The 122,211-nt window shown below is 40.8% G+C and overlaps 1 protein-coding gene and 1 pseudogene across 9 annotated transcripts; one reads left to right on the top strand and one right to left on the bottom strand.

Moving 5' to 3' along the window:
* The first annotated feature begins 13,087 nt into the window (after positions 1-13,087).
* PPA2 (inorganic pyrophosphatase 2) lies at positions 13,088-98,327 on the top strand. Of its 8 annotated transcripts, none has more exons than XM_081095803.1 (12): positions 13,088-13,284; positions 30,411-30,475; positions 33,779-33,823; positions 39,108-39,161; positions 40,609-40,728; positions 47,531-47,617; positions 53,568-53,694; positions 78,959-79,086; positions 80,361-80,446; positions 88,938-89,007; positions 95,838-95,874; positions 98,125-98,327. In XM_081095803.1, exons 1-12 carry the CDS (start codon positions 13,113-13,115, stop codon positions 98,151-98,153), a joined length of 1,020 nt encoding a protein of 339 aa, XP_080951929.1. In that variant the 5' UTR covers positions 13,088-13,112; the 3' UTR covers positions 98,154-98,327. The 8 variants fall into 8 exon arrangements, 7 of the variants coding, with proteins under 7 accessions (XP_080951929.1, XP_080951931.1, XP_080951928.1 ...); XM_081095802.1 differs by having other exon boundaries at positions 13,090-13,284; positions 33,779-33,835; XM_081095806.1 differs by lacking the exon at positions 13,088-13,284 and adding an exon at positions 13,652-13,761 and having other exon boundaries at positions 33,779-33,835.
* On the bottom strand, positions 17,145-24,232 carry LOC308522385 (high affinity cAMP-specific and IBMX-insensitive 3',5'-cyclic phosphodiesterase 8A-like; annotated as a pseudogene). The gene has a single exon. The product of its transcript is annotated as a high affinity cAMP-specific and IBMX-insensitive 3',5'-cyclic phosphodiesterase 8A-like (transcript).
* Positions 98,328-122,211: the final 23,884 nt, after the last annotated feature.

Raw genomic sequence — 122,211 nt, 5'->3', positions numbered from 1 at the left:
AGAAGACTAGAAATTGAAATGTATTTATGATGAACCCCTGTAGAAATATACTTGCTTTTCCTATGGACTGTGAAGACATTCACATGAATCAGTCCATTTAATAGTTTAATTTTGCCACTCCCTCCACCCACTGTGGAAATTAGTTTTGGTTACTGCAAATTCTGCCACACTGTCTAATAAGGCTGCTCCTACACTGAGGAAGCTGTCCCACACTGCAAGGGACCACTGTCCAGGAATCCCAGGATGAGCAGCAGTGTAACTATACCTTACTCTACTATGGATGTTATCAGTCATTAATTTTTTGCCAAGGCAATGCACAACAACACAAACAGACTTATCATTTCTAGTTTGCATTTTTCTTATTGTTAATGGTTGAACATATCTATCTACACTAATAAAAAAGAAACATGCGAATTGGTGTCACTCCACTACACCCACCAGGCAATCAGAGCAACTATGCAAATTAACCCAACAAAGATGGCCATTAATTTGCAGCCCAGAAGCCAAGCCTCACTGCAACCACAGCGAACCAAAGGCCTGGGTCCTGGGTGCCGGAGGAAAACCGGTGCTGGCAGCCAGGGGAAAGAAGGCCTATTGCGCGAATCTTCGTGCAATGGGCTTCTAGTATATAAATAAAAAGCCAGTGACCAGAATGCTGTAATGACCAGAACGACTGGTTGATTATGGCACCCACTGCGGCCAGCAAACTGGCCCAATGGGGGGGTGGGGCTGCCTACCAACCTCCCATGGCTCCTCCCCCCACCTATCTCCGCCCTGACTGCCCTCCCTACCCCAATAGGGGGCGGGGCTGGTGGTCAACCTCCTGCAGCCCCTCCCAGCTGGCCCCACCCTCGATAGGTCCCCACCATCCCAATGGGCCTGTGGCCCCTCCCCCCAGTCAGCTCTGCCCCCAGTTAGCCCCCCCACTCTGATCAGGGCAGAGACGGCCGGCCAACCACCCATGGCCCCTCCTCCAGGCAGCTGGTCCCCTATCGATCCCCCACCCCATTCGGAGGTGGGGCCATACAGTCCACCACCCACAACCCTTCCCCATGGCTGGCTCACAACCCCCATCGGCCCATGGCCCCTCCCCCATCCAGCTCCACCTCTGATCGGCCCCACCACACCAATCAGGCGTGGGGCTGGCCAGCCAACCTCCCACGGCCCCAACCCCAGCCACTGACCCCCAATCAGCCCCCCCCACCCAATTTGGGGGTGGGACCAGTAGGCCCACTGCCCACAGACCCTCCTCACAACCACTCCACCCCCAATTGGCTACCCAACCCAAATGAAGGAGGGTCCCGCTGGGCAATTGCCCTCAGCCCCTCCCCCTAGCTGGCCCAGCCCTGATTGGGCCCCAGTCAAGGTGGGCCAGCAGGCCAACATCCCGCTGTCTCCTCCTCCCGACAGGCCCAGCCCTGATCTACCTGATTAGGGTCAGGCCAGCCAGACCCCACCTATGCAAGAATTCATGCACCGGGCCTCTAGTGTTTATATATTTGTGATAACTTGTGATTCTTCCGTGAATTGCCTATTTTTGTCTTCTACTGTTTTTATTAACAGGTTATTTTGAAATTATAAAAGTTTTTTGTAACATCGAATGTTACAGAGGTATGCCACCCAGCTCCCCCTTCAAGGATGGGCTTGCTACCTGCACTAGGGAGTGTTGTGAGCAGGCAGCCTTCACTGTCAATCCCTCCAGGGATGGCACCAGCTGCAGAGCCACCTTGCCCAAGGCCACACCCTTACCCTAGTGGCTTACACCAATGACTGCTGTGATGGAAGGGAGGTTATAAAGGCCCAGCTATTTTGGCACAGTAGGGGCAAGTCTAACAGGCCATTTTACCTCTAGAGCTCCCTGTGTGATCAGCCAACGCTATTATTTGGGTCTGCATTACAGCTGGACTTCTCCCAAATCCCAAATCCTTCCTTTGCCTTCCAAAGGGATTGATCCTAAGGAAACTTCCTTATAAATATTCTGTCTTACGTTCTGCTTCCTGGAGAATTCATCCTGTGGAAAATGTATATTTCAGATATCCTAGCAAATATTTTCTCAGAAAATATCTATTGGCAAATATTGTGTCAATACCTTTCTACAATCTCTTCTTATGCCATTTTCCCTTAGCTGTCTCCTACTTCTCCTTTAGGTATCAGCTAAAATGTCATATCCCTACTGAGGCCTTCCCTGATCTTCAGTCAAAATCAACGCTCTCTGTTATCTTTATTCATAGTTTCCTATATTTTTCTTCACAGCACAGATCTCAACTTTTAATCCTATCAATAAATCTAGGTGCATAGGTAACACCTGAATTCTTCACCAGACACTAAACGCCATTAGGACAGATAATTTTCCTATTTTTTTCATCATTTTATACCCAGTTACTGATACATAGTGCATGTTTAGTAAATATTAGTTGCATGAATGAAGGGATGCATAAAGGAAGGCATTAAAGGATGAGTTTTCTTTCTAAAAATGACTTCCAAACAAGGAAAACTTGCCAAATGAGTTTGTAACACAAGCATCACCAACTGAAATTATGAAACCCTTCTGCCTTCTTTTTGGCGCCCTGCAATTCTTTTGTGGTGTGGAAATGAGGGTTGGTATAAATTAATCCCGTCCCTATTTTCTTGCAATGGATTACTTAAAATTTATTTCAAGGAATTGCCTTTGGAACCCAGGGTTATTTTAAATCCAATTTGAAAACCATTATTCCATATAATTAGCATAGTAAAAAAAGAAAAAAAATTGAAGTTCTATGGTTAAACCTTTTAAAGACAAAATTAATTTCCACTGCTCAAAGCCTAAAGGGAAAATTTAGGAAGTGGGGAGAGAAAATGGGTTGTCTCATTAGATTTTGTTCAGGACCTATTATTACCAATTTACTAGCTCACCCTTGAATTGGATTAGAGTGTTCATGATTACTATATTTATAATATTACAAGGGATTTATAATGTGGCATTTGGAGCTGAAATTTCTCATGATTATTTTAGCCTATAAGCAGTAATAATACTTAATCAAGCAAAACTTTCTATTTTTTCATGCCATTTAACAATGTGTAGTTAAATCACATGTGATTCTTATATGACAGATAAATTTTATTACATCCAATTTAGTAACAGGAAGACTAAGAGCTTAACACCAAACGTATTATGCACATCATTGGAACTTGGTTAAAAGCAACTTGATAGTCTTCTATTTTTAAGAAGTATATGAGCCTCAGGACATGGGCTTATTTTCACATCTATACCATCATTCAGAAAAGAATTGCTACATACTAAGGACAACTTTTTCCCACCCCAGACAAAGAGGGACTAAAACTAATTTCTCATCTTTCAATCAATTATGTCTCTGTTTGCTGGTGAGTTTGCTTCTTGGACCATTTGTTTCCTCAAAACTTTTTAAAACAGGGAAGAAAAGTATTTTTACACATAAGTAGAGGACAGACAGACCTCTTATCTGCTCTTCAACCATGGCAGTCTTAAAGAATCTAAGGGCAAAGGAGAAAGAATACATGCCCCTCCCTTTAATAGATGTTCGCCATCAGGGTTTCTAAGGTAGAATTTGGAGGGTCAGTGAACTTGGATTTTAAAAGAGATTACATCTTTATTTTCATTTAGTTCTAACTAAAATTTAGCATTTGTGAATGAATGTAGGCAACAAACTCTAGGGTAGTGTTAGTAGTATCTATGATTTTTGTCTCCAATATAAATGGTATGTAATTGTTATATCATTTTCCTGATGTTACAGATGCCTCTAAATATCATTTACAACCATCACTACTTCAAATTTACGGTAGTTATTAGATCTGCTGCTAGATCTAGTCATTTAATGTCTCTTTGAAGAAGCAAGTATGTTATTAGGCCACAATGTTTTTTTAAAAGCGTTTTTAAAAAAACACATAGGCCAGTATAATTGGTTTACTCTTGAATTATGCATTTTGTTTTATGCATTTACAAACATTATTTTGAGAAGAGTTCATAAGCCTCATGTGGATGCTAATGGGGTTAATGGAACAAAAATGGTCAGAAATGCCTAAACAGTTATTAGCAACCTTATTAGACCTAATTTTTCCCTTTTTAAAAATTGAGGTGAATTTCACATAACATACAATTAACCATTTTAGAGTGTACAACTCATTGTCATCTGGTGCAGTCGCAATAATGTATAACCAGCCCCTCTCTAGTTTCAAAACATTTTTATCTCCCCAGAAGAACACCCCAGACCCCTTAAGCAATCACTCCCCATTCCTCCCTCCCTCCATTTCATGACAACCACTAACCTTTTTTCTGTCTCTGTGGATTTGCCTATTCTCGACATACCATATAAAAAGAATTGTACAACATGTGATCCTCTGTATCTGCCGCCTTTCACTGAGCAGAATGCTTTTGATGTCCATCCAAATTATAGAATATATAAGAACTTCATTTTAATGGCTGAATAATAGTCCATTGTTTGTGTATAGCACAACTTGTTTACCCAACTCAAAAAGTTGTGCAGTACACCCAGGCTAAAGCAAGAGCAGTGAAAAATGTAGCATTCTCTATAAGAGCAAATGTGTGATATAAACAGCATCGAAAGGTACTAATGACACTCTTACAGGCACTATAGAAAGTTAAAATAAAATGTCATTTTTATTAGATGAATTCAGATAATACAAGATAAAATTAATTAAATATTTTCTAAATTTAAATTACCATACTAGATATTGTTTCCAAAGTTCTTGAGATGTTGAGTCTCTTGAAATCATTTCTATTTTATCGACTTTATTTTTCAAAGCAGTTTTAGGTTCACAGCCAAACAGAGCAGAAGGTACAGGCTTCCCTTATACCCTCTACCCTGCACACATGCGCCCTCCCCCATGTCAATATTCCTCATCCCAAATCAGTACATTTGTCACCATCAAACTTACATTGATACTTCACCACCACTTAAATCCCTTAGTTTACATTACAGTTCACTCTTGGTGTTGTACAATCAATGGGTCTTGACAAATATACAATGACGTGTATCCATCATTATGGTATCAGATAGAATAGTTTTACTGCCCTAAAAATCTGTGTTCTGCTACTCAACACCCCGCCCCGCCCTTCGACCCCTGTCAACCACTGAAACTTTTACTGTCTCCATAGTTTTGTCTTTTCCAGAATTCATATAGTTGGAATCATACAGTGTATAGCCTTTTCAGATTGTTTTCTTTCACTTAGTAATATGCATTGAAAGTCTCTGCATGTCTTTCCATGGCTTCACTGATCATTTCCTTTATAACTCTGAGTAATATTCCATTGTCTGGATGGACCACAGTTTATTTACCCACTCACCTCCTGAAGGACATCTTAGTTGCTTCCCAGTTTGGACACTTATAAGTAAAGCTGCTGTAAGCATCCACGTGCAGCTTTTTGTGTGGACATACATTTTCCCATCTTTTTGGTAAATACCAAGAAGCATGATTGCTGGATCATGTGATTGAGTATGTTTAGTTTTGTAAAAAAAAAAAAAAAAAGCCAAACTGTCTTCCAAAATGGCTGTAGCATTTTTCATCCCCATCCGCAGTCAATGAGAATTCCAGTTGCTTCACATCCTGGACACATTTGTTGTTGTCAGTGCTTTGGACTTGGACATTCTAATAGGTGTAGTGGCAACTCATTGCTTCAGTTTGCAGCTCCCTAATGGCATGTGACGTGGGCCATCTTTTCATATGCTTACTTGCCGCCTGTATATCACCTTTGGTCCGGTGTCTATTCAGACCACCTCCCCATTTTAAAATTGGGCTGTTTTCTTATTGTTGAGTTTTTAGAGTTCTTTGTTTATTTTGGAACCCAATCCTTTATTAGATATGTATTTTGTAAAGATTTTTCTGCCAGTTTGCTTAAATTCTCTTTCAATACCATCTTAATTGGCTTTTAGAGTTGAACTTATTACATATTTTTCCCTTAATAATGCAAGTAATTTCTTACTTTAAATACTTTATAAGTAACAGTTCATGGTAATATTTTTACAGCATTTTTGAATGAAATTATATGGGTAGGAAAAGGGGGGCTTCAATTAATTAGAAATTCTCCTAAAATATTTTCTTATGCAAGAAGAAAAAAAGATTAAAATAAGTTCAAGTAGGGGAACTAGAAAACAAAAACAGAAAAATAATATTTATGGCTTATATAATATACATATATTTTTCTCTCTCATGGAAAAGTCCAAAGATAAGTGTTCTGAAAATGTATGACAGCTCTGCTCCATGGAGTCCTCGGGGATGCAAACCTTTCAGCTCAGAGCTCCATTCACCAAGGGGGTAGCACTTATCTTCATGGACAGCCAAGTTCTAGGAAGCAGAATGCAGGAGATGATGAAGAGGAAGAGGTATAGGGTAAGGTAACTGCTGCCCTGCCCCCAGCTTTATTAAGATATAATTGACATATAACATTGTGTAAGTTTAAAGCATGCAATGTGATGCTTTGTTACATATATATTGCAAAATAATTACCTTAAGATTAGTTAACACCTTTAAACCTCCATCACCTGACATAATTATTGAGTTGTGTGTGTGTGTGTGTGTGTGTGTGAGAGAGAGAGAGAGAGAGAGAGAGAGAGAGAGAGAGAGAGAGAGAGAGAGGAGAACTTTTAAGAACTATTCCCTTAGAAATTTTCAAGTATACATTATGGTATTGTTAATTCTAGTCACCATACTGTGCATTACATCCTTAGAAATTATTTGTCTTATAACTGGAAATGGGTACCCGTTGAATAGGATCTCCTCATTTCAAAATTTATTTTGCTATAAATGAAGGGGATTACTGATATTGGGGGACAACAAATTTACTCCATCTCTTTGCAATCTTTCTCACTATTTTGTTCTTCCTTTCTTTTACACACTTTTAAGTCAGGTTTATTTGTTTTTATTTTTAAGAGGTCTTTATATATTTTGATAACTATCTTTATGAGATATGCCTGTGTTATACTGGTCTCAGCCTATGGATAACCAGTGCTGCACCTGAACCAGCCCTTGTAGTTCTATTGTGACTGCAAGGCACCCTTCAGCAATAACCAGGAAACTTTGAAAAGGTGCAGGTTTATTACTTACAAGACCTAGAAATAACAAGCATGCCTGGGGCCACACAGCAAGGTTGTGGAGACAGAGAGCATGAGCCTGGGCCTGGAGTTCTGTTTTCATTAGGGTCAAGGGTGGGGGCCTAGGGTTTCTTGGGCTCATTCTTTATTGGTGAATTTAAAACATAAGAATGGGCCCTGGACAGTGTTGCTAACTGGTCAGAGCATCATTGGTGCACCAAAAGGTAGCAGGTTAAACTCCCAGTCAGGGCACATACGCAGGTTGCAGGTCCCGTCCCCCAGTTGGGGTGCATATGGGAGGCAAGATTAGTTTCTCCTTCAGATTGATGTTTCTCTCCCCCCGCCCCCCACCTCCCTCTCCCTCTCCCTTCTTTCTTTAGAATCAATGAAGAAAACATATCCTACAATGAGGATTTAAAAAAACCATATAAAACATAAGAATGGGAATTTAAAATTTAAAGCACGGGAAGACAAAACAAGTGGCCCACACGGGCAGTTCCTGAAATCAAGGAAGAGCTCTGAAACAAAGGAGCGTCAGTGGGGGAGGTGGCCTGGCTCCTTATCTAGCCTCTGGCTGGCAATGTGTTCATCTGAGATAGCCAGGCTTTGAAGTGGATGCCCTTTCAAGTGGATGCCTTGCCTGGCAATTGGAGCTTAAGTTAGGCACTTCCATTATAAAAATGAAAAAAAAAAGATTGTCAGGGCTTACACTACAATGTCTTTAGGAATTATTTCCTCTCAGTCTATGGCTTGTCTTATTCTTTTGAGGAATCATTGCTTTTATTAAGAAAAATAAATTTATTGCAGCATAATATCATATATTTCAAGATCTAAAGTTAATAGAGCTTCTTTTGTCCTACTGTCATGCTGATAACTTTGTTTCTCAATAGAATAATGATTAATATTTAAATGAGAAATGATATAGAACTTGGACGTGTATTTAGCAGGAAAAATGTGGCTGATAAATAATGAATAAACATGAGCCCTAGGCAACATTTAGAAATATTTTTGGAACATATATTTGATAATATGACAAATATTTTAAACTAGAGTCCTGATGCACGATATTCATGCAAGGGGCTCGGCCCTTGCAGCTCTGGCTGCCTTGAGGCCCCGAAGGCCCGTGGCCCCGCCCACTGGTTGTTCCCGAAGGCTGTTCTGCCATCCAATCTAATTAGCATATTAGCTTATTATTGTATAGGATGTTTGGTAACATGAAAGTATTTTTTAAATTCTCCTTTTAAATAAAGTATTCAGAAGGCCAGTGAAATATTACAGTCTATGTAATAGACTAACCAGGTAAATTAGAAAATGCTCAAAATTGTTTTAAAATTCTCATCACTTTTATTAAATACTGCAATATTTCATGGCCCAGAGCCCCAAAGCTAGCTTGGCTAGCAAGCATGAGCAATGAAAATTAGAAATAAATTAAATTTCCTTATTTATCATGTTGTTAGGAAAATCATTTTAGAAACACATGTGGCTTTTATAAAAGTTAACACATAAATGACTACTTCATAATTCTAAAATTCTTTTATTTCTTATCAGGAGCATCCAGCATTTCTGAAAATGACAACTAGAACTATGGTAGATTTTGTGTTCTGCTTAAGAATGCTAAAAGTAGAAACAGCCCAGCCAGCGTGGCTCAGTGGTTGAGTGTCGACCTTTGAACCAGAAGATCAAGGTTTGATTCCCGGTCAAGGCAAATGCCCTGGTTTCGAGCTTGATCCCCAGTAGGGAGTGTGCAAGAAGCACCCAATCAATGATTCTCTCTCATCATTTATGTTTCTCTTTCTCTCTCCCTCTCCCTCTCTGAAATCAATAAAAATATATTTTAAAAAAGGAAAGCAGAAACAGAACTGGGATTCACTAATAATTTTTCTTTATCTAAAATTCCAATCCCCACCCCAGTTTCATAGTTGTGGAAATCACTGTGATATGGCATTTTAATGAAGGACTTTTTGAGTTAGCTGTCAGCCTTTTCAGGGATGGCCTTCATGGTTTGTCCAAGTTATGCCCTTCCGCAGAAGCCCCCTGCCAATCATTTGGGGTTATGAAGACCCAGTGATTTTGGCCCTACACTGACCAACTCTACCGGCCATTCAAATTCCAGAGTGTTCTACAGGGTCAGCCGAGGTTGTGGTTGTTACCCAATCTTGCTTTTTTATCTTTACTTCCACAAACCAGCCCCAAGGATACAACCAAATAAACCCAGCACATACTAAACTTGACCTCAGAGTCTGGTTCTCAGAGAATCCTATGGATAAAATACTTTTATCTTCCCTGGGAGCTTTCTGCATTGTTTCCAACTCAACATGCTACAAGGCAAGTGTATCACCTGTCTCCAAAGTTTCTCTCCCATTGTTATTTCCTGATACCTGAGAATAACACCACAGGCCTTTGGGTTATTCTGTATAGAAAATAGAGCGATTTTTTTTTCACTCTTCCATTGTCAATTCTCTACTTCCAAACAGGCATCATATTTTGTAATTTTTTTCAAATCCAACATTCCTTTCTGTTCCCACTGCTAGAACTAATATCTGGGTCTTTATATCCTATATTTGAGTTACTATTTCCTATTCTGGTCCCTCCTACATATTATTTATAAATCAATTTTCCTAAATCATCCTATATAATAAAAGCCTAATATGCAAATTGACCAAACAGTGGAATGAACAGTAGAACGACCAGTTGCTATGAGGCACACTGACCACCAGGGGGCAGATGCTCAATGCAGGAGCTGCTCCCAGCCCACAGGCCCCAGGCCAGCCAAGGCGGGTTCTTTGTCTCTTCATGTGCCCTTCTAATTGGACCCCTTCCCCATTTTATGACCTGTGCTTTTTGAATTGGTCACTCTTTTGCAGAATATCAGTGTCAAAGTTCAAAACTCACATGGTGCCTTCCTCTTTTTCTCTCCCATATCTTACAACAGTCCTCTATCTCCTGTGAAAATACGTTTTCCCTCTTCCTGGCATCTGTTGACATTTCCCTGTCCTCTGTGAAAGTATGTTTCCTTCTTCTGGTACTCTGTGATTTTTCTTTATCCTCTGTGAATGTATGCCTTCCTCTCCCCTTATACTGTGGCATTTTTCTGTCCTCTGAGAGTGTGTGCCTTCTGGAAGCTCCAAGCCCTCACCTATGCATTCTTCCCCCATAGACCCTCTTTATTCCCTAAACTACCTTTTTTTGTCCCTAGAATTCCTTTCAGTAACATTTTAAGATGCAATTTACAAAAAAAAAAAAACAATTAAGTTTCAATATTTTTTAAGTAAACATTTCATATTCTAAAAATGCTTAATATTACTACTGGTTTCTTCAAATCAGGATTCACATAACTTTTTGGCAGCTAGACATACTACCAGAATTAAGAAAGCTATTAGCAAGAGGGCCCTCAGAACTACATGTTAGATTTTCTCAATAGATAACTGCAAGTGTTAGGAAACAGAATGGTGTTAATTTGAGGAAGAATACTCTGGGGAAAATTCTTCTTTTCACTATTTCCTAAAGAAAAGCTATTGTTTTTAATGCCATGAAGCAATAACATGTCTTAAATCAGATATCTGGAATTTTTTATTTTGGTCTAAGAATCTATAAGATCTAAGGTCATTAGAATTATCCCACAACTCTGTCTCATTAGGATTTCATCTTGTTGAACCATCTGAACTTCAAAGGTTAATAGAACAAATAAGCATTTTTGTTTCATAAGGAAATAATAAAATTATACAGCTATTGTGATACATGCACAAAAGAAATTTCTCCCTTTTATTATGGGAGAGTCTGCCTTATAGTTTAGCTTACTTAAGTTGACACATTACAAAGCCACGACTTTTGAAAAAACATTTTAGGATCTACAATCTAATAGAGCAGTGATGGCGAACCTTTTGAGCTCGGCGTGTCAGCATTTTGAAAAACCCCAACTTAACTCTGATGCCATGTCACATATAGAAATTTTTTGATATTTGCAACCATAGAAAAACAAAGACTTATATTTTTGATATTTACTTTATATATTTAAATACCTCCAGACATTCATGTTGATCAAAATTCTGACTGTTGCCTAGATATAAGTACTATTTCCTCTCCATAAAGTTACATGATGGCTATAGAATCATTTTAATAAGATTTTATTTATTTATTTATTTGCTTTCAGATTGTTGTGAATAAAGGTTTCAACCAATTTTTTGTGTGTGTCTATTTTGTTAACGTTAATGACCAGAGGATGTAGGTTGTAGCCGTGGAACAGAGTTAGGTTAATTAGTTTAGACTAGAATCAGATATGTAATCGTTGCCAAAACCGGTTTGGCTCAGTGGATAGAGCGTCGGCCTGCGGACTGAAGGGTCCCAGGTTCGATTCCGGTCAAGGGCGTGTGCCTGGGTTGCGGGCACATCCTCAGTGGGAGATGCGCAGGAGGCAGCTGATCGATGTTTCTAACTCTCTATCCCTCTCCCTTCCTCTCTGTAAAAAATCAATAAAATATATTAAAAAAAAAAAGATATGTAATCGTGACTTAATTCCTACAGATTAGTTAATATAATCTACATAAAGATGTTTGTCTTGTCTTGTAGGAGCCAGAATTTTATATATATTTGCCCTGGTTGGTGTGGTTCAGTTGGTTGAGTGTTATCCTATGCACCAGAAGGTCGCTGGTTTGATTCCCAGCCAGGGCACATGCTCAGGTTTTGGGTTCAATCCCCAGTCAGGGTGTGTGTGTGTGGGAGGCAAGCAATCAATGTTTCTCTCTCACATTGATGTTTCTCTCTCCCTTTCTCTCTCTAAGAAGCAATAAAAAATATATATATATATTTTTTAAAAACATTTTTCATAAATTGATGTATTCATTGTGCTTATTAAAATTGTTTTTATTAGTTATTTTAAGAAAGTATTATTTTTAAAATGCCTTTTAACTAAACCATTTCATTTAGGTTTTGCAAAGATCACAAGTGTACTTTTTTTGTCTATTTGTAGAATTGCTACTCTTCTTTTACTTTTGTAGAATAACTGAAATATTTAAGTTTTTTAAAAGGTTTTAATTTCTCATTTTAAAAACCCCCCTTACTGCTCTCTCCAGATTCTCTCACTACAGTTTATTAAGAATTGATCTTCATGTTTGACAACAAGGTCATTTGATGACCTTGAGAAGGTGGAGGAAGCCAGTTTGGACTGAGATGAGGGAAGGGTAAGAAGAAGTGCACAATTGTTTCCACAAGTTTTTCTGGAAAGTCATTTCATATGTTAATGAGAGTTGGTGAGAGGGGATTCCAGGAGCCACTTAACTCAACAAGGAAAGTACCACTATTATAGGCAAGGCATGGTGCTACCTCCTGTAAGGAAACTAAAACTTGAGTCCTAAATGCTTGGCCTGTTAACAATCCAGGGGGAAATAGGAAACCTGATGGTTTCACAAACATATGTACAGTATCAAACGCCATTGGAGAAGTGAACGTGCAAGAAAAAAGGAGGATAAATCGCTTTTACTTGGGTTAAATGAGAACTTCATGGAGGAGGTAGAAGTTACTCGTTTTTTGCTCTGTAAGTCAGTGGCAGGTCCAGTGTTCACAAGGAGGCCTGGTCATTATGTCTCACAATGAAGTTTTTCTGTGTGTGTGTATGCTTGTCGCCAACACTGGGCAGGATCTAGAGTAGCGCCTGGCACAGCCACTCAATATTCCGTCATTAGAATAAAAATGATACGATGACTGTAAGTATGGGCTGCTTGGGTGAAGAAATGAACGCATGCATGCATCAATGGCAGTGAGCTGCTCAGGGGCGGTGGACCTTGTCTTGCTCATCTTTGGACCCTGGGCTCGCGGGGGGTGCAGTGTGCATCCCTGGCAATTCGCTGTGCTCCCTGATTTCTCAAGATCGCGGAGTCTGACCAGCCTCACGGAGTCCCAGGGGCCAGCCTTGCCAGGACAGGGCTCTCTGATCCCAGCCCCGCGGCCGGGAGTGAAGACTGCGGGCGCCAGGGGGCGCCGGCGCGCGGCCGGGCCGGCCCCGAGCTCCCAAGCACCACCCCGCGCGCCAGGAGCCGGACCGCTGCCGACGCCATGCGGGCTCTGCTGCCGCTGCTGCGCTCGGCCTGGGGCGGTCGCACGGGCGCCCTCGTCGTCCGCCTGCGGGAGGGAGCGGCCGCTGGGCCCGGGCCGCGCCGCGCCATGGCCTCGTACCGCACGGAGGAGCGCGGCCAGCCCCACTCGCCCGGTTACCGCCTCTTCTTCAGTAAGTACCTCGCAGGGCCCCGCCGCGCGGCGTCACCTGCGCCGCCCGCGCCGCCTCCCTCCCGCCCTCGCTCCTCGGGGCCCAGACCGCCTCCCTGCGCACGGGGGTCCGCGCCGAGCCCCCGGAGCCGCCTGCGCGGTGAGCGGCGGTCTCCCCAAAGGCGGGCGCGGAGGCGCAGCGCGGCCAGTGCGCCCCCGCCCGCCCCTCCCTCCCTCCCTCCCTCCCGAGTCGCGCGCGCGGTCACCCCGCCGCGCCCCGCAGCCGTTAGCGGACTCCGGCCGCCGCTCGGTTCCCTACGGAGACGCGCAGGGGACGGCGCGGGGCCCGCCCGCCGGCCCGCCCTCTCGCTGCGCGTGACCAAGCTCCTCCTCGGGGGCGGCTGCTATGGGGGAGGCGGGCGGGACCGACGCGTCCGGCCCGGCGGTGCTTTGTCGGAGACTCGGATGACCTCCCAGAATCAAGAATTCACACTCACAGGTTTCCAACCCCCCAACCCGCCCCCAAAGGGAGCAGCCCCAGCCCAGAGGGCGAAGGGCTTTCTGGGCGCTGAACTGGCCGACCAAGACGGGGAGAGACCCGGGTCCCCGTTGTTCTCGCTTTTCTTTGCACCCAGATATGCACGGCGGAGCCCCCTGCAACCTGCAGATAGCGAGGTCGGCGGCGTCGCCCTCGTGCTTCGTTGACTTCGGAGCCCCAGGGGTCGGGGTGGAGAGTCGGCTTAGCAGCAGCCCCCACCCGCTGGGAGCATCAGCCCCGGGGTGTCAGACCTCGGCTCGTAGCTCTGGCCCCAGACAGGTTTCCCAGCTTGCTGAGCCTTGCTTTTCCTCATCTGTAAACTAGGGCTGCGAACATCCCATGGCGCGCCGTATGCAAAGTGCTGAGCCATGGATCCGCAGATAAATGACTGTGATAACGCCTGTAATCATGACCATGATTGATATCTGTAATTTATAAACTATTCACACATATCTGAGCTGAGCTTAGGGTGGAGGGAGTCGTTTATGGCAGAGAAATCTAAGCTTGCCTGAGGTCTTGTGATTGTAATGCCACGGGTACTAAAACCCCCATTTTCTGAAAATTGGTTGCTTGTCCCCTCCGTACTACATCCGTATTCTTTTTCGTCCTTGTTCGGGCAAGGCTGATCGGGTGGATAGGAACCCTCAATAAGAAGGTCCCACATTTCTGCATGGATTGTGTCCCGAAAGGTTACAATGGGATGATTATTGGCAACAGTTTTTTTCATAGAAAGTGGTATAAAAAAAATGGCAGGTTTTTAAGCAGATAAAAGCATCTCTAAGGCACGATATGGTGAAGGTATTCTAGATTTGCCATCACTACAGTAATTAATAATAGACAAAAAATAGTCAATAAATATTTATGAAGTAAGCTCAGCACTGTTAGGCATGGCATTGAGGAGATTTAGTTATGGGCCCTGCTCTTGAGATTCATGACATCAGCATAGTTAGTTAAGGAGAATATAAAAACACTAAAAAAATATTTTGTTTGAAAGTTAGTTGAGAAAAAACAGTCTTGAGGAGCCTGAGGCATATGACGTAGGTGACAAGCGCCGGCTTTGGAATGGGGCGTCCCAGGCCTTAGTCCTGGCTCGGCCATGTACTCGCACTGTGTGCTGTTGGGCCGGCGATTGCCTCATTTCGTTCTCACAGGGCCAGTTCAGCTGTGAAATGAAGCAATTGGCACAACAGTGATCTTCAAGGCCCTTCTCAGCACTGATATTCCTTTAAGGCATTGGATGACTAATAGATATTCTAACAACCTCCATTGAGGCAAAGCCTCTATTAGGGCATTTCTCAGGCTGTATTTCATATTGGCCGCTTACTGTGTATTTCAGACTCGTGATTTTTCTGGAACTAGCATGCCACAAATACAATATTTTTTCACTCTGTTAGGATAAACAGCAGAAAAGAAGAAAAAATAAAACATTTTACTGAGGTAAATGGGCAAGAATTGGAAGAAAGGGGAGTGTGGTTTTGGAGAGGGGCCAGGTGGTAAGAGAGTAATTGGAAGGTAGGTTGGTTAAACAACTTCTGAACTAAACGCCAGATGGCATCCTTGGCCCAGGACTGTTAATACTTGCTGGCAGGGGTAGGACAAAGTGAAAGGAAGTCCTTAGGGTAAGGGGGTAAGGGGAAAGCAATAAACAAATAGCTCTTTATAAAGATGGTCACAAATGAGATATTTTAATTCTGACGGTGCCTGTATGCATAGCACTACTTGGCTTAGAAGTGTTGTTCAGCGTTAGGAAGGCGGAATCATTCCCCACATTTCCAAATATCTCTGGAATACCAGTGCAGTGGGAAGTAGCCCATTTTTTAGCTTAATGTTGGTCAGTGGTTTCTCTGCTGCCATTCAGAGGAATCAGAATAAGTGACTGATGTAATACTTTCCCCCCCTTTTTAATTGGTGTTGAACTTTATAGAAACTGTATTGAAGTGAGAAGACACAAAGATATAGGAGTAAGCGCATCCTCGTGGAATCAGCAGGCCCCTTGGTGCCAGTCCTGGCCCTGTTAGTAACTTTGTGTGTGGCCTGAGTGAGTCATTTAACCTTCCTGTACCTGATTTGATTTAACCATGGAAAGAAGAGATTGGACTAGATGATTATTTTCCAAACTGAACTTATAGTTGAGCACAAACATCCCATGGATGTTACTAGGTTTTCTTTTAAAAAGGTCTTCATCATGGTTTAATAAATTAGCAAAACACTTCCCATTTTATCGCCTCTTAAAGTTCTGGGAATTCTGATATCACTTGTCCCAAATTTTGAACCTCAGAGTCCCGGTTTCTCAGAACATTTCTTAACATCTTAGTGACTCTTAGCATTTCATGGACTTTAATTTGGGACATGCTGATTGAGATGATTTCTGAAACTTCCAGAAGCAAGTGTGTTGTAGAAACAGTCTTTTCTACAACACAATGCTAAGTCAAAACGCTTAGGTTGTAGGCCTGGCTTAATTATCCTGGGTATCTGAAAAATGGGGATACCAGTAATAATTTTACAAAGTTGCTGTGGCAGTTAAGCTAGACTACGTATAGATATTTAACATATTATGTTATTTCCTTTCCCATTTGACTTTAAGACATAAAATCAATATTCTTCTATCATTCTTTGAAAGGTGAAAACAGTGAATGTGGATAAATTGAATATTTTGAATCTATTTCAATTTATTAATTCGTAGGTCTCAGAGTTTTTTAATTCGTACTGCCCTGCAGTCTTGAATTAATTGTAAAGTCATAATGCAGGTTATACTTATTACATGGGGCCAAAGATTGCATGTCAGTATTCCCCTTTGATAGCTTGCATAGTTCTGCTTGTTTTGTTTCACTAATAACTTGAAAATGTACTATTTTTAGATTTTTAAAATTTCTCAAAGGATGGGGAGAAAATGCTTTTTGTAATTTGGATTTTTATTACCATGGGGTAGGCAACTGGTTCACTTACTGAAACAGTGCTATGGATAATTGCATTTATTTAGCATGAGGATGAGTCATGCAGTTCTTTAACAATGAATTTTATTTTATTTTATTTTTTTACTACATTTATTGAAAGTGTGAAGATACAGAACCTTTATAAATATCTAGAATTAAAAATTACCTATGAAGATAAAAACAGATTGGTTTTAAAAAGTCAATTTAGTAAATATTCTGTTTGCTATGTTTCTATGACAGTGTTTGGTATAAACACTACAAAATAAGGCAAACTTCTGGAAAAAGTCATTAATAAAATTTTATGAAAAAGTGTTCAGTCCTAACTTCTTTTAATTTGTAGAATCACTGGCAAAGTACATCAGGCGAGTAGAGCAGTTTCAGAGGTCCAGTTTCAGACAGAAGGAGCCTTCTCTATTTTGGTTCCAGAGGTGGTCGGATGCCCCGCAGCTTCATTTCGTCGAGTCCTTTCCAGTATTTAAAATTGTTGTCCAGATGCTGCAGTAACTCCTGTAGGTCTACAAAGTCATCCCAAGCATGGTACATGGCTGTGATGAAGTAGTCGATGAAGGAGATCTGGGACTTGGGGATGCTGCAAGTGTTTCGGTCAAAAGCTGGCATCGCCACCGTTAAGTCCAGCTTCTTTTCCTCTTCGGTCTGAGAAAAATGCTCCTCCGAGATGCGTGCAGCCCACTCAATGCACTGCTCCAAGGGCCGGCAGGGGTTGGACACGTCCGCGCACTTGATCATCATCCGCTTGATCAGAGTCCGGTTCTCCCGAGCCCGGAGCATCGTGTCTACGTCACGAGGGTTTGGCTCACTCCCCTCGCTTTCCTCCAGCTCTGCCAAGGGCTTGACGACGCTGTTGACAAACTTATTGATGTGCTCGAAGTGCCTGGTCATCTCCGTGGCCAAGACCATGTCGATGATGGCCTGGCGCAGCGTCCGGTAGTCATTCCTCTCCACATTCTTGAAGATGCTGCTCTTGTCCTCCTTGGCGGTCAGCTGGAAGGCCAGGGCCGCGTGGTGGCTCTCCAACACGGCACGGTCATTGTACAGCACGGCCAGCGCCCTGCCCGCGTTGCACAGGAAGAGGTGGGTCCGCCCCGGGGGGTCCAGGTCGCGGATGGCAGCTGCGATGAGGGCGGCGGCCTCGTCCCGAGTCTAACGCTTGCTTGACCCTCTCCTGGCAGAGGAAGGAGGCGGTGGCGTGCAGCACGTCGGCAGCGTGGGTGGAGTTGTGGTAGGGGTTGGAGGAGTGGTAGTTGGCTTCCATAGTCTGCAGCCACAGTCGCAGCGTCGTCTCCGAGCACTTCAAGAATTCACAGACCCCAAAGCGAGCGAAGATTTTGAGACCAAGAAAAGTCAAAGGCCTTTTCTGAGTGGCAGTCTCCAGTTCAAAAACATTCAAGTCCCAGTCGTCATCGTTTTCCATGGCCTCAGCTGTCTGCCGTGGGATATCGTGAAGGGACTCGGAGGTGAGTAAGCTGCCCGGAACTTGCTGCAGGTTTTTTGTGGAGAGTGTAGTCTCGTTCCCAGATAGTCTTCGAAAACCGTCAGACATCAGGCCCCCAATGAGGTCCTTGGTGTGAGGATCCTCTTCCTTCACCCCGAACTGTGGTGAATATAGCTCCGAGGTTCTCAGAATTTCCAGGACGCGGTCTAAGGCTTCCATCACAGGCATGGAACTGTTCTCCTGGGCAGCACTGATGATATTGATCACCTTGGTGATGGGCGCCTCGATGGTCATGGAGTGGATCCGGGCCATGGAGTGTCGCCTCTGGCCGGCCACTTCGCTTGCTCGTGAGGCAACACTCCTGACGTCCAGGGAGCTTTTCCTCTTGTCTTTATGTTTACCCGATGGATTATCTGTCGGAGTGTCAGAATGAACAGATTCCGTGATCTTCGCAGCCTTACCGTTGGCGTTGCTCACTCGGATAATGGACACATAGTGTCTAATTTTTCCTCCCTGTCCAATGACAGGTATTATCTTCACGTTTTGTTGTACACCATCTCCGTTTTTGGAGTGGTAAACGCCTTGCCACTCCTTGCCCATCTTCATGCATGAATTTATAGTACTGAACAAGTCAGCCTTTTTCTCACTTAGAGGCATTTTTGCTAACTCCTTCCCTAATAATTCACCCGACTCATAGCCCACTGTTGTTTCAAATGCTGGATTTACATACTGTATGTAGTTGTCCTCACTCGTGATTTTAATGGCGTCTTGGCTCTTCTCTAGTGCAGTGAATACTGAATTACAAGCCCTGAGTTTCAGCTGTGACCGCACCTCTCCAAACTCCAGCTGCAGCAGCTCCGCATAACAGGCCTGGAGGCTGGGGTTCTCCACGTACCTCCTCGTAAAGCCGGCACGAATGAGGGGCGTCACAGACTCCTCTACATCCCGCCTGCATACTACACCAACAATAACTGTGTTTTCTGAAACGTTTGTTGCTCGAATAGACTTGCATAGCGCCGGGGCGTCCAGCTGCTGGGGGTTTCTGTGGTCGATGATGATGATGTCGTGGTTTGCAGCCAGGAAACAGGGCAGGACAGCCTGGACCTCCAGGGCCACCGTGCACTTAAACCCTGCTTTTTCACATGCCTTACGGAATCCTTTACACTGGCTGTCGTCTTTGATGAACGCTAAAAGTACCTGGAGTTGATCTGCATGAAACCTCATGGGGCCAAAATTCACATGAGATGTTGGTCTCTTAGAGTCGGGGTCCGCGGGGCGGGCGCCGCTGGTGGTGGCCAAGGCTTCGGGCTCCGGACAGAGCAGGGCGCCCGGCCTGCCCGGCGCGGGCAGCAGCGCCACGGGGTCCTGCGTGTCCTCGGCCTCCCGGGCGCCCGGGTACACGATCTGGGTCTCGGTAATGTGGATGCTCCAAGCGCAGCCCATGCTGGCGGGGCGCCGCGGACAAGCTGGCAGCGGCCGGCCGCTCTCCTGTCAGCAAACGGCCCGCGGGCGCCTCGTGGCCACCGCCAGCACCGTGTCATCCCCGCCCCGGGCGCGCAGGCGGGCGGACGGCAGGAGCGCGGGGCTCACGTCAGAAAGCGCGGCCGCCGCTTTTATCACAGGGCAGCGGCGGCGCAGAGGGGGCCCCGCGGACGCCCCGCGGAACATGCCCTGCCGCCCTCACATCGCCCACTCGCCAGATTAGCGCTCTACACCGCTCGCCCCGACCCCCGAAAGAAGCGCGCCCCAGCGGCCTCGCCACGCCCCCCTGAGGCCCGGGCTGAGAGACAGGAAGCGCGGATCCAGGCGGCCCCGCGCCATCGAGAAATGCAGGCACCCGCAGTCTCAGCGCGCCCGGGAGCTTGGGCTCCCCGGGTTTCTGTTTTTGTTTTTTTATCATTTATAGTTAGCATGTGTTTATGTTAAAATTGCCATACCTTTTTCTTTTAAAATACATTTTTATTGATTTCAGAGAGGAAGGTAGAGGGAGAAAGAAACAGAAACATCAATGATGAGAGAGAATCATTGATCGGCTGCCTCCTACACACCCCCCAAGGGGTAAAAAGCCTGCAGCCTGGACATGTGCCCCCACCAGGAATTGAACCCTGACCTCCTGGCTTATAGGTCAACACTTAACCACTGAGACACACCAATGGGGCTAGGTTTTCTTTTTTAAGTAAATCATTTGAGTAATAGGTAGAATTTGTCATTGAATGTATCATTCATGGGCCTTATGAATTTTCCTGTGAAGAATTCACAATATATGTGTTTGAGTCTCTTAAGTGAATGAGCTCCTGTAACCTTTTTTATAAAGTTGGCCCATATTATGGAAGTTAAATTGACACAATAGATCTTAATTATTATTGTATGCTTATAGAAAATTATATTTATTTGGTTTTCGTCATTACTAAAGCTTCCAGTAAAAATCTCTCTAAGTGGTTTCAATAATAGTATGTTATAGTATGTTGGTCCTTGGCATACATGAGGCTATTTGTGGTACATAAATAAAATCAGATATAAGTTTCTCATTCTATTCAATTTTCTCACTTGCTAATCCAAGTAATAAACTTTTCATCAACTTACTGTTATGAAAGAAAACAATATAGGTAACTTAAAACTGATAGAATAAAATTTCATTTCAGTCCAGTTAAAGGGAGAGTTTTGACACTGTTTGTCAATATCCATTGTATTTTGATTGGCCTGATAGAATTCATTAGGTTATGCCTAGGGAGGCAGCCTGGTTTTTGACAAGAGTGAGTACCTACACAAGGTACAAGGGTGACTAAAATTGTTTATTTTATCTCCCTTCAAATAAATATCCTTTCAAAGTGATAGTACGTAATAAAAACAATACTCCTAAAACAATAAATAAGGAGCCATCAGATGGAAAACAGATGGAGGTTTGGTTCCTGATGAAGCAATGTAGGGGAAGCCCCACCTGAAGTGTATGAGCTGAGGGGTGTACTGTAGGGAGATGATGTGCATAGACTTCAGGTCACGGATGTGTTGATTTGATGTCATAGGGTCTCGAGAGCGTGAGAGTGATGTGGAGCTTGAGAGTTTTATGGAATAGCACACAAATGTTTACCATGCAGACATGGGGCTGGAGGAAAGGGCTAGCTCCTTCTATAGACAGTGAAGAAAATGGTTGGCGGAAGTCAGACAACCTGATGGTGTTGCTGCCCCAGCAGAGCTGTCTTTGTTCTGGCCAAGTAGAATGTTAGCAACCCATGCCCTACCTGTACATGTCCACGGGAAGCTGGCCTTCAACAGGTCTCTCCCATGTATGAACACATCAGTTTTTTCCAATCAGTTTTTCTAGTCTCTTATTCTTAAATGTAAACCAGATAGTCAAGGATCAGCTTCAGTCGGGCTTTCTTCACTGCTGCTCTACCAAACATGTGTCAGGGCCACATGTGACAAATTTAATGGTCAGTTTTAAGTTTTTCTCTCTTGTGACCTTAAGGGTAACTTTTCACAGTCATCACATTTTCATCCTTATTTTTTGCCTCTTAGTTGTTCTAATTTTGATGGCTTGTCCTTTCAGCAGTCTGCCCTGCTGGATCCTTCTGTAATTTTGAGCTTTAACCTTTGAAATGTTCCAGGGCTCATTCCTTAGCACACTCCTCTAACTGTTCTCAATCAATCTCTCTCTCTCTCTCTCTCTCTCTCTCTCTCTCTCTCTCTCTCTCTCCCTCTCCCTCCCACTCCTTCCCTCCCTTCCCCCCCACTCCCCCCCACCCCTCCTTTCTTATTTCCCTTCCTTCCTTCCTCTGGCAGGGGTTGGTAAACCTTTGCTGTGAAGGGTCACATAGACTGTGGGCAGGCCATACAAGTCTCTGTCACAACTAGTCAATTCTGCTGTTGTACTGCAAAGCAACCAGAGATAAGTAAAAGTATGGGTATGACTGTGTTCCAACGAAACTTTATTTACAGATATAAAACAGGCCGTGGGCTGTATTTGGCCCGGTGTTGACTGACTTTTGCTATTACTCTAGCTCAGTGGTTCTCAGCCTTCCTAATGATGCGACCCTTTAATACAGTTCCTCATGTTGTGGTGACCCCCAACCATAAAATTATTTTCGTTGCTACTTCATAACTGTAATTTTGCTACTGTTATGAATCGTAATGTGTAAATATCTGATATGCAGGATGTATTTTCATTGTTACAAATTGAACATAATTAAAGCATAGTGATTAATCACAAAAACAATATGTAATTATATATGTGTTTTCCGGTGGACTTAGGCGACCCCTGTGAAAGGGTCGTTCGACTGCCAAAGGGGTCACGACCCACAGGTTGAGAACTGCTGCTCTAGCTGATCCCATCCAGTCCCATAGCTTTAGCTACCACCTATGCCTCCCAGATCTGTAGCGTTTAGCCCCAGTCTCTTGAACACAGAATTTACTCATCCAGCCTTCCACTCTGTATCCTACTTAAATGTTTACGAAGCATCTCAAGGTTAACACGTACAAACCAGAAATCCTGACCCCCTCTCCCATTCCTGCCTGTTCTCACATCTATAACCAGTAACCTAGGAATCGTTCTTGTTGCCTCTACTTTGACTCCCACATGTTAGTTCATTAGTCTCTTCCTTTAACTCTGCTTTACATGTATCCAGAAGACAGTTACATCTCTCCACGTCCACCCTTGCCACTTTTTCCACGTCACCATCCCCTTTCACTTAGCCAGTAGCTTCCTGCTTGCAGCCTTGCCCCCCTGTAGTCTGCTTTTCACCTTGACCCTTTTAAAATGTAAGTCAGGTCATGACCAGACTCTGCTCAAACCCCAGTAGCTTTCCATTTCACTCAAAATAAATTTTAAATATTTACCATGTGACCTAATACTCGGCTTCCTCTCTGAATTCATCACTCACCACTCTTCCCTTTGATCATGTGATCAGCCATCCTGCCTCCTTGCTGGTTCTCAGACATGCTGTGCATATTCTTGCCTCAGCCCTCTGTGCTTGCTTTGTGCCTGCAGTGTTCCTCTCTACCTGTCCTCTTGACCACTTCCTCACTCCATTCAGCTCTGTGACCTGTCAGAGCGATCTTTCATGACCTTTCCATGTAATAGTATCCCCTTCCATTATTCACTCTTTCCTCTCCCTGATTAGTTTTCCTTTATGGTGTTTCTTGTGCCTGATATCCTAAAAACATATTCATTGCTTTTGTAAATCCTTCTCCCCCTGAATATAAGTTCCTTAAGAGCAGGGAATTTGTATACCTGGTACCTAAAATAGTGGTTGGTGTAGTATTTGTGTTCAGCGAATATTTACTGCATGAATGAATTTATGGAGACCTTATAAATTAAATGGAAAAAGAAGAAAGTAGAAAGAAGAGAACTCGAATTTTAAAAAGTCAAATGGGTGTCCTCTGAGATTGTAGAAGCTGTTGCATCCATTAAAAACGAAGAGGAAGCTATGAAGAAAAGGCAAAGAACAAGAACTCTTGGAAATCACAGTATGGTTGTTAAGACAACTCACTAGAAGTTGTAGTGGGTTGAATCGTGCTCTGTTGTTTGAAGCCACCAAGTTTGTGGTAATTGGCTACGTTAGCCCAAGGAAATTAACACAGAAAAGTTTGACTGTAAAGCAACCTACCAGAAAGTTTGAACAAAATGTCAGAAAAAAAAAAAAAAGAGGTTTGACTGGAACACATTCCAGAAGGAAGAAACAGACAAAATGCAGAAGAAATTATCAAAGGGCTAATCTAAGAGATCTAAAAATTTAAGGACCCAAGTATTCTAAGTTCCAGACACATAATTGTGAAATCTCAGAAAACTGAGACTATAAAGAAGATCCTAATAAAAGTCTTGTGGCAGGGCCAGGGAGGGAGGGAATGAGAACTAAACTGGTATCTGATTTATCAGCAACTTCGAGTGCTTGATGATTGGAGTATTGCCTTCAAAATTCTGAGAGAAAATAATATTCTTCCTAGAATTCTCTCCCCAGATAACCATTAACCTAGAGTGAAGATTGAATGAAGACCTGGAACATTTACCTCACATGCAGCCTTTGTTACAGAACACAAGTTAGAGATATGTTTCTGTAAAATAAGTAAACAAACCAAAAATGATGAATGAATAGGATCCAGAAAAACAGTCAATCTTAGCTGGAGACCTTAGAAGCAAAATCTTCAGATGCCAAGCAAGCATTCAGTCCAGATATCAACAGAAGGTTAGGTTTCCACAGGGAGCTGTATGGGTAAAGAGAGAATTCCATAGTTTTGATGGTGTCTGTGAGGCATTAAAACAATTTATAGAAATGATTATGATTCACAATGGAAGAAAGGTAATTAGAAGCACAGGGCAAAATACAAGCCAGACAAGAAAGGAAATTTAATTTTAACATTCTGCTTGGCTAAAAATCAACACATCGACAGTGCTTCTCAAACTTCCCTGAGCGTAAGAATTATTTGGGTGTGCTAAAAATATAGATATCCAGATTTTTTTCCTTAAGTTTCTGATTCACTAGTATGAATGAAACCAGGGTTCAGAGACCTGTTTAACAAGCACTCCAGCTTTTTCTTATCCTTAGAAAAATTTTGGAAATACAGTTGACCCTTGAACAATATGGGAGTTAGGGATACCAATCCTCTGCAAAATCAGAAATCCACATGTAACTATTGACTCCCCCAAAACTTTACTGATAGAACCTTTCTGATAACATAAACTGTAGATAAGCACATATTTGTCTGTTATGTGTATTATGCATCATCCTATGTAATAAAGAGGTAATATGCAAATTAACCCCCACACCCTCACAAGATGGCTGCCTAGGAGGTGGAGCTTTTGACACTGACTGGCATAGAAACCAACCAATCAGAACCAAATCTGGGTGAATTGTGAGGAGCCAATGGCTGCCTAGGAGGCGGAGCTTTTGATGCTGACTGGCATAGAAACCGACCAATCAGAACCAAATCTGGGTGAATTGTGAGGAGCCAATGGCTGCCTAGGAGGCGGAGCTTTTGATGCTGACTGGCATAGAAACCGACCAATCAGAACCAAATCTGGGTGAATTGTGAGGAGCCAATGGCTGCCTAGGAGGCGGAGCTTTTGATGCTGACTGGTATAGAAACTGACCAATCAGAACCTAATCTGGGTGAACTGTGAAAACAGAACCTAAGGTGGTGGCTGAGGAGGAGTTTTAAGGGCAACAGCTGTTTGGTGTAAGGTGTAAGAAAGAGGCTTAATTTTTTAATGACTGGTTTGGCAGTATAGTGCATATGGCTGGCTGTCAGTCCAAATATAGGGATTATGTATTTCTGTCTGCTAAGAGCATCTCCTCCTGCTGAAAAAGGCTCACCGCCCCCCTTAAGCAATCCTATCCTATATAATCTATACTAATAAAAGGGTAATATGCTAACTAGACTGGGTCTACGGCCATCTTCTGGATGTCTGACTTCCTTCCCGACAAAGCCATGATGGTAGGGGCCAAGGCAGAGGCAGTTAGGGGCGATCAGTGGAGAGCAGTTGGGGGTGAGATCAGGCCGGCAGGGGGTTAGGGGCAATCAGGTCAGCAGGGGAGGGCAGTTGGGGGCGACCAGGCCTAGAGGGGAGGGCAGTTAGGGCAAGATCAGGCCTGCAGGGGAGGGCATTTGGGGGTGAGATCAGGCTGGCAGAGGAGGGCAGTTAGGGGCAATCAGGCAGACAGGCAGGTAGAGGGGTTAAGGGCAATCAGGCAGGCAGAGGCAGTTAGGGGTGATCAGGCAGGCAGGCAGGTGAGCGGTTAGAAGCCAGCGGTCCTAGATTGCAAGAGGGATGTCTGACTGCTGGTGAGGAGCCAGTGGTCCCAGATTGCAAAAGGTATTCCACAGGGATCGGGCCTAAACTGGCAGTTAGACATCCCCCAAGGGGTCCCTGATTGGAGAGGGTGCAGGCTGGGCTGAGGGACACCCCCTCCCCCCCCGCACGAATTTCATACACTGGGCCACTACTATCCTTACAATCGCATAAGCTAGAGAAAAGAAAACGCTATTAAGAAAATCAAAAGGCAAATGCATTTATAGTATTTTTTATATGGTTTTTATTGATTTTAGAGGGACAGGAAGGGAGCAGGAAAGAAAGAAACATTGATGAGAGAGAAACATCAATATTGATCCCCTGCCTCCTGCACACTCCCTGCTGGGGATCGAGCCCGTAACCCAGACATATGCCCTGACTGGGAATCAAACTGGCAGCCTCCTGGTGCATCAACCCATGAGCCATACTGGCCAGACTACGTTATTTTTTGGGGGAAAATATCTGCTTATAAGTGAACCTGCTCAGTTCAGATCTGTATTGTTCAAGAAGTCAACTTTGTATGAAAATAGGAAAAGCATAGAAAATTTAATATTAGAATACTGAACATTTTATCAGCCTTGATATGAAAATATAAAAGTTCAGGAGACAATAACTAGGAGTGAGAAGAATGAGGCAAGAGGGGTAAAAAGCTGATTAGTAGAATCAAAAAATGCTGTATATGTTTGGTGGAACAAAGAATAAAGACTATAAAGTGTAAAGATTAGCTAATAGAGAGTTTAAGAGGAATAGGTTGAACTAAACTTATTTCTCAGAATTGGAATCAGTAGATAATTTCTAAAATGGATACAACTAATCATAGTTATATTATTTAGGAAGATGAATAAAATCTACACTAGACCTAAGTAAATTAAAGAGGTGAGAGTGGGTTGCTCTGATAGGCCTGTATTGGAGAGAGGTGGGGATTTGTACTAGTTTAATCTTGCATATGCATTGTTTTGTTTAAACAACAACAAAATAGATATTTGGAAAAGTAAATTGGCAACAACTTGGTTTCAACTCTAAAGAAGCAACTGGTCAGAGCTTCAGAGCTTCACTAATTTACTCTGAGCCTCTGAGAAAGGACTGTCTCTAATGTGTGCTTCTATTATCTTTAATGAGCGATGTACATTGCAGCAGTCCTCGCTGCATAGACCATTTCCATCTATGGCTCACAGGTATAATATGGATTACCCTTTCATTTTATAGGATCAGGATAGATAGTGCATATCTTTAAATCCACCTTTGGAGAATCTTAATACTTTAAATGGAGCATAATAGCACTGACCCTAGCAAATGTCTAATGGAAGATTCTCATCCTTCTCTTGTGCATTAGGCAGTGCTTAGCTCTCTCAATGTGCCCGGAGAACTCCCTTTTTCTTTAAGCTAATTGGCTGAGGGTGCTCCTGCGATGGAGCACAACCCTGTCTTAGCTATGGGCATAGCTCACTTTTTAGCACCTTTGTATCCCAGCATTTAGTACATTTCCTTTTACGTAACTAAATTATACATTGCTTAATTGAACAATGTAGAAAAGAATTAGGTTTCCAATAAATTGATTTACTTTATCAAGCTCAGGAGCTAGAACTCAGGCTCTTGGCCTCTGCATGCATTGCTCCTGTGTGAATTTATTGGCGTATTGCTCACCCAAAACATTATTATATGTGATCTAGGGCCATATTTTATTTTCCTAGAAGTAATTTTTATTACATTTTTATTTATATGATGATTTAAATATATGGTTACCTGAGTTAGACCATTCACTTATTTATACTCTTTTTACCTTCCGAAATGGCAGTTAGAAAACAACTTATACATATATTGTCATTACCTTAGTATTTAAATAGAATGTTTAGATCCCAATTGAAAGAGCAGTTCTCACAGACCTTCAGATTATGCTGATCACAGCTTCATATCTTCCTCAGCCTTGAGTGATGTGCACTCAACTTACATCTTAATACATTTGTTGGGGCTTGTTCTCAGTTAATAGGATCATTGGAGCTTTAGGGAAATTTATCACCAGATTTGTGTGCTAGAGGTATCATTTACTCTCTTGTGTGTGTGTGTGTGTGTGTGTGTGTGTGTGTATGTATGTATATTTATATATCAGAAGCCTGTTTCATGAAGATTCGTGCAATAGGCCTTCCTTCCCCTGGCTGCCGACACCCAGGACCTAGGCCTTTGGTCCGGCCACAGTGGAGAAGCCAAGCCTCGAGGCTAGGCTTCTGCCCTCTGGCCGCAGCGAGGCTTGGCTTCTCCGCTGGCTCTTCAGCCTTCAGTCTTCAGTTTTCAGTCTTCACTCTGGCCAGAGCCTTCAGTCTTAGCTCCGTGCCTGTGTATGCAAATTAACCGCCATCTTTGTTGGGTTAATTTGCATACTCATCCTGATTGGCTGGTGGGCATAGCGGAGTGACATCAATTTGCATGTTTCTCTTTTATTAGTGCAGATATATATTTTTTATTGATTTCAGAGAGGAAGGGAAAAGGAGAGAGAAATAGAAACATCAGTGATGAGAGAGAATCACTGATCGGCTGCCTCCTGCACACCCCCGCACTGGGGATTGAGCCCACAACCCAGACATGTGCCTTGACTGGAATCGAACCCGGGGCCCTTCAGTCTGCAGCCAGTGCTCTATCCACTGAGCCAAACCAGCTAGGGTGAGGTATCATTTACTCCTTTTTTTTAAACTTTTTTTTTTAAATATAGTTTTATTGATTTTTTTACAGAGAGGAAGGGAGAGAGAGAGTTAGAAACATCGATGAGAGAGAAACATCAATCAGCTGCCTCCTGCACACTCCCTACTGGAGATGTGCCTGCAACCAAGGTACATGCCCTTGACCGGAATCGAACCCGGGACCTTTCAGTCCGCAGGCCGACGCTTTATCCACTGAGCCAAACTGGTTATGGCAGGTATCATTTACTCTTAATTACAAAGGCAGCCCAGCTATTCTGTCAAGTTTCCTGCCTTAATTTTAATGATGAATTTATCTGGTTTGTGCAGCATTTGGAATTCTTAGAGCTGAAATTATTGTTAATTTTCATCACAGTGGTAGTCCCTAATGTAACAACTGAAGTAATCTGCTAAAGCAACAATTTTCAACCTCTTTCATCTCAGGGCACACATAAACTAATTAAAATTCAATGGCACACCAAAAAAAACACATTGTTTTTTGCTGATCTGACCAAAAATAGGTATAATTTTGATTTATTCATACCTGATGGCTATTGCTGTGCTGGCTGTTATCATTTCTTATTTGACAATCTAAGGGAAAAGAGGTGAGTATCCCTGGCTAAATAGTCAGGTATTGCATGTTTTAAAAATTCTTGTGGCACACCAGTTGAAAATCGCTGTACTAAAGGATTGTATTTTTTAAAAATATTTTTATTGATTTCAGAGAGGACGGGAAAGGGAAAGAGGGGTAGAAACATCAGTGATGAGAGAGAACCATTGATAGTCTGCCTCCTGTACACCCCATACTGGGGATCCAGCCTTGCAACCCAGGCATGCGCCCTGACCAGGAATCCAACCGTGACTTCCTGGTTCATAGGTCGACCCTTAACCACTGAGCCATGCTGGCTGGGCTAAAGGATTGTATTTTTATTCTCTTCCAAATTCTACCTTATCTTTGTGACTTAAAGCAGAGAAAAGAATTACAGATTGATGATTGAAATATACAAAGTGCCTGTTGGTTTATTGTATTTTATTTAAATAATACATATTTTTAAAGTATTTAAAACATACATTTCAGTATGAAATGAAGATAAGTTAGGTTATTAAAGTTTTTTTAAAGAATTTTACCTTAATATTACCATTGTTATCACTTTGAGTGGAAAGGAATTATTCATTTCTTTTATTTGGGTAGGACCTTTAGGTAGAAATTGGGAATTTTGTTGTTCGGTTTCCCTTAGGGCCGCCACGTGCGGCTCTTTGGCCCCTTGAGTGTGGATCTTCCACAAAATACCAAGTGCAGGCGCGTGTACAGTGCGATTGAAATTTCGTGGCCCATGCACAGAAGTCGGTTTTCAGTCTGGGCGAGTCTATTTTGAAGAAGTACTGTTGATATTTGGCTCTGTTGACTAATGAGTTTGCCGACCACTGTCTTAGGGAATTGACATCAGTTTTAATCCAATTCACTTTATAAAGACTTTTCAAAATGACATTTTTTTATTTGGGATTTTAGTCTATTTTAGACATTTTCTGCTTTGGATGTTTAAACCACAGGGATAAGTAATGATTTCAGCAACCTAAATATGGTTTATTTGGTGTATATTTCTTAATGATTATAGTGGAGCAAGTTTTAAAAGTTGAATTAAACTTTAATTGGGAGTTACAGTTAATTTTGAAAATACTTTTAAAACCTTTTTAAAGTTTAAAGTGGATAAAAGTATACTTGCTCTAAAGAATGGGCTTGTTCATTGTTTAATTGTTTGTTTTCTTTCCAGAGAATGAAGCTGGTCACTATATTTCCCCCTTTCATGATATTCCTCTGAAGGTGGAATCTAAAGAGGTATTGTTTTAACTTGTTTTGGGGAAGAAAATACGTACTTCTAGTATCACCATAAAATGCTTTTTGAAAGCATCTAGAAAGAAAAGAATGTGGTCACAAGTCAGGAAGGATATGAGTTACTACAACAGGATTGTAGCCTGCTTCCTGAATTAGAATTTGTATGAGAATAGGATTCTGTCTGGAAGACTTAGGGAGAAAGAAATGGTAGTGGGCACTAAAGCGTAGAATCTGGTAGTAAATAAAGACTTAAGGTTAAGAATTTAAGAGGTTAACAACAGGCTTATTTTTAATAATAATAAAATAATTAACGTTTGTGGATTTTTTTTCTATTTGCTGGCCACCATGTGAACATATGCCATTTTATTTAATCCTTATGAGTTACTTTTATCTCCAAGGACATGGAAGCTGAAGGCATTTCACTGACTTATCTAAGATCAAACAGCTGGTTAAGTTCGCCTGCATTATCTCAATAGGCAAGGATTACTATTACTCTTATGTTGTTGCTGATGACTGATCATAGCCTTGCCCATGATCAGAAATCTAGTCTGTTGTGGAGGTGGAGTTTTGAACTAGCAATTCTGATCATAAAGCTCATGGTCTTGAACCACTCTACGAAGCAGATGCTGGAAAGATAAAGTTGGAAGATGGTAATCTTTGACTAGCTCTTCTCCTGGAACCTAAAATTACTTGACAGATATGAGCAAGGAAAGAATGTAAGTCAAGTAGGCATGGGAGACCTGCTGCTGAAGGTGGCGCTGAGAGCTGAGAATGGTTCAGAATCATGGGAGCATTCGCCTAGCTGGCAAGATGGCATAACTGGTAGCGAATGTTAGTTACCCTCACTGAGTTGGAAATTCTTTCCTTAAAATGCCAGTAGTTAATTGGTTTATTTCATTACCAAATGTAGTGAGCGGCACGGTTCTTAAGTAAATAAGCAGGACTGCATTCCAGGTCCAGGTCATATGGGGCTGGTTGATGGGGTTGGGCTTTTTAGATCAGTGTAGGGCAGAGGCCAGTGAAGTGGGTAGCTGCTTCCAATGCAAGAGTGGTTTGACTGTCTTGGTGTTACCTTGGAGGCCGAATATAAGGCATCATACTAAGGTTCTGGAAGGCTGAAGTAGGATTTGTGCTGCCTTTAGCCCTTCAGAGGACTGGGCTGTCAACAACGATGGCAGGAAGGAGAACAGCGGTGAGCATGTACTGGGTGCTCATTGTGCTTTGCAGAGCATTGTGCTCAGTGCTTGCCTTGCAGTACCTCGGTGGGCGAGGGCTGCTGTTACCCTGATGTTGTTAATGAGGGTAAGTGCCTTGCCCTGGTCAGAAATCTAGTCTGTTGTGGAGGTGGGGTTTGCACTTCGGCGCCCTAACCCATAACTTGTACTCTTAACTGCTCTTGTGCAATCCTTTCAGCTCATTACTTCTAAGAAGTGTTCAGTTACAGAACAAAGGGTCATATAATCGGAGAGAGAAAGAAACCGAAGAGAGAGCAGAAAGAACTTCATTTTACTGTGTGTATCCCTATGTGTAAGGGTGTGTGTGTCCATCCATATGTTTGGTTTTGTTTGGGACAGTGAACTATCCAACCTAAATATCTTGTGTTTCCCAACACCTCTCCTTCCTTTTGGCCACAAGTGCATGTGTTCACTTATTCATTTGTTCATTAATTTAATCCAGCGATTTCCAACCTTTTTCATTTTATGGCACATACAGACTCATTAAAATTCTGTGGCACACCAAAAAATATATTTTGTCTATCTGAAAAAAACGGTGTAATTTTGATTGATTTACAATAATAATAATAATTTCCTACATTTTTTGCTCCAAAGTGACTTTTTAAAAAATCAGGTGCCTATACTTGTATAGAAGGGTTTCTGGTACCAAGAACTAACCAATCAAATGCAACCTTATTATGTGATATGACCAATAAGATACAGCTCTATTATATATCACATAATATATATGATATATATATTATATATATATGTATGTATGTGTGTGTGTATATATATATATAATATATATATATATAATAGATTCAACACAGGGCATTCACACCGGATGGTGTTGTGTTGGCTGTTGTCATTTTTTTAAATTTGACAATCTAAGGGAAAAGAAGTCAGTGCCCTTGATTAAATAGTCAAGTATTGCATGTTTTAAAAATTCTTGCAGCACACAGGTTTAAAATTGCTGTTTTAATCATTCAATAATCATTGCATAAGCCAGCCAGTATTCCAGGCACTAGGATTGCAGTGGTGAATAATATAGTTATAGCTCCTACTCAGTTGGAGAAGACAGACAACCAGAAAACAAACGTGTCAGTCAGATAGTGTTAAGTGCTGTTAAACTAGGACAGGGTAATGAAAGAAGGAGTGACTGGGAGGATGCTGCTTACTGTACCATGACAACATCTGTGTAGCTAACAAAAATAATAACAACATTGGGAAACATGTGGTAGGTAGGGTAGAGGTATGGAAGAAAGAGTGGACTAGAAATTAGCAGGCATAATATTCTGCCTAAGGAGGATGGGTTTTGGGGAATATGAAAATTAGGATAGGGCAGGGCAAAATGTAACAAGATATGCTAGTGAATTCTGGGCATGTGGAGACTGGTACGCGCAGTGGTTGTATAAATAGGCTTTCCCCGCTCTCGGCTGTAATGATTAGTTGGAACTGTTGCACCTTGTACTTTGGGATGTGGTATTTTAGGAATAGTAATAATGTTTCAGAGCAAACTTGGACTAATCATTTTTCTGTTTGTTTTGTTTCATTCATTCCTCATTTTGGTGTAAAAGTTACATATAATGTGTGTGAGCATTTCTGAATGGCAGTTTTTCTTCCCAACCCAGCATATACTCTGTTTTAATTTAAAAGTGCATGGTGGTGGCACAGTAATCGCACCTTGGTGGGATTTCCAGGCAGGAGGTGCAGTTGAGTTCTTTCATGGCTTGTTAGCCATGTTCCCTGGAGTTTCATTTCAATAATGAAATGACTGTTTTAAGTGCAATCACTGGAAACTGCCAGTCTTTCCTTAAAGACTGAATGGAGCCTTTGCTTATTTTATAAAATCTAGGAGAATATACATGAAAGAAATTTAACTTTTCTGATGATTCATTTTATGAAACACTTTGATGCCCCATGCACTTGGGGGTGCAAATACTAAGCCTTTGGTGGGTTCTCTGTTTCATCAGGTTTCTGCACAGCATCTAGTGGGACGTTTATGCAACAGGCATATTTTCATGGCTTTGCAGTGCAGCTGTATTTTCATGACATGTTACAATCATAAATACCATCTTTTCTTTTCTAGGAAAATGGCATTCCTACAAAGAGAGCACGGAATGATGAATCTGAGGTATACCTAAAGGTGTCTGTTTTTGTGAATCATTGATACTGTCTGTTAAAGACCTTGATGACAGTTTGCATTTGTAAAGTGCTTCTGAATTTTCCTCTGAAAGACTTTCTTGTGCAGTCTGATGTTTTTCTTCTTCTGGTATCACTTTAAGACACAAGTGATGCTATTACTATTTCACTTTTTTTTTCTTGTAGTAAAATATACGAAACAAAATTTACCATTTTATTAATTGCACACTTTTTTACATGTATCTTAAAGTATTCAGTCATCATCTTTTTATTGCAAGGGATAATATGTTTTGACAGCTATTTTAGAATCCAGAAACAAGTCTTTTGGAGGTAAAGAAAAAGATAGTTTTACCAACTGATATGCTAAAATTTCTTGACTTAGGACCAGAACATTTGATTGATGTCTGTCATCCCATCTCTTGCTCTTGGCCAATGCCTTTTTATCTCGCTGACACCAGATGGCTTTTCTGCCACCTTCCTCTGCTTTCCTTTTCCTTCCTAACCTTGTTTTCATCCCTTCTCTTCTCTAAGCGAAACTAGGACCCCATACTTTGCATCTGCTTCCAAACATGGCCGTGGGGCTGTTTACTTTGTACGCCTTTGTCTGTCATCAGTCTTGTACTTTCCTAACCTGGAAAATGGTAAATGGTCCTTAAGCCATCTACAATGGAACCATGCAGGGCACTTCTTAACATTTTAGATTCCTGGTCCCATTCCCATCAGAATCTCTGCTTGATGGGAACTGGTTAGTCTGCATGTTTAAACTAGTGTTCCAGGGTATCCTGTACACCCTGAAGTTTGAGAACCACTGCCCTACATGCTGGGTAAAAAGTCATTCAGGGCCTCAGACTTTATAGGTTCCTAGAGACTTTAAGTGTGTTAACCTGGAAACAGTTGTTTCAGTGGAAAAAAATGAATTCTTTTGAGTTCATACAGCTGACTTAAAATTTCATATTTAGAACATGGTTTCTATCAGAGACTGCATGACTTGAACTTTTTATTTTTAAAAATTCTCTTCCATTTCCCTCATCCACCACCCCTGGCAACCACTTTTCTATGCTCTGTTTCTCCGAGCTTGACCCTTTTGAAGATTCCACACGTAAGTGATGCCATGCAGAATTTGCCTTTCTCTGGCTTATCCAGAAAACTTAATGCCCTGAAGGTCCATCCATGTTATGGTAAATGGCAGGATTCCCTTGATATTTCTTGTCTTTTTTATAACGGCCATTCTAAAAGGAGCAAAGTGATATCTCATTGTGGCTTTGATTTGCATTTCTGTGATGACTAGAGATGTAGAACACCTTTTCATGTACCTGCTGGCCATCTGTATGTCTACTTTAGAAAACTGTCTATTGTTCAGTTCTTCTGGCCATTTTTAATTGGGATTTTTTGCTGCTTCTTTTTTTTTTTTTTTTTTTTGCTCTTGTATGAGTTTATATATTTTGGTTATTAGCCCCTTATCAGATTTATGACTTGCAGATATCTTTGCCCATTCCCTAGGTTTTTATTTCTTATTTTATTTTGTTGATGGTTTCTTTTGCTATGCAGAAATTTTTGTTTGTTCTTTTAATCCTCACACTCAAGGTTATGTTTTTATAGCTTTTAGAAAAAGAGGAAGGGGAGAGAGAGAGAGAGATAGAGAGAGAGAGAGAGAGAGAGAGAGAGAGATAGAGAGAGATTGACAGATAGATTGATTGAGATTTATCAGTTGCCCCCGAACCTGCAACCTAGGTATATTCTCCAACTAGGTATCGAACCCAAAACCTTTTTGGTGTAAGGGATGATGTTCCAACCAACTGACCACGGGGCCAGGGCAGCTGTGCGGAAATTTTCTAGTTTGATGTAGTCTCATTGTTTATTTTTGCTTTTGTTGCCTTTGTTTTTAGTGTGAAATCCAAAGACTATTTGATATTTTAAGTTAGTAAAAGGAAAAAGGGTGATTTCTTCCCTTATACATATAAAATTTACTGACTGCTTTTTCATGTTATTAGTTTTCTTTCTGATTTCTACAATAAACATAGGAGGGAAATGGAGAGTTAGAAAAGAACTGAGGGGAAGGTAAATGTCTCTGGTTCATACTCAACTTTCTGATTTAAAATGTGCCCTCCTGTATCGTTGTGGTTGTCTGATAAATTTCAGCAGACCATTGTGGCTTTATAATTAACACTATTGTTAGGATAACCAGAGTAACATGGGCTTTAAAAAATTATAGGTCATACACATTTTAGCTGGAGAGAAGAAAAGAGGACTGGTAATACGCTCTTAGTGAACAGGAACAAATGGTGAGGGGAGTGTGGTTTGCAGGCTGAAAATTCAAACCTCATCTACTGTTCTTTTAGCCTAATTCAAGTCTCTGTGAGTGGTTTTGGTAGATATCATTGTGTAAAACAATTGTCACCTGCTCAGTCTTCTCTGCCACCTCTGAGTACGCATCTGCATGCGCCTGGTCTCTTAGAGCCAGGCTTTCAGGGATGAATAAATTATGTGAACATCTGCCATTTATTTTTTACAGCTACTTCAGACATATTTAAACAGGTGCTGGGTACCTCATGAAAGAGCATGCGAAATAAAACCTAACAGTGGGACTGTGTACCAGGTTGCTAGGATAGGTCTGAGACATGCTCACAAGGAGCAGTTGTTGAGAATTCATTCTCGGCTTTGTTCTTTAGCTCACTAAGAGTACATGGCTTTGTCATTGGTAAACTTTAGCCTTATCTAGAAAAACATAAAAGCCATCAGTACTTTGTGGTTCAATTTATACCTATATTTAATTGTGTAAATGACATTTTTTGAATTAATACCATTTATGTTTCACTAAGAAAGCCCCAGATATTGTTTATCAGCTCTTTAAACCAGAGGTTCTCAACTCTGCTGCATATTAAAATTGCTTGGACAGCTTTAAAAAATAGGCAGTACCCTGGCTGTTCCTCCTGCCTCCTCTCAAAAAAAGATAATTGAGAGGAGGGGCTCTTTCCTAATTGGCTAAAGTTCTCCAGATGATTTTCCTGTTTGGCATGATTGGGAATAGATCTGTTTAATCACTGTTTCTTAAATGATCTATTGAATGACTAGATTTTGTTGTTGTTATTTCTGGTCTGTTATGAGCTGACTAGAGGCCCGGTGCATTTAAATTTGTGCACTTGGGGAGGGGTCCCTCAGCTTGGTCTGCACTTTCTCGCAGTCCAGGACCCCTCAGGGGATGTCCACCTGCTGCTGTAGAGGCCGGAGAGGCTCCTGCCACCGCCACTGTGCTCGCAGCCATCAGCCCGCTGCATTGAGCGTCTGTCCTCTGGTGGTCAGTGTGTGTAGGGTGAATTTGCATATTATCCTTTTATTATATAGGATACTTTAAAAAAAGCCATCAAAGTGAATTATTAGGAAAGTATAATTCAGGTTTCAAATTGATATTTTTAGGTTCAGTAGACATAAAAATTGCTATAAATGATTCTAAATGAATTAATAACAATCAGCTTGCAGATTAGTCCTGGTCCATGACCACACTTGGGGTAGTACTGATTTAAACCATTGCTTTGCTGGGATAAGTTATTAGTTATTGATATCAAAATGGCATGAACCTTAAGACTTCCTCTTTGTAACTCTAAAACTGTGGACAATTATACCCTTATGTTCCTAGTTACTGTAGGAAATAGTTTTTACTCACCATTGACCCAGGGTCTCCTTTGTTTTAAGCACTCTGCAAAGTTCAAAAATGGTAAGAAATAATGGTCCTTTTGTAAGTTTAGGAAACCAAAGATCATGAGATAGAAAAGTGTTTCTCTTTGTAAGCTTTATAACTACCTGCCGATGTCCTTAATTTTACACAATGATCATAATTTGAGTTTAAATATTGTTTTATAATTTTCAAAATATTTTACTTTATAATTTTCTGTGTATTTTCATTTAAATTATATGATTGATCTTCATACCAACCTTGTGTAGTGAGTAGGACAATGATTATCACACGTACTTTACAGATTGGAAAAGTGAGACATTCAGCTTACATGGTGGACCTCGTCTCTATTTTAGTTTGAAAATAAAAATTAAAATAAGTTTCCTGACTTCATTATGGTTCTGTCACTATAATGCTAAGGTATCTTCAGAAATGTGCTAGGGTCCAGCCCCAGCAGGTCCAGGGGTCCCCAAAGGTGTGAACGGAGTCGGCGAAGAAGGAATGGCATGGAAACAGCGTTCAGTTGATCAGCAGCCTAGCCAAGATCTCTAGCCAAGTTCTGGTCAGGATCTCCAGCGAAGTTCTGGTTAGGATCTCCAGCCAGGTTCTGTGTCTGTGTTCTCTTGCTAGGTTCTCCAGGTTCTCCAGCCAGGTTCTGTAGCCATGTTTCCTCGCTAGGTTCTCCAGCCAGGTTCTGTCCAGGTTCTCCAGCCAGGTTCAGTCACCCAGGTTCTAGTCAGGTTCTCTTGCCATGTTCTATCCAGGTTCTGTAGCCAGGTTCTGTCTCTAGGTTGTTCAGCCAGGTTCTCTCGCTAGGTTCTGTCTCTAGGTTCTGTGGCCAGTTTCTGTCCAGGATCTTTTGCCATGTTCTCTCGCTAGGTTCTGTCTCTAGGTTCTGTCTCCAGTTTCTGTCCAGGATCTTTTGCCATGTTCTCTCCAGCGAAGTTCTTCTGTCTCTAGGTTCTGTGTAGGTTCTGTGTCAAGTTTCTGTCTCCTGTTGTCTTGTTACATCTGTATTTATACCAGTTGATTCCAATCCTATCAATCTCTATTCCAAAGGTTAGGGCGTTTCTTATCTCCATTCCAGGGAGTAAAGATTATGTAGCTTAAGCGTGATTGTTCGTAGTTAAAGTGATTAATTACCCGCCTGGCACTTAGTTAAGGGGTTTTATTTCCTCCCTAACTTTAGGAGAAAATCCCTACCTGGGGAAACAACCTTTCTCAAAGAGGTGACCTTGGTTAAAACACATAGTGCCATGAAGGTGAGCAAACATATTAAGAACAGTATGCCATATATGCCAGGTCCCTTGAAACAGCAAGGATGGACCGGCTCCCGGCAGAAATGTAGCAACTCCCAACATTGTGTAATAGTAGTCAAGTGACATAATGGCTTAAATTCTGCTGTGTTTTAGACAACTTCTCTAATTGTTTAGAGGAAATTTAAGACATAGGCAGACATATGATGCAGACTCTAAACATTTGTGTGTGTGTGGCGGGGGGGAGTAGGGGGTGGGGGGGAACTAAAACATTCTCCTACAGGAAATAAGTGAAAAAATAAAGGATAGGTTAAAAAACTAAATTTTCTTTTTTTTTTTTTTAACTGCAGAATTTGTTTAATATGGTTGTTGAAGTACCTCGGTGGACAAATGCTAAAATGGAGGTATGGATATAGTCTATTACTATCAAATGGTTAGTTATTTAAGCCTTCTTCTACGACTTTGGATTTGATGGCAGGTATGATTTCAAGTATTTAAATTAAGGATTGTTATGCACATGTATAATTTTCAGAATTTTTATTTGGAGAATTGTCAGTAATTTTACTAGGTCCTGGTAGTATTTTTTTTTTTTTTTTGGCTAATATTTTGTTGTCAATCCTCACCTGAGGATATTTTTTCCATTGGTTTTTAGAGAATGGAAGGGAAGGAGGGAGGGAGAGAGAGCAAAACATCAGTGTGAGAGAGACACATCGATGGGTTGCCTCATGCACAAACCCTGACCGGGGCTGGGTATCAAACCTGGAACACAGGTATGTGCCCTTGACTGAAGTGCAAGGGCTGACACTCTAATCACTGAACCATGCTGGTCAGGGCTTAGCTAATCCTATATAATATAAGGCTAATATGCAAGTCAACCAAATGGTGGAACAACCAGTTGCTATGACGTGCACTGACCACCAGGGGGAAGACACTCAATGCAAGAGCTGCCCCCTGGTGGTCAGTGTGCTCCCACAGGGGGAGTGCCACTCAGCTAGAAGCCAGGCTTATGGCTAGCAAGAGCAGCAGTGGTGGTGGGAGCCTCTCTGGCCTCCGCAGCAGTGCTAAGGATGTCTGACTGCCAGCTTAGGCCTGCTCCCTGTGGGGTGCAGGCCTAGGCTGTCAGTCAGACATCCCCTGAGGGCTCCTGGACTGTGAGAGGGTGCAGGCCGGGCTGAGGGACCCCGCCCCTCCCACCACCCTGAGTGCATGAATTTTCATGCACCAGGCCTCTAGTATTTTAATAGAAAAAAGTTGGTCTTGTTTCAACTATACTGTTTCATCGTTCTGGCTACTCTCTACTTGAGGATATAGGATCAAGACTCTGTGAGATTCTACCTAATTTAAGCAGTGTTTATTTATTCAAACATGGCTTCAGTTATTATTGTTTACTTTATAAGATAGGTTTTTGTGAGTGTGTGTGTGTGTGTGTGTGTGTTGCGTGGCAATTTGGATATGTGTTGATAGAAAGGTAACTTGGAAATGAAATCACTTCGTGAAAACCTGTGAGTTAACTTTATTATAAGATTGATGGTAACGAGCTTGAGATCAGTAACAAAAAGCAAGTTGATTAATTTTTATCCTCTTACTATTTCAATCATTTGTGTTAGATATAATGAGTGCCTAAATAATAGAGTGCCTTAGTATATAATCTGCTATTTCCTTTCCAGATGGTTTTTCTTACACAGTACTCTAAATTAGAAATAAGAGCTAGCTTAATTTATTTTAAAGTATCTTTGATCAGTAAATTGGAATATGAGTATTTAGTCTTATAGCAGATCTTAAAAATACTATTTAAAGATAGGACTAATCATTTCTCATCCTCCTACCCTCTTTTGTTCATGATCTGCTTAGATTGCCACACAGGAGCCATTGAATCCCATTAAACAAGACGTAAAGGATGGCAAGCTACGTTATGTGGCGAATATTTTTCCTCATAAGGGTTATATATGGAATTATGGTGCCCTCCCTCAGGTAACATTTTTGTTATAATGGTAAAACTTTTCTGTCTTCTGAAAAAATTACCTTGTAAATCCTGTGAACTACTTGAATTTAAATTGATTCTGAGGACATGTCAGTTTGAGAGATTTGTAAATTTAAAATTTTTTAATGTTGAGTTTTATTGTATCAATAAATTTTTTTCAAACTTTAGTCTGTACTGTAGCTCTTGGAGTTAGGCTTATAAAACACTCACATTTGGCATTTTGAACACTTTTTTTTTCCTGGGCTTGGCTATTAAGGTTCAGTGAAAAATGTTTTTCTGCTTTATCTGTCGTCATTTTTTTGAATATGACAAACAATGCATTTATATATTCACATGGTAGCATGAATTTCATTTTTTAAACTTTAACAGATGAATTTTTAAGGAATTAACTTTTTTCAGAACTCATGGTGAATTGAGTTAGATGACTTAATTATTCATTATTATGAATTTCTAACTGTTCAGTGGAAAGCGGTAAAAGCAAGGGCTAAAAAATGGTAAAATAGCATTCCTGTTAGAGAATGACACTTTGTTTTTCATTCTTTCTTATTCTTTTTGTTTTCTTCTTCTGTTTCTCACTTCTAGGAAGTGGTGACTTTTCTAGATGATTTGGTGAATAAAATTCAGAATATGCAAAATCAAAAGGCTGAGTTTTGGTGACATAGAGAGGCATCTGCCTTTATGTTTATAAAAGCCATTAGACCATTCATCTATCTGGATGTTCATTTTGTATTTTCATTTTTTTAATTAATTTTAATATTTTGCATGAAGTTCCAAAATGCTTTTGGGGAAGTTTCTGAGGAAAGGAGTCTTACTTTATCCAACTCAGAAACACAGCTGCCTGTATAGAATAAACATTCACAGGAAAAGAAAAGAGAAAATAGTTTTCTAAGGAGTCAGGCTGCCTTTGATGCAGTTAGACCACCCACGTGGAAAGGTTCTTTGTTAAATAGGCACTTTTAAAATGATCTGCTCAGAATGAGAATGTCTGTTGAAACCATGAAGATAGCTTTTGTGCACACCAGGTGCCTAAATAGACATTTTGTTTGACCTGGTGAAAAGATAAAAAATAAATAAATAGCCGAAACCGGTTTGGCTCAGTGGATAGAGCGTCGGCCTGCGGACCGAAAGGTCCCGGGTTCGATTCCGGTCAAGGGCATGTACCTGGGTTGCGGGCACATCCCCAGTGGGGGATGTGCAGGAGGCAGCTGATCGATGTTTCTCTCTCATCGATGTTTCTAACTATCTATCTCTCTCCCTTCCTCTCTGTAAAAAAATCAATAAAATATATTTAAAAAAAAAATAAATAAAAATAAATAAATAAATAAATAAATAGCCGAAACCGGTTTGGCTCAGTGGATAGAGCGTCGGCTTGCGGACTGAAAGGTCCCAGGTTCGATTCCGGTCAAGGGCACATGTAGGAGATGTGTAGGAGGCAACTGATCGATGTTTCTCTCTCATCGATGTTTCTGACTCTCTGTCTTTCTCCCTTCCTCTCTGTAAAAAATCAATAAAATATATTTAAAAAATAAATAAATAAATAAATAAATAAATAAATAAGTAAAATAATTGTTAAGCTTAGGGGATACTTTCTGCATCATAAGTGACCAAAGAATATGGGTTTTGGGGTCAGATTGCCATTTATTAGTAATGTAGCCTTAGGCAAGTATTGTCTTTCTTTGCTCACTTTCTTCATCTATAAATTAGAGATGATAAAGTACTGCAAGTGGTTGTGTTGGGGTTTAATGAGTTATTGCAGATTCATCTTAGAATAGTGCCTAATGGGTAGTAATCACATTATTATTACTACTGTTATCTTTATTATTATATGGTCTTTTTTCTAAAGGGATTTATAGTCTCATGGGGGTGATTGACAGCTAAACCAGTAGTTACAGTGGAGCGTAGTAGGTGCTACAAATTATTTCTAAGCTTTTGTAGTTTACCTAAGGCCTGATGAATTTTTGTGCTTCTCTGCATGTGTTTGAAGTCTCGAGATGCTCTTATTTGTTTTATATTAGTCTGTTAGGTACAGTGATTCCTATTTATGTACAACAGAATTGGGCTGCAGCAGCCTCTGAATGCCCCTGCCTTCACCGTTGCCTACCAACATTTCACGCTCCACCAGCATCCAAATATAGCATTTTTAAAACATAAATTTGCTAATGTTTTATTTATATGAGAACCGTTTAATGGTTTCCTATTCAAAGGATATACAAGAACATTCTTAACATGGCCCCCCAACCCTGCATAATTTGGCCCCTGCTTCTCCAGCCTCATTTTGCAACACTTGTCCTTCCTCACTTCCAGTCCTTTGCCATCTTCTTCAGTGTTCCTCATTTCTCTTGCCATTTCCACAGCAGGCCTTTACAGAGCTTCTCCTTCATTCAGGACATAGTTTTTAGTGCCTGATGTTTGCCAGGCCATGTTCTAAGTATTAGAGGTAAAGTAGTGATAAAAGTGACACAAATTCTCTGAGGCTTTTATCCTGGGCAGAGACAGACAAAAAACTAATATTAAAATATATAATACATCAGATGGTGGTGTGTTGGAGAAAAATAAAAGTAGGAAATGGGGCTAGGGTGTGTTGGGATTGTTGCAGTTTAGGCAGGGAGAAGGCTCAGTGAGAAGGTGTTGTTTGAGTGAGGACCTAAGGGAGGTGAGGGAACAGGTAGTAAGGCTGTCTAGAGCTGTGGTCGGCAAACTGGGGCTTGCAGGCCACATGTGGCTCTTTGACCCCTTCAGTGTGGCTCTTCCACAAAATACCACGTGCGGGCGCACACGCGCACGTACAGTGCGATTGAAACTTCGTGGCCCATGCGCAGAAGTAGGTATTTTGTGAAAGAGCCACACTAAAGGGGCCAAAGAGCCGCATGTGGCTCGTGAGCCATGGTTTGCCGAGCCGCAGTTTGCCGGCCACTGGACTCTAGAAAATTCAGCAAGAAATGCAAGTATAAAGGCCCAGGGGGAAGTAGGCCTAATTTGTTTGAGAAACAGAAAGGAGGCCACTGTGGCTAGGATGGAAGTGAGCAAAAGGAAATAGACCTGTATTATCTCTGCCCTTTTTTTTAAATTACTGGTGCTTTTATTTTATATTCAGGTAGGATTGGTTAATAACATTATAAAAGTTTAGGTGTACAAATTTAAAATTTGATATTTGTATGTACTATAGTGTGGCCAAAAGTCTAGTTTCTATCTGTTACTATACATTTGACCCCCTATAACCATTTCACCCTCCCTCCACCCCTCTTCCCATCTGGTAACTACAAGGAGATACCACCTCACACCTGTTAGAATGGCTATTATCAAAAAAGGACTGATAACAAGTGCTGGAGAGGGAGGGTGTGGAGAAAAGGGAACTCTTGTACACTGTCGGTGCAGCCACTATGGAAATCACTATGGAGGTTCCTCAGAAAAATTGAGACTAGAACTACTCTATGATCCAGTCAGTCTTCTTCTGGGTAATTATCCCAAGAATATGAAAATACTAATTTGAAGAGATACATGCACTCCTATGTTTGTTGCAGCACTATTTACGGTAGCCAAGATATGGAAGCAATCTAAGTGTCCATTGAGGTATGAATGTATTAAAAAGTGGTATATATATATGTGCGTGTGTGTGTGTGTGTGTGTGTATATACACACACACAATTGAAAAATACTTAGTCATAAAAAATGAAATGTGGCAATTTGGAACAATATCTTGAAGGTACTATGCTAAGTGAAATACCTCAGAAAGAAAAGGATAAAAACTATGATTTCACTCATGTGAATTACAATACAAGAAATCCTATCTAATAATAGACAAAGATGGTAATTGACCATACCTTCGCTACGCCTCCCATTGGCTAATCAGCACAATATGCAAATTAGCCACCAACAAAGATGGCGGCTAATTTGCATACTACAGGCAGGATGGGACAGCATGCGCCACCATCCAGGGCAAGCCAGCCCTGGAAGACCCAGAAGCCAGGCTGCCTCACTGCCCCGGACCCGATCTGGCCCCGGGCGCCGAGGCCGCCTGGCCCCGGGAGACCCAGAAGCCGGGCAACGTGAGCTCAGCATCCGGCTTGGCTGTGTGGAGGGAGGGAAGAGGAGGAGCCTCAGGCTGGAATCTGCTGTGAGGAAAGCTCTCTGGGCTCACAGAGTCCCCCTCCAGTGATGCCCAGCGTCTGCGCCCCAGCTGGTGGAGGGAGGGAAGGGGAGGGGCCTTGGGCTGGAGTCTGCAGCAAGGAACGCTGGGCTTATAGCAACTCGAGCCCAGTGCTTGCACTCTGGCCGGGCAGAGGAAAGGGAGGGCAGGGGCTTTGGGCCAGAGTCCACGGTGAGAACGTTGTGCTCACTGTGACGCAAGGCAGTGTCCACGCCGAAGGAAGGGAGGGGAGGGGCCTCGGGCCAGAGTCCCTGGTGAGGGATGCTCGCATCATTGCAGGCCCGGCTATGAGCTGCCCCCCACCCCCCTGCACGAATTTCATGCATCGGGCCTCTAGTAAACAAGTAAATGAACAAACAAACCTAAAACAAACTGCCATTTTTAACCAGAGATTTTTGCTATCTTTTTAAACTCAAACTGATCTTGTAGTGTGTGTGTGTGTGTGTGTGTGTGTGTATGAATGTGTGTGTTAGTCTTCAGCAAAAGAATATACTACAGATTGCATAGAAGTTATTTACCAAAAACAACCCCCCCAAAATAAATTAATGTTTATAAAAAGTAGAAATTAGGTCATTTGTTTATGGGAAAGGATAAATAGCTTCCTTGTACATATTAAGACAGAATGAGCCTGTTAATATGGAAGCCAGCTCCTGGTCCCATTTACATTTTTTTCTAAATATGTTTTTATTGATATTAGAGAGAGAGAGGAACATCAATGTGAGAGAAACATCGATTGGTTGCCTCCTGTACATACCCTAACTGGGGATTGAACCTGCAACCTGGGCATGTGCCCTGATTGGGAATCAAACTGGTAACCTTTCAGTGCATGGAATGATGTTTAGTCAACTAAGCCACACTGGCCAGGACTCCATTTGCATTTTTGGTCTCATCTCCAACTTCCCCTCATCCTTCTCCTCCTGCTCCATCAGTGCCACAGTGACCATCTCACAATCCTCTGGTACATCAGGCATGCTCCTGCCTCAGGCCTGCACATTCACTCTTTCCTAGATGTGCACCTGGCCTGCCCCTTACATGATTGCTCAGGAGTCATCTTCCTGATGTCTGCCCTGCACATCCTTTACAGCTTTAACTCTGCCTCCTGTACTCTCATTCCATCTTCCATACTTTATTTCTTTCCCTTTTTCATAACACCTACCAACTTCTATGCTATGTAATTTAGTTATTTGTGTTTATTGTTAATTCTTCCAGCTAGAATGCAGACTTCATGAAGGATTCTATCTGTTTTTTTCACTGATGTCTCCCAACTACCCAGCTTAGTGCTTGGAGTAGAGTAGGTAATCAATAAATATTTGTGGAATGAATAAATTAATGCATTGTGTCAGCTGCATTTGTTTCATAGATGTGTGTGGGTTTTTGCTATTCTCTTAGGATTTGTCTTGTAACAGCATGATTTTGTTCAAGCAGTTACCAAGCCAACCGTGCTTGCAAGAACGTTTAAGCAGCAGAACACTGTGTAAGTAGCAGTCTCTCCACTTAGCCTGTGATTCATCAGAGTGCCATCATTATTTCAGACCGTCAGCTGTCTAGCTGTTTTACCTCCTACCTTCTTCCACACTAGCAATAGTGCCTTCCTCAGACCTGAGTTTGGCCTGGACAAAAGTCATCTTTGTCTTCCCCCGATCTTTCTGAATGAATACTTAGAGGACCCATCTGTATGATGTTCAAGGACTAGAATCACTAAATTCAAGATTTCTTCCATCTTAATATATGATTGTTGTGTTTATTATTTTGACCTTTATTATAAATTTGGTTCCTTGACCCCAGGTGTCATGTAGTACCACTTAGTAGCTTTGTAACCTGGGACCAGCGACCACATTGTTCTAGGTCTATTTGTTCACCTCTGTCATCCTACCACCTACCCCACAAGGTGATTGAGAATTTTGAATAAGTTCGTCAAAGCCAAGTGCTTAGCCCGATAGTGAGTTCTCAGTCATGTTGTCTCGATGATGACACTGTTGCCTGCTGATGTTAGCTGCTAATAGTGACACTGCTGGTAGAGGCTCTGGCTCCCAGTTGAAGCTGGTAAAGAACAGGTAACTGAGGAGGTCCTGCTTCCTTTGACTTGGTGACAAGAATCCTGCTTAATCAGGAAGGAGTTTTCAAGAAGCACCTACATGTACAGCTCTGTACAGGGCAGTGATGTTCTAAAGAGACCTAAGGACCAGAGCACGGTGATTGTATTGGCTAATATTCATAGATGGTTTTCAAACACAGAAAGGCAGGCCCAGTGCTGGCTCCTTGTCAGAGGAGCAGTGAGCGATGGCAGCAGCGGTTCGGGCAGTCAGTGGGAACATCCGCGCTGAAACTCTAAACGCGAACATGGATTGAGACACTGACAGAACTTGGAAGAAGGTTATGTTTGGAAATACCACCCACTTTCAGATGTGATTATACAAACAAACGAAAGACCGGGGGGAGGAAATACTATAAATAGGCTTTAAGTATTATTGTGCTTGAGGATGTACTGGCATGTTCGCATCGAGCCTGTGTAATTTCTGAGAATTTTCCTTTGGACTGTGGCTGTCTATAAGACGTCATGACTGTGTGGAAAGGTTAAAGTACATTATAGTGAGTATTAACCTATTTTTCTGCTTCTCTCCCCCCCCCCCGCCCCCTTCTTTTAGACTTGGGAAGATCCCCACAGAAACGATAAGAGCACAGACTGCTGTGGAGATAATGATCCTATTGATGTCTGTGAAATAGGCTCAAAGGTTGGTTGTATAGACTGTTATTCTAATGGGGTCTGGTTTATTCATGCCATAAAATTTCAGTTCTCTTTGCAAGCCACCAGTTCTTCAGTTCTTCAAAGTTCTAGCCCTCGGTCGCTCTGGTATCAGTACCTTTTTGTATTTTTACTTCCTTCTCTTAAACTGGGCATTGGTACACTATAGCCCAGTGGCGGGTCAAATCTAGCTCACCACCTGTTTTTATAAATTACACAACTACACCCCCTCATTTATGCATTGTCTGAGGAATGGTAGCAGAGACCACATAACCTGCAAAGTCTAAAGTATTTACTGCCTGAGCTTTTACAGAAACATTTTGCTAAGTCCTGTCCTCGGCTTCCTTGCCCATTATCCAGACAGGAAATTCAAAACCGAGGAAAGCCACGGGCTCTCTTTGTGTGTGTGCCTGCTTCCAGGTTGCCAGGTCCTAGGGAAGCAAGACCTACAGTATCAAGGTTGCTGCTACCCATAGAATTCTGTGAGTCCTCGGTCAGATCTTTTTTCTATTTTCTACTGCACTTATTGCTAATAATTGTTATTTATATAGACATTCAACTCCTTGCACTTTGTTCTCATTCCCAGCACAGTGTCTTGTCTTTCATCTTGTCGAGCTCAGAGAAACCAACAATGAGAATTCCCTCACCTTTCCCCCCTAGCCTGCCATACTACCTGTGCCTGCAAACATTGTTTCTCCCTTTTGTCTGGGACTGGGAGAGTTGCCTTTTCTTGTCCAAGTCCAGTGCTTCCCTTCTTGCCTCTGAGTGACAGTATTTTTCTATCGTTATTTTGTCCTGTATTTATAACTTATCTTTCTTTATTGTCTTCCTTCAATATGTCTCCTATCTTCTTTCCTTTCGCATGAAGGCTTGTAAAGAGTTTCCCACTTAATCTTCAAGCTATTTCAGAATTGTTTTCATCCTGCCATTATTTCATTGAAACTGCTCTCACGAAGGTCCCTGGTAATTCTTTTAGCCAATCCAAGAGGCTTATTTCATGTTGACATAAGAAATGTCCAAACTTATACGAATTTTGAGTTTATTTGAGCCAAACTGATGACAATGGATTGAGAAAATGCTCCAGAGAATGGCAGTTGTAAACCTGTTTTATACATTACAATTAAAAGAGATGTGAAGGAGTTACATGAAATTCATTGATGATAGATTAGGGAGGCAGGAGAAAGCAAAGCTAGGGGCTGGGGTGGATCTCTGGGATTGGATAAAAAGTAAAAGGGATAGACACACACTTCTTTTCTATTGGTGGGTATAGGATAGTTAATAGTCAACAATTAACAAGATAACAATAACAATGAGAAGTTCTGTGGTTTCTGCTTTGGTTCAGTGATTGTGCCCTGAAGGGTCTGGAAAAAAAGAAATTACTCTGACATTCCAAAGGTTTGCTATGGCAGATGTTAAAAGACAATAGACCGGCTCATTTAAGGTAAAGATTGACCTTTGTCAAGGAAGATACCAGCCTAGTACAAGAGACTACTCACCAAGACTTGATTTTGCTTAGGAAGCTTTTATTTCAGACCATCCTGTGGTGTCACTTTAGGTCTTCGAGTTTGTCAGGCCTGCCATGCGGGCCTCCCCTGAGCTTGTCCGTTTTAATGTGTGGCCCCTTTTTCGTCCACACGTCTAACTTGTTACTGTTAACCTTGTCTTTCTTCCTGAGACAGTCTCTTCACTTTACTTTGATTGTGTCATAATCGCTTGGATAGTGTCTAATTCTGGTTCCTTATTGGTTTCTTTTGCAAGCTCCTTTTCTTCTGCCTGTTCCTTAAGGATTGGTTAGCTTGAGGGTTGAGTCCCTGTCCCAGCTAGGAACTCCCTTGGCGGTCCCATCCCAAGCACTCCTAGTTTTGCTCTCAAATTAGTATCTCCAGCTCAGACCTGTATAGTCAGCTGCCTGCTTCTGCCCTTGGGATGTCTCCCACACATCTCAGACTCACTGTGTCCAAACAGTTCATTCTTCCCTCCTCTCCCGTAACTCCTCTCAGTATTTTTAGTCCCCCAAATTGAGGAGTCATCCTTGCTCATTCTTTGCTTTCCTTCATCCGTTAGTCATGAAATATAAATTCTGTATTCCAGATAGCCTTTAACTCTACTTCTTTTTATTCTCACTGCAGCTAGCTTTGTCAAGTCCCCTATTTTTTCTCAATTATTCCTGCTAGTGACCAGTTTCCTCTCTGAGCCTTCTTTTCCTACCATCATTTATTCCAGACGCCTGCTGCTCTGCTCTTCTTTAGCACCTGGCTTCCTCTCCTGGCACTTCCCGTTTGCAGACCACCCTCCAGCTGCACCCATCTTTCACTTCCTGTAGTGCATCTGCTCTCCCTGATGTTCAGGCCTTTGCACAAACTATTCCCTCTATATAGAATGGAACCTCTTTCCTTCTTCACTTTGTTACTCCCCCCACCCCCCACACCTTTTCTTCTTTTCACCTCCCCTGCTCATCCTTCAGATCTCAGCTAAAATATGCATCCTCTGCCCTAACTGATTTGGCTCAGTGGATAGAGCATCAGCCTGCGGACTGAAGGGTCCCAGGTTCGGTTCGATTCCGGTCAAGGGCATATACCTTGGTTGTGGGCACATCCCCAGTAGGGGGTGTGCAGGAGGCAGCTGATTGAGGTTTCTCTCTCTTTGATGTTTCTAATTCTCTATCCCTCTTCCTTCCACTCTGTAAAAAAATCAATAAAATATATTTAAAAAAAAATGCATCCTCTTAGAAGCCTTCCTTTATTGCCCTCTACCCCCCAACTAAAATACTTGGTTATGTACTCCCTTAGTACTAACTGTGGTCTTTTGTTTGTTTAATTGCCTCCTCAATGAGGTGAGAGCTAGCTCTGTGAGGATGGGACTCAGCATAGCAGTGTACAGCACAGTACTTGGCAGGTAGCATACGCGTAAGTTAAGAAATACCACACTGAACTTTTACTTGAATCTTATTCTTCTAATTAAGGTTAAATTAGTTATCTCTGGTAACGTCTATTGGCAATTTTAGGCTTCTAGATTATTGTTTAGGAAACAGTTTCCTCTGATTCTTTTTCACTATATTTACCATAATTACTTTGTTTCTCTCGTTTTCTTTTTCTTCTTCCTCATTCTCTTTTCGTATTCCTCCTCTCTTTTCCTCCTCGTCTTCCTCATCCTCTCAGATTTCTCTTTCTTCTTTTGCTTCTTCTCCTTATGTTCTTCCACTTTTTTTTTTTCTCCTCTTCTCCAAATCCTCTCTGCCCCCCTCCATTTTCTTCTCTCTCTGTCTTACTCCTTTCTTGCAGGAGAGATTTCCATCCAACTTGTGTTTCTGGTTTTATGTACAGGTAGGGACAAAGGGGCTAGAGTTCCTGTGTGTGTGTGTGTCTCTATGGTTTCTGTATCTCCAGCAGAACTAAAGCAGATTGTTAGCTTTCTTTAAAAAGTAAGCTATACTTTAGGAATTTATCTTTCAGACATTTACTCCCCAGAGGAGTAATAAAGTGTGTCTAAAATTAATAGATTTGAAGGAAGGAAGAATGTATTTTAATGAGTGCTTCTTATGTTTCAGACCCTATGCTATGTACTTTAGTCACTTTCACATGTCCTATTTCCTGATAAGTGAGAGTTAATAAATTAAATAACATTACATTGATGGAATGTTTTATGTATTAGAAAACTCTTATTCTGAGGGCATAATCCCTGGGGCCATCCAATTCATAGCAAGTGCAAATTATGTTAATTTAAATTCTTATGCAGATATTAAGTGGGTGTTTAAAGATGAAGTAGAAGTACCTTATTTTCACTTACAATTTTTAAATTTTATGTAAAAATGTGCAAATGAGCATGCGATTATTGAGATTAGTAACTGAGAGAACTCATATGAAAATGATTTGACTCAGTAACAGTAATTTGTTATTGACAAAACAAAGGAATCACTTTAAGAAAACTTGATGTAGAGGTTTTTTTAATAAACCTGCCAAAGTTTCTAAATATGCAGAATAAAATTAAAGGTTTCAAATATACATGAGTGGTTTTTAATAAGGCATATGTAATTAATCTTGAAAGCATACTTTTACATTTTACTTGGAAAGCTTAGTATATGTAGGTGTTTGATACATCATTACTGAAAAACATTGACTTGTTATTTTTTGTGGAAATGTAGTATTGATTATAAATGTCCAAATGAATTTATACTTCTGGTTTAATGTTGACATTTTGGGTGGATAATTCTATTACAGGGGACTGTTCTGCAGTATTCCTGGCCTCTTCCCACTAGGTGCTAGTAGTACCTTCCCAGTTGATAGCCAAAAACATCTCCAGACATTGCCAGATGTCCTCTAGGGGGCAAAATTGCCCATGGTTCAGAACCAGTTATCTAGCTTGTCACTTCGTTAAACAATGTAGCCAGCCTTTTCTTTTTTAAAAAAATATATTTTATTGATTTTTTACAGAGAGGAAGGGAGAGGGATAGAGAGTCAGAAACATCGATGAGAGAGAAACATCAATCAGCTGCCTCCTGCACACCCCCCACTGGGGATGTGCCCACAACCAAGGTACATGCCACTGACTGGAATCGAACCTGGGACCCTTCAGTCGCAGGCGGACGCTCCATCCACTGAACCAAACCAGTTAGGGCTGTAGCCAGCCTTTTCATTGATGATTATGTGATACTAGAGGCCCGATGCACGAAATTTGTGTAAGGGGCTCAGCCCTCGCAGCCCTGGCTGCCTTGGCCCTTGCAGCCCTGGCTTTGTCCTGAAGGTCGTCCGGAAGGTCATCCACTGTTTGGCCATCCAGTCTAATTAGCATATTACACTTTTATTATTATAGATGATAATTTTGAACAGGTCTTCTGGTGTGAGGTGCATAGGTCTCCCAACAAGATCAAAACCTTTGAGAACAGGGATCCTTTCTTTCTGTGTATAGATGTAGTATCTGATATGGTGCTGGGTACTGAATGGAGTCTAAACATGTAAGAGTCTGGTTAATATATTTGTGAATATTCCCCCCAAAATGAGATTTCAGTTCAGTTTATGCAGTCTCACCAATCTGTTATGTAAACTAATTACAACTTCATACAGATTTATATTAAGATTTAGATTTATTTTGCAAATGTTCTAAAAGGATTTATTTGACTTTATGGTTTAAGGTCTAGTGTTTTTCTCTCAAATAATTTCAAGACACAAAAGTGACCTTCTTTTGCATACCTTAAGGTGCTTTCCAAATGTAAAGCTGCATTTTGAATCATGAAGGAATTCTGAAACGTGTTCAAATTTCAGCTTTCAATGAAATTCTATGGCTGACTAAACCTTTAAAAAGAAAAGGATATAGGAAGAATGCATGCATATAAACGTGGCATAGACAATTTAACGGAACCACTGAAATAAATTTTTTTTAGCATATGAAACATCTGCTTAAACATCATGCTATTTCTTGGTTTCTCTTTAAACCTTTTAAAAACACTCTACTAAGACTGTTTCGTCTGTATCTTTAAAGTACTAATAGTTCTTTCATTGTCATCCATTATAGTCTTAAGGTTATAGTCTAACATGTTAAAAATTTACTTTTCAATAGTAACTGAAAAATGTGCTTTGCAAAAAAGGTACTGTGAAACAATTTAAAAGGATTCTCAGGTCTCTCTTCACCTCCAAGTAGCAGAAGTCAGGATTATAGTATGTAATGATATACATGGGTTTATTCTCTGCTTAGTGTGAGTTTCTAGGCTTAGTACATTAAATTTCAAGATCTATAAATAACTTCAATTTCTAAAAGGGAATCCAGATACTTACTTTTAAGAGGCATTTCATAAAAGGCTTTGTGACTGTTTTTACATTATTTTAAATTATTAAACCTTTATTAAATTTTAGTTTATAGTGCTTTTCATCTTTCATGAGTTTTTATGAGATATGAGTAAACTTCTCTAAAGCTTTGCAAATGCTCAGTTTCTTTTCTCTTCAAAGGTTCTTTCTCGTGGAGAGGTTATTTGTGTGAAGATCCTTGGGATTTTGGCTCTTATCGATCAGGGTGAAACAGATTGGAAATTAATTGCTATCAATGTGAAAGATCCAGAAGCCTCAAAGTTTCATGGTAAGTCTATAGCTTTGCAGAAACAGAAATAAGTCAGGAATTCTTAGAATTTAAAAGGGACTTATGTAAAACACACTGTAGGTATTTGGGAGTTAAATTTATATGTTTTGTTTTTTATTTATTCTCCATTGAATTTAAAGAGCATTCGACTGTGATTGTGTCTGAGTTGTATCCTACTGCTAGGAGGAACAAGAGAGAAAAAAGGATGTAGACAGACAAATGATACTTCACACTAAGAAAGTACATTCCGTGGGTTCCCTTCCTACTGTCTTCCTTTCCTCCCTGCGGTTTTTTTTTTTTTCTTAAATCTCTCTTTTGTTCCTTTGAGTAATGGGGAAAACTGCTTATCAAGGACACAAGTTGTTTCTACACCTGGTTTTTGTTCTGCCCTGTACAAATGAAGGGAAAGATAACTGCCCTCTGACAAAATTTTGATGTCCCTGAAATTTGAGTTCCAGAAATTGCTTGCTGTGCTGAAGAACTGACTTTCTTTGGAGTCAGACTTCAGTTTAAGTTATGGCTGTGCTGCTTTCTGTCTGAGTGACTGGGTAGATCATTCAGCCTTTCCGAATTTCAGTTCGCTCATCTGTGGAGATAAATGCAACTACTTGTGAGGTTGTTAACAGAGATGATTTACTTAAAACACCTGGCTGTCACATACAGGGGTCGACTATACGCCACTATTATTATTCTTTGACCCCTTTTTTCCACTATTTTTCTAGCCTTTTTGCTTTCAGTTTCATCCTCATTTAAGATCCTGGTTTCTTCTAGACTTCACCTCTTATCTCAGCTGGAAACTTTATTCTTTCTGATTTGACTGAAACTCAATATTTATATGTTAACTTCCCTTAACTTATGTGCAATTAAAACCTTTTTTTGCATGTGGAACAGCAAAAAGAAATTTTATGTTATTCTTGCATATAATTGAGAAAGGAAGGGATCTGATAGGGTGATTTCATGTAACCTCAGGGTCAAAACTAAAACATGGAACTACAATTCGGCCAGTGTGGCTTAGTGGTTGAGCATTGACCTATGATCCAGGAGGTTATGATTTGATTTCTGGTCAGAGCAAATGTCCAGATTTCGGGCTCGGTCCCCAGGATCAATGAATCACTCTCATCATTGATGTTTCTATCTCTCTCTCTCCCTTCCTTTTTCTGAAACCAGTGAAAACATAAAAAGAAACAAACAACAACAAAAACATGGAACTACACTTAAAATAGGAGACATGAGTTTATAAACATATGTATTTTGTCTGTCTCATTATTTTACCCTGATTTCTTTATTATCATGTTTCTTATACTAGTACATGCATATGTAAGAATAGTGAATAAATGTCCAGATTAAAAATATTTTAATACATTAACTGCTCCTCAAATGATAACTGATAATCAAATGGTGCAACGTCTTCCAAAACAAATCAGTTGTGAAGTGGCACACTGAAGTCATGAAAAACTACTAAAGGATGTTGCTTTAAACTGGAGATCTGAGAACCTGAATGAAACAAGTCTTTAGGTGGAATAAACTAGCTCATTAGCATAGTACAGTTGGAGATGTGATTTAACATTTTTGTTTTGTTTTGTTTTTCGTTAATCCTCACCCAAGGATATTTTTCCATTGATTTTTAGGGAGAGTGGGAGAGAGAGGAAAAGACAGAGAGAAACATTGATGTGAGAGAAACACATCGATTGGTTGAGCCCAACCAGGGCCCAGGCCGGGGTGGAGCCTGCAACCAACGTACATGCCCTTGACCAGAATCAAACCTGGGACCCTTTGATTCGCAGGCTGATGCTCTATCCACTGAGCCAAACCGGCTAGGGCTAACATCTTTTTAATTTTTTTTTTTTTTTTTTTATTTCAGAGAGGAAGCGGGGCGGGGGGCGGGATATCAATGATGAGATATCAATGATGAGAGAGAATTATTGATTGGCTGCTTCCTGCATGCCCCATACCGGGAATCAAACCATGACTTTCTGTTTCATAGGTCGACACTCAACCATTGAGCAACACTGGCTGGGTGATTTAACATTTTAAACTCCCTAGCATGTGCCAAAGCATTGGTGCCTGTTTTAGTACATATTATCATTTCATTTTTGTTAAATTTATCAGGGTAACATTGGTTAGTAAGATCATACAGGTTTCAAGTGTACAGTTCTATGATACATATATGTAAATTGCATTGTATGCCCACCACCCAAAGTCAGATCTTCTTCCGTTACCATATATTTGATGCCCTTTACCCTTTGGTGCTCAAAGGATTTAAATAACTTGTCCAAGTTGTAAATGTAGTAAGTAGGAAAATGATGATTTGAACTTATCTCTGTTTGATTATGAAGTCCATTGTCCAGTACTATACAGAGCAATTTATACATGACTGTAGTTGTTTGTAGTATTTCTAACTAGTGGTATTGAAATCAGATTACGTAGGCTAACTACCTTACTCCTTGAGTGCCCTATGGCCTAGATTTGAGCTCTCTTTCACTTTACTCCTGTTTGTACCCAGAGTGGAGATGACTGCATTTAGTCATTGTCTAAATTCTTTTTGTGTATTCTTGTACAAAAAGACAAGCAGAAATGCTGAAGCTTATTTAGTTTGAGATGAAAACTGGAATAAGTAAAACAAGTGATTTTGAAAGGAAAAGACTCTTTTTTATTCTAATAAAAGGCAACACATGTATTATCTTAATCATGAAAAATACAATTCTCCATACATTTTTAAAATCCTAAAATTAAAAGATGAGAATTATTGGCATATTTTGCTCTGATATGGTATGTTGACATTGTGTCTGTTGTTTATTTCCAGAATGAGTAAGGTATGGGAAGGGAGGGAAATAATTTACTTTAAGGATATTTGCATATTGTTTGCTCTGGGTAGTATTTTTAATACTCTCATATATCTAGGTTTTGTAAAATAAATTCTGTATGTATGTGGTTTCTTTTTACTTCTCATTTCTTTTATCTTCACGTTATTATAATACACTAGAGCAGTGAGTCAGCATTTTGAAAAACCCTAACTTAACTCTGGTGCCGTGTCACATATAGAAATTTTTTTGATATTTGCAATCATAGTAAAACAAAGATTTATAATTTTGATATTTATTTTATATATTTACAAAGAAAAATCAACCAAAAAAATGAGTTCACGTGTCACATCCGACACACGTGTCATAGGTTCGCCATCACTGCACTAGAGGCCTGGTGCATGAAATTCGTGCGGGGGGGGGGGGGGTGTCCTTCAGCCTGGCCTGCACCCTCTCTAACTGCCCTCCCCTGCCAGCCTGGTTGTCCCCAACTCTCCTCCCCTGCTGGCCTGGTTGCCCCCAACTTCCCTCCCTGCAGGCCTGATCACTCACAATTGCCCTCCCCTGCCGGCCATTTTGTGGTGGCCATCTTGTGACGACGTGAGGGCGTCACGTGAGGGCACGAGGACCACTGAGGCTTTTATTAGTATAGATTCCTCATATCTTTATTCATTTTCTTTTGTCCTTTACTTAAGTGACCCAAGGAAGAAATAGATGTAGGCACAAATTGAAAGGCTGAAGAAATTTTGGTATAATTTTTTTAAAAAAAATCATAAGTCGTAGAATTCTAGGTGATCCTATGTAGCAGCTTTTGTTTTTAATTTAAACACAAGTTTTGTTTTATATTTATATCTCTCAAACATCATACAGCTGTTCTCTCAACTATTGCAGACAACAGAGTTTCTGTTGTCCTGCTGCTTAAGGAAGGAAGTGTTAGTGGACAGAAATTATCCTAATCTTATTTTTCTTTTTTCACTCTTTAGCCTGCTGTGTTGTCTGTGTTTTCATTAGCACCTGCCAAAGGGGAATTAGAGAGGATGAGAGCTGAGTGATGCTCAGTAATTAGAGGCTTGAAAGCTTCCTAAATATGTGAAGGAATTTTTTAAAGTTTAAAAAAAAAGCCAGTTATGATTTGATTACAGTGTTTAATAACATTTTTGATTCATAATAGTTACTTCTTCCAAAGGTATCTGTCTTATAATTCATGGGAAGCTTACGTATTATAAGCGCATGGCTTATTTTATATGATGTTACAGGTTTATAATAGAACCTTGATCAGGGTGATAAGCCTCAGAAACAAATAAAGGAACCAGTGTTATGCTTATGCCTTTTACAACACCTTATGATCCTATATAATAAAGAGCTGATATGCTAATTTGACCAGACAGTAGAACGACCTTCTGGATGACCTTTCAGAATGACCAATGGGCAGGGCTGCAGGGGCTGAGCCCCTTGCATGAATTTTGTGCATTGGGCCTCTAGTTTTGTTATAAAGGAAAATATGTATATTTGGGTTCATTGATTAAATAAATATTAGCTAATAGGTAGTAAATTTTGGTGCCATTCTCTACTATATATCTTTGAAAATTAATCAACTATATTTATTATTAAGTCAAGCAACTTTGAAAATTTTTTATGTTTCCTGCCCACATTTACTTTCTAAAATCACAAACACAGGATTTTTAATGACATTTTTTAATCATAAAAATAATCATAATACTTGGAAATAAAAACTTAGAATAATAAAAAAGTTATATAAAATGAAAACTAATGTTCTCCTTCCACTTCCCACCCTCAGTCTCACTGCTCATATCGTCACCCTGTGATTTCAGTTCTCTTGAATGTTTGCTTCCTTTCTGTAAACAGTGTACTTACACTTCTATTTCTTAATTTGTGTCTTTTCCCTCTTGACTCAAGTTGCTGCTTTGGACGATTAGGAAATTAACTTTATACATTTCTCAATTTTGTTGCCATATTTCTTCTTTGTTATCTTAATTCTAAATATTACACTTTGAGCTACATTTGTTGCTTCATTAATTTAAAACAGTTACTGGAAGCTGCCCAGGATGGAACTAGGACGTTGAGGTTTCTGTACTTCTCTGCCCCTTACCACCTAGCTTCACTTAGCAACACTGTTAGTTCTACAGCGTCAAAATGAATAAAGTTTGAGGTTCTGTTCTTTACCTATAACTGTTTTTTTATGTTTTGACTCCTGAATCTGAAACTTGGAAAGCACTGAATTGCATTTATAGGATTTATGTGAATATTATTCATATAGTTTATCATACCATGTATTGAATGAGCAGTGTTGGATAGGCTGTTCTGTTGATCCCTTTGCACAGCTATTTGGGTTTTTTTTTCATTGCCCGCCTAGCTTATTAGTTGTACTCTTTCTTAGATTCTTTCATGTCCTCCATTTTGGTTTTTTTTTTCATTGTTGGCTGTACATTTTCCAGAAAATGCATTGGAGATTATTTTAATTGGTACATATTAGAATGTCATGTGTGTGTGTGTGTGTGGTCACCTTCTACTTAAATAACTTTAAAATATCTAACACAGTAACTTTAAATTACTGTGCAGGAATTGAAATTTCTATCACAAAGGAGTGAGTGATTTTATAATAGTTTAAACATTTGTCATCTGTAGATCAACAGGAGGAATTATTAAAAACCTGTAGGAAAGTGTAGCTATCTGGAAATTTTTTTAAAAAGTCTGTAGTTTTCTGATGATGTCTGTAATACAGAAATTTATAAAGAATTTAAAAAAATTATTTTCTATACATTTTTGTTTAGACATTTAAAAATTTCTTCTTATTCATTTCCAGTACCTTGAGAAATAGCTGTTTTGTTTTTTGACATGGTCAGTACCTACTTTTTTTAAACAAATCTGTTTTTATTTATGGACAGATGTCTTCGGTGTGTATACTATATTAATTTAGACACATTTAAAGTATGATTTTGCTAGGAAGTTTTAGGGTTGTTTTATTTGTTATGAAATAACTTCTTTGTTCCCAGGGAACATATGTGCAAACTTTGGGAGACTGTAATATCCTGTAATCATAGTTCCAGTTTTTAACTTTGACATGACTGAACTAACATTACCAATTGCATCAGAGAACGTGTTTCAGTTAGAAAGAAACTGGTTGCTGGCTGTATTTCTTTAATTTCTACATTATTATTTAAATCTTGAAGTTTTACCTTTTAAAACTGGAGTAGCCACTGTGAAAATCTAAAAAAGCAAGTCAAAATAACATTTGAAAACAAATTCCCATACTCCCTGATAGAAAATTGATCACTTTGCCTGCCTCATTAACACTTGAGAGCACTACAACCATTTGATGCACTGTAATTAGGTTCTAGGCTCTCGTGTTTCAATAGTGCCATAATGGCCTGAAAGAGATATTAGTAAGACTCCTGGGCACCCAAATTGTTACTAGAGAATGCTTTGGCCATTAGGAATAATAGCACTTAGTTATGAAATAAACAAGTTCACAGCTTTTTAAGAAGATCAGAGTGCTAGGGGATGTGTAATCTCTCTCTCCGTTAAATTAACCACCTTTTGTAATGTAGAGCTCCATATATTCACCAGACAGATGTCTGAGCCTCTTTATAGAACTGCCAGTGATGCCTAAGACTGGGGAGTAGTGTCATGAGAAGGTTTGGGCCTAGGGGTTACTTCAATGTGCAGAGCAATAAAGATTTGTTTGGTGACTTTAAATAAATGAAAACTGTTGTCTGTTGTCCTGTAATAACTTGCTTTTGTAGTTTAAAAAATGAAAAATTAAAAAATAAATTGAGATTAGAACAGTTATATTGATACAGATACATTTTGGGATGAATAAATTACATTAATAATAGGGAATTATTTTAAGCAAGGTAGTTGGGAATTTTTCAAAGGCCAGCATTGCACTTACTCTAAAATTGTCAGAATCTATATGTATTTTATATACAGTAGTTCACCTTATCTGAGGGGGACACAGTCCAAGACGTCCAGTGGGTGCCTGATACTATGGATAGTATCGAACGCTATGGACACTGTTTTTCCCTCTACAAATGTATTCATGATAAACTTTATAACTTAGGCTCAATAACAATAATATTAAGATTAACAATAATAATATTAGAATAGAACAACTATAACAATCCTATATAATAAAGAGGTAATATGCAAATTGACTGTCATGCCCTCGCACAAGATGGCCGCCTCCATGTGGTCACAAGATGGCCAGCAGGGGAGGGCAGTTGGGGGTGATTGGGCTGGCAAGGGAGCAGTTAGGCGTCTATCAGGCTGGCAAGGGAGTGGTTAGGAGGTGATCAGGCAGACAGGGGAGTGGTTAGGAGGTGATCAGGCAGGCAGGCAGGCGAGTGGTTGGGAGTCAGCAGTCCCCAATTGTGAGAGGGATCCCACAGGGTCAGGCCTGAACTGGCAGTCAGATATCCCCTGAGGGGTCCCAGATTAGAGAGGGTGCAGGCTGGGCTGAGGGACCAAACCCCCCCCCCCCCAAGTGCACGAATTTTGTGCACGGAGCCTCTAGTATATTATAATAGAAATTATGTGAATATGGTCACTTGTTTCAGAGTATCCTTGCTGAAGTCTTCATATAGACTCAATGCTTTCTGGAGTAGCATGTAGCCATCGGTGGGAGCACATTTTCTGTTTATGTTTTCCATCCACAAATTTAATATCTTTTTTCTTTTTTTTTGGTAATTCTCACCTGAGGATATTTTTTCCATTGATATTTAGAAAGAGTGGAAGAAGGGAGGGAGGGGGAGAGAAACATTGATATGAAAGAAAGACATCAATTGGTTGGCTCCGGAACATGTCCCAATGGGTCAGGGATTGAATTTGTAACCCAGTATGTTCCCTAGACAGGGAATCAAACCAGTGACCCTTTGGTTTGTGGGCCAACACTCTAACCATTGGGTACACCTTTTCTATCTTAACCAAGCACTTACCACACACTGGTTATAACTTTTGCTGTTTGAAGTACAATAGCAAAAGCACAAATTTCTTTTTCACAGTTTTACAGATAGAAGATTCATTCTTACTGTAGATGTTTCACCCTCAGCATACATTTCTTTTCTTTTTCATGAAGTTGAGAATTTTTACCTTTTTACTTAATGGAAATATTTTACGGCTTTTCTTTGGTTGCCAGCAACACTACTTTTTTTTTCTTTATTGATTAAGGTATTACGTATATGCCCTTATTCCCCCATTGCCCCCCCCCCATCTCCTCACTCATTCCCTCACCCCCCTGCTGTCTGTGTCCATTGGTTATGCTTATATGCATGCATACAAGTCCTTTGGTTGATCTCCCCCCTTATTCCCACCCTCTCCTGCCTTCCCTCTGAGGTTTGATGGTCTGATCGATGCTTCTCTGTCTCTGGATCTGTTTTTTGTTATCAGTTTACGCAACGCTACTCTTTCACTATGGGGCCATTATTAAGTAGAATAAGGGTTACCCAAGTACTGCAATACCACAACAATCGATCTGATAACTGAAATGGCTACTGCTGGACTAACAGGCAGGGAACATATACAGAGTAGATAGGCCGGACAATGGTGTGATTCACGTCCTGGGCAGGATAGTGGGAGAGGGCCCAAGATCCCATCACGCTAAGAATAGTGCGCAATTTAAAACTTATGAATTGGTCAGGCAGCATGGCTCAGTGGTTGAGTGTCGACCTATGAACCAGGAGGTCACAGTTTGACTCCCCGTCAGGGCACATGCCCAGGTTGCAAGTTCGATCCCGAGTGTGAGGCATGCAGGAGGTAGCTGATTAATGATTCTCACCCTCTTCTCCCTCTCCCTCTCCCTTCCTCTCTGAAATCAATAAAAATATATGTAAAAAATAAAATTTATGAATTGCTTATTTCTGGAATTTTCCGTTTAATATTTTTGGACCATGATTGATTTTGGGTAACAGAAACCCCAGAAAATGAAACCATCCACAGGGGTGTATATTGTCTTTCAAGGCAGGAATATACATGTGGAAACTGAATCTCTTTGGCTTAAATTTTCACTTGCTAAGTTAAAATTTTTAGTGTCCATGCAATTATTATTTTAAAAAAATAACCAAATTATGTGGTGTTTAATTTTCTTACTTCATAAAACACAATTTAATACTGTCATAAAAAAGAAGTATTAGTATAGTAATCTTAAGGGAAGATAGGTATGTTAACCTTTGTAACCTGAAAGAATGGAGCTAAGTTTGCTTTCCTGTGGGTGTACTCTGACAGAAAAGGGGCTGGCATGTCGTCACTGTCATGCTAAAAGCTGACGTTTCTGGAAGAATTACTGCGTGCCAAGGAACTCTGGCAAATATTTCCTTTGGAATAGCTGTTTAATGTGTACACAAGCTCAAGCTGGAGTTGCTAGTGTTCCCTTTTTCTGTCAGATTAAGAAACTGATGAACTGGGGGGTGTTGGTTAATAGCTTGTGTAAAATCATGCAGAGAGCGCTTAGAATCCAGTTGGGGTCTCCAGCTATATTTATGGCCTGGAACAGTGTTGCTTTCTGGGAGTGCTGGCCATTTGCTCTTAAATAATTGAGGCATCAATGGGATAATTATGATGAAAGGCTCCTGTAAAAAGATGGCTCTTTTGATCTTCATTCCTTTCATTTCATTAATAGTTATACCTTAATAGGCATGAGTGTGTAGGGATGGGGTGTGGGAGGAGGCAGTTGAGGAGGAGGGACAAATTGAGTAAAATGTACTATAATTAAGACTAGAAGTAGATTTCTGGGACTCTTTTGTCTCTGTTTTAAACCTTGACCTCTTTCAATGCATTTTAGGCTTCAGTCATATTTCTATGATGTGGTAAAGAGTAGGGGAGATCTAAAATCCTCTCAGGTGTTTGTTAGTTATCTGACCTTGGAAAAATCATATGACCTCTCAAAGCTTTAGCATCTCTAAAGTTGATCCTCTAATCAGTAAATGTTCCCAAGGGTTTTTCCCATCTCTGAATTTTGGTTGTTTTAGGAAATATTTTTAATCCATTATTTTTAGTTATCTTCTAAAGTAGAAAGACCTACATTATTTTCAAAGTTAGTGATGAAGGTAAAAGTTTAAATTAAAGGGTCCTGAGATAGATTTCTTGGGGACTTTGGCACATTTTTAAGTTCTTTAGCGTCGCTGTTCAGTGCTGTAGTTGGAACTTCAGTGGCGGTCTGTCCCACCCAAAGCCTGAGCTGTAGCCACTGTATTATATGTTTCATATTAAAATTAGATTAGAAGAATATTTGAATTTCTGTTGTGCACAAGACATCTGGATGGTTTCCATTTTATTGTTCCTGTCTCATTTCTCATGAAATGATAATGAACATGCATATTTTTGAAAAAAATTTACCAAGTCTTTTCTGAGAAGTTTTTCTGATACAATACAAATAGGCCTCCATGTAGAATTACCTTAGTTGGTAATACTTTTTTTTTAAGTGTGTTAATTTCCATTATTTTTTAATGACATTAGTACATATTTTTAGTACAGGGATGGTAAGGGTATAATTTTGGGAAAGGAGAATGGAGAAAGAAAGGACAGCTGAAAGGAAGGAGACAGTTCATTAGTCTTGAACACAGGTATGCAGACCAGGGTGGGAAACAGGGAAACCTGTTAGAGATCCTGAGTAAGTACAGACGGTTCAAACACGTCCCCGAGCTGGAACCTCTAATCATGACAGAGAAAATACAGTGTGTTCTGGAAAGGAACTGCTGCTTCTTGTGAATGTTTATAAAATGTCATTAAAAACACATGTTCTTGCTTCCCACAGATTTTGTGTGGAGACCAGTGTGCCCATGAGTAGTTCTGTGAGAGCAGCATCTGTAGTATTGGAACAGAGTGTTGTGCATTTACATCACTTCCTGTGGTAAAATCCATAGGATTGAAAACTTATTTATTTATTTTTAATTTATTTCCCTCTTTGGACAAAATTTTAAGCATGAAGCCATTTCCTAGTATCTTTTCTTAAAAAATTAATAATATGGACAAAGAGATATGGCACTACATTTATGTTACTGGTTTTTATCTAAACATAAAAATGAAAAGTCAGCTGATTATATACTTTCCTCACGTTATGTCATGGTACATTGAAAATTATCCACATAAAAATGGCATTTTAATTTTTTCCTTCAGATTTTTTTCATGGAAGTACAGGTGGTTCTCAAGTTGGAAATGTATATAGTTTGATAAAATTCTGAAGTTGAGAACCATTCCACTAATCCGTCTTTTTTTTGCTTGTTGGAGGTTTAACCTTAGATCTAGGATAATTAATAACAATTTTGATATACATTCAGTTGGAAATGTAATCACCTAATCAAATGATGATGTGTGTGTTCCCCCCCAACCCTCCCAATACACACCTGCCTGAGATTTAAAGTTACTATATTGAGTTTATTCTGAACGGAAGAATAAAGGTATATTTTAAAAAAACAAACTATTCTAAAATCCTCTCTGGTGTTTGTTGTTTGACTTTGGGAAAGTCATATGACCTCTGGAAGCTTTAGTTTCTCCTCTAAAGTTGTCTCAGATTTAAAGCTACTGTATTTTTAAAAAAATATATTTCATTGATTTTTTTACAGAGAGGAAGGGAGAGGGATAGAGAGTCAGAACCATCAATGAGAGAGAAACACCCCTACTGGGGATGTGCTCGCAACCAAGGTACATGCCCTTGACCAGAATCAAATCTGGGACCCTTCAGTCCGCAGGCCAATGCCCCACTGAGCCAAACCAGTTAGGGCTAAAGCTACTGTATTGAGTTTATTCCCTTTAAAGCCTTGAGAAATTACTTAACCTGGTAGAGCCCTAATTTCCTAATTTACATACAGGAAATAAATAATACCTAATTTACAGGTTTTAATGCTTCAATGACATACTATTACTGAACATGAAAAAACTTTCCTGCCAGTCTGATAGGTGAAAAATGGTATCTAATTTTGTCTTTTTCTGCTTAATGCTAGGATAGAACATCATTTTCATTTATTGGCTATCTGTAACTTTCTTTCTCTGAATTGCCTAGACATATGGTTCCCATTTTTCTATTGAGTTGACATATTCTTTTGATATATGAGTATTACTTAGATATTTATTACTTAGATGCAAATATTTTCTCATCTGCAGAAAAACTTCTGGTTTAGATATTTTTATTTTTGATGTATTCCATTTTATTAATCATTTTTATGCATGACGTTAGCATTTTAATTTGTTTTAGCATTTATTATGATACTTAACAGAGTTATTAAAACATTCTTTCCTCATAGCCAAAGGCTATTTTAGTCCTTTTGATTCTTATTTAAGAATTTCTTCCCCCATATACAGAAAGATATTTTTCTTTTTCTCTTTTTTCTATTTTCTTTTTTATAATTGGGTCTTTAATTCATATGGAATTTATTTTAATTTTTTACATATATAATATTACCATTACTACTTAACAGAAAAATCTGTTCTCTTTCCACTGTTTAGGAATGCTCCTTTGTTATATATTGCATTCTTCTTCATGCAAATAGTCTGGTTTTGGATTCTGTTTGTCATCAATGATCTACTCCTGTGCCAGGGTCAAGTTATTTTAATTACTATAACCACATAATAAAACATACACAAGACAAATTCCCCTTTTGTTTTGCTTTTTTGAAATAGTTTTTTTTTTCACATATAGCTTTATTCTTCTGAGCAGATTTTTGAATCTAGTTGTCAAGGATTTCTGCTATCTTTAAAATATTAAATGTTCATATCAATGAATATTATCCTATATAACAAAAGGGTAATATGCAAACTGACCCTAACAGCAGAAAGACTGGGAATGACTGGTCTCTATGACACACACTGACCACCAGGGGGCAGACGCTCAATGCAGGAGCTGCCCCCTGGTGGTCAGTGTGCTCCCACAGGGGAAGCTCTGCTCAGCCACAAGCCAGGCTGAGGGCTGCCAATACAGCAGTGGTGGTGGGAGCCTCTCCCACCTCCTCAGCAGTGCTAAGGATGTCCGACTGCAGCTTAGGCCTGCTCCCCCCCTGGCAAGTAGACATCCCCCAAGGGCTGCTGGGCTGCCAGAGGGATGTCTGACTGCTAGCTTGGGCCCGATCCCCCAGGGAACGGGCCTAAGCCAGCAGGTGGACATCCTCTGAGGGGTCCCAGACTGCAAGAGGGCATAGGCCAGGCTGAGGGATCCCCCCGAGTGCACAAATTTTTGTGCACCAGGCCTCTAGTATATATATATTTCTACATCTATTCGTGCTTTCCTATATATCTTCTAGTAAAGTGCTATTGATTTAGTAATGGTCTTGTTACATGTTATGTTAGGTTTGTGTCTACGTATGTAATATGAATTGCTCCATTACAAAAGCTTTGTACATATTTCTGGCATATTATAGGTGCTAAATATGTATTTTTAAATTGATGAATAAATGAATGTGTACATATATGTGTTACTATTTTATTTACTTATTTTATAGTTAGTGATTTCAGAGAGGAAGGGAGAAAGAAATGGAAACATCAGTGATGAGAGAGAATTATTGATCAGCTGCCTCCTGCATGCCCCCTACTGGGGGCCAAGCACACAACCCAGGCATGTGCCCTGACCTGGATTGAACTGTGACCTCCTGGTTCATAGGTTGATGCTGAACCACTGAGCACACCGGCCAGGCTATCTGTATTATTGATAAGCACAAAATGAACATTTTGAGCAAAGTCTGAAAGTATCTTCAAAATAGGTCCATTTTCTCTTATTTTACAGGTAGAAAACATGTATATTAAAAATTTTGGCATTTTAATAATCACAGTAATATTTCAATAGAGTCAGTTGTACATTGCCAAAGACATATATATTCTTTGGTTTATGACTTCTTCCTCTTGCATAATGCTTTAGATTCATGCATAAGGTTGTGTCTAATTTGTGTAGTTTGTTTCATTTTATTGCTGAATAGAGTTTCATTATGTAGACATGCCATAGTTTGTTTATCCACCTGTTGATGGAAATTTGGATTTTCAATTTTGGGCTAATATGAATAGAGCGGCTATGCACATTCAAATACAAGCCTTTGTGTGAACATATGTTTTCATTTCTCTTGGGGAAATACCTAGGAAATGGGTTACTGGGTGAGATGGTAATTATATGCTTGATGTCATAAGAAACTGTCAAACTATTAAGTGGCTGAAGCATACATTTCATTACGTCCTAAAGATCTGTAATTTCCATCTCATGTCATTTCTCTTCAACTTGAAGACTTTAGCAATTTTGGAGTACGGTTCTACTGGTGATGAGTTTACTCTATTTTGATTGATCTGAAATTTTATTTTCTTGCCTTTGTTTTAAAAGTGTAGTTTTACCAGATATAGAATTGTGAATTATGGAGATTTTTGTGAAGGTGTTCCATATTCTTTTGGCCTCCATTGCTTCTGATGAGAAGTCAAATGTCAGCATATTGTTACCCAGTATATAATACACTAGAGGCCTGGTGCATGAAATTCGTGCACGGGGGAGTGTTAAGTGTGTGTCCCTCAGCCCAGCCTGCACCCTCACCAATCTAGGACCCCTCAAGGGATGTCTGACTGCCCACCGGGATCAGGCCTAAACAGGCAGTCGGACATCCCTCTCAAAGTCACCACTGGCTTTCAACTGCTCACCTGCCTGCCTGCCTACCTGATTGCCCCTAACCGCTTCTGCCTGCCAGCCTGATCATCCCCTAACCACTCCCTTGCCAGCCTGTTCGATGCCTATCTGCTCCCCTGCCAACCTGATCACCCCCAACTGACCTCCCCTGCCAGCCTGGTTGCCCCCAACTGCCCTCCCCTGCCAGCCTGGATCCTCCCAACTGCCCTCTCCTGCTGGCCTGATCACCCACAACTGCCCTCCCCTGCTGGCCATCTTGTGATGGCATGACCGAGTGAAGGTCAATTTACATATTACCTCTTTATTATATAGGATTGTTATTCTCAGACTGCTTTCAAAGCTTTTCTCCTTATTTTTGGATTTCAGCTATTTGTGTGTGTGTGTGTGTGTGTGTGTGTGTGTGTGTGTGTGTGTGTGTGATTTGCTAAGGTGTTCTTTATATTTATCCTGCTTAGGGTATAATGAACTTTGTGGATCTGTAAGTTCATGTGATTTTTGTCTTTCAATTTGTTTATGTGATGTATGTGATGTTTATTGACTTGCATCCCTGGAATAAATCCCACTTGAACATGGTATGTTATCTTTTTATATGTTGTGGTTGCTATTTGCTAATACTTGGTTGAGGATTTTAGCATCTATGTTCATCAAGGATATTGGCCTGTAATTCTCTTCCTTTGTTGTGTCTTTATCTGGTTTTGGAATTAGGATAATGCCTCATAAAAAGAGGTGGACGTGTTCCTTCCTCTTGGATTTGTTGGAATAGTTTCAGTATACATGTTAGTTCTTCTTTGAATGTTTGGTAAATCCTCCCTGTGAAGCCATCCAGGGCTTTTGTTTGCTGGGAGTTGTTTTTATTACTGCTTCTTTTTTATCAGTTGTTATTGGCCTATTCAGGTTTTCTGATTCTTCCTGAGTCATTTTTAGGATATTGTATTTTTCTAGGAATTTGTGCATTTCACCTACATTGTCCAGCTTGTTGGCATAAATAGTTGTTCCTAGTATTTTCTTACATTCTTTTGTATTTCTGTGGTGTCAGTTGTTTCTTCTTGGCCTTCATTTCTGATTTTATTTCAGTCCTCTCTCTTTGTTTCTTGATGAGTCTGGCTAATGATTCAGCAATCTTGTTTATCTTTTCAAAGAACTAGCTCTTGGTTTCATTGATCTTTTGTATTTTTTTTTAGTCTTTGTTTATTTCTGCTCTAATCTTTATTATTTCCTTCCTTCAACTTACTCTGGGCTTTTCTCGTTGTTCTGTTGACTTAATTTTGAGAGATAAAGCTTACCTCTGAGTATAACTTTGGCTGCATCCCATGGACAAGATTATAGGGAATGGAGGGATGGTAATTAATATTTGTTAAGATTAACCCTGCCCTATCTGATTTGGCTCAGTGGATAGACCGTCTGCCTGCAAACTGAGGGGTCCCAGGTTTGATTCTGGTCGGGACACAGGCCTGGTTTGCAGGCTCCATCCCCAGTGGGGAGCATGCAGGAGGCAGCCAATCAGTGATTCTCTCTCATCATTGATGTTTCTATCTTTCTCTCCCTCTCCCTCTTTGAAATCAATAGGAAAAAAACTTTAAAAAAAGAATTAACCCTTATTTTTAATTAGATGATGTTCATATTACCTTATTTAATTCTCACAACAACCTTCTTGTCCCTCATTTTATATTTGAAGAATCAGACAAAGTCATTTATTTTTCCACGATGATTCAATAGTATATGAGTGCCAGAACTGGAACCTGAATTTAGTGCTGTCTAATCCAAACAGGATGTTTGTCCAATGTACCTTGTTTCTTCTTTTAAAGGTTCTGAGCGTTCTTATTGTCATCATTTCCTGAATATTCTTAGTACCAAAAGTTATTTATTAAGCAAGAGTGTGTTTTTCCTTTTTTGTTTATTTAAAAATTTTTAAATTATATGTGTAGTTGGGTGGAGGGGGACTGGGTGTGTTTCTTTTTTGATGGGTAAGAGAGTTACTTAAAATGTTTATTGTTGATCTTTTGATTTACTGTATTATGATAACTGAATATGTTGTCATAATTTTCTCATACTTCTAATTTTTTAGTGTTTTCTTTGTTTTTAGTATATAATTATTTTTAAAGTTCATTGGTACTTTAATGTATCTCTAGATATAAAAGTTCTCATGCTTTAAATCTCTCTCTCTCTCTCTCCCCCCCTCCCTTCCTCTTTTTTCCCTCTCTCTCTCTCTACCCCCTTCCTCTCTAAAATTAATAAAAATAACGAATGAGATTAAAATGGAGAGCTCAGACTTGGTAAAACCAAATTAAACTTTAAAATTTGTTGTTTTATTTCATAATTGTTTCTGTTTTGCCTCTTTAGCTAGCATTTAGTAAAAAAAGAGTATAAAATTTCCAATGGATTTATTTAGAACTATGATTATTTTTACAAATCTTATACCTTTAATTTTACTATAAATATTCTCTTAAGGCAATTCCATATAATTTTTGTTAATTAAACTTTCAAATTTGAAAATAGACCTGTAGTAAGGTAAATGATGGCTGCATACTATTTGATAGAAATTATGATACCTTTTATGAAGCTTTTTATTGAAAAACGAGGGTGATAACATATCTGGGTGACTTTTTTTTCCCCCCTGTTTCTTAGATTACCCTACTGTTCTTATTTTTAACTTAGGTTGGGAGCCCATTTTTCCTCACTGAGCACTTGATCCTCTCTTTCCAGATGGCTGTCTAAATTTTTCGTGTTACTCTTTTTGTCGTGAATTAAGAGTATTTTTTATCTCTTATGGTGGATTCCTGACTAATTTGTCTAGTTTTATATCAGGCCATTTCTCTAAGATCATTATAGTCTTTCATCAGACTTGTCCTCACATAGTGGCATTCATTTTTAAGAAGTTCAATGTACTTATAGTTTATTTTTTCTTATAGTTTTTCTTCTGGAGCACATATGAGAAAAATCCCACATTTTTGTGGAATAGAAGCTTTCCTTCCCCATCAGGTGACTATTTTTACCGAATTTTACAGACTAGTCCCTTTTAGCTCTTTGATACTTTTAATTTTTATGTAAGTTCGATCCTAACTGGTTTTTGCTGGTTTTACTTTCCCCCTACTGATAAATCCCCTCAGGTGTGCTTTCTATAGATAGATAATCCCAAATTGACCATTTGTCACCACCGCTATACAGCTACATTTAGCCTCTTACTGGATTTCCTGCTTCCACTTCGTTTCCGCACAGCCTTTTCCCTACTTAGGAGATAGTGAGATCTTTAAAAACTTGTGCTCTTCTGCCCAGAGTCTCCACTGGTTTCCCATCTCAAAGGAAACAGGAGAGTCCTTGGTGTGGCCCTCAGAGTTTTCTGTGACTGGCCTGTGACCTGCTCTCTAGTCTCATCTACTAGCATCCTTTCATCACTGCTGTACACACAGGGCTTTCTTACACTTTCCTCAGATATTTTAAGCACACCCATACCTCAGAATATTGGCACTTACCATCTTCTGCCCAAGACGACCCTTTAGATATTTGAATGAGTTGCTTCCACATTTCATTCAGGAATTTGCTAAAATACATTTTATCAGAAGCTATCTCTGACTCCTCATGTTTCAAATCTTCTTCCCACCTGACTTGCAATGCAATCTACATGCATAATTGTAGATTTTTGTCTTTTTCTCATCTTTTAACTATTTTGATATCCAGGACTAATTTTGACAATAGATATTTTTAGCAACATGTTCTATTGAATTCTTTAAAAACATTCAAATTAATTGTATAGAATCACAATCACTATTTTGTACTGATAAAATCACTGCCTTACTACTATTTTATTAACTCTCACAATTATAATTAAGATGCAATTGGCAGAAATGTTTTGGGAATAAAGACAAGTGGTGTTTTTTAAAGCTGAAACTTAACTGGAGAAAGCAAAGCCTGGGTTTTATTTTAGACTAGAGGCCCGGTGCACGAAATTCGTGCAGCAGAGCAGGGTGAGGGGTTCCCTCAGCCCAGCTTTCTCCCTCTCTAATCCGGGACCCCTTGGGGGATGTCCAACTGTGGGATCGAGCCTAAACCGGCAGTTCGACATTCCTCTCGCAATCTGGGACTGCTGGCTCCTAACCGCTCACCTTCCTGCCTCCCTGCCTGGTAGCCCCTAACCACTCTGCCTGATTACCCCTAACCTCTCTGCTTGCCTGCCTGATCGCCCCAAACCATCTCTGCCTGCCTGCCTGATCACCCTTAAGTGGTCCCCTGCCAGCCTGATTGCCCCCAACTTCTCTTCCCTGCTGGCCTGATTGCCCCTAACAGCCCTCCTCTGCTGGCCTGGTTGCCCCCAACTGCCCTCCCCTGCCTGCCTGGTCACCCCCAACGGCCCTCCCCTGCCGGCCTAGTCACCCTCAACTGCCCTCACCTATCAGTTTGATTGCCCCTAACTGCCTCTGCCTTGGCCCCCACAACCATGTCTTTGTCTGGGAGGAAGTCAGATGTCCGGAAAATGGCTGGCCAGTCGACCCAGTATTATTAGCGTATTACCCTTTTATTAGTATAGATAGATTATTTAGGATAGAATTGCTTAAAGGGGGTGGGAGGTGGGGGGATGCGGGGAGCCTTTTTCAGGAGGAGGAGATGCTCTTGACAGACAAAAATACATAATCCTTCTATCTGGACTGATAGCCAGCCATCTGCACTATACTGCCAAACTGGTCATTAAAAAATTGAACCGCTTTCTTACACCTTACACCAGGGGTGGCAAACTTTTGGACTCGAGGGCCACAATGGGTTCTTAAACTGGACCGGAGGGCTGGAACAAAAGCATGGATGGAGTGTTTGTGTGAACTAATATAAATTCAAAGTAAACATCATTACATAAAAGGGTACGGTCTTTTTTTTTTTTAGTTTTATTCATTTCAAACGGGCCGGATCCGGCCCGCGGGCCGTAGTTTGCCCACGGCTGCCTTACATCAAACAGCTGTTGCCCTTAAAACCCCTCCTCAACCCTCACCTTAGGTTCTGCCTTTCCAGTTTACCCAGATTAGGTTCAGATTGGTTGGTTTCTATGCCAGTCAGCATCAAAAGCTTTGCCTCCTAGGCAGCCATTGGCTCCTTGCAGTTGACCTAGATTTGGTTCTGATTGGTTGGTTTCTATGCCAGTCAGCATCTCTGAGCCTATCTCCGGCGGCTGTGGATCAGGCACTGCCTCTCTCTCCAGGCCTATCTCCGGGCCTAATCTGCAGTCTCCACAGCAGCTGCATATCAAGCCTTGCCTCTCTCTCTCTCTCTCTCTCTCTCTCTCTCTCTCTCTCTCTCTCTCTGGGCCTTGCCAGCAGCCGTGGCAGCTGCTGATCAGGCCCCACCTCTCTCTCTCTCCAGCCCTCGCCAGCAGCCGCAGTGGCTGCTGATAAGGCCCTGCCTCTCTCTCCGAGCCTCTTTCTGGGCCTGATCTGCAGCTTCTATGGAAGCGGCGAGGTCGTTAGCCCTCCAGCCCTCCTGTACCCGCTTCACCCTGCCCACCTCCCCATCACCCTGCCCACCCGCTGGCTGCCAGCCTTGCTGTGATAGGTGCCTGTGGGCTGTGAGGTCGGGACTACACTTCCTGGTGACTGGTTGTCTGTCTGGTCGTTTAGGTCGTGACGATCCTGGCTTTTTATAATGTAGACTAGAGGCCCGGTGCACAAAAATTTCTGCACTGGCGGGGGGTGTCTCTCAGCCCCACTTGTGCCCTCTCGCAGTCTGGGACCCCTCGGGAGATAATGACCTGCTGGCTTAGGCCCACTCCCCGGTGGCAGAGGGCAAGCCCAATCCCTAGGTGCCTGCCCCACAGCCTCTGGTCGGGCTCAGAGCAGGGCTGATTGGGGAGTTGGGGCACTGCCCCCTATCATACACAGAGCAGGGCGGATCAGGAGGTTGCGATGTCACCCTCAGTCACGCTCAGGGTAGGGCCAATTGGGGGGTTGGGGCGCCGCCCCCTGTCACACTCAAGGCAGGGTCGATGGGGAGGTTGCGGCGCCACCCCCTGTCACATACAGAGCCAGCCGATCAGGGGGTTGGGGCGCTGCCACCTGTCATGCACAGAGCAGGGCCCATCAGGGGGGTTTGGTCTCCGTACCCTGTCACACACAGAGCAGGGCCGATCAGGGGGTTGGGGAGCTCCCCCCTGTGATGCACAGAGCAGGGCCGATCAGGAGGTTGTGATACCACCCTCAGTCACACTCAGGGTAGGGCCAATTGGGGGGTTGGGGCGCCGCCCCCTGTCACACTCAAGGCAGGGTCAATGGGGAGATTGGGGCGCCTCCCCGTCACCCACAGAGCAGAGCCAACGAGGGGGTTGGGGCACTCCCCCGTCACACTCAGGGCAGGGCCAATGGGGAGGTTGCGGCTCTACCCCGTTACACACAGAGCAGGGCCCATGGGGGTCGGGGGGGTTGGGGTGCCTTCCCCTGTCACAAACAGAGCAGGGCAGATAGGGAGGTTGTGGCCCTGCCCCCTGTGACACACAGAGCCACAGGGCGATCAGGGGGTTTGGTCACTGGCCCCTGTCACGCTGCTCCAGGGGGCAGGAGGCCTCGCGGCTCCGCTGATCCCAATGCTGGGAGGCATATTACCCTTTTACTATATAGGATAGAGGCCTGGTGCACAGGTGGGGGCCGGCTGGTTTGCCCTGAAGGGTGTCCTGGATCAGGGTGGGGGTCCCCACTGGGGTGCCTGGCCAGCCTGGATGAGGGGATGATGGCTGTTTGCAGCTGGTCACACCCCCTTCAGGGTGGGGGGTCCCTACTGGGGTGCCTGGCCAGTCTGGGTGAGGGGCTGATGGCCGTTTTCAGGCTGGTGGGTGACTGAAGCTACCAACCTCTCCTTTTTTCCTTTTTTTTTTTTTATTCTTGGATTTATGGCTGTCACTGGAGCTGAGAGCCGGCTTTACCTGTGAGACCTCGCTGCTGAAAGCAGGTTTCTGGTTTTGTTTACTTTCTGTATTTGAAACTTTGTTGTGACTCCAGCTCTGAGATCCCGGCTGACTGAAAGCAGGTTTCTGGGGTTTTGTTTAGCTTCTATATTTGTAACAATGTTTCTTAGCAGCTCAGAGCCCAGCAGCGGCAGGCAGGGAACCTGGCTTCCTCCGTCACTGGACCAAGCAAGCCTCCTGTTCGTGTTAGTTGCCTGGCTGCCGGCCGCCATCTTGGCTGGCAGTTAATTTGCATCTTGCTCTGATTAGCCAATGGTTAGGGTAGCGGAGGTACAGCTAATTACCATGTTTCTCTTTTATTAGATAGGACTAGAGGCCCGGTGCACAAAAATTTGTGCACTCGGGCGGGAGGGGGGATCCCTCAGCCCGGCCTGTGCCCTCTCGCAGTCTGGGACCCCTCGGGAGATAACAACCTGCTGGCTTAGGCCTGCTCCTGGGTGGCAGAGGGCAGGCCCAATCCCTAGGTGCAGCCCCTGGTCGGGCTCAGAGCAGGGCCGATTGGGGAGTTGGGGCGCTGCCCCTTGTCATGCACAGAGCAGGGAGGATTGGGAGGTTGGGGCACCATCCCCTGTCACGCACAGAGCAGGGCCCATCAGGGGGTTGGGGTGCCGCCACTCTCACACTCAGGGCAGGGCCGATGGGGAGGTTATGGCTCTACCCCATCACACACAGAGCAGGGCCCGTGGGGGGGGGGGTGGTGGTTGGGGAGCTCCCCCCATCAGGCACAGAGCAGGGCTGCTCAGGCGGTTGGGGCCCCGCCCCCTGTCACGCTGATGCTGGTGCCGGGAGGTGTATTACCCTTTTACTATATAGGGTAGAGGCCTGGTGCATGGTTGGGGTCGGCTGGTTTGCCCTGAAGGGTGTCCTGGATCAGGGTGGGGGTCCCCACTGGGGTGCCTGGCCAGTCTGGGTGAGAGGCTGAGGGCTGTTTTCAGGCTGGGAGTGACTGAAGTTCCCAACTGCTCCTTTTTTTCTTTCTTTTTATTTTTATTCTGGGCCAGCTTTACCTTGAGGCTTGGCTCCAGCTCTTAGGCCTCCGCCGGTTTCTGGCCTTTGCTTAAAATGTTGGGAATCTGCTCACTGAAGTCTGGCGGTATTTGTTACAGTGTTTCTTAAACTGCCCGCTCAGAGGTGCAGCCACAGGCGGGAACGTTGGTTTCCTCCAACGATCCTCCGTCACTGAGGCAAGCAAGCCTCATGTTAGTTTCAAGCTGCCTGGCTGCCGGCCCACCATCTTGGCTGACAGTTAATTTGCATATCTCGCTGATTAGCCAATGAAAAGGGTAGCGGTCGTACGCCAATTACCATGTTTCTCTTTTATTAGTGTAGATTAGCCTAGATTCAGCATTGGTGCTCCTGTGGACATCAGTCAGAATATTTTAAAGAAGTCTTTGTTAATCATCCAGGGAATTGATCAAGTAGATCTTAATTAAAAGAGTTTCATTTGTAATTAAAAACAAGAACTAAAATAAACTTAGCTTTTCCTTTTTTATTTATTGTCAGTAAATTAAAAATCATTCATAAAAATGTTTATGAAGGGGTCCAAGAATGGCAAATAGAGTAAGGTATAATGATGAGGTCATAAATTTAAGTCACAGAAACTTATTGATTTGCCTTTCTGATTACTCACCTTGAGTGGACCAAAAGAAGTTTTTCTCCTTCTGAATAACAAAACAGTGATTTGAAGGAACTAGGTATTACCTAATTTACAGAATTTTTTTTCACAAAAATAGAGATAGGATGTAGGAAAATGAGCAATAGAAAGCTCGCCTTGGAACAAAACTCTTCTAAAAAGATAAGTATAACAATAATCAGAAATTGAAGAGGATCTATTAAATGTTGTTTGGGGGGTATGACAAAGACTTCTGTGACTTAGGATACGATTTATAATACTAAAAAGAATTCACTATCTTGAACATCTTCCATCATTTAATCAATAAATATCTATACTACTAAAAGGGTAATATGCTCATTAGACCAGGAGGCCTTCTGGGAGACCTTTCGGACAAAGTCATGGTGGTGGGGCCGAAGCAGAGGTGGTTAGGGACGATCAGGCCAGGAGGGGAGGGCAGTTGGGGGTGATCAGGCTAGCGGGGGGGCAGTTGGGGGCAAGCAGGCCGGCAGGAGGGGCAGTTGGGAGTGATCAGGCTGTCAAGGGCTGGGGGGCAGTTGGGGGCGAGAAGACCGGCAGGCGGAGTGGTTAGGGGCAATCAGGCAGGCAGGTGAGTGGTTAGGAGCCAGTGGTCCCAAATTGTGAGAGGGATGCCCGCAGGGATCGAGCCTAATCTGGCAGTTGGACATCCCCCGAGGGGTCCCAGATTGGAGAGGGTGCAGGCCTGGCTGAGGGACACACAACACACACACCACCACCCCCCACCTGCCGCATGAATTTCATGCACCGGGCCACTAGTCAACTATAATTAATAGAGCAAGTGTAGCCTGTGTTCAGTTTCAAGTGATTCTTTTCCCTCTTACTTGTAATGTTCCTGCTATTTGCTCCAGAATTAGCTTAGAATCTAAGGCCTAGATAGATACATGGCCCATTGGCATATTATAACATTTTAATTTTGAGTACCTTTAGGCAGCATACTCTGTCTTCTGTTTGCCATGGTGCCTATGGTGTCTGCCTTACCACACTCATTTCAGTGTGTGAATCATCTGGCCTCTGGAGGCATGTGTAACTCTTGCTAAACCTTTACACAACAGGAAAAAGGCAAGCATAAAAATGCTCACCTTTTCCTGACATAGCTAGTGAGTGAGGATTCCCACAAGGCTTGGATGAGCAAGTCTGAAACCATATGATCTTTAAATTATCCCTGTGCATGGTGTCTTCTCTGGTTTCTGGTTATAACTTTCTAATTTTTCAGTATTACCAAGTCTGTTTGTCATTTGCTATAATATATTATGCATAAAGGACTATGCTAAATTAAGCTTTAAGCCACAGTCTGGTGAAGAGTAAAGGCTTCTAGTTTTACCTAATTATTCCTCATACTTTTTCAATTAATATTTATTGAAAGGATATATTTCTTGGGAATCTTTATGGGGGTAGGAGGCCTATTATTAATATAGTAATATCCAGTTATTTAAACATGAATGCCCTTGAAATGTAACAATCAAGATGTTTACATGGTAACAGAACTTAAAAATAAATCCTGTAAATCATTACAGATTTTGGAATTAAAAACTCTGGACCATCTATGTATCATCCTGTTTAAAGTTGACCTGTCTTCATTCTTTCTTACTCTGCTTTATTTTCCTTCATCATACTTTTCCGTTGCTTAATGTATTACATGTTTGTTTCTCTATTTGTTATTTGTCTCTTCCTACTGTGCAAGCCATGAGAGTAGGAGCTCATTTCCATTTACTGTTCTCTTTCACTGCTTAGAACACTATCTGACACATAATGAATGAGAAACTTATTAAATATCTGGTTTATATGTTCATGAAACCTTTCTTATCCAACTTTAATACGTTCTCTTCTGGGTACTGCCCTCTCCTTTCTATGTTCAGTGTTCCTTTAGCTTAATATTTCTTGAGCACTGATCCTGATGTTGTAACTTTCCCTACTTTAGCCCTCCATTGCCAGCAGGATGACATCACACTTAATTTTCTTACTGCATTGCATTTTGTTGTTTGTCTGTTTCCTTTCATTAGCCCTCTGAGCTCCTTGAGGAAAAGAACTTGGCTGTTCTCATCTCCTGTACCTACGACAGTGTCTGAAGATACTCAGAAAGTGTCTGTAGAATGAAGTGTAATATTCACATTGCAATACCGGAGTCCAGCAGGGAAAGGACATATGCTGACGATTATGCTGCTTGTTAGCAGAGTCACACTAGACTGTGTGTTTTCTCCCTCCCTCAGCTCCACGCTCTATAAAGAATGAATTTTTATTTTTAACAAAAAGTCTTCTTGTTTCTTCACTTACAGATATTGATGATGTTCGGAAGTACAAACCAGGTTATTTGGAAGCTACACTTAATTGGTTTAGATTTTATAAGGTGCCAGAGGGAAAACCAGAAAACCATTTTGCTTTTAATGGAGAATTCAAAAACAAGGTGAAGATAATACTCTTTATTTTAAAACATACCTCATAATACCTGTACAATACTTTTTCACGTATGAATATTTGTATATAGCATGATAGCAAAAGTCTTAATAACTTTTATACTTAAGGATATTATTTCATGATTTTTATTAAAAAAATTTTTCAGGAGATCTCTCAGTGAATCAGTAGGCTAGTGAAGATCTATATCCATCTATTTATCTATAGGTATCTCTTTCATCTAAAAAAATGAGGGATTTCCATGATGAATCTAATTCTTCCAATTCTCTAGGAAGAAAAATCTTCTATTTACTATTCTGGAGAAGATACAGTTACTTACTATTAGTGTAAATCAATAGGGGCTTGTCTCCTATGTGCTCATTTTACCGTGACTGAATCAAGCTGCTAATTTAAGAAAGCATTTGAATTATCTCACTGTCATAGGACTTTTTAATAGAATACCATAAACTGTCTCTAATATGATGCAAATGGAGAAAATAGCCAGAGAGTTAAAGTGTAAAGCATGGAATATTTTTTAAAGTTATTACCACTATATGAATTATGCATTATAATCCAACCTTTAAGTGGGTGCTAATAAATAAATTATATTTTATAAGTAAGCCATGTTAATGAAAACTAAAATTTGCAATAAGGCCCAGCCAGCATGGCACAGTGGTTAAGCATTGATAACCTATGAACCAGGAAGTCATGGTTCAATTCCAGGTCAGGGCACATGCCCTGGTTGCCAGCTTGATTCCCAGTAGGGGGCGTGCAGGAGGCAGCCAATCAGTTTGACTTGCTCATCATCCATGTTTCTATCTCTCCCTTTCCATTCTCTGAAATCAATAAAAATATATTAAAAATAAATAAATAAAAGTAGCATTTACACTAAGTATTTTGCTATATAAGAATTTATTGCTGGACTCAATATTTTTTTTAAAGAATCTTTATTAAAAGAACCTTTAGATCTAAGTCTTTTGTATAGGATTATGTATATGTATAAAACTGTGCTCAATAAAACTTTATCTACAAAAACAGTGGCAGGCTGGTCTTAGGTTGCCAACCTCTGATTTCAATAATCCCCATTCCATTCCATTTAATAGATGAAGAAATTAAGATTTAGTGAGATTAAGCAACTTACCCAAAGTCCAACAGCTGGTAAATAAGGATGCCAGAATTTACACTCAAGTTTGCCTGACTCCAGAGCTCATATTCTTATAGAGAGTATGTTAGTATAACGATGTGATGATTCCTATGACTTTTTTTTTTCTTTTGGTTTGGAACTAGGCTTTTGCTCTTGAAGTTATTAAATCTACACATGAATGTTGGAAAGCGTTGCTTATGAAACAGTGTGATAGAGGGGCTATAAGTTGGTAAGAATTTGTCTTTTTTACTTATTGTTATTTTATTATTAATTGGTAGTAAACAGTCATATAATACTACTCAGATCTGATTTTTTTTTTAAGGAGTTGCAATTTTTTTGACTTAAATACTTACAGAGCACCTGTTTGGAATTCATTACTAAGTGTTGGGCACCATGAAACTAATAATTGACTCATCATTTTTCAAGGGATTTATAGATTAGTGGGAGCATTTATAATATCAGTGGTTATTGTAATATATTGTGATATGTGCAAAAATGGCCTGAAAAAACATTAACAGTTTTTCAACATGCAAGCATATGGTTATTGTATTTATCTTATAGCTACCACATCATTTCTTAATAAAAACAAAAAAGCCATCTTATCCAACAAGATCTGGATCATTAGCTGATGGATTCAGAGGAATCAAACAACAGTAACATATATAACTCATTTATTTTACTTTAAAACAGTTAAATGTACATTTATTCACCTATTCCTGGACATAAGGCTAAGACCTTTTCTGTATTGATTCCATATAGATTATATATATTCTTGCGTAAATGTATAATAGAAAATAAAGATCAGGTCCTATAACCCTTAAACTCCTTACAATGAAAACCCTTATAAGTTTGAAGGGTATGTTTTTTTCTAACCTTTTACAGTTGCCTTACCCCACACCTTATTTTGCCATCAAGTTTTTATAGTCATTCATTTTGATTAAGGCTTTTTAGAGCCTCAATAGTGTTTACAGCCTCGGAAGTTTTAGAGCCTACTTTAGTGTTCATAGAAACAGTTCTCTTTCCACACTCCCTTCATCTGTGAGCATAATTACTGCATACATTATGAAATAATAGCAACCAAGACAACAGACATAAACAAGTTTGAGAACAAAACAGCTGACTGTTGGTGAGCCTAACTGTGGGAAGCAACTTGACGTCCTGGAGAGCAGATCCTGCCCCACTTCACTGTTCCCTTCTCTGAACAGGAGGAACTGGAAAACCATTCTCTTTCAGCAAATACTGACTAGGGGTCTACTGCCAGGTCCTGTCCTGATACCAGTACAGTGGGGCCTTGACTTACGAATGTCCCGACTAACGAGTTTTTTGAGATACGAGCCGTCTCTCGGCCGATTTTTTGCTTTGAGTTGCGAGCTAAAATTCGGGTTACGAGCCAGCTTCAGATACCCCACCGCTAGTTGGCACAGCGAACGTCACAGTGAACGCCACAACATCAGCCCAGCATCACGTGTCTCACTCATTCACTTTAAGATTTGACATATGAGTAATTTGAGTTACGAGCTCCGTCACGGAACGAATTAAACTCATAAGTCAAGGCCCCACTGTATTACTGCTGTGAAGACAGTCCCTGCTCTTTTGGAGCATAAAGTCTGGAATCAAAAGAGACATTAAAGCAGTGGTTCTCAACCTTCTGGCCCTTTAAATACAGTTCCTCATGTTGTGAACCAACCATAAAATTATTTTCGTTGCTACTTCATAACTGTAATGTTGCTACTGTTATGAATCGTTATGTAAATATCTGATATGCAGGATGGTCTCAGGTGACCCCTGTGAAAGGGTCGTTCGACCACCAAAGGGGTCGCGACCCACAGGTTGAGAACCGATGCATTAAAGCAACTGTTAGAATAAATTAATCAGATGAAGGAAAGAAATAGGCTCAAAGAATATTTTATTCAGGTCATCAAGAGGCTCATCTTACCTGTGGCACAAATGCTTGGGCATTATAGCTTCAGATTCTATTTCTCGTGCAGGCTAATGTAACACCCTCAACTCTGATATCCTCCTCCCCGTTTTCTTACCGCTTGTGCTGACTACTCTCTCTTTTTTTCAGCATATTCTTAAAATTTAGGTATTTTTTTCTAATTTAAATAGAATAATTTATTAACAACAAAGTCTTCCAGTCCTGACTATCCTAGTAACTGGTAGACTGAGTTCATCTTCATGGTCAGGTATTCGAAGCCAGCTATTAATGTGATGAGCTAAAAGAAGACATCTCTAATTGTCTAAGAGGAATTTGCTTGCTGTTCACTTCCTTACTTATCTCCTTGCTAATCATACTTTCTGAAAAGCTCTTGCACTCCTTGAGGGACTTGTGTTTTTCCCCAAGCTTCCTCAGCTACACAGCTGCAGACCATCGCGTTGGTTAGCTTTTCTACTGCTTGAGATCACTCCTTCTGTGCAGATTCTAATTATCTGCATTTTGAGGGTGACTATTTCTAAGCTCTGGCATCATTTTGCTCTAGTTTTTGGTAGTGATTAGGATTACATTAGTAAGAGTTGACATTTATTGAACTCTCCTATCTTCCAGGTTCTATGTATTTTATATGTGTTATTTCATTAATACTCACCAGAACCCTATTAATCTCCATTTTACCCACGAGGAACTGAAACCACAGAGATTGAAGGTCACACTGGGCGGTGGAGCCAGGATTTAAGCCAGGTTCCAAGTCTGTTTACTTAACAGCTATAGTATGCCTCTACCATTTTATTTTATTATTATTTCTTATAATATTTTTATTGATTTCAGGAAGAAAGGGAGATGGAAAGAGAGATAGAAACATCAATGATGAGAGAGAATCATTGATTGTCTGCCTCCTGCATGCTCCCTGCTGGGGCTCTATCCCACAACCCAGGCATGTGCCCTGACCAGGAATCAAACTGTGACCTCCTGGTTCATGGGTTGATGCTCAACCACTGAGCAACCTCAGTCAGGCTACCTGTACCATTTTAGAGAATACAATAAAATAAGTTTTGTTAGCTTAAAATTACATGTGCCTAGGTCATTTAAAGACAAAACCTTTAGAATATTAACACATTTTTTATTTTTATCACTACGTGACGTGTAAAATATATCCAAAGTTGTTGCATTTTTGTAGTCTTTCTTTTTAGTGAATAAGTTACTCTCTCGGTTCCTTAAACCGAGCTGTTACAGGCGAGTACGCTGTCCCTCTTCCCTCTTTAACCTGTTTTCCCCACTGCATTCAGTTTAGGCTCACCTTATTTACCACTGCCGTTCTCTAAACAGCGCACAGCCCGTCAAAAGAACCCAGGGAAACTCTGAGAAAACTTAGCTGCATTGTCCCTTTTGTAAGTCTAGTGAGTTAGAATCTCTAAGCCTTTATAAAAATGTTTTTAAAGCCCCTAATGAGCCTCTCTGTGTGTGAACCATAAAACACGAACTTTTCTCCAGAAGAACAAACAAGGCCTTTCAGGACTGGACCCCTGTCTGGTCTCACTTTCCATCACTTCATGCCTCTTATTCCTGTTTCAACAACTGAGCACTGCTATCACTCCTCATAGGCACCTGGTTATTGGCCTCTAGGCCGTGACTGTTTTCTTGGCCGTGATTGTCTTCTCATTTGTGAACTGGCTAACTTCTTCATTTTTTAAGACTTACCTTTGACTGCATCTCCTCTAGGAAACGTTCCCTTATAGTAGCCCCAGTGCTGGTTAAGGCGCCAATACACTCTGTTCCCTCTGTGTGTTTCTATCATTGCATTTACCATAGTGATTAACCAATAACACCCCCCCCCCCCGCCCCTATTTGTGGTTTTGCTTTCCATGGTTTCAGTTACCTGCAGTCAACTGCGGTCTGAGATATTAATGGAAAATTTCAGAAAAACAATTATAAGTTTCAAGTCAACACTGTTCTTAGTAGTGTGATGAAATCTCGCATTGTCCTGCTGCAGCCCCGGATGTGAAATATCCCTTTTTCCAGTGTATCCTCCTCACCCATTGGGCACTTAGTAGTTATCAGAAATGAGACCATATCCACATACCTTTATATTCGAGTATATGTTAGCGTATATTGTTATAATTGTTCTACTTTATTTCCAGTTAGTGTTCATTTCTCACTTAATTTATAAGTTAAACTTTATCATAGGTATGTGTGTATAGGAAAAAACAGTGTATAGAGTGTTCAATTCTGTCCGTGGTTTCAGGCATCCACTGGGGGTCTTGGAACATATCCCCTACAGATAAGGGGGGGGGGGGCTGCTGTGTTTTATTTGTGAATTTGTGTCCTCTAGAAGTTCCTTGAAAGCAAATGAATAAAACTGCCTTAACCATCTTTATTTTTCACCTGACATGTAATAGCTACTTAATAAATCCCCTTTGAGGTAAACTGTTGAATAATATTTTAAAGCTAATAAATATTCGTTGTGTTTTAAATCTAGTAGTGACTCTTCTGTTTCCAGGAGCACTGCATTTATTAAATTCTTTAATTGGTATTTTGAGTAATTATCTTATTCACAATAAGTTTTGTTATTTTTATTATTTTGGTCCCACTGTTTAATGTTTACTCTGAAGGCGATATAGTCTTTTAACAGAAAGAATTTCATTAAAATAACTGTAAACTCCTTTGTAGGAGAAACAGAGGGGTTGTGTTTTTTGTGTGTGTGTGGTTTTTTTTTTTTTTTTGCCATTTGGGTTTAATCATCAATGCCTCTGACGCTCTCTTCAGCCACAGTTTATTTATCTCATTTTTAAGAGATCCGAAGTGTACTGTTCTTTTTACCAGCTTATTTTATTTCACTGATTATTTGTTGTGATGCAGTTTTTCAAGTTTTGATTACTTCTCAAATGCCCTTCTAGTTGCAAAACTGCTTTAATTCAGTTATCATTTTTGTACTCATAAATTATTTTGTATTGCAACTACACTTCTGTTTAATATGTTCTATACAGTATTGTCCAAATTATCTTTGAAAAATAGAAATGTGATTGTCATTTTTATTCTTAAAAACTTCATGTGGTTCCCTTTGACGACAGAATTTGACCCAGTTCTTCCACACATTAAACTTGTCAAAACCTACTTGTCCAGCCTCATTCTGTCCCCTCTCATCTCACTGTCTTTCCTCCATGAATGCCTGCTCATTCTTCAAGAAGTAGTTTAGATGTCACCTCTGCAAAGAATTTTTTTTTCTGGTCAGAATTAAATGTACCCTCACCCGTGCTCTTACATCACCTGAGCTGTACACACCCCTCTGAAGAACTTGGGGCGGTGCATTATTTTTTCTTTTTTATGCTCTAAATTGAGTTTGACCTTCGCACTTAGTGACAGGACTTGACAGGTAGTTTATGCTTACTGAATGAAAAAATGAAAAAAAAATTCCAAATAGTTGAGATCTTAAAATTGTTTCTTTTTACCTTGCAGAGGGAGGTGCATTTGATCTTATACAGATGGCTCCAATTCTTTTAACTTTGTGTAGATTTACTGCAGTGTCACTTCTACAAACTCTGGAGGTTATAGTCCAAAATCATTGTCATTCTCTTCTCTCTTTCCCTCCCTCCCTCCCTCCCTTTCTCCCTCCCTCCCTCCCTCCCTTCCCTCTCTCTCTCTCTCTCTCTCTCTCTCTCTCTCTCTCTCTCTCCCTCCCTCTCTCTCCCCCCCTCTCTCTCCTCCCCTCTCTCTCCCCCCCTCTCTTCCCTCCCTCCCTCCCTCTCTCCCTGTCTCTCCTATTTTCTTGACTACTTTGCTGTAGAATGAAAAGCCTGGGCAAATCTATATCTTGGACCTGTCTTTGAGGATTCTCATGAGTTTGAGCCTTTGTCTGATTTGAGATGGTCTTGAAAAAAAAAAATTTCTCTTTACTAATGTTCTATATTGCGGGCCGTAAATTTCATCTTTTATGTGTCTGTTCATTATTTGCAGGTAATTTCTTTTTCTATTTTTATTTAATCAATTTTTGCACTATTATATATCTACTAATATGCCTTTTATCATTTTTAAATGCAATTTGGGTTTGTTATACACAGCATTTTTTGTATTGCTCATCTGTTGCTCTAATGTCATGTCTGCTTATTTTGGTAAGTGAGATTGCATATGGGCTATATAATGTTTATAAATTTATAGCAAAATATTTGGTATCCTATCTAATAATAGACAAAGGTTGAAATTAACTGTACCTCCGCTACACTTCCCATTGGCTAATCAGCAAGATATGCAAATTAACCACCAACAAAGATGGCGGCCGGCAGCCACGCAGCTGAAGCGAGCAGGAGGCTTGCTTGCTCCAGTGATGGAGGAAACCAAGCTTCCTCCCTGCTGTGGCCAGGCTCTGAGCTCCACTCTAAGCAACAAAGTTGCAATTGTAGAAGCTAAACAAACCCCAGATACCTGCTTTCAGCAAGTTGTGGCCTCGGAGCTGGAGCGGCAACAAAGTTTCAATTATAGAAAGTAAATAAATCCCAGAATAAAAAGAAAAAAAGGAGAGGCTGGGAGCTTCAGTCGCTTGCGCCGGTGGGCTTGGCCAGCCTGAAAACCCTCAGCCCCTCATCCAGACAGGCCAGGCACCCCAGTGGGGACTCCCACCCTAAAGGGGGTGTGGCCAGCCTTAAAACAGCCATCAGCCCCTCATCCAGGCTGGCCAGGCACCCCAGTGGGGACTGCCACCCTAAAGGGGGTGCAGGCAGCCTGAAAACAGCCATCAGCCCCTCATCTAGGCTGGCCAGACACCCCAGTGGGGACCCCCACCCTGAAGGGGGTGTGACCAGCCTGCAAACACCCATCAGACCCTCACCAAGGCTGGCCAGGCACCCAAGCAGGACCCCCACCCTGATCCGGGACACCCTTCAGGGCAAACCAGCCGGCCCCCACCTGTACACCAGGCCTCTATCCTATATAGTAAAAGGGTAATATGCAAACTGACCCTAACAGCAGAAAGACTAGGAATGACTGGTCACTATGCCACACACTGACCACCAGGGGACAGACGCTCAATGCAGGAGCTGTCCCCTGGTGGTCAGTGCGCTCCCACATGGGGGAGCTCTGCTCAGCCATAAGCCAGGCTGATGGCTGCCAGTACAGCGGTGGTGGTAGGAGCCTCTCCCGCTTCCTCAGCAGCGCTAAGGATGTCCGACTGCAGCTTAGGTCTGCTCCCCCTGGCAAGTGGACATCCCCCGAGGGCTGCCAGGCTGCCAGAGGGATGTCTGATTGCCAGTTTAGGCCCAATCCCCCGGGGTGCAGGCCTAAGCCAGCAGGTGGTCATCCCCCGAGGGGTCCCAGACTATGAGAGGGCACAGGCTGGGCTGAGGGACCTTCCTCCCCCCGCCCCCAAGTGCACAAATTTTTGTGCACCGGGCCCCTAGTCTTATTATAAAAAGGGAAGCAGCATATTCTTTGTAGTCATATTTAATCTCATTTGTGGTAGACACTTATCAGCTTAGTCATCTTTCCATTAAATGATTTTTCTGCTTCTCTTGTTGGCCATGGTTTGATTTGAGAGCTAAAATGTTTCCTAAATATTGTCAGCTCCATAGGGGCTCTAGTTCAATAGGGCTCTGTATCCCCAGCATCTATAGATGATTTAGTTTTAATGTTAGAAACATTGTGCATAGTATATTTACCATACATCATGGTTTTTTCAGAGGATTAGCACTTAAGACTGCAATGTCTAATTTTTTGCCTTGTTCTTTTTAAATTTAGTTTTAACTTTCTTTAAGGAAACATCTGACTTATGAGGCTTTACCTTTTTCAGTTTTTTAAATAAACATGGGATGTAGAGAAGAAAATAAAAATAGTCTTAAAGATGATAATGCCAACTTTCTTATCCACGTCAAGAATGAAAATAAATCCCATGTTTTGAGTCTGGATAAAAAGCAAACTAACTAGTTAGTATAATTGTTATACCCAATGTCTGATTATAGACAGATGTAGTTAAAAAGATAGATAGGTAAGTAGGTTAGGTAGGTAGGTAGGTAGATAGATAGATAGATAGATAGATTTTCTTATATATATCCTGACATATTTCATAAACCATTGTGAAAATTAATAGTAATTTGATAATGTATATCCTGTAGATTCACTTACGGGCGTGTGTGTGTGTGTGTGTGTGTGTGTGTGTGTGTGTTTCATCTATTATTTATCTCCTTTAGGAATCCATTTTAATCTGATTTTTTTATGAAATTATGTTTGAGAGGAAGGATGCCTTTGCTTTGATGCAGGAGGTAGGACAAGGTACTGGGTGGTGTCATGCTGCATTGATAGCATGGTGTTCCCATTGAATGGAGAAGCTTTGACTGTAGAGAGCTGTTACTGATCATGGAAGGAGCTGGCGTCTTATGCCTACCAAACTTCCTTACTTGTGAGAAAACCGAGTTTTCATAGTCATATGATTTTCTCTCACCACTCTTAGTTTAATCTTCCATACCTACCTTTCAGTGGCCAATTAGTGTTTATCTCCTCACTTAGAGAAAATTTGTCCTTATAGTCATCATTCTGTGGGTCAAATTTTTTTTTCTTTCCTTCAGTAAAGGTGAAGTGTAGTTTTAGCTTATCCTTTTATATATAACAGGGTGCAGTTGAGATTTGTATACTTTTGTATAATTTTATTTTGAATTCTGGAGCATGAAGTGCTGCAGAGCACTTGGTCCTTTTCACCAGCTAGAATCATATTGTCAGTGTGGAATATTTGGACTTGGTTTTCTTTTGGGTAATTGCTCCTTTTTTATCCTGTGTAATAAAAACATTCTCTTTTCATTTGCAGCACAAATGTGCAGATATGCGATAGTCCTTATCATTGTGCTCAAGAGAAAGCAAGATCATTAGTTGAATCGGTAAGGGAAAATGTCCTTTAATCTTATGTCATAAGGAAGTCTATAAAGTTAAAAAATAACACTAAAATCTATTATTTTTAATCCGGGGAATTTAAATCAAAACCTTTTAATTGAATCATTAAGTTTTCTTTTCTAAAGTGCATTAACCATTTAATTTCATATGATGCTCTTTTCCTTAACATCACCAATTTATTGTTGTTTGTATGCATTTGTTCTCTGTGCAGTTCTGTTCTCATGAGTTTCCCACCAGTCGGTGGCAAAAGTGCAACTGGCTGCTGTATAGGTGCATTTTGGCTCAAGAAAAATGAAATAAATAAGACCCTTTTTTTCCATTTAGTTTGGCTATCTCACAAGCTTTCGACTTCCTAGCTAAGAAGATATCCTTGGACATTTACATATCCTACTGTTTTTGCTGCCTGGAAACAACTGAATTTATTAACAAATTGGTACTTGTATTGGTGCTTTAATTTTTAAAATAGAAGGGAAGCTTGGCAGGCGTGGCTCAGTGGTTGATCATTGACCTATGAACCAGGAGGTCATGGTTTGGTTCCGTCAGGGCACATGCCTGGGGTTGCAGGTTCAATCCCCAGTGTGGGACGTGTAGGAGGCAGCCGATCAATGATTCTCTCATTGATTTTCTAAATAAGATTCATATTCTGATAATCAAGTCATATTGCTATATGGTATTTTCAGGAATGATCTTAGGCTAGAAATACCATTTATAAATTAAGTTTTTAACAAATAACTCTTTATGAGGTAGGAAACTAGTGAATTTAGATGTTTATTTCAAGGAACAACAGACATCTTTGCTTATGATGACTGCTTCAAATTTTATTTTCTCCACTAATTCATCAAGTATTTGATTAGCGCCTGTTCCATGTTGTGAGATTCTAAGTGCTAGGGATGCAGTACTAAGGAAAATACATAAAAACCTGCCCTTGGATAGAATGCTAACTATTCCAGTTGGGGAGGTGGATGGTTATTAAATACACAAGTAAAATACATGGTGTCCTGGAAGGTTATTGAATGGAGTCAAGGACAGCCTCACTGAGGAAAGGGCTGCCATGAGACAAGATTCTTAGACGGGAAAGGAAGGAGCCAAGTGTCTGTGAAGGAACAGCGCTCCAGGCCACAGTCCCAAAGGCCATGAGGCAAGAGGATGCCTGGTGTGTCCTAGAAATACCTGAGAACCAGTGACAGTGGAATAGAGAGAGTCCAGGGGACAGAGGAGGAGAGGAGATCAGAAAAGTTTGGTTCTGGGGTTGGAAATGGAGGCAAATTATTATGAAAGAACTATATTATGGTCTGTAAAGACTATTAAGAATTTTATTTCTCATTCTGAATGGGATTGGGAACCATTGGAGGGTTTTGAGCAAAAGTGATATGATCTGACTTAGATTTTAACAAGACACTTGGCTGCATTGCTGAGCAGGGACTATCGGGAGGTCAGGGAAGATGCAGAGAAGCCATTTTAGTAATGAGGACCACCAAATCATTTATTTTCTTCAGGTTTTCAATTTTGTATCTATGTAGATTACATTCTGAACTTAGTTCTCATCAGTATTTACTATTACTTTTTTAAGGGAAAAATTTTCTTTTTTTTTATATATATATATTTTATTGATTTTTTACAGAGAGGAAGGGAGAGAGATAGAGAGTCAGAAACATCGATGAGAGAGAAACATCGATCAGCTGCCTCCTGCACATCTCCTACTGGGGATATGCCCGCAACCCAGGTACATGCCCCTGACCGGAATCGAACCCGGGACCCTTCAGTCAGCAGGCCGACGCTCTATCCACTGAGCCAAACCGGTTTCGGCAAAAAATTTTCTTTATCTTTGTCCAAGTAGTCTCAGATTAAGACTAACCACTTATTTTTGTTTTGGATTTATGAATAATAAACAAAGATACTTGTCTTCAAATTATCTTCAAGATTAAAGTTTCTCTTACATCCTGTTTTTTGTTTCCTGTCATATTACCAGGGAAGCCATCCTCTTTTTTAAAAATGTATTTTTATTGATTTCAGAGAAGAAAGAAGAGGGAGAGAGAGAGAGAAACACCAATGATGAGAGAGAATTATCGATCGCTGCCTCCTACACACCTCACACTGGGGATTGAGCCCAAAACCCAGGCATGTGCCCTGACCAGGAATCGAACCGTGACCACCTTATTCATAGGTTGACGAAGCCATCCTCTTGAAAAAAAAATTGGAGGACTTGGATATGACTTAGATAATTTGATTTGGGGAACAAGGTTAGAAATCAGAAATATTAATATCCAGCTTTAATTACATGGTTTGGTAACTGTTGTGCTTCCTAATAATGAAGAAAGTGCTTGCTGATTTTTCACTGAGAATCCTACAGTAGAAAAACAAAATCCCGAGGGTTCTTGGAATTTGTTTACAAATATAGACGTTTGAATTGATATACAATCACGAAAGGCATGGCTGTGTCAAAAACAGAGTTGACTACATAGATCTCAACACCCGAGGGATTATAAGAGGCAGGGAACTGCACTGCCCTGGAACGCTGGGTGTCTGGGCTGCAGCGTGCGGCCACTGTCAGCAGGAGTAACACTCTAATAGTTCAACCACAGGACCAGCCGATTACACTTTGTGGGCAAACAATGTGAATGGACAACTCACCAGAGAGGATACTTAAATGTCCAGTAGCATGTGAAAATTTATTCAGTCTCACCAGTAATCAGTGAGATCAATCTAAGACACAATACAATTCCATAGTTATCATTTAGCAAGTGTCAGAGATGCAGTGTTTTTAAAGAAGTGGTAAAAGGAGATCTCTCAAACTTGTTGATATACTTGATGCAAATATAAATTGGTACAACTACTTTGAAGAGCAATTAAGTAATTTCTAATAAAGTTGGACACGCTTATAACCCACTAAGAAATTACCCTTCTAGAGTCTATGGAGTTTTTAATTCATGTTTTTATCTGATCAGACATGAGAAAATTGGAAACTGAATAAATGTATACCGATTTAAAAATGTACACTGATTTAAAAATTTGTATGCCCAGAAAATCAGTAGATAAAATTAATAAAACCAAAAGCTAGATCTTTGAGAATATAATAAACCTTTATCCAGAATGATCAGGAAAGAAAAGAGAGAAGACATATTTTCAATGTCAGGAATAAAATAAAATACATCACTGCTGATTCTACAGATATTACGAGAGTTGAAAAATATTGTGGAAAACTTTATACCAATAAATTTGACACTTCATTTCACACCTTGCACCATCCTATATAATAAAAGCCTAATATGCTAAATGTCCAGTCAGCCATTCAACCAATCAAAGCATAATATGCATTACCACTCAAAGATGGGCAAAGGAAATAAAAATAAAATCAATAGGTACTAGCCAATTATATTTTTTTATTGACAAAGTTGATTAAACTTACAGTCTTAAAATACTTTCCCATTTTGTGTATGGATAACTAAGAAAATGCTTGTAGGAAGCTGATGGGATTGTTTGAAGGAGAGACACTAAATACATAGCAGTTGTATTAATTTAAAGTACAGTTCGTGCCTGGATAAGGGACTGAGGCCAGCATAAGCTTTCTTTGGTTGATAAAAGAAAGAGGAATACTTTGTTAAGGAGGACTCTAGATTTGTTTTAAAGAAATTAAAGATAGGAATATTCGTGAGAAGTATTTTTTAGAGTGGGGAAAGGGGAGGAGATCGCATTTTTAGAATGAGGGTATAAAATAACACTGACCATTTCGTGGAGAATTTCTCTTAGATGAGGAGAGGGTGCCCACATTCTTTACCTACTGAGAAATAGAAGTACCTGAAAACCCTGTGTTGGTTTCTTACAAGGAAAATATAATAGTGGTGGTTCTGAGGGTGAGAGTTGGGATTGGGGCACTTTTAGATACCGCTCTGTGCATTTCTTTGTTCTCCCAGTTTCTACAAGCGTTACCCTTGTTATTTTAAAAGTCTGGAAGTCAGTGGTATTTAAATAGCTGATATTTATCATGATCTCGTGTTGGTATTTTTAAATATAAATCCTGGTCTCTCTTTTAGCATATGCTAATATGGAAAAATATATAAAAAATACCTCCAAATTTTAATAGTTTACTACCTCTGAGTGTTAAACTTACCTATGATGTTTGTTTTCTTTTATATAAGACTTTGTACATTCTGAATATATTCTATCAACCAAGAAATACATTTTCAGAATGAAAAAATTAAAATAATCTGGAAATTATTTTTAAATAACATTTAATGGTAACTGTCTTAGGTAGAGTAGTTTGTTCATTTCTGTAACACTCTGTAGGTAATGAGAAGCTGCTCAGTTATTCTGTTTTATATGCCATACATTTTCTTCCTCTGAGCAGCTCCAGCAAGAAGCAGCTGCTGATTTTAAACAGGAAATCTAAACAGCTAACTTTTTGACAAACTTTGTAATATGTGTCCTACACAATTTAAAGAGCATAACAATTTCAAAGAACAGGCAAGTTACATTTTTTATAGTCTGTTTAGAAAACCAGAGTTATTGCATCCCAAAGGCCTAATCTCAGTGAGTAATATTTCATGTTGTAGCGTTCCTTTCACACCCAGATTCATTTCAGTTCTACCGTCCTCAAAACCAGCCATGGTTAAGCATTTTCGCCATGCTAGGAAACTGAATAGAATTTTTCTTGTTTTTTGAAGTACTTGGAAAATGTCAAGTACTTTTTATTATACATAAAATTTGTACAGAGGTCTTTATTTACATTGTTACATCATCCTTTTCTATGACAGAAAAAAACAAAGCATATTTGACTAGGGTTGTTTTTAAATAGAGTTGAAGGAAAAATAACTTCAACAATTTATGATTTGGGGGAGGGCAATGTATTAGGGTTCTCCAGAGAACCAGTCTGTAGTGTGTGTGTGTGTAGGGGGGCGGAGGGCTTGGGAAGCCCGAAAACTGCAGGGTGGACTGGCAGGCCAAAAACCCAATGGTACAAAGCTGGAGAATTTTCTCTTGCTTAGGGAAACTGGTCTTTTTGCTCTATTGGGGCCCTCAACTGATGGGATGAGGCCCACCCATCCAATCGCTTTACCCTGAGTTCATCAGTTAAATGTTAATCTCACTCCAAGGTGACACATTCACTATGATAGGGAATATTTTAATATTGCTGAAATGTAACTGTTTTTCCTGCTGAGCTGTTCTTATTCAGTACTGCCCTTAGACCTAGAGGACCCTGCTTTGGCCCTCATCCAATCCTGTCCCTCCCCACAGGAAAAGACCAGGGGACCAAAGTTGTGCCTTCACTGGCAGCCCAAGCCCCCCATTTTGGTACGTTCCATTCTGGAAACGTACGTTCTACTCAAGACCCTAGAAGTCTTTGCCCAGACAGCTGCAGGCCCGTTCGCAGGGTCTGTGTGGGCATCTGTCCAAATTCACACTCATTACTCTGTGGACTATGTGCTCACTGTTACTTCTGCAGGGCTGCGGGGGTGGCCATTGCAGGTAGGGGTTGCATAGATGGGTGGGCTGGAATTTCCACTGTTGTGCCAGTGAGGTCTCCAGTGCAGAACGGAGCCTGGGGTGGGAGGAGACGTGGGGCAGGGTGAGGCCCTGTGCCTTTTCTCGCGCTGCCATCCTCAGGCATTCTCTGAGGCATCCGAATGCTATGAGAGCTCCCAAGTCGGTACAAAGGTGTCTTTACAAGATGGTGGGATGACGCATACTTTATATTTTAGCCATTATTCTGATTTATAACTTTCAACTGTTCAGATGTATGGTGTCTGGTCTTTCTATCTTTACCCAAGACCTCAAATGCCAAAGGTAGGTCTTTTCTATTGAGGGTGAGCAAATTCAGAGAATTAGAAGTTGATTATTGAATTGAAATATGAAAAGTGCCCTAACTGGTTTGGCTTAGTGGATAGAGCGTTGTTGGCCTGTGGACTGAAGGGTCCCAGGTTCGATTCCAGTCAAGGGCATGTACCTTGGTTGTAGGCACATCCCCAGTGGGGAGCGTGCAGGAGGCAGCTGATCGATGTTTCTCTCATCGATGTTTCTAACTCTCTATCCTTCTCCCTTTCTCTCTGTAAAAAAAAAAAAAATCAATAAAATATATTCTTTTTAAAAAAAAGAAATATGAAAAGTGTGTTACAAAGTCAGGTTATCGTTGGGGAGATGAGGTTACAATTGGGGAAGAGCCCGTCATGTTCCATTCTTTGAGCTCGGTAGTGATTACATAGATGTTAACATAAGTATTCTTGGGCTTTGTGCCTTTCTGTCTATAGAAAATGGATCTTCTAATAAAATGTTTTTTATAAAAACTTTTAAAAATGTTTTCTTAGAAAATAATTTATATCTCAAGAAAACCTTTCTTTCAAACTTGTCCACCACAGGTTGTATTACAGCTGCCCTAAGAATCTTGGCCGCCATCAAAATAAACAAAAATCATCTTGAAAGTTCTAGAAAGCAACTGCATAAATTATATAGTTTGTATGTGTGTCTCTGTATGTGTCACGCACCCGCATGCGCATACTTATGAATGTGTGAGTTTGGTTTTTGTTCTCAGGACCTCAGCCAAGGAAGCAGCTGAAAGAAAACCTCTCTCCTCATTCCCAGTAGTTCCCAGGGGCTAATGAGAAAAGATATTTTCAAGCATGCTTTTTCTATTTGACTCTGTGTGGTTTGTTTATTTGAACGAGTGAGCAGTGATAATAAAGGCAAAAGGAAATTTTTTTTCAGGTTAGAGAACTATTACTAGTATGTGTGAACTTGGTTCTATAAAATATATGAGAAAAACTTTTGGATACAATTTCTACATCTAAAAATTCATTGTAATGGAAACTCTGTCCTTATCTTTCAGGTATCATCTTCAATAAGTAAAGAAAGTCATGAAGAAGGTATGGTACATTTGGGTTCTTAAGGAGCTAGAGGTGTAAATTTATTCGTTTGTAGTTAATGGAAGCCAAAAAGAAATTCAATAGATTAATTTAAAAGTTATATAAACTGGAGAGTATTATGCTAAGTGAAACAAGCCAGTCTCAGAGAAAGACAAGTATCACATGATCTCACTCATATGTGGAATCTAAAGAACAAAGTATACTGATGAATAAAACAGATCCAGAGACATAGAACCATGGAACAGACTGTCTAATCTCAGAGGGAAGGAGGGCGAGGGTAAGGGTGAGAAGAGGTCAGTCAAAGAGCTTGTATGGATATATGCATAACCCATGGACACAGACAATAGGGTGGTGAAGGCCAGGGGTGGGCAGTGAGGGGGAGTTAGGGCTAGCTAGAAGGGGTCAATGGGGGAAAGGGACATCTGTAATACTTTCAACAATAAAGGTATAATTTTTGAGAAGTTATATAAACTAAGTAAAATACTTTTCAAAATAGTCATTAAAATTTTCACATGAAGTAGTTTATTAATTTCAGAAAATGAGAAAGAGTACATTTATTACTTTTAGGCTAGAAAATGGTTGATTATGTAGTGACTTTTTTGGTGAAGTAGAGAGATTCCAGCTAGTTCTAATAAGCTTAAAAAGACTCCAAATATCTGATTTGGGATATTTTCTTCATCTTTCATCACTTTATTTATTTTGACTAAAGATCTTAAAAATAAAATTTGTAGCATGATTAAAAATGCCATATTTTTACTCCCATTATATTTGAAGCTGTTTTGAGAAACAAGTAAAAATATTCTGTGCTAAAAATTTCAGAATACAAGCATATGCACATATAATTTGTCTTTCAATATTTGGGTAGACCTTTGGCCTGTTGCTTGAATATACAACAGTAGAAGAATATTGAGCTTGCAAATTTGTAGAAAAAAATGAGCACTACAGACAGACCTTGGGTTACGTCAGACTTGACATACATTGTTTTGTGGTTACGTCGCCATCTCCCATTTATTTATAAAAAAAAAAAAAAAGTTCCGTCATTTCGATGTATATACATATGTGCTTTGTGTTTTTTATTATTTATTTACCACAAGTAAAGGTCAGGAATTGTTATCTTTCTTTTACTTTTTTTTTTTACTGTTTCACTTCATTATTGATGTGTATGTGCTCCATGTGAGTGAAGTAGGTGCTTATGTAGGTGGGTTCCGACTTACAGCGAAAATCGCGTTATGTCACGCAGTAGGAACAGATCTCCAATGTAACCCGAGGACCTACTGTATTTACTGTGAGTCTAGTTCTAGGGTGTTTAGAAAGGAGCAGAACCATAGAGCTGGCTTCATGAGGAAGCAAGCTCCATTCCTTATGTGGGGAACTAACCCATTGTTTTTTTTGTAATACTATCCCATTTTGTGTATTTGACAGGCAGTCCAATTTTACAGTTCAAGGTTTTTCTAGACTTTTCGTGCTGCAGCTAGGGTACTAACTTCTGTAGCATTCAATAGAGACTAAAATCACCCAGAGAGAAGTAGGAAATAAAGTGGGAAGGCTCTAGAATTTTTTTATTAATATTTTTTATTGATTTCACAGAGGAAGGGAGAGGAAAAGAGATAGAGAAACATCAATGATGAGAGAGAATCATTGATCGGCTGCCTCCTGCACGCCCCTTACTGGGGACTAAGCCCGCAACCCACGCATATCCCCTTGACCGGAACCAAACCTGGGACCTTTCAGTCTGCAGGCCAACGCTCTATCCACTGAGCCAAACCCGCCAGGGCAGGCTCTAGAATTTCTAATGTAGTTTTATGTAAGACTTGATCTAAATGAGAGAACTTAAGACAAGAGTTTAAAGGGAAGTAACTTTAAATAGAGAAATGTCATGCAAAATAAGCTTTTAAAAAATATATATATTTTTATTGATTTCAGAAAGGAAGGGAGAGGGAGAGAGAAACATCAATGATGAGAGAGAATCATTGATCAGCTGCCTCCTGTGCACTCCCTCCTGGGGTTTGAGCCTGAAACCCGGGCATGTATCCTCACCAGGAAATGGAACCATGATCTCCTGATTCATAGGTCGATGCTCAACCACTAAGCCATATGGACTGGGCCATGCTAAGCTTCTTGATTGTTTTTACCTGCCTGAACACTTCCTAAAGGTCTAAATTAAATTTGTCTTATTCTTCCTTCCTTCCTTCCTCCCTCCCTCCCTCGAACCCCTTCCCTAACACCCTTCTTCCCCCGTTTTAAACACAGAGCAAGTGTGGCACTTCCTTGGCAAGTGATGGGAACATTTGAAGTTCTGCCATCAAGATTCCAGTCTCTGAGGACTTCCAGACTGTCTCCCTCAAGTGCTGGAGATAGGCAGATCGATGAGAATTTGCTAACTTTCTGTTGAAACTCTTTTTTCCCCCAAACTTTCTGGGATATGCACTATGTAAATAAACACTGGTTTTGAATTAGTCTCCTCCAGATATTTATTGATATGATAAAGATTTCATTTAATTTTGTATCAGAAATTTAGAAACACTGAGTTTTGGCCAGTTCACATTTCTGTGCCCAAAGATTTTATTGGGCTTATTTCTATAGGTTAATGTAAACATTATAAATTTAGTACATTAATAAGATTTCTATAGATATTATTGTTTTCATTTTCATACCTTATTATCCCTTTTCAAGTCTCTTGCTGGCAGAGACTTCATTGGCAAACCTCTGTCCACTTATTAGTTCTGTGTAAATGTGTTTACATATTAAGGCTCTTAACTATAACTTTCTGTTTCAGAGTTCCGAAAGTCTTTGAATTTCATCCAGTTTCCGTAGTTTCAATTCTTATCTCTATGGTGATGACTCCCAGCTATACATAAAAAGCCCATGTCTTTCTCTTGGGGTCTGCCTATGGGACATCTCTCCAAATGCCTTAGACCCCTCTGGTCCAAAAATGACCTCCTGTTAATTCCTTTGTTCTTGAACAATTAAGTTAACATTCTTTTAGTCCCCCACTCAAACCCTTGATACCATATTGAACCTCTCTTCTATCTTTACTCATAAAGATCATCTAAATGTAATTGTTTGTCATTTTTGTTCATTCACCCCCATTCTTTGCTTACTGTCCCCTTATTTCATGGGGACTGTTACTACAGCCTCTCCGTGGTGCCCTCCTCCTATTCCTCAGTTGCTCTCGTTCTATTTCATACCCTCTTGCCTCCTAACTAAGTCCTGCCTCTGGCTCTTCTCCCTCCATACCACCTTCCACATTTCTAAACAGTTGTTTTCTTAAAACATAGGTCTTGCCTTGTTAAATTTTTCTCAAAATGTCATCCATGGCTTTTCATACTGAGAAAAAACCAGACTCCGATTTCCTCAGGGTCCCATTCTCATGCCATGCCTGCTACCCGCTCCTCTCCACACACCTTGTCTGTTCGTGCTCCCAGTGCTGTGCTTCTCGTGCCAGTTCTGTTCACATTTTTGTTTGGTTGTGTTTTCCCGGAAAACAAACATTATTTACAGTTGAAAAACATGGAAAATCTTGGGTTCTGAATCTGTGATACTTCCAAGATCTCTTGATCAAACAGGGCAACAGCAGGCCGGGAAGCAAACACAGGCCAATCCAGATGATCTTACTTGAGGGCATCACTCAGAGCAAGGCCAGGCCTACAATAGCAGAGAGGTCAAGGTCTGAGTCAGTCTCGCTCTGGACTCCATCGCCCCACACTGGTCACTGCGGGCAGCTTGGGCTTATCGTTGGGCCTCAGTCTTTATCATCACTAGAAGTCCATCAGAGATTTTTCCAAACACTGCATGCTTCCCATCCAGCCAGGCACCCTTAGAGCAGGTGATGAAAGCCTGGCAGTCATTTGTACTGGGACCACTGTTTCCTATGGGGAGCAGGCCTGGAGCTGAGTGTCTAAATTTAAAATTTTAATCTGCAAATGGCCCCCGGTAAATACTGGCAACTCCAGTACCATCTCCATTAATAAAATCTCCACTCTGGATCATGAAATCCTTTAAAACCCTGTGAAAATGCCACTTTGTATCCTATAGGAACCCTATCTTTTCTGAATTCTCCAGTGCAGAACTGCCTGAAGTTCTCAGCTGCCTTAGTCACAAGGTCTGCAAAGAGCTTGATCTCCAAACAGCCAACTTTCTGGCTTCCGATGCTAATATCAATGAACACCCCAGGTTGACAGGGCTTCAATTTGCCACCACTATGGCTCCAACCCGGAACTGTTCATATCTTTTTTTCTTTCCTTTTTCTGTTAGTATCATCAATAGATATTTGCACAATATGCTTTGTGGTTTACAATAATTATAATTTCTTGAGCATCTGTTCTACATGAGGCACTTGTAGATGTCCTATGTGCACATATTGTATAAGGAAGACATTGCCCACTTCATATTGAGGCTCAGAAAGTCTATAATTTGCCCAAGGTCACATAGCTAGTTAGTATGAGAGCCAAAATTAGAACTCATGACTATATGGCTCTAAATCCATCAGTCTTTCCATGTACTTATGTTTTCCTCATACAGCTCATTTTGCTGTAGGCACTGCTCAGAATAGGCCTGTTTTACAAAAAAGTAAATGGGTACAGAGGGTGTGATTAACCCAAATGAAATAGCAAGGTCCCCTTGAAATGTCTTTGGGAATGTGTGAATCTCTTTGAAGGACATCAGAGAATGTATTGGTTTTAATTTTATTGACATATTGACTTTTTAATTGTGAAAATATAACTTATAGAAAATGGGAACAACTGTTACTTTGATCGTTGTAAACAAGCTGAGTCACCAAAGGATAGATAAGTGGGCTTGTGGCATGTGGCATGTTAGTCTCCTGAAGGTTGGAAGAGAGAAGCCATGTCTGGTGAGCCTCTTCGTATCGGGTGCAACAGGGCATCTGTCAGTCATGTCCGAATTCCGGTGCACCTGAGAGGAAAGCTGGGAATGTGTCTCTTCCCTCTTCAGAACAGATGAGACACAGGGCTCTTTCCCCCTTTTTAAGTGCATGGTTGAAAAGGGCTGAATCACAGAAATATTAGGGGGATTTGATTGGATCAGTTTACAATACATCTCAATTTTAATTAGCCAACTCTTTGTTTAGACATGCTTTCTCATGCTATTTTAAAACGTATTTATTCAACAATTATTGACTGCACATACACTAAGTCCTCACTAACATCAATAGGTTCTGCACTTTCAGGTGAAACGAAGTACAGTGGGGCCTTGACTTATGAGTTTAATTCGTTCCGAGACCGAGCTCATTAAGGAGCTCGTTAACTCAAATTACTCTATCAACTCAATGCAAAAAATCAGCCGAGAGACAGCTGGTATCTCAAAAAACTTGTTAGTTGGGACACTCGTAAGTCAAGGCCCCACTGTATAAGGAAACCCTAGCTAATAGATATAAACAAGAGGTCCTGCTGCATTTATCAATGTTGTAACAAAACAATACTAAACAAATCATTAATTGAGGACCTGCTGTATGTGCCAGGTAATATTCTGAGTTTTTAGAATACATCACTGCAAAACAAAAATCCCTGCTCGTGTGGACCTTGCATTTTGTGTGGGGACAACATATCACAAACATAGTAATTTATGTAGGGTGTAGAAGAGAGGGAACAGGATAAGGGGATCAGCAATCCAGCTTGTGTTCCGGGTAAGAGTACAAATTGATATTTTGAATTGAGTAGGCCACAGGCCTCATTGGCAAGATGATAGCCGAGCAAAGGTTGAGAAGCGGGAGTGGGCCCATGTGGGCCTGCAGAAGAGAACCGAGGCAGGGGGAACTCCACGAACAAAGGCCCTGAAGCCAAGTGTGACCCACTTGTTAGAGGAACAGTAAGAAGGCCCCATGGCTGGAGGGGAAGGAGTAGAGGAAGAGTGACAGATGGGATCCCAGAGGGGGCAGAGAGATCACATAGGGCCTTGCAAGCCAACAGAAGGGCTTGGCCTTTTATCCTGAGAACATGAGCCATCTGAGGGCCCTGAGCAGAAAAACACGGGTCACTTCAACTGCTGCGTTGAAAATGGATTGTGCTGGGGGTGAGGGGTGGCGGACCCTGTAGGTCCAGGATGGAAACGGAGATTACTTATGTGGTTTCTCCAATAATCTATAAAGTTGATGTTTTTTCTTTTGAGATCATTTTCTTAGTATAAATTCCCAAAGGTGGAGCCAAAGAATAAGAACATTTTATAACCAAAAAGATTTTCATAAGAGTTATTCCAAGTTATACTGTTACCAGCAATATATGAGATTTCTAGGGTAGGATATTTTATTGTCACTGTTATGATTGATTAGCGGTCCGGTGCATGAAATTCATGCACAGGGTGGGGGGTGTCCCTCAGCCCAGCCTGTACCCTCTCCAATCTGGGACCCCTCAGGGGATGTCCCACTGCCTGTGTGATCAGGCCTAAACCGGCAGTTGAACATCCCTCTCACAATCTGGGACTGCTGGCTCCTAACCACTCACCTGCCTGTCTGCCTGATTGCCCCTAATCACTCTGCCTGCCAGCCTGATCGCCCTCAACTGCCCTCTCCTACAGAACTGTGGGGACTGGGGGACTCTGGCTGGATGAGGTGGGCCTGAGAAGACTGGGGAACCGAGGCTGGATGAGGCACATGGCACTTGCCACCCCCCAGCGGGGCTGAGGGCCTGGGGGACTGAGGCTGGATGAGGCAGGGCTGAGGGACTGGGCGCCACCATCTTATGGCTGTGGGTGCTGCCATCTTGTGAGGGAATGGGAGTCAATTAGCATATTCCCTCTATTGGCTGTGGTGCCGCCATCTTGTGAGGGCATGATGGTCAATTAGCATATTCCCTCTATTAGGATAGGTTTAAATTTTTCCTATTGTTACAAATGTTCTGTTTATTTGCCTATTTTTCTAATGAATCAATATTTTTATTTGTATGACATCCTCAGTTTTAGTGCAAAATTTGGATTCTGAATACTAAAGCCAAGTTTAAAGATATTAGCCCACATTCAAGTAAAAAACAACAATCTTGGGGTGGGGTTTTAAATTGGATGAGGTGGGGTCTTAGGGAATCACCAGGGTGGAGCAAACAGAAATGGCTGCCAGTCAGCCCTGGGACTGGGGAGGTCCCAGCATAGGAACAGTGATTCCTGCGAGCACCTTTGTCTGGGAGAAAGCAGCCCCCGAGTTCCTGTCCCCCAGAGCCTTGCCCTGGTGCTGGAGCTCAGAGGAAGCAGGACTTAGGGAAATGGTTTTCCAGAATGGGATGGACTCATTTGTTGGCCCAGAGGAACAGTGGGGAAAATCTTGGCTGTTCCCTGCCCTCCTTATATTTATGACTTCAATCATAAAGGAGTGGCTTTGTGACGCTGTAACCCCAATGGAACATGGGATTTTATACACAGTTTAAATAAAACCTAGTCTAATTAAACAAACAAACAAACAACCTTGTAAATATTTATACTGAGTTAACTGGGAATCAAGAGGTGAAATATACTAATTTTCCTTAGTATACTAATATACTAAGTAGCAATTTAGGATTGCCTGTAGGAATATCTGTATTATCTTACTGCTTCCTGGTCTCTGTTAAACATTAAAAATGAAAAGAAAGATACCTTTTAAAGCTAATACTCTAAATTTTTAAACTGGATGAAGTGGTACAACCAGTACAGTTTTAAAAGGAATCAGGAAAGAGTGTGAAATGAGTCTTACCCAATTAAAGCAGCTAAAACTGGTGGCAGATGTGCATCTGTGGTCCTCAACCAGAACTTGGCAGCTGGCAAGATCAGGGATTACCGTCCTAAAGCAAGCTTTCCCTGCGCTTGGGGCGTAGGACGTGAATACTGGCATTCAGACCAGAATCTCAGAATCAGGAGGGCTCATCCACAGGTAGACAGAAAGATGGGCTCACGGTGCAATCGGCAAGTAGACTTCACCCTTCCTTCCTGTCTGAACCGACAGCAACCCGGGAAAGGACACCCGCCCAGGAGCCTCTGTGTCCAGGAGACCCCGGGAGCTTCCAGTGAGTGATACAGACAGAAGCGGGTAGAAGAACTCCAACATGACCTGTTGCCCTTTACACATGTTGCTTCTTGAGCTCTTTCTCATCCTCAAAAGCCCTCTCAGATGCTGCCTTTTCTGAGAAACTTTCCCCAGTCTTTCGTGTTGAAATCTACCGTTGTCCCCTGCGTGAGAGGATAGCACTATTGATTTTTAGCACTATGACAGTATTTAGGTCATTCTGGCTTCTATGAGAAGGTTCAGTGTCTACTACTGGGTTATGAACTCACACCAGTGACTGTGTCATGAAAATTTGGTATTAGTGTTTTACACATTAACAATTCATGTTTGTTAAAACATCCTGTGAGGAAGATAGATATTCCTTCTATTTTACTTATGAAGTTTAGAGAGGTTAAGGGGATTCCTAGAAATCACAGGCCTTCTGCATCTGCAGTCCCGCTGCGCTCTGCTCTGTTCCAAAAGCCCACGCAAGATCCTGTAATAAAAGAATCCATTCCTTTCATGGGTCTCCGAAAGAGGAGATTTAATATCTAATCTGAGTACTTGTGCTTTTAATTTATTTTGTTTTTAATGTGTACTCAGAGAACTCCTCATAAATCTCAAGGTAAAAATTAAGTGATTTTTTTCTAAGTTATAGAAAGAATTCTTGCCTCCTAAAATTCTACTCATCATTGAGATTTTTCTTAAAATCCTTTCTAAATTATTTTATTATCTGCTTTGCTATGGAATCCCCAAATGAATAAACATTTGCCTAGTGAAAAAGAACAGATACTTCAGTTTTTATGCATTCCATATACCTAGAATATTTTTGTTTTTGGAAACAATGATTAGTGTTACCCATTCCCTGCCCCCTGCAAGTGAATAAATAATATCCAGAAAGTAAGATTCTCTGGAAATGATCTTATTTTTATTACTTTTTAAGGCATTTTAAGAGTTCTCACACAGGAATCTTCTGATGCCCCATGAAAACAAGTTTCACTTATATAAAAACAATACCTACTTGTGAAAAGACTGATCATCACATGTTTATCACTGCTTTTTTGTGGAATATGAGACAAAAATAAACACGAAATACTTAAGAATAAAAATAGGCTCAGGGCTCAAAGGTCAAAATTATTTTTTATGTATGTTGGTCTCATTTTCCTTTTCCATGCATTTGCACAGTAGGAGCACCATCATGTGATTAATAATTGTCCTATATTTAGGAAGTGTATTCCATGAAAACAGTGACAGCTGTGTATTCAGATAATGGATTTCTGTGTGGCAAAATGCATGTCACATTGAGCTGTTTTGTAGTTTTTAAACAGAGTTTATATTGCAGTGAATCTTTATATATACTTAAGGATTTTTAAAATATAGAAAATGAAGAGGATGAAATGAAATCTACACTGTTGAGCTCTAAAGGAAATAGTAGTCTTAGAGTACAAAGCTTCTCATGTGATATTCCACCAATAATATGTAATGCTCACCTAGTACTGATTTCTTTTTCTTAAAACTTTTATTCCATCTCCCCAACCCACTTTTTGGCAAATATCAGCACATTCTCAAGATTTATGGGTTTGTTTCTGTTTCATTTTGCTTAATCATTTATTTTGTTTTTTTCAGATTTTACATATTGGAGAAATACGGTATTTTACATATGGTATTTGTCTTTCTCTGTCTGACTTATTTCATGTAGCATAATACCCTCTAGGTCAGGGGTGGGCAAACTTTTTTACTTGAGGGCCACAATGGGTTCTTAAACTGGACCAGAGGGCCGGAACAAAAGCATGGATGGAGTGTTTGTGTGAACTAATATAAATTCAAAGTAAACATCATTACATAAAAGGGTACGGTCTTTTTTTTTTTTTTAGTTTTATTCATTTCAAATGGGCCGGATCCGGCCCGCGGGCCGTAGTTTGCCCACGGCTGCTCTAGGTCCATCCATGTTGTCACAAATGACAAAATGCCATTTTTATTGCTGAATAATATTCCATTATATATATTCCACATCTTTATCATTTCACTGAAGGACAGATACTTAGATTGCTTCTCTATCTTGATTATTGTTAATAATGATACAATAAACATAGGGGTGCATGTATCTTTTCCAGTTAGTATTTTTGTTTTCTTCACATAAATACCTAGAAGTGGAATAGCTGGATCATAAGGCAGTCCATTTTTAACTTTTTGAGGAATCTCGCCATACTGTTCCACAGTGGCTGCACCAATGTACATAGCCACCAACAGTGCACAAGGGTTTTCTTTTCTCCACATCCTTGCCTGCACTTGTTTGTTGAGATTTACTAATAATTAAAGGCCCAATGCACAAAATTCGTGTAAGGGGCTCAGCCCTCGCAGCCATGGCAGCTACCGCTGCCTTGGCCCTCCCAGCCTCAGCTTCGTCCAGAAGGACATCCAGAAGGTCGTTTGGCTGTCCAGTCTAATTAGCATATTATGCTTTTATTATTCTAGATAGCCATTCTGACAAATGTGAGATAATATCTTGTAGTTTTAATTTGCATTTTTTAGTGATATTGAGTATCTTTTCATATGTCTGTATGTCCTCTTTGGAGAAATATCTGTTCAGGTCCTCTGCCTATTTTTTAATTTCAAAAATAAACATGAAATACTTAAAAATAAAAATATGCTCACGGCTCAAAAACAAAACTTCTTGTTCCAGAATGGCCTCTTATTTGGGTTTTGATGTAATTATTGATGATAATTTCTGTTTGAAATTTGACCTCCCAACTTTGAAGGTAGAGTAACATATTTGATTTTGAGATTAGAAATATTACAAGAAGCACTAAATAACCTTAAGAGCATGGTAGAACAAAACAATAATATGTAAGGAGAAAAATGTAATCCATGTGAATTTAAAATAAATAGTTCAGTCAATAAGCTCTCATGAAAAACTTTTAAAGGTCATCTGTTATACTTAACTCTCTAAAGTACTGTATTTGTGGGAATCTTTTTTTTTTTTACAAAAATGTTAGTTTTTCCTTTGCTTCCCACAATATCAAATGTCGCTCCTCTGGCTTCTCCTTCTCTTTAGTTTTTAAGAACAATTTAAAGCTAAATCATTCGTTAAAATTTTAGATGTTCTTAGTAGACTCTCAAACCACAATTTGATTTTCACCGATACCCACCTCAGCCTATATATCCTTTTCCCCCTAAAGCAAGCACTGTAAATGTAATTTACAGGAGTATTAGTATTATCTCTAGAATATACTTACCCACTTACAAATAGATGTCGTGTGATTCAGGAACTGCTCGTTGCTTTTCTGAATCTGCAGGAGGACTGAGAACACAACATTTTGAACTGTAAAGAATCTTGCTTGTAAGGTGAGGCAACTATACTCGAGAGGAGAATCGCCTGAAGCCACCAGCTAGCGACTAGGAAGACTGACCTAAAACTAGGTCTTTGGTATCCCAGCCTGCTGTTTTGTTTTTGCTTTTATTGATCCTGCTTTTCTATGTACTTTGCCACCTTTAAAGTAGAAAGGTATTCATTTTCCCCTTTGTGAGTTATACGTTTAAAAATAATTGTGTTGGGACTGTGGAAATGAAGTTGCACATCATTTTGCCATTCTTTGCTTTATTAACAGCTATGTAAAGTGTTTATAGTTTTAATACAAAACAGTATTCTTTGCATGGAGATTTTTTTGTAATGAGAACTTCTTGTTATGCTTTAAAAGCATTTGATTTTTACTGCCACCCAACCTCATAATATTGCTTGCAAATGTGACCATGAATTAAAGATCAAATTTAAGTCCAGGAATTCAATGTATGGCTTAGCATTTTAAATTGTAAAATAGTTTTTGTAATTGACTTACAGCAGCCTTCTTTGCAAAATTATAATCAGTTTTGTGTGTGTGAGTCCACACTAAGCTTTTTGCTTATCTCTGGCTCACTTCCCGTTTGTGGCTCCCACTATCTCATGCTGGGAATAGGAGGCAAACGCGACCTGCGGCTGTTTTCCCCTTAACACTTACCAATAATGTAAGTGTGGCTCAATCTTAAGTTTTTCATGATGTGTTAGTACTTTGAGAGAAGAAGAGGAGCTTAAACCAAGAATACTGTCTTTCCCTGGCCGGTTTGGCTCAGTGGATAGAGTGTCGGCCTGGAAACTGAAGAGTCATGGGTTTAATTCCGGTCAAGGGCACATGCCTGGGTCGCGGGTTCAATCCCCCACAAGGGATGTGCAGAAGGCAGCCGATTAATGATTCTCATCATTGATGTTTCTCTCCCTCCCTCTCTGAAAATAATAAAAATATTTTTTAAAAATAAGAAGAAAAGAATACCGTCTTCAGCACCTGTTTGGGTGGGTACTTTCCCATGATATAAAACAAACACTGCAGCAAATCAGGATTGCCACTTCTTAGTGTTTTTTCCCTCTGTGCATTGAATAAAAGATTTAAAGCAGACAGAATTCCAGAGAAAACAGGTGGCCTGGGAGGTGGAGTTGGCGTTGGCCGAATTCTCTGTGGCACAGTCATCCTCTCTAACCGATTTGTCCACCCCGTGAGAGCTTTTCGCAATTCACGACGAGGAACATATGTAAGGAATGTTAAGAGTTGGCCTCCGGATTGGACACTTGGAGTGACTGTGACAAAGAATGATTTGCTGGTATTTACATGCATGAAAAGAGTGAATGCTGGTGCCTACATGCACTTTCAACACAATTTCAAGTTAGATTAGTACTTACTTCTGGAGCGAGGAGGTACTTTTGTTTTACAACAGATGGCATTTGGCTTCTTACCCCCATTCCCTCCCCTCAGAAGATCACCTAAGTGGCAAGTGTAATTGACGGTTTTAGCTCGTGCACCCATGTGTATCGTTTAAGGTGGTGGGGGCCTTTTGGAGAAAAACAGGGAAAAACAATGAGTATTTTCAGTGTGAAAATTTTGTTCTCAAGAAGATAACTCAAAAAATAATTCTTTTCCTATAACTTATAAAAATAGAAGTACAAGTGCACATGTAAAGAAATAAGCCCCTTTCGCTCTGCACTGTCCCGGAGAACATGGCCATTAATGCCAACGTTGTGACAACATCATAAGGAGTTGATAACTTTAATTTCTTCACAACACCTGATAATTATCTAGCAGCCTGGTGTGCATTCACTTTGGCATTAAGGTTGGATTCATTTTAGATCATAAAGAGATTTTTCCCTACTAGTCTCATTATCTTCTAAACGAATATGCTCTATTTTTACATATTGAAATTTAAATTGTTACTGTGAAGTATTTAAGCAAAGGGATATTACCTGAAGAAATTGGTGGCAGAAAGAATATTAGTTGAGTGAGCTTGGCAAGAAGTGAAGTCGAAAGACTCCCATGAGATAATGATTATGAGAGGACCATTAAACCAAAGTTCCCATAATTATGTTGGGAGTTACTTGTTCTCACTTCCCAAGTGTTAGAGTGTTAAGGAAACAACAGCCTGACTGGGAGCCATCAGCAAGAAACACTCTAAATATGAAAAAAATAGCCTATTGTCTAACTCACTTAGAAGTTGAACAGTTATTAAGATAATTTCTTTTTTTTTTCTTTATTGATTAAGGTATTACATATGTGACCTTATCCCCCCATTGCTCCCCAGCCCCCATTCTTGCCCTCATCCCCTGGTGTCTGTGTCCACTGGTTAGGCTTATATGCATGAATACAAGTCCTTTGGTTGATCTCTCCTCCTTATCCCTATCCTCCCCTACCTTCTCTCTGAGGTTTGACGGTCTGATCGATGCTTCTCTGTCTATAGATCTGTTTTTGTTTATCAGTTTATGTTGTTCATTATATTTCATAAATGACTAAGATCATGTGATATTTATCTTTCTCTGACTGGCTTATTTTGCTTAGCATAATGCTCTCCAGTTCCAACCATTTACATGCATGAAATGAATGCTGTAAGAATTCCTTCTTTTTTACAGCAGCATAGTATTCTGTTGTATAGATGTACCACAGTTTTTTAATCCACTCATCTGCTGATGGGCACTTAGGCTGTTTCCAGATCTTAGCTATGGAGAATTGTGCTTCTATGAACATAGGGATGCATATATCCTTCCTGACTGGTGTTTCTGGTTTCTTGGGATATATTTCTAGAAGTGGGATCACTGGGTCAAATGGGAGTTCCATTTTTAGTTTTTTTAAGGAAACTCCATATTGTTCTTCACAGTGGCTGCACCAGTCTGCATTCCCACCAGCAGTGAAGGAGGGTTCCTTTTTCTCCACATCCTCTCCAGCACTTGTTTGTTGATTTGTTGATGATAGCCATTCTGACAGGTGTGAGATGGTACTGCATTGTCATTTTGATTTGCATCTCTCAGATGATTAGTGACTTTGAGCATGTTTTCATATGTCTCTTGGCCTTCCTTATGCCCTCTTTCGAAAAGTATCTATTTAGATCCGTTGCCCATTTTTTTAAAAATATATTTTATTGATTTTTTACAGAGAGGAAGGGAGAGAGATAGAGAGTTAGAAACATCGATGAGAGAGAAACATCGATCAGCTGCCTCCTGCACATCTCCTACTGGATATGCCGCAACCCAGGTTCATGCCCTTGACCGGAATCGAACCTGGGACCTTTCAGTCCGCAGGCCGACGCTCTACCCACTGAGCCAAACCGGTTTCGGCAACCGTTGCCCATTTTTTGATTGGATTGTTTATTTTCCTTTTGTTAAGTTGTATGAGTTCCCTGTAAATGTTGGAGATTAAACCCTTATTAGTGATAACATTGGCAAATATGTTCTCCCATGCAATGGGCTTTCTTGTTGTTTTGTTGATGGTTTCTTTTGCTGTGCAGAAGCTTTTTATTTTGATGTAGTCCCATTTGTTTATTTTCTCCTTAGTTTCCAATGCCCTAGGACCGTGGTCAGCAAACTGTGGCTTGTGAGCCACATGCGGCTTTTTGGCCCTTTGAGTGCGGCTCTTCCACAAAATACCACGTGCGGGTACATGTACAGTGGGATTGAAACTTCGTGGCCTATGCGCAGAAGTCGATTTTCGGCCTGGATGAGTCTATTTTGAAGAAGTACTGTTGATATTTGACTCTGTTGACTAATGAGTTTGCCGACCACTACCCTAGGAGCTGTATCAGTGAAAATATTGCTTTGGCATATGTCTGAGATTTTGCTGCCTATGGATTCCTCTAATATTTTTATGGTTTTCTGTCTTATGTTTAAGTCCTTTATCCATTTTGAGTTTATTTTTGTGTATGGTGTAAGTTGGTTGTCTAATTTCATTTTTTTGCATGTATTTTTCCAAATTTCCTAACACCATTTATTGAAGAGACTGTCTTGACTCCATTGTACGGTCTTGCCTCCTTTGTCAAATATTAATTGAGCATGGTGGTTTGGGTTGATTTCTGGGTTCTCTATTCAAGATAATTTCTTTCCAAAAGTTGAATACATGATTACCTTGGTGTGATAGGGGGAAAATGATTTTTAGGAATTGGTTACTTTATGAATCTATTCCTGCTTAACAAGTTTAGCAGATTAACACAACACATTATTTCTCCAATTCTGTGGGCCAGGAATCCAGACAGGGCTTGGTTGGGTCCTCTACTTCCAGGCCATCTCAAGGCTTGGCGAGGGAAGGATTTGCTTCCCAGCTCACATGATTGTCAGCAGGGTTCCGCTTCTTGCTGGCTGTTGGTTAGAGGCCATGCTCCGTCCCTGACCACCACGGGGCCTCTCAGCCTGGCCGCTTACTTCATCCCAGTGCACAAGCCAAGAAGGAAATAGTCTCCCAGCGAGACAGCAGTCACAGTCTTTTGTAACCTTGTCACAGAAGTAACATCATATCACCGTGTTGTAGCAAGTCACGAGGATTAATCAAGGGAATGGATTAAGCATGGAAGTGGACACTGGAGACAGGGATCTCTGGGCACCATTTTATTTTATTTTATTTTATTTTTTAAATTCAAAACCAAATGAGCACTTCTTATTTTTGTAATTATCAATGATGCACTCATGTTCACCTTTCAGTAGTCACCATGTGTATGGACCTCAAAAGAAAAAAAAAAAGCAACAACAAAAGTAAAAAATTAAAACACCCCTAAGGTGTGTTGGTGGGAGGGAGGGAGGAAGAGAAAGCCAGAGGAGGAGAAGCGATATTACCCGTGCCCTCCACTCTGTGGCCTGTCTCTTCACTATCGCATAGTGTCCATAAAGAGAAGGCTTTCATTTTAATGAAGTCCAACTTAGTCATTCTTTTTATCATAGCTAGTTCTTTTTATGACGTAAAAAATCTTTTCCTTAACCTCTAGTCGTGAGTGTTTTTTCCTACATTACATATATTACATATATATTTCTCCAATTAAAAATATTTTATTGTAATGCTAATGTTTTGTATGTGTATTCTTTCCCCTCTATATGACATTTTTAAGTCCTTATCGTTTTGCCGTTCATTTTCATTCCATCGGGCACTCCTATAAAGTGTGCCTCCCACCACCACTGAGCACCACTAGAGGAGCTGAACCCGGGCCGGCTGAAGGCTGTGCTTCAAGGGAGACCCGCACCGCCACGCTCCAGGGGACATGGGCCCTCGCAGAGGATGTGTGGGGTTTGCCAGCGTTGGATTTCCGGGAAACGTTGTTCTAGAAAACTGAGGCACGTTATGCAGAAAGTTCCCTAGAAATAATAGAAGTCTTAAAGTGAAGGACAGCCCGCCAGAAAGGGGGTTACCCAAAACATAGGCTGACAATCAGTCCTTATGTCAGTCTAAGGCATTTTATGCTTGGGGATTTTTGTAGGTGTCTGGTGAGTCATGAAAAACAGAAAAGATACAGAGGAATGAAAGATTTAAAGGGGAAGTAGAACAAGTTAATATATTTAACTGCTTTAAAAAAAAACCAACAACAGCAACTTTGAGCTCTTAGAAATGTTAACGCACACTGGAACCAATGATAGGCTAGGTTTCTCACACTTGACTCCAGATTCCCAGGGGGGTTTCAGGACCCAGACAGCTGTTGGGGAATGGCAGCCTGGTCTGTGTGGGTGCACAGGTGGCTGGAGAGGGGGTTGTAGCATATGATGTGAGGAGAATTAAGTAACAGACATGTTTCAGAAGCAATGAGATAGTATGGCACTATTGTCAAAAACTGAGGTTCTGAAGTCAAACAGACTTAAAGTTGCTTTCCAGTGCCTTTACTTAGTAGCTGTGTGGGGTGGGCAAGTTACTTAATATTTATGAGCGTCCATCTCCTTTATTTATAAAATAGCTTATCGGTAGTATCTACTTCAAGGGTTTGTTTTGAGAATTAAGTGCAATACAGTATATACTATTTAGTGGCAGTAAATTTCAACTAAATATTAACTACTAGAGGCCCGGTGCACGGATTCATGAATCGATGGGGTCCCTCAACCTGGCCTGTGCCCTGTCACAATCGAGGACCCCTTGGGGGATGTCAGACTGCCGTTTTGGCCTGATCCCTGCAGGCCTGGTAGCGCTGCCGTGGAGGTGGTAGAGGCTCGTGCCTCCACAGCTGCGCTCACCGGCCATGAGCCCGGCATCTGGCGCTCATCAACTGAGCGGTGCTCCCGCTGTGGGAGCCCACTGACCACCAGGGGGCAGCTCTTGCATTGAGCATTGCTCCTGGTGGTCAGTGCGCGTCATAGCGACCAAACAGTAGACTGGTCGAGTGGTTGACGGGTCGCTTTGGGTTTTATATATACAGATTAGTGTTATACAAATTGATGGCTGCACACACAGGAGAGAGAAAGAGATGAGACAGGATGATTCAAGGTTTTTGCCAAGGATTCTGGGAGAATACTGGTCCCATTCATCTTCAAAGAGTAAAGGTGGGGTGAGGGTGGCATGTGGTTCAGGTGGGAAATGATGAGGTCAGTCTCGGGCTTGTGAAATTTGAGGTGGCGGCATATGGTCATACGCAATAGTCTTCTACAGGCCCAGGTGGAGTTTAAGCCTGGAGGTGATGATTAGAGATACCGTGTTCCTGTGACCTTTGACTCATAGTTGTTCAATTCAGGGTGAGCACCTGACTCTTTCCCCTGACTGGACGCCCCACCCATTCAAAATTGATTTATTTAAGACCTAGTCTAAACCCAGCCCACCAATAGCCTTAGAGATTCGGAATTGAGATCGACACGACAGCCCAGTCTTCCTGCTCTCTCTAACAAAGGAGATGTAAATTCAATCTAAACAAAGAAAAATTAGACGAACACACAGAAAAAGAGAACAAACTAGATAAAAAGGCCATGCTTCACATCCTGGTCCCAAGTGTCCCTAAAACTCAGCTTCATTCTTGCTTTGAATCCTTAAGTTAAATATATTTTCAATTTTTATGCAGGTTCAAGGTATGTTTCTATTACTTGCAACTCCCACCTAATACCAAGAAGCCACATGTGGTTGATAATTGCAGGTAGCGGGAGTGAATGAACCCTCTGAGGAAATGGGAAGAAACCATCAAAGGAACAGGAAAGGTGGAGTGCAGGGAGTGAGAGCAACACTAACCCAGTCCTGTGGTGACAGGGAAGCCAGGGCGGAAATGGAGGTGGATTGATGGACAGCTGTGTCCAATGCTACAAAGTAGTCAAGGAGAGTGAGGTGGGAGGCAAGCCCACTGAACTGAGCTTTTCATTTTAATTAAAATTTTTCATTACAATGTCATAATTTTTTTTGGAGTTACCATTGGTAACTTTAGAGATGCCTACCCTTCTCAACAGACTATTTACCTGTAATAACATTTCTTAACATTTTTTTTGAAGCCTGGCAAATAGTGTCCCCTCCTTTATGTCTTCCTAGCACACATGCTGAGTATGTCTGTATTTCATTGAGGACTGTTGGGTAGGTAGACTGGCTGCATTTAACCTTCATTGATTATGGTTCAACTAGCCTGACCTTTTAATGGAAAACTAGTGATGCGGACTGAGTCACCTAGTCTTGAGTTTAGGAACCAGCTCAGAAGCAGCCAAGAGTGACATGCGGCCCTATGAAAGGCAGGAGAAGAGGGTACTAGTGGTCAGGTGGCTTTAGGGAGGTGAGAACGGGGCCTCACAGAGACAGGCTTCTCTGAGAAACAAGACTCAGAACAGGGGAATTGAGGACATTGTAGCTTTTGGCAACTGAGTAAAACCCAGGAAATGGTTTAGCTTGTTAAACAAGGTGGCTTGACTCAAGAGTGAGTCCCCTAAAGGAAGGGTGAGGGTTGATCAGCATAAGCGCATTAGGAAACATAGGGTACCTCTTATCTGTCCCCCTTTTGTTCTTGTTACTGTGGTTCCATGTATTTGTGTTTGATAAGGAATGCTTTTGAAATGTGTGTGTGTGTGTGTGTGTGTGTGTGTGTGTGTTAGGATAAATAGCCAGATTTACACTCCTCTAGGCCCCAGTCACTCTGACTTTGTCAGTAGCCAAAAGAGGCACACGGGTCTTCTGGAAGCACTGATGGAGGGTCTAGATCAGTGGTTCTCAACCTTCCTAATGCCGCGACCCTTTAATAGAGTTCCTCATGTTGTGGTGACCCCCAACCATAAAATTATTTTCGTTGCTACTTCATAACTGTAATTTTGCTACTGTTATGAATCGTAATGTAAATATCTGATGTGCAGGATGTATTTTCATTGTTACAAATTGAACATGATTAAAGCATAGTGATTAATCACAAAAACAATATGTAATTATATATGTGTTTTCTGAAGGTCTTAGGACACCCCTGTGAAAGGGTCGTTCGACCCCCAAAGGGGTCACGACCCACAGGTTGAGAGCCGCTGGTCTAGATGAAAACCATCAAAGATATCCACTCATGGTACCAAGACACTTCAAGTCCCCCGAGTCCCAGCTGCTGTCAGAAGGGAGAAGGTGCCACCCTCAGTTCCTCTGTGACACATCTGGGACCTATTTGGACAGATGACACAGGCACACAACCTAAAGTGCTTGCAGAAAGCAAGCTTCAGTGGACACTGCATGTCCGCTACTGACCTGCACTGCCCGCAGGACAAGGTACCAGTGCCACGATCCCCAGCTTCTTTTTCTGTTGCGTTTGGACCCTAAGCTAAATATGAAGAAATATTGCAAACTCTTCTGCTTAGATTACTGCCAAGGAAACAATGCTGGCATGTTTACCCCTCGGCAGGCACATGAAAATACCACAAAACCAGTTTGGTTTTTGTTTGCCTGTGGCCAATGCTTGTCAACACTCATGGCAAAAGTGGGGTGAGGGTGGACTTGTCCCCCAAAAGGCTAAGTAGTGGCCAGATTTAGAATTTTCCAAAGAAGTAACTGGAAACATTCGAAGTTTAATATCTGACATAGTGGATGTGGCCACACACATGATAATGTAAAACATTAGCAGCCCAGAAAAGTGCTTCCTGAAAAGTTAGGTGAAGAGGAGAAGTTAAATACAAAGTAGCATCTGTTAGGATTCAAACTAGGTCAAAAGTATACTTGTATATAAATAGAACAGGAAGGAACGCAGAAAAGCTAAAGTGGGTGATTTATTAGAGTGGTGGGCATCTGGATGACTTTTTAAAACTCTTGTCAATGTTATAATGTCATGAGCGAAACAAATTTAAAGCAACCAAAATGGATGTATTTTTAGCGAGGGATGGCTTTTTGGTTGAATTACAATAACATCTTAACCTAAACCATACGCATAATCACTGAATCAAAGAGTGGCCTGAGTCCAGATTCTTGGGATCCACAGTTATATGGGGTGATCGAGTGGTGAGGCCTCACATCCCAGACCGAGAGCCAAGGAAGTGCAGAGATGGTAACAGGGTCACTGAAGTGAGGTTCTCCCTCCATGGAGGAGGATAAGAGCTGCACTCAAAAACTGGGCTGCTCAGGAGTTACCTGGGTATCTCTGGGTTCATGGCTAGTTAGAAAGAGAAAAAATACATATCAATTTCTTCTGGGAAACGGTCCGTGAAGATAAACAATAAGGATGGTCTAGTGATGATAAATTGTACATAGAAAATTGACCAGAAGAAAATGTAATTTTTCCTTGGGAGGAGATGGGTCTAACTGACTGGAGATAGATGTGTTCTGCAAAAGCAATTAGATTTGTCTCCTTGAAAGAAGGCCAACTCAGCTAGCAAGCAGGAAGTTTCACTTCCCTCGACTTAATGATGTGGATGAAAATATGGACACTTCAATGCCTGTCTGTTTCCAATGAGCATTTGTTTTGCATATTAAACTTTAAGATGACACCGCGATAACTTTTGAAAATCACAAAGGCCCTAGCTTAGTAGATTTAGATGTCTTTAGCAGTTGGCTATGTGGGTTGAAATTTTTTAAATCTAAATTAATCTATGGTGAAAGCACAAACTTCGGGGTCGTGCAGACTTGGGCTTGAATTCCATTTTTTACTACCTGCATGGACTTGAACAGCTTGCTTAAACCCTCTGAGTCTGTTTCCTCGTCAAAGAAATGAGGATAAGAATACTTAGAGGCCAGTGTGTTGTATTAAATGAAATCTACTCCAAGTAATTTAAGAAGAAAGGAGAAATATTTATAAGGAGACAGCGTGTCTAACGAACCCCCCGAGGACAGGAAGTGTGGCAGGCCTCATAAGCAAATGACTTCAGGAACCGAGATCTAGTTGGGCACCAATGTGACTTCTGATTCAGTCAGTATCCCTTAAGGCTGAATGGTCTTTGTCTGCATCATTCTTCATTCTCTCCGAAGACTGGCGGATGGATCCAACATGGCTTCTCCATTAGAACACTTATTGATTCTGATCTTCAACGGAGACCAACCTGGTTTATCCATATCCAACTGCAAATTCCTACAAATTTGAGTTTGATTGTAACTGTTTACCCGATGTCAATTACCCACCTCTGGTCTGGTTAACAGAGACCTGGTGGGTCAGGCTCTTGTCATATGAAAGTCAACCCCTTCCTGGAATATGATAAGGACGTGGGAGTAAAGAGAAGGCGTTAGCCATCTCTGTAGCTGGAACTTGACTTTCTAGGGACAATGTGAGGATCAAATAAGATCATGGATGTGAAGTAGCTAGAACAGTGCCTGGCATGTAGCTCAATAAATGGAGTCTGGGAAATAACACAGCGGATAGGCAAGGGCCATAAACTCTCATTGATTTAATATTTGAAATCAGATTTTGCTGCACCTGTCATCAGAGGAGGTAGCTCACAAAAACATTAGTCATGTGACAACCATGACAAATTTCTCTCTTCACCAAAGTGGTCACCTGGGAAGGAGCTGTCTCAACAGCTGATGTTAACTGTGGTCAAGTCCCTCCACGCTGATGAATGTTCACACCCCACCTTCCATCTCTGCGGTCTCATTTGAGCTTCCTGTATATGTTTACTGACTATGGGTAAATATGCCTATTTGAGAAGCTACCTAGCAGAATGACTAAATTATTCAGATATTTTTCCTGAGTTTCTGTAAAAGACATGTGGCTATTGACCAACATTTTTGTTAAACTGCTTTCTCCTCCTGCATTGATTTTGATTAGATGATAGAGTATCAGAGTCAAGACATGGGCCCTAATGAAAGCTCCTCCTTTGAACATTGAAATAATAACTTCCCAGGCACCGCTTCTCAGGCTATGAGAAAGTACCCCCAAACAGAAAGAAGTAGTCATTCCCCCAAATAGCCAAGCTCAGCCAAAACACAAGCTACTTCCCAGGATATGCTGTTTCATTCCTGCTTAAGTCACGTTGTCTATTTTTTAAATTCATACCAACATTTCTTTTTAAAATATATATTTTATTGATTTCAAAAAGGAAAGGAGAAGAAGAGAGAGATAGAAACATCAATGATGAGAGAGAATCATAGATTAGCTGACTCCTGCACATCCCCTCCTGATGATCAAGTCTGTAACCCAGGCATGTGCCTTGACTGGGAATTGAACCATGACCTCCTGGTTCATAGGTTGACACTCAATCACTGAGCTACACTGGCTGGGCTTTGTCTATTTTTAAAATTTAAATATCCCCTTTAATTAAAGAAACATTATGAAATAAGTATGAGTGCACTTTTTCCTCTGCACCTGTGGCAGTCATGGTGTCTAGAGGCACTGCTGTCTATAAAAGGAAAAATATCCCAATAAACTTGAGTTCTATTGATATTATGCACTAGGTAACTTTTTTAAAAATTCAAAACCCCAAACATACTGTGAAGTTTCTCTTTAAGTAGATTTTAATTTATTATTATACTAAATTAATGAAATGCATATATATATGGGCCCGGTGCACAAAGATTCATGCATGGGGGGTGGTCCCTCAGCCCAACCTGCACCCTCTCCAATTTGGGAGCCCTCAGGGGAGCCTTCTCCAATGCAGGAGTTTCTGTCTGTCTTTGCAGTCATGTGGGTGAATTGTCTGAGACCCCAACCCAGTTTGGTTTTGTGCTCACAGAATAGTAGAGGTCTTTTTTTTTTTCTTTGCTCCATTGGTGGAGATTTCCTAGAAATTGCAGGATATTTTTCTTTTAATTTTTCCTCGACACTGGGGCTTTACTTATGTCTCTCACCTTTGCTCTCCCTCCATTCCACACTCACAACAGTAACTTGCTCCTGGCTCACTTTGCTCTAGGGCAGTGGTTCTCAACCTTCTGGCCCTTTAAATACAGTTCCTCATGTTGTGACCCAACCATAAAATTATTTTCATTGCTACTTCATAACTGTAGTGTTGCTACTGTTATGAATGGTAATGTAAATATCTGATATGCAGGATGGTCTTAGGCAACCCCTGTGAAAGGGTCGTTTGACCGCCAAAGGGGTCGCGACCCACAGGTTGAGAACTGCTGCTCTAGTGTCTAGGAGATCCCACAACACATCTGCCACCAGAACTATGATTCCCAGCATTCCTGGTGCTCCCCACACTGGGCTTTTGCTTTCAGTCCAGGGGCTGCCACCAGAACTATGATTCCCAGAATTCCTGGTGCTCCCTGTGCTCTTGGTTTTCGCTTCCGGTCTAGGGGCTGCTATAAAAAAAAAGGACTGGGAACTTCAGCCTCCCCCAGGCTGGGCTGACAGGACCAGACACTCCAGTGGTGTCCCCGGGACCCAGGCCACTCGGCGCCTGCATGTGTAAGCCTGGAGCAGCTGGGGGGCGGGAACGCCCTCTGCATTGCCAGGGAGATGAGGCAGGTGTCCCATCCCATCCCCTGGCCACTCAGCACCTGCATATGCAAATTAACCCAGCATCTTTGTTAATTTGCATACTCACTCCTGATTGGCTGGTGGATGTCGCAAAGGTATGGTCAATTTGCATCTTTCTCTTTTATTAGTGTAGATATATATACTAGAGGCCCAATGCACGAAATTCATGCAAGAGTAGGCCTTCCTTCCTCCAGCTGCCGGCACTGGCTTCCCTCGCAGCCCCAGCTTCATCTGGAAGGTCATCCAGAAGGATGTCCAGAAGGACATCTGGTCTAATTAACATATTATGCTTTTATTAATATAGATAAAAGCAAAAGGTTAACTTCTCTCTGAAAGATTTTTTAATGATTTCATATTCATGGGAGACATTACCTAATACACTTCCTTCTTTTCTTCCTTGCAACTTTTCAGACTTTACCCTTCAGGACTAATTTCTACTCTAGTCTAGGGTCAATATGTATTTTAGAAGCAAAGGTACCCATGCAGTTGTCATTTCAGGGCACCAATGCAGGGACTGTCTCATAGACACACAAGCTATGAGGAGAAACATAGCCAATCTGCTGACATGTACAAGATGTATGTTGGCTATGGTGACCTCTGGTTTTAAGCTGGAGAATTTGGGGGAGAAGTTCAAGCGGGTTTAGTTAACATCAGGAACCTATATTTGTCCAGCCTGGGTCTAGCCACTCTGGTGCTGACTCCCTGAAATTGCCCCAGATGGCCTTGCTAAGAGGGCCCTCCATTGCTGAGGAGTAAAGATAATATGTGGTTTTATGGTGGATACATCATGTCAAGCTGACATGTTGAAGATTGCACAGACATTGTGCAGGACATCAGAGCTACTCTGGTTGTTAAATGGCTCTAGCTGAGTAGATATAGAGTGAAGGTACCAGACCGTGATCCTGATGCTAGAGGAGGTTCCCCTGGGCCCTGCATAAGTGACCCACTATCTTACCAATTCAAACTTCTCTGAGCCTGTTCTGACCATCGAGCTGCCTGTTAGAAAATCCACAAGCATCAGCATGGCCAAGCATTGAGCTCATGTTTTTTCCTTCTAAAACCATGCTTCTTCCACTGGTGAATGGATTCCAGCCTCCATTCAGTTGCCTAAGTCAGAAATTCAGGAGCGACTCCTAATTCCTCTTCCATTTGTCTCCATATCCAGCTTTATGCAGTCACATCAACCCTGCCTCTTAGCAAATCTTTGTAGTTTGCACGGTCCTTAGGCTACTCTCAAAGTGCTTCACTTATAGTATCATTCTCTTTCCATTTAAGTGATGGTTGTTAAGTTTCCCAAAAGTGGGCCATTAAAAAACAAAACAAAACAAAAAAGGATTTTCCATAAGAAAAAAACAGCCGCACTCAAGGTACATTTCCAAGTGGTAAAAAGTAAAATTGCCATATTGTAGTAATGTGAATAATAAAAACAGTTTATAGAAAAATGAACACTCTATATGAAAAGAATTTTAAAGATGGTGTCCAAACTGGTTTATTTTGTGTGGTTTAAATTTATTTTATTTTTAAATTGAATTTATTGGGGTGAGATTGGTTTGGAAAATCATACAGGTTTCAAGTGGACAATTCAATAAACCATCATGTGCACACTGCATTGTGCGTTCATTGCCCAAAGCAAAATCTCTTTCCATCTCCATTTCTGCCCCCTTTGCCCACCTCCACCTACCCCACTCTACCCTTTCCCTCTGGCTATCACCACACTCTTGTCTGTGTCTGAGTTACGTATATATGTTTTTTTTTTTATTAATCCCTTCACCTTCTTTCATCCAGTTCCCCAACCTCCCTCCCCTCTGACAGCTGTCAGCCTGTTCCATGTATCCATCCCTGTTTCTATTTTGTTCTTCAGTTTATTTTTTTTCATTAAATTCCACAAATATCATATGATTTCACAAACCACTGATTTAAAGTTCAGTTTTCCTCAAACTTTAATGTGCTTACAGATCACCTGGTGGTCTTGTTAAAATGAAGATTCTGATGTGGTTGGTCTAGGCGAGGGCCTGAGATCCTAACAAGCTCCCAGGAGCTGCTGCTGGTCAGAAGACCACACCTGAAGTAGCAAGACCTTAGCCTCCCATCTCTCAGTCACGTTCATTTACATCTCAAGGAATTCTTGTTCCTAAATTATCTTTGTCTGAGGGAGGTAGTTTCAGATTTGAGTCTTAAATGTTGGAACCTTGTTTTGATGTATTTCTCTGGTGATGCTCCTCTCAGAGAGATGACCCGTTCCCATTTTTTCACTGCAGGTCATAGTATAAAATATAAAAATAGAGGTATTT

Source organism: Myotis nattereri (assembly GCF_964212035.1).
Source record: "Myotis nattereri genome assembly, chromosome: 1".
Lineage (NCBI taxonomy): Eukaryota > Metazoa > Chordata > Mammalia > Chiroptera > Vespertilionidae > Myotis > Myotis nattereri.
This window is presented reverse-complemented; position numbering and strand designations above follow the sequence as displayed.

Excerpts from the sequence above, each read along its gene's own strand:
- PPA2 (XM_081095802.1), top strand. The coding sequence starts at position 13,113 with ATGCGGGCTCTGCTGCCGCTGCTGCGCTCGGCCTGGGGCGGTCGCACG. Across the intron at positions 13,285-30,410 it reads CGGTTACCGCCTCTTCTTCA|AGAATGAAGCTGGTCACTAT; the intron begins GTAAGTACCTCG and ends TTTTCTTTCCAG. Across the intron at positions 33,836-39,107 it reads AATCTGAGGTATACCTAAAG|AATTTGTTTAATATGGTTGT; the intron begins GTGTCTGTTTTT and ends TTTTAACTGCAG.